Source organism: Liolophura sinensis, chromosome 6, assembly GCF_032854445.1.
Source record: "Liolophura sinensis isolate JHLJ2023 chromosome 6, CUHK_Ljap_v2, whole genome shotgun sequence".
Classification (NCBI taxonomy): domain Eukaryota; kingdom Metazoa; phylum Mollusca; class Polyplacophora; order Chitonida; family Chitonidae; genus Liolophura; species Liolophura sinensis.
Window position 1 is genome coordinate 45257503 of NC_088300.1, and position 112195 is coordinate 45369697.

Genomic DNA, 112195 nt, shown 5'->3' on the forward strand with positions numbered 1-112195 from the left:
TTTAATGCTACAGTACACTCTACAAAATGCACTGTACATTGCAGGTGATAAACGTGATATTGTGGGTAATGCTTGATGCATTGCACTGTTCACAGTACATAAGCTTTTTTATATCATAATATTGCTATTCCTGGTATTCTACCTAATAATGTTACGGTACACTGTGCATAATGCAGTTGTTAAACGTGATAGTGTGGGTAATGCTTGATACATTACATTGTACACAGTACTATTGCTATTCCTTGTATTGTACACAGTAAGCTTTAATTTCTGTTGTGTGTAATCTATTTAACAGTTTGTCCAATTCTTTTTTTTTTAACTTTACATAGATGGTGTCTCGTACGTTAAGCATAATAATACCAGTTGGCTTACAACGAAACCATTACTTGCTTGTTCATACGCCGTGACACACCAACTAATAAAGATGGGTGTTTTTATTTCTCGTTATTGCACAATTAACTTTTGTCAAAAACCAAACCTTAGGGTTTTCTTGTTACAGCCACGTGACCAGGTGTGAACGACGTGGTCCAGGTGTCGTGAGGGGATATGTGACCGTGCACCCGAGGGGGGAGTAAGGGTGGGGGGGTCAAAGAAGTGGCCGAGGACACAGCCGGCAGGTAGATGCCGAGGTAAATGACAGCCGTCACACAGCGGTATATTTCTTATCACCTGCCCAAGTATAACAGTTCTTGGGATTTATAGCTAGACCTAACATCTTTTCAAAAGGTTTCCGCGAGGAAGTGTGACGTTGAACAAACATGGAGCGAGTGTTGTGTGTCGTTTATGCACTATTACCTTTAGTCGCCAGTGACCCGTGCCTGTCTATAACCACACAGAGTTCAAGTGGTGCTCCTCTTGACAGTGTCAAAGTAAACTGTGAGTATCTCTGCGGCTGTCTTCACTTTACACCCGTGACCCTTGTGCGTGCCCCACTGTCTCAACCCTCGATCCGTTATTCCCACCCAGCCACACAGTCACCCCGGGGCCAAGAGCCCCACAATAAGCGCGCGACACACATCACAAAGGTCACAATATATCAACACTCATTTAATTTTCATTTTACTCCATGATTTTTTTTTCTTCCTCTTTGCATTCAGTAATAATAACTTCACACCTATATGCTCCTTTACAGGCTGTATGTGAGAAAATCGCAAGCAGTATATCAAAATACTACACGGATATTGGTCTATGTAAGTATAAAATTTAAATACATGTTATCGGGTAAAACGTAAAACAGCAGGTATCTGTAGTTACAGCGTATCGATACGTAGAAACCCCAGTCTTAATCGTCACATAAACTCTTTTTATGGACCATTTGTAAATCATACTCCTATGAGGTTTCCTCCAAATGGCCTCTGTTTTTCTTTCCCGGACACCCCATTAAGGTAAGTTATCGCAGTTACAGATGTTTGTTTGACGTATCTCTGACCACTGTCAATATCTCATGTCATACATATTTAATCTAGTCTTTCAGAAGTCAACCAATCGGCGCGAACCGTCCTCCTATATCCAACTCCAGACGGAAGAGAGAATTCCCCGAGCTGGGAAACCCACAGACATTGCTGTAAGCCGTTGTAATTTATATACTGCATGTACGTTATGCGTTTCAAATTCCCACAATTTTATTAGAATAATGTTCAAAAACCTTGGTTTAGAGTAAAAGAAAGCATAAGCATAAGACATATAGTTGAGTAGGTCTGGCAGGGTGGGGATCGCATCTAGTTAGCGCAGCTGGGGCAGGAGCGGCTCCACAATACCAGCCTCGGCATCGCCCCTACGCGCCTTAACAATAGCAATTTATTTTCTTATTATTCTGCAGGAAGTTGACATAATTGTAGCGAGCTTGCGCAGAGCTGACCCAGCAATTGGCGGCAAAATCGAAAAACTTTCGTAAGCAATAACAGACTTGACAAAGTTTCCTCGCCCCCGATTGCTTTGTGGTTTTCGATGGAAAGTTGATTAACTGTCACGTTTTTGGTGATAACAATGCATCCTGTAGAACAACGTCACAGAAATCTGCAACCTGACCCGACAAAACTTGAGCCGGTGCCCAAAGTTTCTCAGAGTTGAAGTTTGAGGGGAAAGTTTTTCAAGACGTCTAAAATTGAGAAGTGATTGAAAAAAGTGGTCCATGTGTTAAAAAGACAATGGTTATCAAGAATTCTATCATTCTTTAAGCTCACATGGCCAGAAACTGATGGTTAACTGTACAGCTGACGAGAAAATCGCACACCGCCGTTAGAAATTTTTTTTTTGCGCTTTGGGTTTTCTTTGGCTTTTAAAGGCTGCGGCCATGTCTTTATTCTCTGGCCTACCTGCATCAATAGTTTATGACATTATGACGGGATAATATTTTCCAGACATAATGTTCTTTATGAGTTTCTAAGGCAGCTGCTCGACCAAACACCAAGATCAATGGCGCTCTTCTGAAGGCCTGCAAAATGTTTAACTTAAGACGAACTTTTGTGCGGTTAAACGCGCCATAGCAGCTGCTAGTCATAAATGAAACCTTTGAAAATAGATAAATAATCACTCTTACGGCTTATTATGAATAACATGGCAGAAGGCTTAGGCAAGAAACGACCGTGTGATCTAAATAACAATGTGAATGCAAGTTTTCTGCGCGTGTCTCAGTTGGTGCCTGGTTGATTTTATCACGGGACCAATGGTATTAAAGTCTGTTTAATTACAACAATCAGAAGCAATTGTAATGCAAAATGAAATTTTCTTTGTAAAAACTTAAATTAAAACATACAGTGAATAATTCACGGACGTAACTGCAGATTTGACCAATTCACGGGGCAGGTGCCGGACAGGAAAATAAACAGGTCCGCCCTTAATCAGAGGCAAGCAAATTGGAAAAGTTATAGTTTTCAATATACTCCATTAATCATATCACCGAATGTTATAGTCGGGCAATCAAGAGTAAAACGAAGGAGGCGGTGACAAACTATGTGTTCCCGTTATTCGACAGCAAGTCACCTCCTCAACTGTCGCGCAGACGGCCAACTTCAAAAAGTAATGTGAAAGGGTTTCTTGATTTTGTATCCCCAAGAAAGATATTGGCAGTATCACAAGATTCATTTTCACCATTCAGGTACAAGACAAATCAAGTTTCCATCTGCCATAATTTTTCAAAGTTTGTCGTCTGCTTTTCTTATCTCGCGCCTGGAAAGTGCCGTCATCGCCGCCATCTTTGTTTTTCGAACAGATATTTGTTTACTGTGTTCTTATATGTGTTCAGTATATATACAACGAAGTTGTCATAATTCATACTATATGTTTGAATGCAGAGAAAAAGAACCGCACTTTAAAATAAGTTGGTAAATGATCCTGCGTTGTATACCTAAAAATTCACAATGACTATGATATACATGTAAGTTATAATTTTGAAATATTTTTTCGTTTGTACAGAGATTTCCCACCCTGTTGTGAGTCCGCCGCACAAATTATTCCCTCAAACCTGTTAACTTTGTGCACAAAAGTATTGGCAGTTGAACATCAACAAAGATATAACGAAAACATGAAATTTTGCTTAAAATGTACTTTATATATACGTATATATAAAATTAAGCAAATATTTACCTAAGGTGAAACATGCAAGTAATCAATACATTAGAAAATTTAAAAAATAAAACTTAAAATAAATCAAACTGTCAAACATGTTTTTGAACTTCAGCAAGAAGTAAGTAACCTATATATGAAAATCTCTGAGACTGTTTTAATTATTTACATTTTACCATTTATATTTGACTGATGCTTCACTAGTAGGAGTTCAGTGATACCTTAACTGACAGCACACCTATCATTTTAGAGGCGGATGCACGGCACCCAAAGACACACCTAGATCGCTGCGAGGCTACCGAATCTTGTAAAATATATATCTATTTATATCGCCGAAAAATTTAGACATGTCCAGTGGTAAGAATAGAATGTTTAGCGTTTATCGCTTATCGAGTTAGTGCTGACAGTTAATCTGAAGTCAGCCTGTGCCATGACTGTACAGCTTATCAGAATCCAAAATAAACCTTTAGATTAACGCATATTTGGAGGAAACCTGGAGTATATTTGAAGACTATCATGAACTTGTTTACAACAACTGGCGTGAAAAGGCTGTTCATATACGGTTTCTTAAAATACATGTGGATATGTGAATGGGCTTGTGATTCTGAAACTGAAACCGATCAACAAATGCGGTACAAACGTCTTACATTCCGGTGACGTTAACAGAGGTATATGCACTACCACCGTTGACAAAAGATATACCTCTAACACGATGAACTCAGCCAGATCCTGTCGTCATCATCGCACTATATGCATGTTAAAATCAACAATTCTGTCTTCAGTTTCTCAGAATTGTCTCAGACTGTAGCCATATAGATTGGTTTCACATCAGTATTATGTGGCAAACGACTCAGGTGCTCAGGGGCCAATTCTTCAAAGCCCTTTCTGACTTAAGTCAGAATTTAAAAACGCTCTACGTTGGTTAGTTTTTTGATACTGGAAGTTGAAATTTGGACACATTTGTCTTAAGATAACATTGATGAGGCGCGCAAAATTTCCATTTCTAAAGCCCCAAAATAAACTTTTGTAATTCAAATTTTGACTGAAGTCAGATATGGCTTTGTGGAATCGCGCCCAGATCTCCAGTCGCTTTCTATAACTATTTGCGATACTTTAGAGAACTGATATCATCATGGTCCTAGGGGCTGTGCAAGCATCCATGTATTTGTATTCGGCTACTGGACTATCAACTATAAGACTGAAATCTGATTTGGACTGACTGCTTTTTCCTTACATATAAACTTCATTCACTATTTTTGTAACTATGTCTTTTATATTCCTTCTTTGCTTTGAGTGAGAACTGGTGTTTTCTTTGAGTGAGAACTGGCGTTTTCTTTGAGTGAGAACTGGCGTTTTCTTTGAGTGAGAACTGGCGTTTTCTCTGAGTGAGAACTGGTGTTTTCTTTGAGTGAGAACTGGCGTTTTCTTTGAGTGAGAACTGGCGTTTTCTTTGAGTGAGAACTGGCGTTTTCTTTGAGAACGAGTGTTTTAAATTCTTTTTGAAATGGGTCTTGCGATGACCGACTTTGAATATCTCTTCATAGTTTACGATTGCTAAACGAATATACACGTCAGAATTGACGCTTCGATTCCGTGTTTGGCTCTCATCATAAAGATAACTGGTTAACTATATGGTCAGAATGGAAACTGTGACTGGATGGGCATTATGTATCCAGCATCTAATGTGGATTATACCGGTGAGGCAGCAATATTGGAAGTGGCACCGGCTTACTGTACAAGACGACACATTTGTCAAATGAGCTAAGTAATTCTGAAAGCCACGTTTAACCTCAACCAAAGAAAATACTAATGTTAGTCGTAGAGCTTCAAGATATGAAGGTGTCTATAAATGGCTATGAAACATAATTTGTTGGTTAACTCTAGGCCTCTGGGCTGTGAACCTTTGTGATTCCTTCGTTCAACTTCTTTCGGGTCCTTCGTAAATATTAGCGGTCGACAACGCTCGAAGGGCAGTTTTCTGTAGTTTTATGTGAAGATTATTGCAAGCCTCCGTTTTCCACTACATTTAACTGTGCATGAATGACTTTTTGTCCAATGTGGGACTTCGCCCAAGGTCGGTGGTTTAATCCTCCCATAAATCTGGTCACCATCGTACAGAGGTGAAATATTCTTGAGGACGACTTTGAATTATTTACATATTACATGTACATATTTATCAGTTATCTTAAGTCTTAATTTATCTCTAGACTTAAGTCAAAAATTCAAACACAGCTACAATTAAATTTGTTTTCCTCTGGATTTCTACACTCATTCTTTAATGCAGAACAACGTAACGATCACAGTTTAGCTCTTTCCTCGTGCTAAGTTTGGCTTTTTTAAGAACTTTCAATTTATGACTTAGGGTACAATAAACAGGAGTAGAGACAAATGAATTAATAAGCTCTATAATATAATGCAAAAGCATAGATATTCCACACGTATCCTGGAGATGACTGTATGCGACTTCTCCGAGTATCTATGCTTTTGCATTATGCTAAGCTTATTGGTGGATCAACACGGTTTAATTGTTATAGCACTGGTGGAATGCTTTAGGAAGACGAACCTGGTCAGGCATGGGGCAATTATGAGGGCTCCTTCTGCAGTATTACAGGAAAATACAGAGAACAGATGAAGTTGGTTAAAATGTTCAATCTACAATCCGAGTTGAACCGATGCAGGACAATGCTAGCCTTACTGTGGCATCAACCCCTACCCCTCCTCCTACAGTTGGTCGTGACGTTTATTCCGATATTGTTACCCCTTGTCACTCCCAGAGGGTCGCATCGATTTAAGAAAAGGCTATAAGTTAACAATTAGTTAGCCGCTGTAAAGCCGTAGGATAGCAACAGTGGCTTTTACGTCGACCAGTCTTCCTGCACAAATAAATAGATTTCTTCTGATAACAATAGATTCTCTAAAGGCCAGTGCTGTGCCTGATGGACTGGATATTGCGAAGTGTCTAAGCCAGGAACTGGTCTCGCGGACCTGAAGGAAGACAGGACAAAGGTTCACACGGCAGACGAACACATACATATAACATACGTGGGAGAGATACATACGCTACGTCACTCCTATTAGTCTTGATGTAGAACAAAGCCGTTACTACTATTTTATTTACCTGTTGTAGATAGTGTACACAAATAACCGTTATAAATAACTGTTATTGCCATGTGACAGAGATGCTTCTAATTGGTTAGACATTCGCCGCTATAAACATTTAGCGGCACTGGAACAGCCACGCTGCAAGCAGATACAGTTGTGGTATTATGGTATATTGTTAAAAATGATGAGTTAACACTGTTTGAGAACCAAACAAATACAAACCTGATAACTTCAATGTTGATGAAACAAATTAAAGAGAATTAACAAATTAAAAAAAACAACAACAACAAATACCTTACCGTTTTCCAAATATTGTCCTTAATATTTGATCAAATGGATTCACGTATTGCCAAAACAAGCTGTGATCGTGAATATACTGTTGCGGAGGTTAGAACAAAACAGGGCCGTGTTGTTCAAAACTGGCTTAAGACTTAATACCAGATTTAACTTTAGGCCAAGTCTTTGTTGTACTTAGCTTAAAAAAATTTGTGTAACACCATATTAAATATAAACTACAACTGCTACTGTTATACTTTGACTTTGGAGATCTGTACTGGCTGCTGAGTTGGGTAAAACTTAAATATAAAATATGACTTAATAGCAGCATTGACATACGCTTTCCAACAACTTGGCCTAGATGGTTATTTACACACATCTATAGCAAGCCGTCTGCCCGAGGAGGAGCTACAAAAACATTCTTCCTTCCTGAAATAATAACAAGACAACAAACTAACAAAATAAATAGAAATGCAGTACATGGTATACATTGCTGCACAGTCGAAATTGTGGTGTAATTATACTTCTTAAAGAAGTGGCCCAATAATACTTCTTAAAGAGATGTTATTTATTGTCTAATTTAAGAGGCCTTGCTGTCTCGTGGTTGTATAGACTGTATGTAAGGGAATATTGCACTGAATTATCTACTGGCCAAAAGTCAGTCCTACAATTTCATCGTAAAGATTCGATGTTGCACAATATAATTGTTACGTCTGATTATAGGTGATGATCCATTCCATTGACTGTTTAAGTAGTTCTGTGAGACGTATCATATTTCTTGACAAGGTATCTCTTGTGGTCGTTTGTTTTCAACAAATTAACACGCCTTACTTTTTTTTTGGGGGGGGGGGGGAATATTTTTTTCTTTAACACACTCACGTTTATCTGCACGTGCATGTTAAAGTAGTGGGAATGTATATGTGCTAAAATCACTTTGTTCACCGGGCTATTTATATAAATTGAAAATTTAAAACGTCCTGTGAGTTAATGAACAATCAAATAAATAAATTAAAAAATGCATATAAATTGTATATAAAGATGCCGAATAATGAAAGTATAATGTGTTGGTATTGTGATAATGTCATTCTGCCACGGTGACTTTCTCCTTGAGACGCTGTTCTTGCTCAGTAATAAAGAGAGATGGAGACGTGGAGGGTATTTAACTCGGATGATGGGAGATGCTTTTTTGGTGTACCTGAGCATTACAGGTAGCCAACAATAACAGCGCGCGTGCCGATCTCCTGATTTATGTTGATTAATTGCCACACTGGCACATTTCATCTTATTTTTTGAACAAGGCGTTGTTTCGCCTGGCTGCGTCTGTAGCTGACCCCCGGTCAGTGTTGTCCGGTGGGGGTATTGTTGGCACCCTCCAGGCCAGCTCTTGGGTCAAATCTCCCCAGACCTCAAGACCTACCGTCAATACCATCTATTATAGCCGGATAACCGCATGGTTAGGCCCTCTCACACCCACAAACAAAACACAACCGGTGATAAAAAAAGTGATTGACCATGGTGATACTGATTCCAAGATTCTGAGTGATCGAAGCCATTGAAACTGACCCCCAAATGAACGAAAGGAGAACAAAAAACTAAACGGTTATAAATGAGCCAAGAAGTGAAATATATTCCGACTCACAGAATCGCGTTTTATCTGTACCATTAACTTTTCTCTTGTTTTCTTAGTCATGAATTTAGTGCAAGGGAAAAAATAAAATTAACCCAATATAACACAAAGCAAAAGACTAAGAAATTGCCGTGGCTGGACTGTGACCAGCTGCCGATGGTTTTGACTGGTAACGCGTTGACACTGTGGCACGTTGAGAAATAATCGATCAGGTACTTCCACGTACACCGCCTGGAAATAATTGCTTAAGGCATAAATAAAATCTTTATTCAAATGCGTAAATTTTAAATTAAAAAGAGAGACGATGTAGAATCATTTTCTTTACATAGGCGATTTTCAGATTTTGTAGCTGCTTGTGTGCTCAGTTTCCAAGTCGCATACCTGAACTAATATTGGCCTTCGGCTGGCCAAGTGATATAAAGGCAGGCACACAAAAGTACAGTCCATTAACCAAGAAAGTGGAAAATACACATGTGCTGTGTAACACACAAATCAAACAAACGCCACTTGTATGCGGCAAAGGGGGTCGAGCTAGAACATTGTGCATGAGTCAGTTTGTCAGACAATCATATTTAACCTGGTCATCTTCACTTGCTCATATACTTAGGGGCCTTCGTGACTCAGTTGGTTAGCGCGCTGGCGCAGCGTAATGACCCATGAGCCTCTCACCAATGCGATCGCTGAGACTTCGAGTCCAGCTCATGCTGACTTCCTCTCCGGCCGTACGTGGGAAGGTCTTTCAGCAACCTGCGGATGGTCGTGGGTTTCCCCGGGTTTTGCCCGGTTTCCTCCCACCATAATGCTGGCCGCCATCGTATAAGTGAAATATTCTTGAGTGCGGCGTAAATCACCAATCAAATAAATAAAGAAATATACTTAATGAATATCTTACCCATAACATCTCTGTTTTATGCACCTCCACTTAAAGCGCACGAAATACAACACCTGCCATAACATCGTACGAACTGAAATAGTCTGAAATAATAAATTCTGCATTTGTCCAAACTTCTTAATTTTTTCGTTTTATTTCACACATTCAATGTTTTCGCAATTGTGATACATGTTCTAGTTAGTCAACATCCTTCCTATTCCGATATTTTTTATTATTATTTTCTAGTTGGTTAGGACCATTTGTATTTGAACTGTACTTGTATGATACGTTTTCCCTTTTCTCTTCATGTTTGTTTTCATCTTATTGCTATTGTGTGAGATTTTTACGTTTTGTTCTGCATATTTTCCAGATCAGTTAACATCGTTCTTATGTCATGTTCATGCATTTGTCTGATATTTTCACATTTTTTCTCCATGTTTTGTTTGGTTGACATGAATTTATTTATTATTTCACTTCTTTCATATTTACATATTTTGTGCTTATTTTTGTTGATAATCTTCATGCTTTTAATCAAATTGTATGTTTCCTTAATTTCCCTTTCTGTGATTCAGAAATTTTTCACATTTTTCCATTTTCTTATTAGCCAACATCATTCTGAGTCCTAATTTCACTTGTTTGATATTTTCATCGATTTTTTTCTTCCTTTCTTTCTTGCAAAATAACCACATACCTGTAAATAACTGAAATAATAAGATTAGACTTGCAATGCAGTCCCGCGACACTCTAATATTTTAACCTGGGCCGTAATTTATGCCTTATCCAGCCATCCAAGTGAGACTAAAGATATTACATTTTTAAGGCGCCATGGAATTATCCTCGTTCTATACAAGGGTATACCCTGTTATACATTTATCCACCTTTGTCATGAGTCAGAGGCTGGGACGACCACCTCCTAGCTCTCCTCGCCTTTTGAGACATCGTACATGTGGGCTTCTGCACACCCTTAAGCTCTAGTGGTCAGCTTAACCAGTCATTCTCTCAAATTGGCTCTCGCCCTTGCCAGTCTATTGTCCAATTGACCAAACGGTCATCGTTTCAAGAGAAAGCTTTAACAAATAGTGCACAGGCGGTCAACTTAACAGAGCCGTTAATGTGACCACTTACCGCCAGCAGCCTTCGCCACACGTCCCGCAGCCTTTCCCTTTTTTCTGGTAAGTGCAAAACTTTAATACAACACCCATTAACTCAAATAAAACATAAAGCCGTATAAATAACCCTGCTTGTAAAAGACACGAATTCTGCGCAAGAACAGTAAATCAACCCTTAAGCCTGCTTTATCATTCTTCAAACGTACTGGGTACTGGCTTTGCAGTCAAAGCAAATACATTTATTTACATATATGTGTAACTGATTACATTGGTTCCTTACATTTCTTTAATTCCTTAGGCAAACCGATGTTTGCGATGACAGCTACGATGATAGTGTATAATATATCGATAGCGATAGAAATTAAGACATCAGTCATAGACTAACTTTTAATTCTTTCAAAACAAATGTTTTTGCTTTGAAATGAAGAAAGTGAGGCATAAAAAGAAACAGGTGTCTAAAGGAAACAGGTTTTATATTCTAGAAGTGGTATTTTACCTCAGTGTATTGCATGTAGCAAATAATTGATCTCTAAAGTCTATGATTTTTGTGACGCTATAGTTTTTAATTTAAGAAAAGGGTAATGAATAAAAAAAATTTGACGCTAAACTACAAGAAAAACATTCGTAGCATAGATTCGGGCCAATATATCACGGAATCGGACGAGAAAACTGACATTTAGTCACCTATAGAATAGATGTGGTCACAAAAAATTAATCGAATTTTTGGTTCCGGATTCTATCAACAAGCTGTTATGCATGTCATCTGTCTTGAGATGGATATATAAGTGTAAAACTGGCAGCAGGTATAAAGCTTTTCTTGTCTGAATTCACTAACCCTTTTTATGTCCATCATATAAAACAGTAATCTGATCACTGAACTTTGAAAATAACAATTTCATTTTCGATGAAAACATCGGTATGTTTTTGTCTCCTGCAATAACGGTTATATAACTGGCTACGATTCCATCCACCCGATGTTAGCCAATAGCCTAAGTTGAGTCACCCAATACCGTTCTGTAAACCACCAACTCCTTTAAAGTGATTGCTATATCGCTTAGCTAATGTTTCTTCTTCACTTGTATTTTAATAATGTTGTGTTTGATATGACATCGAGAACATTGCATTGAGTCAGATATTTTCTTTAAAACAAAGTTGTCCTTTTTTATTTTCTTCTTACACATGAGCTTAACCAAATGTTGATAGCTTAACTCAGTTCTTCACAATGCTGAGAGGTTTAGATGTGCAACCACGGACTTTCTCCGAGACCGCCAAGTCGCTGGCTTTTCCCCTTAATCTGGCTTCTTGATAGAGTCCCAAAGCCCGGCTCGACCATGTGCTGGTGACAGCTGAGTGTAGAAAATACCCTGGGAGCAAGCTAGAGTGCTAACACTGCATTAAAGGAAGACAGAAACTCCTGACGGTAGAGAGCTTCCCCTTCAACAACCGGCCTCAAGACACTGTCCATAATGGACGCCCGTTACTCTTAATGATTACGATATGGTGGTCATAAAAACACATTATGTTAGTAGAAAGAGTGAAAAGAGGCTGCACATCTGAGTGTGACAGGCCATTTAGCTCAAGAGAAAATTAATTAAAAACCGACATGAAAGCTAAATGTAGGCGCGATATAACCACTTTTGCCGTTGCATCTTTAACGGTGATCGCATTGCCTAATATATAGCGGAGTCCATCACTGCTTCTATTTAAGATTATCTCGGGGGCAATTTAGAAATGTTAGCACTTAATTCTCTATCCGTTTTAACAAAGTGTTATTATAAGCTTATCACAGTCCGGTACGAACTGTTCAGCAAAGCTGGTTAATAGACCCACTGGACTGACGGGGTAGCCGAAGCCGTCCGGTGTCAAGAGAACAGTTTGGTTTCTGTAAGGCCACTGGCTAATCGCCATTTGGCGGGGGCTAGTGGGCGGACCGAGGCACGCTCGAATAGCGCTCACTGAATGGTCCCTCCACGCGACAGCGCCCTCTTCCCCTGCCTACTTTTCCGCCCATCATGGAAAACACTGCCGCGCTTAGTGCCCCATCCCAATCGATAGATGTCCGCGTTAAAGCCTGATGACTGCGCCATGATTTTTATTGGCCCAACAAGTCTGTATGGCCACACATTGTTATCTAAATACTATAAACTGGTCGTCGGAAGCTGTCGTCTAATCAGTGTTGATGTCAGGCTAGTTAGGAGAGCAATGAGCGGCTAATTTCTACAGCATCCTATCACTTCCTCTCATGAATGGATGGCGCAGACGAAATACCATATATATAATTCATTGCTTCTCTAATATTTCATGAGGTGCAATTCAATGTGGATCTCCCCCAGGCTTGGAGTACATGCACCTTAACGCCGGCTAACTTTTTTGGCCATTGCAAGTTTGGTTTATTTTTCTGGTTTTTTGTTTCAACGGTGGTAAATGATGTTCCCTAACATTTTAACGCCGTCCCCTTTGTACCAGAGCATGCTCCGGAGCGCATCTGTAGGCCAGCAGCCAAGTTCTGCCTCAACGTCATTTCTCGTGGAGAATCTCTTACGGGACAGAGGGTCAGGTTTGGTGGCCCGACCCCTCCCCGGGACAGTGCCCGTGTCCAGTTCTCTCGGGCAACGTCCAGCAGACAGTCAGTCGTCGACTTCCTCCACCCCTACGAGCACGCCGTATCTGAAGTTTGGCGTTAACGCTATTCTCTCTCCAGACACGCCATCTAAAACAGGTAAGTTTGTGCAAGATTAGACAGCGATAATGTTGATATAATAATCTACATCAGTAGACTTCATAAAATTGATAACATTTTGGATAAATGTAACCTATAGGTTTACTGTCGATGATAAAACAGATTTGAGAGCTTGACGTTTTATTTATTAACGATTAACGTTTTCTCTTCAATAAAATACAGTTGCCGATAATGGCAAGTTAAACAATGTAGCGGGGAATGTTTGGCTATACACCACATGTACTGAAAAAGTGAATTTTAGTTTAATCTCGAAATATTTCAATATTCCTTTCTGGTTCTGAGCTAATATTTATTACAGTTAACAACTACCTATTTAAATATTGTGTGGCTTTACTTTTGAACTTCGGTGTTCTTATACTCTTCCGTTTTTCCATTCCAAATTCAGGTCTTAGTTTTAGTAGCCCCTCTCTGGCGTATAGCCATTCTTTGCCTGGACTCGGCACAGGTTGTGGGGGTAAGGTGTGCGGGAGTCTGTCCTCGCATGGTCTTAGTTGTGTTGGGTGTAACCCTCGTCACCAGGGTCTGTATGAAGGCCACCTCCCAACCCTCGTCAGACATCCCTACTTTTCAGGTAAGACCATGTATATATATATATATATATATATATATATATATATATATATATATATATATATATATATATATATATATATATATATATATATATATATATAACTATATCTTTCTTTCTTTGCTTCATTTGCGTGAAGCTTCGTACTCACTCGGACATTTTTCACCTATGTGCATTTGTTTATGCTGGATAACAAGAGAGCACGGAATAAACCATCGCCCTTTGACAGGTACCTGACAAACACATCGACGTTTTATAGCGTTACAGTGGTTCAGGCGGCCAAGCCTGGCTTGGAATACATTTCGTTTCGCCTGATAATAAATGTTGAAGAAGCGGTGTTTTTTAGTTGACCACGAGATTAAGTACCTATCACACTGGTTCAAAACGAGTTTCTGTCGGTAATTTAAACGAAACTGTCTTGATGAAACTCTTTGAGTCGAGACTAAGAGACTCATTTACTTGCCTATTGAATTCAGTCTTATTTTAAAAGCAATATCTTGAATGTATAGATACTCGTCTCACTATTTTTTCTTATTTTTGTAACATGCACGGTTGCATTTTGATGCTGAAACCTCTTCCGTGTATCGTATTTAATATCAAAGAAACTTCTGTAGTAAGGTTGTTATCACTCGTTAGACAACACAAATGCATATGACCCTCAGTAATTCCTGTTTTCTAGCATGACTCAGTCTGCAGGGATATTCCTGTCCGGGTATATATGGACAATGTGGCGGCCTTGCTATAGTCGATGGCTCTCGGGCTCTGTACATAACCAAACAGTACTTTATTTCGCAGAACAAGCTCGCTAATTGCGAATGCGGCCACAGCTGTATTTGACATCGTATATAGACATTGCCAACACGTGTGTTCCGTGCCCATACATGCCTATCATATATTCATAGGCGACAACAGTTGGTAATAAATATAATATCGAAATTCAATTAGTTTATGTTTCTGTAATGCAGGAAAAATATTGTCTCGCCATATACACATGTTGTCATGTAACAGGCTTTTTCCTCCGTTATGCCCTAGGTATGTTTGACTGAGGTCTGGTTATTGATTATGCACTGAGTTAGTGTATAAACCGTTATGGACTACAGATGTTTGACATATCGCACAACTTTGATCATTTTGACAGACATAAATGAAAACCAAAGCCACAGGACTGTGAATGGATTGTCATATAAAACGCATGTTGCATATACACAGCTAATAAATGTCACGTTTACCCCTTAGGCAACCAGCATATAAATATAGATTTTTCTCATAACCATAACTAAGCGGTTTTCACGTACTTCCAATGTGTAATTTATTTTATGTATGTAATAACGATGACTTGTTATCATTTCGTTTAGTTTGATTTATTCAGTGGTGCTATGGCGAGGAATAATAAGAAATACTTAACGTATGATTCAATTACGTATCTTTAATAAAATTTAGGATCTGACCAAGTCAGCTATTTCACATACTTTTGACGACCCCGTTTATGGTAGTCTACTGTTTTGTCAGTTAAAAAACAAAAATCTGCACTTTTACTTTGTGACATAAATTGCATTGGTACATGAATATCTGCACTTCACAACGTAAGCGCATGTGACAAACATCAGTCGCAAAGAATGGTCTGCGCAGATACAGCCCTCAACAGTCGTATAATTGCATGCATGCAATTATGCATGCGCAAACCCGTGCAAAAGTGTCCGTCCAGTGTCCGATTTGCATAGCCGAAATGGGCAGTATTTCCTGCAACTGGGCAACAGGTTTGGATATTTAGGTATAAATGAAAAGCGGGTATTTGGTGAATGAGGGAGAGAAGTGAGGAATAAATGTCCTGTATAAGGCCAGCTGCGTGGCACAAAGATCGCTATTGCTACATACATTGACATACAAACAGAAGAAAAAAAAAATCTCTGCCACCTTCTCTTTGGTATTGGCTGATAATATTCTCAAATAAGTTCAATATACCGTGGGTCTAATCTTTTATAATGCTTATATATTAAAGTGGTAATTTTGTCCGATTGCCTGTATTTCTCTTCTCAAAGACTTGACCCGCTTCCCAGGCCATTGAGCCTGTTGTTGGTTGTTTAGCTCGGCTGCTGGCGAAAGACTGGACGTTGTTGGAGTGGGAAGCTGCTGGCTGCCGGCCATTCACTCGAACAATCACCTGTTAGATTTGAAATTCATACAGAAGACATGGCTGCTATATAGCATCAGTATGGCGACGTAAAACCAATAAATATTAGCTTTGTATACACAAATACGGGAAGCTGGCACGAGGATAATAGCTGAATATCCATGTACTTAAGCCGTTTAACATTAGCCGCATGAATAAAGAAATTACCCATATAAGATGTGATACATACACGCTGGTTTCACGGGAAACTTGAAGAACGCATTTAGAAACACAATACCCACGATATACCAGCTTAAAACCAGTATGTATGTAGGGTAAATAATCAACTTTACCCGCTTGCCAAAACATGATGGCGGACATTTTTGGAATTTTCATGGATTTGAGTAGGTATAATGACCGTTGACCTTTCAGACCAAAGAAATAAAAAATAGTAATGAGAATACGTATCACCAGAGCTGTTGATCGATATCTTTGACTTGTGCAAATGAATTTTTTTCGGTAATTTGGAAAACAACACTAATTGACTATAGCATCGTAACACTCTTGGTTATGGTCGTTATGGACGAAATGTGGAGAGCTGCGAAAAGGTTTTAAGACACATTTAATTAGTGAAGTTGGGGGAAATGGGGGGGGGAGCTAGTATAAATGTCCACTCCAAATTCATGCTCTGTTTGTCCGTTTTGCTCAAACAGTGGACTTACGTAGAATTAAATAACTCCCCGTTGCTTTAGATAACCATTTATTGATTTCACAGAAAAACACAGGAGGTAATTGTATACACATATATAAGTAATATATATAGGCCTACATCTTCTCTTTGTTTGCAGCATCTTCACTACTGCCTATCCCTAACGCGTTCTCCTTTCTGAGCACAATGCGGGGGAAACCTAGACGAGGAATGTTAAGGAGGGCGGTCTTCTCAGACGCCCAGAGAAAGGGACTAGAGAAAATGTTTCAGAAACAGAAATACATTAGCAAACCAGACAGGAAGAAACTTGCGGGAAAGCTTGGCTTGAAGGATTCACAGGTGAGATGTGTGTTGACTTTTTTGCTTTTCCCACAGCTATATAGGCTTACTTTAGAGTGTGATGACGTTATAGTCTCAGTACAAACGGTTCCGTAGGCCATAATTTTTATTTCTATTGCTCTATTATTAAATCCATTACAGACACACTGTTTTCTCCACAAATGAAGTATAGGTTATTTGATATTTAAATCTTTACGCCTCCGTCCGTTTATTGTATGGTATGACCAAAGGACCAGAACGTTATAATCTGGGTCATAGGATCTACTATTGTCATATAAAGCGTCTGTTTAGGAATTTTTACTCATATATATTGCTGTTTTAAAACTGCATGTATGCGCTACATTCGAGTTTGACTTTCCACTAACATATCGCGAACCCTTGATGTTTATTTATTTCAAGTATCGTTTATAGTATGGGTTAAATACATTCGAAAAATTCTAATATGTGCATATAATGCCGATGGGGCAACCCGTGTGTAGAATGGTCATGTTATTAGATTCTGATATATCAGCGTTAGCCCATGTGCACTTCTATAATACTGGTCACATACCATCCGTTATCAAGGCAGGTTACGCTATAAGCAACCTTTTCCCCCTACTTCTGCTAGAATATTAAATTGATCAATGATTGTGAAAGTTTAGTTATGACGCCAGTAACATATGTTGTCTCTGTTAATGTATATAAAGATCGATAATTGATGCTCTGGTCATGAAGTAACCCTCAGGCTTGCCTTCTCCGCGGCGGCTTAGTCGCTGTGTATGCCTCATACATGTCCACAGATTAATAGGGACTACTGCGGTGGATATTCTGCTCTACAGTTATAGACAAGTCATAATCATGCAACACTCTGACCAACCATTTAAGGCTGAGACGTTTATATATGCCATTCAGGCAAAATGGTTCTGACAAAACTGTACGCCGGTATACTGAAAAATCCAGCACATTTTTGTCTTTGCTGTGTAGTTGATAGTCAAATTTTCATTTGGTTCACTCTTTTATTTATTTTCAATTTACTTATTTATCTGATTGGTGTGCAAGAAACTTTCGCTTATACACGAGGGAGATCAGATTTAGTTACATGCCTTGCACTAAGGACCGTACATGGTCACCAGAGCCCTGGAAAGAGACGGCGAGAGCGCGGTTATGTATTATATGTCATGACCTCACATCATTTTAAGTATTTCTAGACCAGCCCCGTCTAATAAATTGCAATTAACATGCCTCCTTTCTTTTAAACCTAATTCCTCTTAAGCCATGGTGCTAGGTGGCGTGTAAAATGATACTATTTGTACATTTATATGAACAGTTAAAATAAAACAGTGACTGGGGTAAATTGACAAAAGACTGCATTTCACCGGTTACGTGGGACCATTTGCCAGGTATCACACTTTGCCTGCTCTATACAGCGATAGAAAGACAAGTGTCTTTAACCATTCAGTCACGATACGCATTCAAAATTTACACAGAGAATTATTTGTCGATTAGCTATCACTACATATTAGGTAATTCGTAAGGTTGTATTTTGTTCACAGGTAAATCAGTTTAAAATTCTTTTTCTCTTGAGAATTGTTCGTACTTACAATTGCTGTACAGAAAGTTAGGACAACAAAACTTTAGACAGGAATTTAGTGGAAATCAGAATAATACTGTATGTACTGACTGATCAATTAACATTTATTTTTAGTCTTCAAAGATACGAATGGGGCCTCCGTGGCTCAGTAGGCTAGCGCGCTAGCGCAGCGTAATGACCCAGGAACCTCTCACCAATGCGGTCGCTGTGAGTTCAAGTCCAGCTCATGCGGGCTTCCTCTCCGGCCGTACGTGGGAAGGTCTGCCAGCACCCTGCGGATGGTCGTGGGTTTCCCCCGGGCTTTGCCCGGTTTCCACCCACCATAATGCTGGCCGCCGTAGTATAAGTGAAATATTCTTGAAAACGGCGTAAAACACCAATCAAATAAATAAAATAAATAAAATAAATAAATCAAAGATACGGCGTATCTGCCAATTTCATAAACCCATAAAAGGTGGACGTCTTAAGCAGTATTTCACATTTTGATTAAACATTTCTGTTACAATGTGTGTATTATAATAGATTATATATTAAATTATAAAACTTCTCATTGTAGAACCACTGATTGCTCAAACGCAAATAACATCACTTACCTTTATCACCGATTTAATGAGGATGTTTTGGCGTTAGGAAGTAGCCTAAAATACGTTGAAACAATTAACCTCTAGAAGTGTCCTTGTTTTGTACTGTCCATGATGGGACCTTTAAGTATTAAACAAACATGCTTTAGAGACATGTGTTAGTATTTATGCAGATTTGCACAACTTACACTCTTTTTCTACATGTAATCATATTCCAACACCTTCACTGTATCTTTTTGTCGGTACCATTTAAGAACTTAAGAACTGTGCATTGTATGTGCGTCACCGTTATGTCACAGCGCATGGTATTTTGTGTACTGTGTGGTAATCGATATTAAACCACCTGCGTGTGATATGTTATGAATGGCTAATCAAAGCTGAGCCTAAAGTGTGCGTGGAATAAATATGTCGTAACTCCGTCAGCATTCTGCACACTGTTGCTCACATTACATGGGATTATAATGTGCATGTGGTGTTTTAATTGTTATTAAACTCGTCCAGTTATAAGCTAAACCAGTCTCTCTTGACGTTTGTGAGACTTAACCAAAAAGAACACCAGGCGCGGTTCAGTCCCAACCTTCGAGAAGGAATTTACCTAGTCCCCCGATCCCATTGCTCGTTGGGGCCTTCATGGTGAAAGTAAAATGTCAATGGCGTTTGTATTATACGCTCCTTGAAGACCACTTATCCTCTGCCAATATAGCGTCAAACAATCTCAATACGTCATTTCATCAGCATAGCTTACGAGGTTGGCGGTTTATTCCACCGATAGAACTGACCGCCATCGTATAAGTACAAACTTCTTAAGTATTTGACAACAATAAATCAATCAATCAATCAATCAAATGAATCATTTGACCTTATAACCCGTCTCTTTTTCTCAGGTTAAAATATGGTTTCAAAACAGACGGATGAAATGGAGAAATTCCAAAGAGAGAGAACTTCTGTCCTCTGGTGGGTCACGTGAATCTACTTTGCCCAATAAAAGCAACCCAAATCCAGATTTGAGTGACGTCAGTGATGACCAGAAAGAGGCTGGAGAAGAGGGAGAGTTTGTGGCGGAGTCAGCGAGACGAGGAGATTCCCCTACACCCGAAAGCGCGCCTGCGCTGTGCGAATCGGTGGTTGAGGCGGTGCCGGAGATGTCAGAGGCGACCGGGGCGGGATCAGACAGTGAGGAAGAAATCAGCGTGTCCTGAGGATACACCAAACGACGAACACTGCAATAGCTGGCGGAGGCAGCCAGTGATCTGTGTGATCTGAGTGAGCACAAAATTCTAATCCGCGTAACATCTCGGTCACTGGAGAAAACTGTGAACTTGTACAGACATGATGGTTAATAGAACAGTGGAAATATTGACTGAGGCCTCATCCTAGAGGCACTGAAGTGCTATAAAGACATCACGAAACTTCCAGAATGGACTTCCAGAATCGTGTACATCAAAGGCCAAATTGATGCTATATATGTCCCTAGTCAGTGTACAGCTATTAACTTCCCAAGGTCTTCCAACAGTGTCCAAAACTGTACTACTGGAACGCACGCCCTCGATACTCTTCCAAGATGAGGATGTCGTGTGAGTGGACTGATTATAGATAAGTTTTCTCTAAGCAATCATTTCTTATATTAGGCGCGATATTTTACTTAAAGTGTTTCTTACAGAGAGTGATATAGGTAGATATTTTATATCTAATATGACCGGAGGTGATTGGTGATCCTGCCAGGTAATCCTGCTATGCGTCGGTTATAGGCTGAACGAATGACGGAACGCAAACATGTCCTTCTCCAGATATAGATAATAACAGTGGGTTGAGATGGAAAAGTAAAATCATGAAATGAGAAGAGGTTCAATGTTTGGGTCAAGACCATTACTATCGCGTAATCTTGACTTAATCACATCAGGTGATTTCTGACAATCCCATTCTGAGTGGAGAAAAAAAAATGATGGTAACGTGAAAACGTATATGCTCGTGTATTTATGTATAAGCTGATAGAGTTTATTGCTATCTTGTGTTTTTAAAAATTATGTCGAGAAAAGTGGAATACTTGTATGTATATATTTTTGTATAAAAAGTTATTTATTAAATAAATTATATACAATAAATAAAGTAATTCTGTTTCTACTTAACCCGCGTTCAGTGTTGCTTTTCTCTTTATTCTCTGTATAGTCAGTCTCTGAATAATCTCAGATTTAGAACACTTCAAAGTTTCCGAAGCAAATTCCACAAGATGACGGACATCCCCAAAATAGACACTGCCAGATGAGTGCTCTTATACAACTAGCAAATATTTACGCTTGTGTAAGCGGAGAATTCTCGAAACAGACATACATTGTAAGCGGAGTGCAGCGCTCTATAGGAGACACATGCACGTGTTGCATATCTGGTGGTGGACATATACATTGCAAGCGGAGTCATTTATTAAATCCATTTGTTCTGGGCACATATTGCAAACAAAGGTTTTTCATAATAGACATAAATGTACGTTGCACGTGCAGAGCTCTCGCAGTAGACATACAGTACATTGCAGGTGGAGAGATATGGTTATATTTCTTCATTCACCTGTTTGAGTGGTTGATCTGTTCATTTCCTTGTTTGGGTTTACCCGCACTGAAAACTTCTTTCATGATAATGGTCATTTTTATGGCTGATGGAAACAGGAGTGCCGTAAAATGGTAAACCACAGATATTTGGCAAGTTACTGACGAACTTTTCCACATGCATGTTTAGCACAGATGAGCACACCATAATGGTGGAAGACAAGTGGTTAGGCTGCACGAATGAGAGTCATCCACTGGTTATTATTATCAAGGCCTTACGAGAACTAAGAGCGGGGTAATGCACAAATTCCTTGTCCATGTCTTGGCTTTGAACCCTTACCCCGTATGTCCTTCTGATTCAGACAAGGGCCTTTCATCACTCGACCCCCGGGCTCTACCCGGTTTCCTCCCACCATATTGCTGACCGCCGTCGTAAAAGTGAAATATTCCCTAAGTACGGCGTAAAACACCAATGAAATAAATAAATTAATTAATTAAGCCCCCCCACCCCCACCCCCGCCCCGCTCGCATTCTCTATTTAATTAATGTTATACGCTATAATCAAGAATGTCTCATGTGTGGCGGACAGGAATGTTGATGGTGAACCTCACTACCTCACAGCACCTCACTACCTATATATATGCACCTGTATTTCGGGCCTTAATGTATTTCAGTTGAAATACAAAAAGCTTGCAAAGCGCATCCACTTTATAATAAGAATATACTTGAATTTGCAATGCAAAGTGTTATTTACAACTTTTCTGATGCATACCAGTATAATTATGCTGATAGATACAAACTACAAAAGATTCATCCATAGAATTGCCGTCACCATACACCTTTTTTCGGCGTCAGCAGTTCGAATATAATATGCACATATATACATCTATATTATCACCGTTCACTTCTGAAAAGCCAGTAACACCGCTCTTTCTATATCAAGGCTATAGATATAAATGAAAAAGAAAATAATATCCTCCCTGGTTTATCAGCCTGAAGTATTCGCCTTGCTGCATGGCACAAGGTGACGCGTTCGAATCCAGCTCTGGATACAGGAGGTGAACTGCCGTATCTGGCGAAGATCGGTGTTTCGTCGGGGGATTTTGCCAGTTTTCCTCCCCCTACAAACCTGAGCTCCGTCGTGCCATGTGTTGATCAAGACACCGCCTCAGAAAAATCTTGAATGTGTACCTTACTTAAAAACAAAATAGGCACAGAATATAGGCCTATATCAAAATTAATGAATAACGGAGTGGTTAATACGACTGTAGCAATGAAGCCGTTAGCGAAGAAAACACGGAGTAATTCGATATCTTAATAAAATCAAAACAAATGATAACGATGAGAATCAGCATCATCATATGTTAACAAAATAACCACATTTGATCTGTAGAGATATAGATAATATTATAAAGTGATAGATAGATATTTAAAATGACAATAGGCCTATATACTTCGATTTATTGGCCTAATGATATGAATACAAAAACATGCCCAAATCGGATAAATTTCACCTGGGGCATTATCATCTCAGCAGACCTGTTCACTCATGCATTGCGAGCATTGTGTGCATTGCGTGCATTGCATGTAATTGTGTCCTCTTTTACCAGGAAAAAAATGATGTATGTTAGTGTCACAATATGTTAATTGTCATGATAGCCAATCATGAGATTTATTTATTTATTTGATTGGTGTTTTGCGCCGTATTCAAGCCCATCAGAAGACTATTACTGAATAACTGCCTACAAACTATATGGCAAGAATTTAGAATTATTTAAATTATATATTTATTTGTATATATTATCAATACCTAGACTTCTAAATGCATCATTTATTTTTTTGGCGAACGGAGGCTGTAAACCAAAATTAATTTATTCATTTGGTTGTTCCTCAACGCTATAGTCGATGGGGTTTCACTTATATAACTGAATAAACTGCATGTGTACGAGTGGTAGGCCTACACAGTATTCTCGCAACATTCCACATCCACATAATTTTGTTAACTAGCGGTACAAATTTTATAATTTAATTGTGTAACTCATCCGTGGGCAATGACATGTGTATCAACGGTGTATGTGGACCACTTCGGTGGCCCAATGGTTAGAGCTTTTGTCTCGAAGTCAGGAGACTTGAGATCAACCCACGTCAGTCCATACCAAAGACTTCAAAAATGGCATTTCGGTGGTACGCAAATTTACCTGTTCACATTCGTTTTTAAAGAGTAATGGCGGCACGTTTTATAGCTGGAAGAAACCAGAGTACTCAGAGTAAACCATTCACCTTTGACAAGTTACTGGCAAACTTTTCAACGTTTGACGTATACTTATTGTTGGCGGCATACGTAGATCGTCTCCAGCGAACTTAACTGCAGACAGCACGGGAGAGATCGCCTTTTGTTTCTAATTAATGTCCCTGAAACAATGCAAAGAGAAGAATCCTGCAAATGCCCTACATGTAGGCCTACGGTGTCTTCGCTGTACACCAAATTAGGCGAGCAAGTTTACATAGGCCTATGCGGATTCTGTGACCATAATTTGATTTGTTTATTTGATTTATTTATTTGATTGTTATACACTTATACGACGGCGGTCAGCATTATGGTGGCAGGGAACCAGGGGAAACCCACGACCAACCGCAGGCTGATGCCAGACCTTAATTCCTACGTATGGCCGGGACCATAATTTGATGATAACAGAAAGGTGATTTGTAAACTAAAGATTGTACGATATGTTATAAGTGCGTATTGTAGGCTGTATTTGCTTTTTAATAGTCTTTCTCAGATGGACAATGAAACGAACCTACGTAAGGTCTACATGCACAGTTAACCAATTTATACTCTCTTAAAATGTTAAATACATTCAAGTTAATATCCTCTCGGCATAAATTTAACAAATTATACATGCCGGTATATGAATGAAACTATGGCGCACATAACAAGGAACTTGACAAAGAATCCTTATGTAGAACCGTATCTGCAACTACGTTCCAATATTCGGCCTCGAGCCGGTGCATGCATTCGATGCGATAACCTTAGGCCTATTCGTCTACAGGTAGGATTACCGTATGATCTGTCCCTGGCTAACTGCCTTATCGTTCCGTAAAAGATTTTGATTCATTCTGTAAAAGAGGCCTACCTAAATCTAGGATGACAACAATTTCCTTTTTTGTTTGTTTGTTGTCATTGTTGTTGTTGTTGTTGTTTTTTTGTCAATAGTAGGTGGATAATAATTAACCGTCATGCATGTTAACTGTCACTCCGACCAATGGGAGACAACTCGATCAAGGAAACATCCTTTATTTCCGCCCGGGTACAATCCCTTGAGGCACGCATCCGCTGTTAGAGAGACTGACAACATGGCAAGCAACCGGTGTCTGCTTGTTTTGCTGTGCATCGCATCTCAGGCGATTGTAGCTACACACGGCTTCATCGAGGGACTGTACTGCGGGACAGAAAACTGCTATGACAGTAAGTTTTGATCATATGTTTTGTCTTTCTTTAAGTATTCTCATAAGGACGTAAGTGGTAACAGGTGTTATAACGTGTTAAGTTGTTGTTGTAACCATTCTAACACATGCAAGTCGTTAGGCTATACAGCCAAGTCATGTAGTCTATCTATAACCATTGTCGTGTTTTTAAATTCTGCCTTTCATCAGTCGTGTGCTGTTTTATGTATGTTCTGATTATTACCGTTTTACTGATAAAAATATGAGAATTTTAAACAGTTTACACTTTAAGTGATGAACAATGCTGAATCTATTGATCAATCCAGTCCACTATCAAGTCACACCACTGCACACGTGGAATTATTAATTTCGTATTTTCCAAATCGACTAGAAGCTACCAATAATAAGAAAACGAGAAAGTAAAAATAAATACTAGGATGTAATCCTAATTGTCCAGCATGACCAGTGGATGTTGAATCATAATTCAGGAGTTTCACAAGTTCACACAGGTGGAGACAAGATAAGATGCTGGTTATTGCAAATGAATGAGGCTAAAATGTCTGATTTTACAGCAGTTGTTAGATTGTAAAACACCTTGCATAGTCGAATCCGTCGTCTTGACGGGGACATTGGCAGCTAACTTCAAAACACATGTTTTTTAGGTGTGTTAATTTGCAAGAACCCCCAACTTATCTCAAATAAACTTTTGCTTTGTTGCATTGGTCACTCTCCTCTATAGAGGGGAGGTACTTAAAATGGGTCAGAGAGGTAAAAGCAGAAAATTTGTGAAAAGCAATGCTTGTTGATGAAGGCACCTGTACAGAAGTCAGAGTGTGTAGCCAACACCTTCTGATGTTATTGTGGGCCTGATAGATGGCGAGGATTTGGTATATACATGTAGTATGAAAATCCTTTGCGTGTCTTTCACTCAGAGAGAATCCACAAAAGAGCCTGGTTGTCTTAGTCCTTACCCATTCGCTAGACATACTGTCATTCTCAAAAATCAGGCAGTTGTTGTATGTAAGAGTCTGCGCCTTCAATCATTCAAGCATAATATGATAAACTCATGTTTGTTGTTTGTTGGGCTTCTTTTTTCTTGCAAATCCTTCACAGAAAATTTAAAATACCCAAACCTCAAATCCAAGCAAATATATTGAAAGTGCTTAGTTAGCTCATGATAAGCATTGTTTTCTGTTTGATTACAGTTCTGGGTGTTACACGGGAAAGTTCCCGGGTGAGTAATTGTTTTCAGTTTTAAGAAATTCAAGTTGTGATATATTTGTCCGAAATATGCGTTTAAGTAGCTTTTCAGTTATAACTGATTTTGTGGAATCGAGCCCTAAATCTGATGATCCATATCCTTGTCCTGACAACGTGTTATCTTTTCTCTAGCTTCTTGTGTGTTTTTTTTTGTTGTATTGTTCTTATTTCCTTGTCATGATATGTTATTTCCTGTTCTAATAACACTACAGGTACAGTTACAGCACTTAGATATAAAGTACTGTTATTTTGTGATTATGTATGTATATGCTGCAGGTTATTGTTATAATGTTTTTTGTTTTGTTTTTTGTTTTTTTTTTAACCCATGTAATGTCAGTTCTTCTTTGACTTTGGACGTATTGTTAAGAACATTATCAAATATCATGAAACTAAAATCGCCATCACCATCACTTTTGAATTAAGTATTTATGCTGTTTTGTGCTCATCTGCTAGCATCAAATGGAGCCATTGCACACTGTTGGAAGTTTATGTTCCCCTTTTGCTAATCATTTTCCTGCATCTTTTAAGGAAGCCAGTTATCTGCCAGCTCTTTCCATGCTACGTATACATGTTCGTTTGTGACAATCCAGTTGACATGTACTCTTTTTTTTTTCCTTCCTCCAGGGTGAGATATCAAAAGCCTATCGCAAACTTGCGAAAAAATGGCATCCAGATATGCACAGAGGAAAGGTAAGTTCATTTTGTGCTCTAAATTTGACTTGCATTGTTTACATGTTGTAGAGGGAAAAACAATACATTCTGTTCCGGTTGGGAACTCCATGACTCAACAGAGTTCACATTTATTTGCTGTTAAGTTGTTTATGATATTTGGGATAATTAGCACAAGATTTTTATACCCTGGTTGAAATAATATAATATGGTGGATATAAAAGTATTCATCTCTTCTGTCTTAGTCAGTGTATGTGTGAGCGTGATTGATTTCTTCGCTTGGGGCCTCTGTGGCCGAGTGGTTAGCACGCTTCTGTAACAATGACTCAGGAGCCTCTCACCAGTGTAGTCACAGAGTTCAAGTAAGCACTGACAGCCTCCAAGTGGAAAGGCCTTCCAGCAACCTGCATATTGTGGCGGGTGTCCTAACATATATAATATTCTTAAGTACGGCAAACAAACGACAGTTAAATAAATAATTAAATAAATAAATAAATAAATAAATAAATGATCTTTGCTCTTGTGTTGTAGGAGGCCAAGGAAGAGGCTGTAGTTATGTTTCAAAAAATTGCTAATGCTCATGAGGTGAGTGTTGAAACTTTATTGAATGATGCTGACACCTAACAAATTCCAAAAGATTGCCACAAAACTGATGGTCCCACCTGCCTTGCTACGTTTACACTGAACTTGTTTTGTTTCAGATCTCTTGTGACTTGAAATGTTTTTTGACGAAAGAAAAATATATGATAGGGCTTCTAAGAATGTTGGGTGGCTTGGTATAGAATAAATACTGCAATGATAAAAATACTTTTATCCTGTAATGTAAGGCCTGTTAACTGTCCTGATACCGCTAAAGGAGAAAATTAAAACCTTAATAAGATATTCAAATCTTGTCAGTTGGTCTGTTACAAGCTCCATGTATGTTAAAGTTAATGCAGTCCCTTTCTGTCAGTTCTAATTGAGGAGATGTCAGGTCAAGAGGAAAGATGTTTTATAAGTACAAATTTCAACATATTTCGTTGACTCTGCATATAGGTTATTTTTGAATAAATAGGACATTATTTGCTCATTCCCACATGCTGTTGTTTTCAGATATTAAAAGATGATGAACAGAGAGCAGATTATAACTACATGTTGGATAACCCAGGTACATCACAGTTTGGCTGTACAATTACACCCTATTTATTAGCTTTATAATACCATATAGACTTGACTGTTGAGTCTTAATCTACGTCTTCCTTTGAACTGAACAAGAGAGTGTGAAAGTGACAGGTATACTTTACTGTATAGGCTAACATTTAATGAGGTTCAGTTTTTGTCTTATCTATTTTTTGTATACATCTTGGGGCTATATTTGTGATCAAGAAGTGACCTCTGTGGCCTATGGGTTAGCATTCTAGTGCAGCATAATGGCCAGGATTTCATTTCAAGTCCAGATCATGATGGCTTCCTCTCCATTAATAGTAAGTTGAAAGGTCTGTCAGCAATCTGTGGACGGTAATGGCAACTTGTGTTTCCCCCGGGGTTTCCCGGGCTCTGTCTGGTTTCCTCCCGACATAATGCTGACCACCTTCATATACGTTAAATATTCTTGAGTGCTGCATAAAACTCCAGATAAATAAATAAATCAATTTAAGTCAAGAACGAGGCCAATAATCGTCAAACAAAGGCTCTAGATTGAGTATGTATAGTTAACATATAATTTACTGTCTTTACTTCCTATCTTATTTCGAAAGCTGCAGTAGGTTTGTTTAAACCAGAGGCACATGTAGAAGAACTGAAACCAGTTTTACAGGTGACTTAGGTAATAAAGTTTCACCTTGTTACAATTTCAGAGGAGTACTACACACATTATTATTACTATTACCGGCGTCGCATGGCTCCTAAAGTGGATGTTAGGATTGTCATTGTGGTCACCATCACCATAATATCAGCTGTACAGGTGAGTACATCCTGACGGCTATGGCTAAGACTTGAGAATAGATAATCAGAGTACTGCCTTGCTTCAGGATAAACTGTCCCCCGGAACGTTCTATGCCCTGAATGAGGACTGATGAAAAGTTGAAAACTTGCTCCTTTTTTAACCTTGCTGGCGGAACTATCTAATGTGATTTCACCAAAACGACGAGTCAGTTATCAGTGATGTCATGTGTTCAAATCCATCTCTTGTGGCTTTGCATGCAGCTTCACATCAGGAGATTTACATTTATCTGATGAGGTGGGTTGGTTTCCTTACATCCTGCCCAGTTTCTTCAATAAGTAAACCTGACTGCTGCCATAGACTAGTAAGTGACACACTAGTGTGGCACTAAACACCAGTCACGAATGTCACTTAATAGTCGTGCAAGGGAAGGTCTGCCATGCAGCAATCTGCTGACAGTTGCGTGTTTCTGAGTTTTTTGAAACATTCTAGAGTATGGTGTAAAACTCGAATGAAATAAGTAAATAAATAATGTAACTAAGTAATGTTGTCAACACTGTCAGTGTTCAGAAAACTGATGATTTTATTATAATATATCTACATTCTACATGCTTTAACTCAGGTATTCAGAATATGTAATTATCTAAAGCATAAAAAAGCCATTAAAAGCCAATTGATCAGCAGGTGTACATTTCAGTGATTGGTAATATCCAGACCAATACTTTTCCTGACACCGAAGAGTGATTAATAAAGCTTGATAATTTTTTTTTTCTCTGTTTACCGGGAATTGCATACCCTAATTTTTCTAATGTTTGGGACACCTAGTCTGTTTTTTTAGCCAATATACATGTAATTGTAGCAGGAATATTTAGTTTCTTTTTGGTCACAGGGTTTGTCCATCTGATCAACAACATATTTAGATTTGTTTTTTCCCCAAACTGTGAGAGAAATGTTCAAGTAATCCTGTGCTTTCAGCACTACTAATATCTGTCCAAACAATATTAGAAAAATTAGGGTACAGATATAATTATTTCATGAAGGATAAAAAAAATTAAAATGTCGATTGACTATATTGCAGTATTGGGGTATGTGGAACAACTACAACACAGCCATAAAATACCTCTCAAGAGAACCTAAGTATAGAAACCAAGCCATGGAGATAGCAAAATCTCAAGGACTGATCAACACAAACAAGAAAAGGGACAGGAGAAACAAGGTATGGTGTGTTTGAAACATGTCAAAACAAAGGTCCAATATTTTTTCTACAATCATTTCAATGTTTATTCTGCTGCAGATGCATGTGTATTAGTGTTTGCACTGAGTTACATGTTGGGCAACAGAGTAGACTAAGTGCTCGGGATATGTGTAATGTAGTATTGAATGAATGAATGAATGATTATGGCTTAACGCCACATCGGCAATATTTCAGCCATATTGTGGCAAGAACATTGTGAAAACACAAAGCAATTAAGGTTTTCGATTTGGTTGTGAGAACATCAAACACGAAACATAAATGTTTGGACATGTTTAAAATCAGATAAGAACAACCAAAACAGTTAAAACTTGAAAATCAGCATATTTTAAAAATAGTATATTAAGAAATGTATATAACCTTTTATCTATAAATATTTAAGATTAAAATTTATATTTTATGATATAGGCCAATGGTACTCCAATATTTTGTGACAGTATCGCTGTCAAATAAATCAGTTGACTGTGTAGAACCTTTGCCAAACATGGGCAAAGTCCACACAGTCAATAAGGATATGTTTGATGCCGTATTGGGCATCACATCCAACACACATGGGAGCACTGCTCCCATGTAGTATGAAATTGTGTGTCAGACGAGAATGCCCAATACGACACCTCGTTTAATGTAGTATTGATGCAGTAGCCCTGCAGTAGTTATATAAATAGTGATATGGGTTCTTTTTATGTTTGTATAACCGCATATCGGCTAGCGTGATCTAATATAAGATCTTGTATAAAATACTATGGTAACTATGGTTTAATCTGTTGGAAATGTTCAGTCTCGGAGACTCCTGAAGACAATCTATTAATGTTGACCACTTTCTGCACCATCACTGGAACATTATGATTTTTCCTTAGATTTTGTCAGTGTCAGTCGCAGTGTCCCATGAGAGCATTGTAGGATTAGCTATGGATTGACAGGTATATATAAACTTACACACCACAAGCTTGGTCAAAGCTGAATATCAAGTGTAAACCAGAATGACTCATATTGTGTACTTTACAGGAAGAGATACGAGAAGAAGAAGACAGAATCATCAAAGAAATTATAGCTGAAAAAATGGACATCAGGTAGTCACTGTTTACCCCCATACAAGTCGAATGCACAAGTTTGAACTACAAATTACAACATGACAAAGGGCCTTAAAGTTTTAGTGCTTATCTAGAATGTCTCGTTCTCGTAAGGGGAGGATTGTATATTGTGTTTTTCGAAGTTTTATGTAAGTTTTATGTTATTTTACCTGGTTATGAAAATGTTTAGCAATTTTTATAATCATTATTTTTTTTTCTTTTTGATGTTGGATATCATTATATCAAACACTATTTTCTGGGTTGCATTAACCAATAGAAAATCATCGATTCAATCTTCAGGGGAGGTTATAGCAGACCAAAATACACAGATGTTTTATGGGTTCAGCTAATCCTCAGTCCATATACACTCATCCTGTACATCCACTGGTGGTTACGATGGATCTGGAAATTTACCATATGCCGGGAGGAGTACGGAGAAGAGGAAAAATGTTACCTTATAAGAAAGTTCATGAAGCTCAGTCAAACCCAGTGGGACGTAAGTTAATGCTTTTGCTTTATTATTTATACATCAGTGAAATCCAAGCATTTCTTTCACTGATAAAAATGATATCTTCACTAGTTAGATATCACTTTTGTTATTACATTTTGCTATTACACTGCTGGAGACCTTGACCCATGACCCATGGCCATGCACTTCCGTGCAATATATGGTTTGCCAAAAAAGAATGTAGAATGTATAATTACTTACAGGCAGCGTTTAAAACTGTAAAAAGGTTTTGAGAGCGCGGACGTGAAAGGAATTGCAGCGCGTATGAATAGAATCAGAAATACTTGACGCTTCGCGTCTTGTGGGTTATCATTTCCACCTCTCACGAGAACAATATTTATGGTGTTCAACCTTTACAATGCAATATCCTCTATGTTCTCCCCCGCTTTCTTCATGTAGAGTTTTAGTCTCAATGCAATTCAAAGGCAATTTGTTCATCTTTACAAAGAATACCAAAAAATGGAATAATGTTTTGAAAAGACATGTGTAAAACCATTTTTTTTTTCACTTATTGAAAAAATAGCATGAACTTGTTGTCAACTCATTGTGTTTACTTATAGTTATGTTTTCGGGGAATTTTTGTTGCAGGCATTAGAAGAAGCAGATAAAGAGCTTTACCTTGAAGAAGAACTGTGGATAAAAGAAAATTTTACTGTAAGTACTATACACAATTTTTTACTGTTAAACAACAAGAGATATAGTCAAAGATTGTGAGAATCAATGTCTGCCCACCTTGCTTTTGACAATTCTACAGTACTAAGTATATACAAATGATCTCAAGCAAAATGAGGAAAGGTTAGAGATGAATGTGGAAAGGACTACTTGATAGTAACCTCTACATGATGACATGAGTGTATATTTACCATGTTCTGAGAAACTTGACACTCTTTGTATCCTCCTTGGTGTCCAGTTCATGAAGTACATATACTTCTGGCCCCGGGGTCATGAAGTGATCTCAGACTAAAGTCCAAATTTGAAATCACTTTAAAATTGTTATTTTTGATGTAACCAGGTTGAAATATTGCTTGACAGCGTAAATTCTGGGTAAGTTATTAGACAACAAATTTCAGCTAAAAGAACGAAAAGAGACATACCAAGTTTTCTGATTAAAATTTTGGACTTAAGTCTAAGATGGCTTCATGATCCTGGGGCTTGTAACAATTCCTAACATGAGATAGAAATTTTTCTGTATGGCGTCAAACAAGAATGGAGTAAATAACTGATTTGTTGATTTCAGGAATGGAAGCGACAGCAGGAGGAGGAGATGAAAGCTAAAATGGCCGAGAGTGCTAAGTATAAGATGTACAGGCGGTATATGAAGAAAGGAGGCCCTGGCCAGATGACATTTGGACCTGATTAGTCTCTCCAGTACATCTTACTGTCACACAAGGAAGAAATCTCTCCTTTCCGTGTGGGTGTGCCTTTTCACATCCAACTTTCTTATGTGTTTAATTATCATATAGTGGGGTAAATTTTTGTTTGCAATTACCTTGTCTTCATTAATCAGGTTGTATAAATTCTCATTCTGTCCTTCATCTTTTGTGTGAAGTAACTGGCCATCAGTTATCTCCCCTTGGTTCTTTCAATTAAACAACCACAGGTACGAACTGATAATTGACCTATCAACAGCAGACATTTAACCCCGCCCACACAACAGTTAACCACACCCATAAGATAAATTTTGTCAAGTTTTAAATCCGGGATATCGATTAGTGCCAGTTTTTTGCCATGCTGTCATATGAGAAACAATACATTGACACAAACTCATGGTTTAGATTCCTGCACATTTTTAATTTTTAACGGAATCAATCTAATACACTCTTTGGTGTTAACAAACTGATTTTGTGTGTTCTTACCCATTCCCTTTATGGTGTGGTTAGCAGCTGATGGTAGTCTGAGAGCTGCATTACAGTCTGTTTAGCTGTGTTCAACAGGTTGTGCCATGTTGTCTATCAAAGATATTTCATTGCACTTCCCGATAGGTTAAATGCAGGTGAATCTATGTGTGGCTGTCATACTATCAGAATGACAAGAAATTGGGTATAAATCATGGACTGATTTCTGGCAGTGCAGTTGAAACTTTTCAGGACTCGTGTAGAGAGTGTCGATTTTAATTTGTAAAATTCTCCACTGTTTATTGTTTTTATACTCATAAAATTGTGATTTTGTATTTTAATTTATTTCTTATAGACTAAGTGTTAATTTTTGTTTATATTCTATATTTTAATCCAATCTTATGCCAGTCACATTTCAAATTCAAACACATAAAATTGGACTGAATTATTGGAATGACTGATTGCATAAACTTTATGCCTATCCATTTACCCAATCTATTTCTTACATGATTCAATTGTAAATAATCGGATAAAGAGATGTTAGTGACAGAAAGTTAACACGGTAACACAGCTCCCTGCTGCCTGCTGTGCATTAGGGGCCGATTCCACAAAGCCGTTTCTGACAAGAGTCAAAATTTGAAACCGCTTCACAAAGCTTAATTTTTGGTACTGAAAGTTGAAATGTTGACGCATTTGTCTTGGGATGATTTTGATGAGGTGAATAAAATTTTAATTACTAAAGCGGAAAAATATTAAGATCTCATTTAAAATTTTGACTCTTCAGAAATGGCTTTGAGGACTCGGCCTTTGTTCTTAAATTCTTAAATCAACCAACCAGTAAACCTCGTCACCAAGAATTGAGATCCACATATCATGATGTTCAATTTCCATCTTGCCAAAAAGAGAAAAAAAAAAAAAAGAGATTCTTCATCTTTACTGGCCATAGATATATTATCAATGAGATTTTGATTATATTATTCTTTGTACTGTAGTTTCTTGTTTAAGTAGCACACTTTGTGGTTGTGGATGTTAAAATTTTCGATTGAGTCTTGCTGCGCTGTTTAACAGGTTACAGTGGTATATCACACAAATACCATGACTATACCCAGTCACAGGTGTATGTGTAAAAAAAAAAAAAAAAAAAGTCCGTTTGGATGCATTTTACTGGTGTTTCTAATTTATCTTTGTTTTTAAATAAAATTTATCAGCATAGCCAATTTCAAGGCTACATGCATAGCAAATGCAAGTCCCCAAAAGTGCATACTTGTAAATAGAAACGATATGAAAAGACTAAAAATGCCTTTTTGCTTCCATGAAGCAGCATTTACATATTTACATTTACCTGTACTTGTGTAATATGAGTAACAGCCTATACTTAATACATGTGTACAACGACTAATCTGCTGTTAGAAGTTACTGTGCTTATAATATATGTGTGACTACTTACGAATACATATAACATGTTCTGTGGACAGGTATTATCGTATAATGCTTGCCATCAGTGAACTGTCAATTCCTTCGCATGTCCAAGTTAGGAAGCTATGATAAAAGTTACTGTTACAAACCAATGGGCTTTCATCCATGTTTGTATTGTCCCATGTCCAAGAAAGCATAAGTGTAAATATACATCCCATATCAACAGTTTCAACCACCCTGTGAACTCGTATTGTGTACATAAATGTAGTGTGTGTTGCTCTCATGTTCTGTAATAGACCTGTAATGTACACATTATTACAACATTTATATCCAGAGTATGTAGAAGATGGTTCATTACAGTGTGTTTTAATACTGTGTAATTGTTTATAGTCTCTCAGATTTTAACTTGTGCATAGAAATGCTACATACGAAACTCCAAAAACACTTCAACTGCTGGCCTCAGCTACTTGTACTGACAGTGTGACTGATACTTATATCATTTCTAAGATAGCCAATGTCAGGAGGTGTAGTAAACATTACCGGTCTGTTTTTCTACGAAAGGTAGATAGATACATGTGGGGTTTGTTTCCCGCCCCCCCAATTTTGCCATTTGCCTCTACATGTGTAAGCAGAAATGAAAGTTGGGGAATAATTTGTTCTTGGTCACCATAGTTTGATTGTGCTTGTTATTTAAACTATCTTCAAGACGCACAAAATGAAGTTTGAATATATAAAATATCCGCCATGATGGACAGAGATGTTGAAATCTGGTTAACTTTAGTCACTGTAAGTTTGTCAACACTTGTGTACTGCATGTACATAACACTTACAGTTTTATACTAGTTTGTCCATACCCCTGAAGTGTTCTATGTATGCTCATACATTAGTCCATTTCAGTTCTGTTGGAGTCAGACTATGTGCACTAACATTTTTGTAAGCACTTAGTTGTTTATACATCTCGATAATCCTTTTTGCTTCCGCCCTGCTCTTTAATAAGTACATTTCTGTGGGATATCTAGTCTATGAGAAACATTAAATCATCACAAACTGTACAAAATCTTTATTGTTGAGTTTATGCAATAGCTATAATGTTAACAACAATCAAGTGGAGACTGATAATTATGAACAGATTTTATTACAAGAAACAACTAACTAAAGCTGCAAATATGTACAGTCTTTTCACTTTACAGCACTTTATCTGCATCAGAAATGTCCACCCTGGCCAGAGTTATCTCAATAAATAAATTAACCTCCAGTGGATATTTCTATGAATTTCAGGTATCAATTTGCCATGAGAAAACACATGGCAGAGTACACTCAAGGCTGATCATGGCTGAACTTCACGTACATCTTCCCCCTACCCCCCGACTGAGAACAAGGGAATTCCTCTAAATTCGGTGAAAATGTTGGCAAATGATATATATGGCCATGAAGAGAAGTCAGCTTGCTGGTACACAGCTTTGCAGAGGAAATAAACTGCCAGATGAACCATACTGGTACACGAACACTGATCGCAAAGCAGTGTCTATGAGAGGAGCACAACCTCTGTGGTCTGTCACGAATGTATCCCTCATCATTTCAGCCTCTGCACAATGACTGCATTCAGCAGCTTGGCCTCTTCCAGTGTCTGCTTCTCGTCTGTCAACTCTTTATTGGGAAATGTGGTCATGAGAACAAATGATGAGCCTGCATATTGGGGTCGCTGTCTGGGGGAAGAGTTAAGGAACACTTAAAATCTTAATGACCGCTATCATCTCAGGCTCATAATTGCCATAGGTTTCGTAATCACCCTTGCTTTACTGTACATATAAAAGGGCAGCCAATTTTCAGCCAATCACTGATGGCCCCTCATAAGTGTGCATATCCGTGTTTCAAAGCAAATGTATGTACGTTTGATTTATTCCTTGACACAAGATTATACATCAGCAATAAGCAGTGCGATGGACAGTGATCGATGTGCTTTTATTGACACTAGCAGGCAGCAGAAAGTCGCTTTGCTATCAGGCAAAACCAGTGACAGTAAAAGAGGCTGAACAGCCGATCGACATAACCTATGTTGCTGTTTTAAGACTAAGTTCTATCAAGCCGTATTTTGCCTCAAACTAACCCTTAACACATCGCAGTGCACGGAGTTATCTTTTGCGCTAGCTATTCTATTCCAGGTGTATGTAGTGTGAAATACATACACCTGGGGGCCTCTGTAGCTCAGTTGGTTAACGCGCTAGCCCAGCATAATGACCCACCAACATGCTCGCTGTGAGTTCAAATCCAGCTCATGCTGGCTTCCTCTCTGGCTGTACGTGGGAAGGTCTGTCGGCAATCTGCGGATAGTCGTGGGTTTCCCCCAGGCTCTGATGGGTTTCCACCCACCATAATGCTGGCCACCATCGTATAAGTGAAACATTCTTGAGTGCGGAGTAAAACACCAAACAAATAAATAAATAAATCCATACACCTGATAATTCTCACTACAGCCACATCCAATGTTGTCTTGAACTCCTGTCAATGTCGGTAACTAAGGTTAAATCTGAATAGACCATGAATCATGCATATTTATGAATGTGTACAGGGCTTTGAAGAGTTAATATGGCTCAGCAAATCACGGTAGAAGATGTCGAACATTGATAGCTTGATTAAATGAAGATGAATAACCCCTAGCATATATATTAATTTTAGTCTGGAATACTTTCATACGTTATGCAGTGAATTGGGAGAATGGTATTAAGGTTTGCATGCACATCTGGCTAAAGTTTCAAAACATTTTTGAAGAATTGGCCAATAAGATACCTTTTCTTGCACAATGATGAATGGGCCAAATCCAAACCGACCATTGTTCTCTTGTAACACTTTAGCACAATGTTACCAGTCTGCCCATAAGTCATCATCACAAAGGCAGAAATAAACAACAGACTACAAAACTCAAGGACCCATGGTGGTGGCCATGTATAAGTAACACTCAAAAAAGGATACCCCAAAATATAACTTCTGATGTCTCCAACAACATGTGAATGATTGAACTTGGCCACTAACCTGTAAACAAACAGAAATGCATAGATGTCACACAGCATTCCTATCATTCCACTTCCCTGAATGGTGTTCATTCATTTTGTACATTGGATGACTTATGAACATTTCCCTTATAAGATGAGGCTCAGGGCCCAGTGTTTCAAAAGTGTATTAGCATTTAAGCCCGGTATTAACTTTAGCCTAGACTAAAGTGTCATTAGTTTTGTATTATGCCTAGACTGGTATAAGATTTAAGCCTGGCCTAACTTTTAATACACTACTGAACAACCAGCCCCAGGTTTATGGGTAGAGGAAATAGGCAACCACCAGATTTACCAACCAAATATCTGACAAGCTTTCAGATTTCGTGGCCAGAATAATGAGAGCACGAATCTGATGTTTTAAAACTTTGACTCAAGACGGTTAAATTTTAATACAGCAGTAGGTTTTATGTGTGGCATAAACCTGGCTGAGCCCAGGAGATAATGTCGCACCTTGCCATGTACATACCAGCTTCTGGATGAGCGAGAAGCAATACAAATCGAACACCTGCACATGTGGTCGTCTACTGGGTTTTAGTGGGGGCCCATCATTTAAGTGAATATGGACAAAATGTTATATCTCAAAGTTTCTGAAACATACAGCATACACACATTCACATGTAGAAATCAGTTTCACCTTGATCCATCTGCTAGTCTGATCTGTATGTTTGTGAGCGGTTTAGATGAATCCACCTCTACAGGAGGAGCTGAGGCTGTTCCTGAAGCAGTTGAAGCATTTGTCATTACCTTTGGCGCAGGGCTGAAAAGCAGAGGATATGGATAATAATAAGTTTCCACTCTATTTGAGACCTGTATAAAATGGCAACTTTTCACCGAGAGTAAATACCTGCAAGCTACTTAATACTAGCAAGATTCTGATAGCTCTCTTGATTTTAAGGGGGTGTGAGCTTTGGTTGTATGTTTTAGTGCAATTACCTACCTTTAAAAGTGCACAGGGGATGGGGGTGGGGGAGCAAAATTTTACAATAGTTATACATTACAGTACATGTAGACAATTAGACGAACTAGAGCTGAAATATGGGATGTCACTGACTAAAACTTATACTATCTGTTTGATCAGCTACCAAAGTTATTATGGTCATGTCACCATATTTTGTAGCAGGTGGTGTTGATGCCTTTAGATATGTAGTGCTGCCTCACTGAAGCATAACACAGAAGACAACACACTGAACGACCCATCCTGTAACACCATACTGACGCTATAATAGGCTGAACAGTCTGTGTACTTTCATTCACAACTTTACAGAGGCTATGCCACAAAATTGATCAGTGCAAATCCAGTCAAATTTTTGCTATTATTTTAAAATAGCCCAAATAATTACCTTTAGTGACATGTAAGTCTTGTCTGTGCATGTGTTACGGTTCAATATCAGTATCCTTAAATTTATAAAGTGTTCACATTATAGGTTCAGATTCAATTGAACACTAGAAATATTACAGGTACGATTTTGATATTTTCATTTATTATATTATAATAATTTCAGCTACTCTTGGCAAATACAGAAAATTAGCACATATGAATCTGTTGCCAAAAAATCTTTGGTATAGCTTCTATATATTACAACTGTTCAAAACAGCTAGCCTTACCAATGAACCCCAGACCTCAGATGCTATCCCTACTAGGTGTATGAAGCAGGTGAAATTAGATGAACATGAGTGTTTATATTTATAGACACCAGAATTTGGGGCAGCCCATTACAGTAACCACTTGAAATTCATAAGAATGTATTGCTTTCTATCACTGTGCATCCATCAGTAGACAAACACGTATACACAGTAACAACTACATAGCAAGTGCCTTGTGCAACACAGAGCAGTCAGATTTTCTTGTGACTTTCCAAGTAACAAATCTGTGACAGCATCAAGCTCCAGCATTGAAGATACATGTACAAATTTACCTTCCGAGCATGTGTCCTTCCCCAGAGAAAGCCTTCAGAGACTGTTTAGGTTTGACATACTCCTCTTCCCTGTGGTCCTCCATATTTAAATTCACCTCCCCTCCTCGTGCCATGCGGATTAACTCTCGTGGAACCTCTCTGAACATGAAAAACAATGTTCTCTTCAACACCCTATGTTCAAAGTATATACATCTACCTGTAGCTAAAGCCAGTCTAAACTTGTGTGGATGTCTAAACATGACAAAGGAGTTAAAAATGACATTCCTGTATGACTCATTTCTTAGACACTGTGGAGGAAACAACAAAGAGAGAAACTGAAAGTTAGGACTTCAGTTTCCATCTTGTTCTTGCTGAATTACTTTTCAATACTCTTGCATGGCAGCATATCAGCACTCACTGAAACAATTATATGCTACTGTAAAATAGAAAACACTTGTAGCCAAAAGAAAAACACTTACCCCTTAGATATGCTCTCCAAGAATTCTTTATTTGCTGGGTTATTGAAATCTCTCAGTGGCTCATTGTCTACACTAAATCCATTTTTCCAAAGTTTTAATACAACATCTACCTGAAAAAGCATAAAAAATGTGTAATTTATTTGATTGGTGTTTTACGCCATACTCAAAAATATTTCACTTCTAAGGCGTGGGCCAGCATATTGGTGGGAGGAAACCAGGCAGAACCTGGGGGAAAGTGGTACACAAGAGGGCTTCACTATCATTTATATGAAACAATGGTATATATTGTGTTCATCACTAACACATGAGACATGAAATATATATTTGAAAAAAAAAAAGCATGACCACTTTCTCATATTAGGATGTCCTACATGTGTCTATACTATGTATTTTGTACCCAGCTCTAAAAATAGGTATACACATGAACAAAATACTTAAACAAAGATCATCATGCACTGTACATGGTCACACAACTTAAATTTTTCATGTGACCAGACTAATTAAAAAAGACTGACTCAATGAATCAAACCGTTATTGATTTACAAACTGTACAAATATACAAGTACCTTCCCTTCAGGTGAAGTGTAATCATTTTACAACAGTCTAACACACTGAAGTTTCTGTATTAACCTGTCTCCTACTGTCACAGTCTCCTCTGATTTTCATACCTGTCTAGGGCCAGCATCTAATGCTTCTCCCTGTATGGCTTCTGACGCCCCATCTGTCTCTCCTAGTTTATAACCAGTGCCTCGAAATGCTGGCCTATTCTTCATCTTTTGGCTGCTCCCTGATGAGGATTCCGCCACTTCAGCACCATGTCTGAAACATTTTGCATCACATCACTTTTGATTTGATTTGAGTGGTGTTTTACGCCATAATCAAGAATATTTGGTGGGAGGAAACCAGGCAAAGCCTGGAGGAAACTCACAACCATATGCTCGGAGACCTTCCCACATACAGCTGGAGAGGAAGCCAACATGAGCCGGACTTGAACTAACAGTGACTGCTTTGGTCAGACTGTAAAAATCACAATGCACAGAATTACATACATTGTACACGTACTATACTCCACAATTTACTGATATTCCCATATTTAAGCTTTTTGATAAATAATCGGAGACATAACAATGCAGTCAAGTTGATTTAAACATACTGTCTTAATGCTCAATTACAGGGTACCTTATAAATGAGCCAAAATACTTTTTTTTCCTTAACAAAACATAATTCAAAAGTTACTTACTCCTTGGCTGACTTCATCAAGTGTTCAACAACATCTTCTGATTTCCGTTTTGGAGGCCCAATTATCTGTTGACCACTAAAAACACACATTCAATACCCATGTTAAAACTGCCCATTTTATATAGTTATGATAACACTGAATATTAAAAATAAATTCAAAGCTTATTTAGGCAAGTAAAGATAGAGAGACATAACACAACAGCTGTGTTGACGTACCTGGTTTCTGATCCGCCAGCATAAAAGGCTTGGCCTTCATCTGAATCGTCACCTCCAGTGACACTTATGTTGGAAAAAGTTGTGAATCTGTCATGTGAGGAAAACAAACATATATATGTAATATAAGTGGACAGTCTTTTAACATATCACCATATAATAACAGAAGATCCGTGTGAAGTTATCATGAATGTAAATAAAACACACACACATCATCCTTATACAGCTCATAAGTGTTTACTGCAATGCAAAATCTTACTTTGATGAAGAAGTTTCCCTAGCTGGTGGAGCAGTCTCCTGCTGTATATGTCCAGTTGTCTCCCCTTCTGCATCTCCCTCTTCATAAAAACTAGCCATAGCCAACTACAAACCAAAACAGAAGATCAAACTTCAATGTTTTTTTTTTTCATCTTCTTGACTGTCTGTACATGTATGAAAAATGCTGAATACTGACAAAAAGTCTGAAACACTGACTAGAATAAAAGACGGAAACATCAAATGTATGATATCTCACCTTTATATCTTACTTTACCCATTATAATGAATATCTCATCATATGACACCCATTGCAGGAGGTAAAATATGATGAGATATATCGGCTGATATTATGAGAATGCAGAAAGCCTTTAGTACCATGCAGAAAAATAGTATAATCTTGTAGTGAAATCATATCATCCACTATTAATGTAGTCCAACATGTTCTTCATTATATTAATATTTATGTCAGGTCAGACAGATTTGGTCAAGAGTAGTGGAATAATCAGGCTACCAGCTGGTGGCCCAAGCAGCCTCTCCCTGTCTCTAGATAAAATCAGCAAGAGACCATTCATAAATGATTTGACTTCACCATGTTGAATAGTTCAGGGCTTTAATACTTTAAATACACTAGATCCAAATTCACAACAAGGCAACCTGTATCATAACAAATCAGCCGTTAGGCTCTGTCCAGGTATGACCATACTGTCAAACCCCATAACTGTGGACTGGTGAAGGAAAATGGCTGCAGCTACAGAGATGGCCGTGTCATGAATTTAAGTCTGTGACTGCTTTGAGGTTAGGTTTGGCAAAGATTTTGACTGGCCAAGGATGGCCCCAAATCAAAGATGGTCTCGGCAATTGACGTTTTGCTCGCAATAAATTGACAGACGAAAAGGTAAGGACTTTAGGGCATAGAAACATATTTGATGGGTAATTTTTGTCACACACGCCATGACAAACTTCCACAGCAACTGCATCAGGCATGTACATGGAGTGATTAGATATTGGTTTGGGGTCATATTGGCAAAACAAAATTTTTTCAAACCTTATGTCAAAGTACTCTCAGACTACATGAATATTGGGTCTTGCATGACTTTACCAAGAGGAATATACAATGGGTGTAGTGTGCACAGGCGAACTGAAAGGTGAGAGGTAAGAACCACAACTGACACCTGTTTTGGACTGTACCCTTCTTTGGAAAGGACCCATCAGACATGGTGCATGGTTTACCACAGGCAGCTGCTGTGGGTATAAAACTGCCAACTGTGTATAAAGAGATGAGTTGAAATAGCCATCTAGCTAAGTATCTAATTGAGTAAACACCAGAACATTAAACTGAACTGAATAAGATAGGGTTAAGTAATTGTGACTGTTTCAAACCCTTGTTTCAGTGTCAGGATATATGGCTACGGTGCTGTGTTTACATGTAACTTTCTATGTCACTACTTATGCCAATTCATTCATGCTTCCCTGAATGAGGCCAGCCAAATATGGAGGAGTACTTTCAGATGTAGTCCATGTAACAAAGTCATGTGACACACGCACATGCGCATTCAACTCTTACAATGTTCATCTGTCTCAAGCACGTCTAAAAAAGTAATTCTGTCACAAAAACTCTAGTGGTCTAGTGGTATAAGCATTCGACTAGGGACCCAGCATGCTGTCTGATGGAAGTTTGAATCCAGGCCTTTCCGCAACAAAACAATTAAAGAGATGACTTTCTGAAATATGTATGAACTGCAAACAGTTGAGTGCAGAACACTTGTGGATGACAGAAACCAGAGTGAAGAACACCTTACCGTACAACTATCTCTGTTTTTTGGGTATTAAATTGAACATCTCCCCTTTCATTTTAAACCTTTGAAAAATCAGTAAAAGCATGTGACCGTGGAAAAAAATGACGTCAAAAGGCACGCGGAAATGAACACATAAACAGCACTCTAGTCCTCACAAATCCTCAATAACAAATCGTTTGTATTTGGAAGTAAAGCAAGAAGTAACTCATGTAAGATTGACAATCATGGGCAGTTGTAATGACTAGGGTGACCCTACTGTTAGTCAATGAGCCCCTTCTCAGATGTTCATTGTGAAAAGCTGCTTCTTCAATGAATTGACGAAACCCTCAAGTTTAAAACTCCCCAAACCTGTCGTCTCTTTCTCCATTAGCAGACGTATGCATGACTAAGACAAATGCAAAATCAAAAAGAACAACAACGACAGCCGCACAACATTTGAAAAGGCTTTGGCAGCTTGGTCTTTACGCAGCGATCGGAATCCAAGAAATACTTTAACCTGAAGATCCCATGCTGCAGATTCCAAGAAAAACTTTGCCCTGTCTTCGTCAATACCAGTTACGTTGGTAAACTGAGCGATGAGCTCCTGTTTGTTGTCTGCCATTCTCAAGCTGGATGCTTTTAATTCCTCTAACTGTGAAGAGCTCTCTTGAGTTATCTCCCGTTGCCACCAAGTGAGTACAAAAAATGACATACAGTAAGCACCTCAGATCACAGGAATAATATGCAGTTTAGGATACGGTATGTTTTAACGTAGAAAAGTAGGCCTACAAATTCAAATTAAAAAGCTTCTCAGATTTATTCTTGAGGCGTAAAATTGGATTAAACTTGGTCATACCTGTCAAAACAACCCGGTGGAGCCGGGGTAGGGGAGCAGGCTGTGCTTGCTTGGGTGCGCTGACTTGAAGTTGGTTCCACCTTAAATTCCCTGCCAGTTCATCGATAACGTCAATTCCGAAAATTTCTGACAGTTGACAGAAATACGCATAATATGGAGAGGTATATATGAGGATATATAAGGTTATTAAGATATGTAAAATTTCTCAAAAGATTAAGAATTTTTTTATGTTCCAATTCTTTGGCATATCTTTCTTCATTAGCCGTAAAACGATAATCTTCCTACTGATGTATCCGTGTAGGCCTACCCATTAATGATGCCACACAGGTCTATTTGAATTTTGGGTATTTTCTGTCTCTTCAGTTTGCTTTAGTACTATAGGTAATCAAAGAGTTTCGTCAATCAATCAGTTTCTGACTGAAAATCTTCCTCAAGTCAGAAAATTACTGTTTTTTGGGGGTTTTGTTTTTGTTTTGTTTTTTAATTTTTTTTTTTTGTTTTTTTTTTTTGTAAAACTAACAATCCAATTACTGGTAGCACAAACGTAGGCACTATATGAAGTAAAGTGACATTCAGTTGGGGAAAATTCCTTCCAGGGAACTAGTTCTCTCATGTAGTAAATGAGTGATAATGGCACTTGTAGGTGAAGTGTGTTGGCTGTGTATTATTACGTCCATAGGGGCCCTTGGGCCACAGACTGTCATCAGACTCGGATTAGCCTGAGTTCCTGGAGCTGCCAAACATGCTTCTATACAACTTTACAACCGGAATGCTGTTAAAACTCATGTAAAACATTCCAGTTTTGGAGAGCTTTCATGATTGTCATGATCTGTGCACATTGTGGTTTAAACATTCCTCAGAAATATTTCACCTCTTGATGGGGTCAGGTTAATGAATAGACAATCAGGCGGGAAAATCTTGCCTCTTAATGATGGCCCAAAGTTGATTTAAACCCTGAATCAGAAAATGCAGGTGTATTAGTGGAGGAAACAAAGGAAAGTGGGGATGAAAACATCACAACTCACTGGTTACCTTGCTAGCCTTGACAAGTTGATCCGCTAGAGTGAGTGAGTGAGTGCTTGGGGTTTAAACGTCGTACTCAACAATTTTTCAGTCATACGACGACGAAGGAATCCTTAGGGTGCATGTACATGTAATGTGCCTCCTTGTTGCAGGATGGATTTCCACCACTCTTTTATTTAGTGCTGCTTCACTGAGACGACTTACCGAAGACAAGTAAGCCGCCCCGCCCAAGCCATTATACTGATACGGGTCAACCAGTCATTGCACTATCCTCTTCATGCTGAACGCCAAGGGAGGAAGTTACAACTTCCTCTTATAAAGTCTTAGGTGTGACTCGATCAAGGATTGATCCTGGATCTCCCGGTCCCGAAGCGGACGCTCTACCAACTGTGCTATCTGGGCCGGTCAGATCCACTAGATGATTACTGTATGTACGCATGAAGGACTCAGTCATGGTACCACATTAGTCAATGGTATAACTAGGCCATCGAGAACCCTTCCAGATAATATAAAGTGAAGAAAATTAAGAATAACGAATATAAATTTTCACATTCACCTGTGCAGTATTACCATATTTCAGGACGTGTCATCTCATGGTAAGAAGTTTGCAAAATTTTTCAAAATCTGAAAATACCTTACCAGTTGCTTTTCGTTTTCAACCTTTAATGTCTGAAATCTGCCTGGAAACTGGATGAAAATTTCCATACCTGCATATTTGTAGTTTCACTGTAGTTTAATACTCGTGGAACTTAATTATATGCATGAATTAAGTGAGTGAGTGCTTGGGGTTTAACATCGTATTGAACAATTTTTCTGTCATATGACGACGACTGAATCCTTCCAGTGCATGTAATGTGCACTGTAAAACTGGATTTAAGGATTTCCACCACTCTTTTATCTAGTGCTGCTTCCCTGAGACGCCTTTACGAAGCCAAGTAAGACGCCTTTACTGAAGGCAAGTAAGTCGCCCCGCCTGAGCCATTATACTGATACGGGTCAACCAGTCGTTGCACTATCCCCTTTATGCTGAACGCCAAGCGAGGAAGTTACAACTTTCTCTTTTAAGGTCTTAGGTGTGGCTCGACCCAAGAATGACCCTGGATCTACCGCTCCCTAAGCGGATGCTCTACCAACTGTGCTATCGGGGTCGGTAATGCATGATTTAAAACCAATTTTAAACCATGCCAAACACATCTGCTGTGACAATTATAAAGTATATTCCACTCATTTGCACATCAATAAAACAAACACAATTGTGTTGCAATATTAACTTTTAATTAGAATGATATACCATGATCTGGGATTTAGGAAAATTTAACAGGACATAAAGACCTTCAATATATATGCATAACAGATAATTCATCTAGAAGAAGTAACATGTAAGATTGGTCAGATTCACTGCTACAACCGGCTGTGTATCGATAACTAGCATAATTTGCACGTGTATAGAAAAAAAAGTGCCAGAACGACTAAACTGACAGTCCTATATACATTACCTCTAATTATACAGTGCTTTGTAAACATATTTAAGGAAAGAACATCATATATAAATGAGACTATATGTAATCATGCATAGGGTAGTAAGATTAATTATCAAATCTAACCATCTTTATGTAAACATTTATCTACAAAATATTTGCAAATCCTGATCACTCAAATACCATTTGAATCAGACAGGCAAGAATTAAACAAGCTTCATTATTTTTTTGCATGGAGTTCAATGAGAAATATTAATCATAGCATTGCAAAATAATGGGAATGAATGTATGCAATGTAAAACACAAAATGAAATCAATATACAATGAAACAAATTATCCAGACATAAAAAGGGACCAAAATTGTTTACTAAAACGAAGCATGTGTCCAGTGGTGCTTTTCACCTACATGCGTGACTTTGGTAAGATAGAGTTACTGGTTAAAAAAGAGAGTGCCAAGCATTTTTTAAGATAAGCATCTCATACTAAGAATGCTAAAACTAAAATAATCACTCCTAAATTGTTCCACAGGCACCAACAAAAAAAATAATAGTAGTAATATAATAGTAATATTATGGCCTACTTTCTGAGACCTGTTTCATCGTTTCCTTATTTTATGGCACCAAAGTTGTCACAATTAAGATGAGCATTGGAATATGTCCGCCTAGAGGACAGGCAAGTTCTAAACATGTTGACTTTATACTCAGTTATATTATAAAGACAAGAAAACAGAATACCGTACAAGTAAACACAAATGAAGCATGCAATACGACCAATCACACAGAAGTATAATGTGACGTATGAGAAAAACACAAACTAAGCATTATAATAGATTCAGCATTAAACTAGAGCATGCAAATTTACCCTGACATTATGAATTACTCTTACTTCATGACTTTATAAAGTCTAACAGACTTAGTTTTGTACCAATGCTGCCACAGAGGTTAATAGGTCTAGATTTCTATACTGTCTCTAACATGATTGACTTAAAAAAAAACATCTATCAATGACCAATGATAGCTCAATTTGAGGAAATAAGAATGAACCCTTTGACTGCCATGCCAATAATAATAGGTAAAAAGTGAAATCTGAGTAATATCAACACTTTGTGTCATGGTGCTACACCAATAAACCCACAGATGCATTAAGCATACAAAAATAATAATATAGGACTGATTCAGGTGTGCACCACCAAAAAATAAGAATCAGGACAACAGAGTGACTTAAAAAAACAGAGTGACAAATATAAACTGGAGCAGTCACATTCTCTTCTTCGTAATGTCATCTTTATATGTTCCTGAAACAATCTATAATGCAGCCAGATAAAGGATTTAAACCCATTGTCTCCTTTCATGCTTCATAAATAATTCATTTCATTGGTGTGAAACAACGTCCTGAACAGTTCTTCACTTTTTTGGTTTATGGGTGGAGGAAAAATGAGCAGAGCCCAGAGAAACCACTGCCCTTTGTTATGTGCCACACAATCCCCTGTCATCAGGAGAATTTGAGAGAAACCACTGCCCTTTGTTATGTGCCACACAATCCCCTGTCATCAGGAGAAATCACTGCCCTTTGTTATGTGCCACACAATCCTCTGTCTTAAGGAGAAATCACTCCCCCTTTTCCACAAACCTCCTGACTTAAAGCAGCACTTTAATTATTCTAGACATAAATCCAAATGTTAAAGCTCACAAAATTACTTCATTATTCCGGTCTGCGAGGTCATCACAATTGCACGTCACGCTATTGTCAGCACACTGCATTAAACAGTGTACGTTCTTCATTTAAAAAAGTTCTAAATATGTATATACAAAATCTAATCAACACCATTGCACACATATTGAGTATAGCATACATAGTGATGAATGCAGCATGAATAATATGACCACTGTGTCAGAAATGGACAAGGTGACATAATATGTCAAACAGCCAATGAAGCAGTTGTGTTTTAAGCCATGAAGAATTTGATGCCCCAAGTACATATAGGTGAAACTGTCCCAATTGTGGGGACTTCACATCAAAAGACGGGAAGTGTAAAATAAGACCAATAATTTTGATTATAACATACCCTTATACAACAATGAGGTGCTCCAATTATCTGGTCCTGTCTAAATATAACATATATTTTATAAGTTTGATCTTCCTGGTACATCTAAGTTCACAAAATAGAGTTTTACATTACATCATAGAATGTGATCTAAACTTATCAAGAATAATTATACCAGTTGAACCAATGCCTCAAAGAAAGTTAATTATTTTAATGTACATGTAAATTCAACTAATTAAACACAAACTTACTAAATTTACAATTTGATATATAAAAAAAAACTTTTTTTGTTCATTAAACAGTAAAATAATGTGCTATATGAGCATTTGGGAATAAAGGTACAAAATGTTAGATGAAAATGGGCAATTGCAATGGGAGATTCAGTGTATAATACAGTACTTGAACTGGTACAATAGCTGTTTCTATCACAAATAAAATAGCAAATCAAAGCAAATTCATACCCTATAAAAAAAAGGAAAAACAGCTACAGGACTTAACATTCCTATACATCAAAGGCCCTTTCTACAAAAGCATGATGGCTCACATTATCACACGAAAACAATGCTTCATGTTGTTCAATATAGTGACCAATATCTAACTGCTCACGGGTGACAGGAAAAAATACATCATTTGGTAAATTGTTATACAAATATAAATCTATGTTAAAGGTATGTCACCAGATACAGATCTCTTCCCATATGCCTGGCCAACCCTCATCCCAGTATATCACAGTCAGTTCTACGCAGCACTATACAGGCATCACCATCCAACATTACACAGTTAACTCTATCCATCCCAGTACTATACAGTCAGCTCTATCCAGTCCAGCACTATGTCAGCTCAATCCATTCCAGCACTTTACAGTCAGCTCTAAGTTTCCAGCACTATACAGTCAGCAGTAACCAATCTCAGCACCTTTCTTCAGCAAGCCAAATCCTCTCTAACATGTACACAAATACTTCAGAATTATTTCACAATTAATCTCTTTATTTTTGGTTAAACATAAGTACATGTATTTCACACTGAAGATGGGGATCACCTACAGAAAACATAAATTAATATTTTTTTCTTTTAACTACACAGAATGTTATTCATGCCCCCATACTACATATAAGTCAAACACTGTTGGGATCTTGGTAAAAAGAATGACTTTAAGGTCAGTGTCTGAGAGTAGGAGAAGCTGCTGTCCAGTGCAAATCTTCAAGCCTTGTCATACATTGCCAATGACTGCTCCAGTTTTGCTGTGATCTGAAAAGAGAAATGTAAAATAGTATTTAATACATGTGGAACTCCAAATGAGGCAGAGTATACATGAATACACCTGATGGATGTAAACATAAGGTCACAGAAACTGGAAAATATATCAAACACTTATATATTGTATAATCATTTCTGTAGTAAAGTAATGAAGCTGAACATGGTGTTCTACATTTTATCAATACACATTTGTATGTGCTAAATATGTTTGTCTTGGTGCGTAATGTTTCTTGCTAAATTATTTTGGGGATTTCATGAGGATTTTTCTTGTAACAAGCCAGTCCACATTACCAACATGCAAGTGCTGCCTCAATGGAATGACATGCTGAAGTAACCAGATAGGACGCCATGTTTAACCATAGTATACAGACATGTGACTGAGTAGGTCTTGGCCTATACCCTTAGGTGTCATATCAGGTATGTACCAAGATTGCCAAGAGTGCTCTTTGCAAATATTGCATATGTGCATGGCATTCTGAAATCTCAATCATGTTTACTTCGTCTGTAAAACAGAATTTACTCCATTTATTTATTTAAAAAGTTGATGTACAAACATTAATGAAAAATGTGTTTTTCAACAATATTCAGACAACTGGCAACTCCTGCACTACAGAAACCATCACTCTAACGTAGCGTCAGGCTTTACATAAAAACGAAAACTCAGATCAGCTGCACGCTGTACCTTCTTGTAGAAGTCTATCTGGCCCTGGAGGTAGCCCTGCATTAGATGTTTGAAGTCATACACCCTCTCCTGGTGGAAGTGATGCATCTCGGCCAGACTGGCATACGAGATGATGTCCGCTCTCTGGGTCACACCTTGTACGTCTGACTCTGACAGCTTCCCCTCTGCCTGGTTCTTCACACACTCCTTAGCTTTGGCCATTGCTCCCTGAAAAACATACAAATTCAGTAACTCTATTTTTTGACTAAAGACCAACACTATCTCATTAAGATGTGCCCTTGGATCATTACAACTAAATATATAACACAACCCAAATACATTTCCACCAGAAATATCTGGAAACTTCCATCAGGTAATCTTTTGCATGAAAATATGTTGTCTAGCAGTGGCTTAGAGTAATGACAAAAAAAATTCCTTTCGAAATGTTTGGTTGTTACTGGGGAAAAACCAGAGTAACATTTGCCAGACATGCTATTAAACCCAGCCTGAAATGTGCGGTCACGAGAGACCCCAAGTCACAGGGCATGTTAGTACACAAATATATAGTTACATCTAAAGTTAATTCCCAACATTTTTAACAAGTCTACTGAGCTAATGAAAGAAATAATCAGAAAAGCAGATCTAATAAACACAGACAGGTAAGGCTACTTACAGCAGTAGCTGCTAGCATGAACTTTCATTAAATGAATTCAAATTATTTAATGTCGAGGTGGTAGCATATGATTAATGTACATGTGCATGACGAAAATGTCACCCTTCATGACACTGTAGAGAAGCAAATGGGCACATACTGACCTCATGGAGCTTGAGAGTGTCTGGCAGTGTTTGCAGGATGCCTTTGTACTCATACAGTCCCTCCAGTGTAGGAATTATATCATGTTTAGGCTGAAACAAACAAGTACATATAAAAAAATTAATCCGTATTTCACTACCACACAGAACATAATCTACCCTGCAGCAACTCTCTATATAATATACACTAACATTGTTATAGGATGAATATGGGCTGATGTGGACATGTTGTATTTTGCGTGGAGTCGACTTCATTCAATAACCTATCTCTTGTACACCAATAAAACATCAATCATGTTCAACCAGGAAGCAAATTTGTGTTGCCACAAATGAAAATCTAACACACCGAAAATGAAGATACTAAAACAAGTAGTAATGCTTATAAATGGTGCAAAGACTTGTGCCGGGAGAAGACACAGCGTCATGTTGCTAATGGTGACCTGCAATATGAACTACACACAGCCTGATTGGTACAAAAAATAGGCAAATGTGGAAGGTGTATTATAATCATTATATTCGGTCATCTAACAAATGTACAGTTTTCAATAATTACAATGTCATATTTTCTCACGTTAATATCTTTTCCATCATTAATATACACTGTCTTCATAAAAGGTAACAAACACAAAGTTTCAAGAAACCTCAATTTGACTTTCATAATGTTTTTTGATAGACTGATATATTTCTATAGATTAAGCACATCAGAAAAACTACAAAAGCCTTCAAACAAAACCACCCGTACAATTTCAAATTCTCAAACACACTACAGGTTCTTTCCGGCTACAAGTTGAATCAGCGCTGACTGCCAACAACTTACCTGCTGTTCAAATAACTGTCCTATCTCGTTATAGGTGTTACCAGTGTTATCAACGGCTGTAGTCAGTGCCTGGGAGTCTGGAACAAAGATATAGCACAATGCTACAGACAACCACAACATAGTCCACCCAATAGATCCTTAATTTGTACTATCCATTGGCATTACTTGAAACATGTTTTTCACAATGCCTGTGGCCATATGTGAATGGTCCTGGGTTTCAACAGGGGCTCTGTTTGATTTCCTCCCACTATAATGCTGGCCATCGTCGTATAAGTGAAATATTCTTGAGTACGTCATAAAAAACCAATCAAATAAATAAATAAAGTTTTCGAATGTCTACTAATTTACAAGTTTTACCTTTCACATTCTTTGAAACGTGAATTTCATAACAACATGAACAACATTTTACAACAAAATTATCTCTTAGTGGTAAATACATTTCGTCGTAAATATATGAGGAAAACCCTAGAAAATTTAGACACTGTATAATGCACTAAAAAGTGTAGAAAGTTGAAATGTTTACCTGTCTGAGAGTCCACACTGAAGGATGCAGCTAGAGCTTTGATAGAATGTCCAATCTTCTCATACTCTCTCTTGAACGCTATAAAAACAACACGTGAAATTGTCATAAATAGGGATTCACTTTCAAAAACATCTAAATGCCTAAAATTTAGCCCATGACTACATTGCACATTTTCCCTGAATCTGCAAATTCTATTGATCTCAGAATGATGTTTTGTGCTGTGCTTGAAAGGCAGGATAATATCATACAAACGCATACTTCAAAACCAAACATATTGATTTAAATACTTATTTGTCCTAGAAAAACACTTCTTGGCAAAAGTTAAAGTCATTTACCGTGCATTTCAACGACACAGCACAACAATGTGCCATAAGTTGAACCATTTTTTCACCTGTGTGATTGGTTCTTATATGAAAGTCTTTAGTAGGAAATAACAAGATTAATAAACATGTGGTTCACCTAAAACCAGTCTGACCTACCTTCAGGCACAAGTTCAGTAACCAATTTAATGCTGTAGCCTGTAGCTACTCTGACCTATTTATAGCCACAAGTTAAAGCAGCCTGAGTCAGTGATGTGGTCTGCTGCACATGCTGATGGCCACACAAGTACAATTTCGATTAATTGCTAAAGCCGTAAATCCTCATATACCAATATGCTTAATACACTATTTGGTATAGAAAAATTTGTCCCTTGTCATGTTGGTTAACAGTATATATATATATATATATATATATATATATATATATATATATATATATATATATATTTTATCCATAAAACAACGAGCCTGAATTGGTCAGTAACAAGAAAGTGGGTATTGGCTGTTGGGTAACAGAAGTAACAATGAACCTACACAGCACACCAACCGTATCATTCAAATAAAATGCGTTAACAATTTATGTCAAGTACATGTACAGCACGTGGCTTAGATCACTGAAGCAGGCATGATGTGGTCCAGTGAACATTCCTCTATGATGTGTGACAAGTGACCCGACCAGCTGACTAATCTCTTTAATACGTCCTCATCAAGTCTCTTTACAATCAAATCGCTAAAAAATCTGTCACAATTTTTTTAACCATTAGGAAGCCAATGTTGATTATTTTTCATATTTAATTATGCACCTAGGTGTTATATGTCAAATGCTAAAAAAATATTTCACCTATGTATTAACAAATACAGTTTTATGGTTAGAGGAATCCAGCCAAAAGCCAGAGGAAACCAGCATATCATTACTAAGTTTGTTACACACCTTCTGACTCAAAGCCACAGCTGGATAAACCACAGGTGGATTCGATGTCACCACACAACATGAACATATATGAAGATCATAAGACATGGAGCTGATAGAGGACTGAGATGTTGCTGAATGAATCCCACATTCCACCATGAGGAACGTCCTGTGTTGATACTTACGACCATGGTGTTTCTTCATATTGTCGTGGTACACATTGATCAGGTGCTTTACACTGTCATCCACGCTTCTCACAAACTTGCCAAATTGTTCCATCTGAGGCTCTCTGATAATGAGGAAAAACTTCACAGATTTTAAATCCCATGGGTGGTATTTACATTATTACACTAAGACAATCATTACCAGACAAATTCTGACTGAACATGTTGAAAGTGAGAAGTCAGACAAGGGCATCAGGTTTATCACTTAGATTGTCAAGGTTATGAACATGATGGAGGCCTTTGCTAAACAGTAGTTTATTTATTTATTGATTTGATTGGTGTTTTACGCTATACTCAAGAATATTTCACTTATACGACGGTCACCAGCGCGATGATGGGAAGAAACAGTTTACTGGCAGACCTTCCCACATACGTCCGGAGAGGGAGCCAGCATTAGCTGGACTTAAACTCACAAAGACCACATTGGTGAGAGGTTTCTGGATCATTGTGCTGTGCTGGAGATGTAGCCCCTGGGCCACAGAGGGCCCCCACTAAACAGTAATTAATAGGTGATCTGAATTCTGAATACGCCAATGTTAAGCTTATAACCAGATTTGTATAACTGCACAAAGGAGGAGATGTCCATACCCAGAATTATGTTCATTTTATTACAAGTACAGTAAACACAAGCTGTATTTATGACACTCACACTGTACGAAGGTCCAGGGGGTGCGGGGGTGTCTCTATGGTCAGGAAAAATTTGGCACCAACAAACTCATCCTTTTCAGCTTTTCTCTTCCCTTGTTTCCATTTCTGTACATACATGATCAGATAGCTCACAAAATATCCAGTCTCATGCAAATACTTATGTATACTGAGTTTGTATGTATGTATGTTAGGAGTTTTAGGTTGTACTTAGCAATTTTTCAGTCTTATGACAACAACGAATCATTAGATGTGTGTATATATATAAAATGTCTTATGGTGAAAGGTCGAGTCCATGCTGCCAAAGCGGTGCCATCACATAGGTATCATGCCGAAGACACATTACATAACACCCCACCTTGTCACATAATACTGACACTGCCAACCAGTCTGATTTCCTTGCTCTCAGTGCTGAGTGCCAAGTATGCTACATATGAAGTTCACTCTATAATACACATATAAATGTGACCAATCAGATCTTTTAGGCAAACTACACCGGTAACCAAAGGTGGTTAATAAAATAACAATATATACAATGTATGCAATTATTACCAGCCAAGAAAGTTAATGGGGCTGCATATGTAAATAACAACAATAACATCAATTTTAATCAACTGCACTCAATTTCAGACAACTCTGCAAACATAAAACATGTTCACTACATACATTTAGCAGTTACCTAGAAAGAATTAGGTAAACTATGACGGTGCTATACAATGTTGATGGTATATCTACCATGGCCCAGATATCTCACCTTCTCATCTGAACAAGTGAGGAAGTGAAGAAGAACTTCACACTGAGAAATAACAGGGTGACGCACTATTCTGTTCACCCACAACTGGAGCTGCCGCATCCTCTCCGTGATGAAGTCATCTTCATATCTCCCTGAAACAATCAAAAAAACAGATACAGGATTTCACCCCATTATTCTCCAATCATACCAATCAAATTTGTTGATTTACTTATTTGGTTGGTCTCTACTGAAGGTCAAGAAGTTAAGAAATTCTTCACATACATGTACCCTAAATTACCTCAACGTTCTCCCATGATTAAATTGCTCAATTTTCCACATTCTGGTGGTTATTTTGACTTCAGAAAGGTGCTTTGAGAGGTGTTTGGAAAGTAGGATGATATCCTACTGGGATAAAAAGTAAATTTCAGCACCAGAAGTAATATCTCATGACATTTATTTGTCCCCAAAAACAGGCTTTAGTGGCGGCATTTTTAGGTCATTTAGGGTATATGACAATGGCCAGGATTATGGGTGGCGGAAACCATCACCCTTAACCAGACAACTGGCAAACGTCCAACTCGAATGTGGTGAGTGTTAAATTTCTCTCTGCGACCTTCCTGGTTAGGCAAATTTTATTAATAGCTGCAATACAAAGCTTTCAGTCTTGACTGTGTCTGTCTACATACAGATTTTTACAGAGTTGGTGAACTATTTATCAAACAATAAGTAAGTAGTCAAAAAATGGTTGCAATTTCAATAAGAATTCACCAAGACGATAGACAACTAAACTGAAGATGGGTGTTTCATTACTGAAGCTATTTCTCAGCTGAGAGCATCACCTGCTATTTGTTTCTCGGGTAGAGGAGGTATAGCGAAGATCGGGTATTTCTCCTCCAATCGTTCATGTAGCCAATCAAAATGTTTGTACCTCCGGCTGACGGGTGCCTTGCTGAACTGTGCATGGGAAGGAAAAATGTCTTAGTACATGATAACAGATTCACACTTTTACTGCGCAATTTTCAGCGCAATTTACTACAAAGCCATATTTTATCATCACCACTTATTTGATATCCACTTTTCCGTATCCTTTCAAATGTTGTTATATGGTATACGGTTTTTACCATATATAAAAATCTACATGTATCGACCTCAATACACTGTACTGTACTAAGGGCATGCAGGTTTCCTCTTAGGCTGTACGTGAGAAGGTCTTCCATCAACCTCAGACGGTCGTAAGTTTCCCCAGGGCTCCCCACTTTCCTCTATCATAATGCTGGCCACTGTTGTATAAGTGAAATATTCTTGATTATGGCGTAAAACATCAATCAATAAATAAATAAATACTTACTGAGGGTGTTAGCTGATAGGCAATAAAGCTCTTCAAGCCCTTCAGTTTGCTCTCTTTCTTAGGTGAAGCGATGACACATGTGTAAGGGCTGGATGGCTGCATCCAGATGGGCCCCAATGGGCTATCCTACAAGCATCACATGTACATATATCACACAAAACAAACCCCATGGAAATATAGCCAATGTTATTCTCACTGAAACATATAAACATAAAACAGATATTGTTCTCATGAAACAATCATGTCCACAAAGAAAAAATGTTGTTCTAACATAAACAATTATATATATGTTAACAATGGAAAAAATACTGTTCAGACAGAAACAATTCCATTAACAAAGAAAACATATAGTTTCAACAAAAAGAGTCACATTAACAAAGGAAAGATATGGTTCTAACAGAAACAATCACGTTAACAAAGGAAAGATACAGTTCTAACACAAACAATCATGGTAAAGAAAAGATATTGTTTTCACAGAAATAGTCATGTTACCAAACAATCATGTTAAAGAAAAGATATTGTTTTCACAGAAATAGTCATGTTAACAAGGAAAAAATACTGTTCTCACAGAATGAGTCATGTATTTCGAATACTATTGAAGACAGGATTATGTTTAAGTGCATCTATAAATTAGCTGAAGCCAGAAATATCTGCATGTTCTTAGAATCTTCGCAACACAAAATAGACACTCAACAAGAAGATAAAAGAAAAATAAAAAAAAACTCAGGAGAATATCAAGAGCTTCACATCACAACATCCTCCTGCTCCCTGAATGATAAGAACATGAAAACCACTTTAAATTAGTGAAGATCCCTTTACCCCAGTTCTGTGGTGTCAAAAAAATTTCTGATATGTATTTCACCTATAACAACTTGCTGATTTTTACTCACCACAATTCTGACCAAGTCTGACTCATTGACACTGGCTTGAGTCTGTCCCAGGAGGAAGGATTCTCCTCCAGACTTGGCAAAAGTGGAGAATCTGCAGAAAAGGGAAATTGTAAAAACAACCAGTTACATACATGTATAAGCCTTTAACTATGCCACACCTGAATGTCAAAAGATAAAGGAATTATGCCAGGCATCTTTTTGACAACATTTGCTTGATATATTTGATTTGTGTACTACACTGTGCTCGATGATGACATGGGTTAGGTTTATGGGTGGAGAAACTGGGCAGAACCTCACAGACAAATCAGAACACACAATCTCAATGATCAACAGCTAACAGCTATGACACATGCGGTTCTCAAGAGAAAAAGCAAAGTACATGTCCCTGTTTTAAAACATTGTAGTCCTCTGCTGTCACATGCAATTCGGCCAGTTTGGTGCATTTTATAATATACAGACTTTTCTGAAAGACACTTTCAAGTCAAGAAATATGTACAACCCCCCCCCCCCCCCCCCCCCCAAAACTAACCTAAATACTAGGCTGTCGAAAAGACATCTACAATGTTGTAGTAAAGGTATAAATTCTCTGATATGTACTGATGCACACTCGAGGCTGCTGTCTGTCTTCTTACATTACCAAAAGTCATGAATATGATGTGTACTTCATCTATAACAGAACCACTACATGTAGTGGGTCCTGCTGCTGTCATATCTAGATTTACTTCCTGGGATATATAACAGCATGGGTGAAGAAATTCTGAGCTGATGGGGCAAGGGTGAAATGCACACCACATGCATTTATCTGTTTACTTTCTAACATACAGCCAATGTAAAGCTGGATATGAACATGCTGTGCAGCTTCCAAATAAATACAGTGTTATTAGTGTACCACTCTAAACAACTCTGCCTGTAATCAACGGATACATCTACATGCATGTGGTTGTCACTGCTGATACATGCACAGTGAACTGTCAGGATGACGATCGCAAAATACTGTAATTCTTCAACCTTTTCGTATGATTGCAAAGTGTTTACTCAAACATATTTTGAGGGCATTAGTTTTTTTGTGGATCAACCAATCAAAATTGGTTGATCCAACCAATGCAGTTTTGTCTACAAAATCAAATTAACAAGGTGGGTAAATAACACCTAAAATTGCTCTTTTACATGCAGATAGGTTGTGAAATTAGGGTAGTCAAGTCTAAGGTGACCTACCTGCTAAAGCTCTTCTTGACTGTACCATATTTGGAGGCATCGGCAGAGTTCCTGGACGGGGATACACTCCTCTGATCACCCTGGGGGACAGACAGTCCTCCACTCCCACCCCTCATATAGTCCTGGGAAACACACAGCGCAACACTAAGTAAAACATCCCATGTGACCCTACAAGGTTTCACTCACAGATCTGAGTTCACATATGAACTACATATAAATCTTGGTACAGTTTTTTTTTTCTTGGTTTTGTTTTGTTTCATTTATTTATTTGTTTATTTCATTGGAGTTTTACACCCCACTCGGAATATTCCCGTATACAACAGAGACCAGCACTATTGTGGGAGGAAACCAGTGCATGTTTTGAAGAAAATTATACATTCAAGTAACAATCATAAAGCATCAGTTTAAGCAGTTATGCAAATTATTTATTATGACATGACAAATATAAACCATCATGAAATACAACATATATATATAATGAATACTGGCTAGATTTGGAAAGAAAGAAATATGGACAAATCCTTTGTACATAAGAACAAAGCATAAAAGCAGACCTGTATGGGTAACACAATGTGAGATCTTATTCAAAATATGCTGTTCTGGTTGGGCATTAACTATCTACGCAGTCAACAGAGAGCTATGAAGTCAGGAAAAAGCCTTAATTCAAGAAGAGTTTCAAAAAGATTTCAAATATGAGTGAAACCTTGGATATGTGCAGTTCTAGATTAGAATCAAGATAGATATATTTTCAAATGTGGACAATCAAATATGCAATGTTTGAATGGTCTTTCTTCAGCTTTATTATCATTGCAAAAACTGTTATATTTGTCAAAATGTGAATGAGCCTGGGACATGCCCTAAAACACTTTAACACTTCCAGATTCAGTTTTTTTTTTTGGGTATTAAACTGGCCTGATCTTCATTTGTGACTAATTCATTTACTTATTTGATTGTCGTTTAGTGGCAACATTTTTCACTTCTGCGATGGCAGTCACTTTCATGGGTGGAAGAAACATAAGCACAGGGGGTACCTGATTAATAAACAAAGATACCGTCTAATGGGAAAAATGAAAACACTTAATAAACAATTGAGCAAAACAATGTTTGCTTAAACCACATCCTGTTTCATCCTTTTTAAGCTTTTACATTATATTTCCCGGATATTCTCTTAACCTAGTTGTACACATTGTGTATTTGTACATAGTGTACTGAAAATGGGTACATTCAATTAAATCAACATGAAGGTGGGGTCATAATGACTGATGCTGGGTGTTACACAGGCAATATGCTGTACCCTAATTCCTCAACATTTTTGCTTATGAAAGAGCAATTTTCAGCGCAATTTATGCGCAGTCTTAAATTTTGATTTTTAAGACAAAGCTACATTGGCTGGATTGGCCAGTTTCAAGGCTTCACAAAAAGTCCAATCTCAATTGTCAACGCAGAATAATGCCTTCCGAATATGCTTGAATAAACACTTTGCAAACATGCAAAAAGATTGAGGAATTACAGTAACCACTTATATTTTTGGTATCTGTGATTTTCTACTTTTTGATACAGGTGGCTCTAAAATCTAGAAATGTTTTTTTGTCTAATCTGGACCTACCACTGCCTCATTAACATCATTTCCTAATAAAGACACATAGAAGATGTAAAGCCTCAATTTAATAATTATTGCTTGGCAGACTGTAATGAACATTTGCTTCTTTGCCAGGGCTATGGCATCATTTTCAACTTCATTTTATATTATTATACCATAAAGACAACACCAGACATGACACCATGCACCCTGTCATAGGTCAGTGACATTATAAACATTCATGTACTGTACATCATTGTGAGTGACGACTTAAACTTTCATTTTGAAAACTTTCAGATATCTGTACCATTAAAAGTGGTAATATGCACATAAATGAAATAAATCTAATCAAATATGGGTAACAGACCCACAAAGACGGCTTGTTCAAGAGTGTATTCAAGGAAAAAACAACACTCAACCAAACGTAGAGTGTATGCATCAATTAAGATATCTTTCATTAAGTTCCAAACTTAGCAAAGTCACACACCACCTTGTTGTGAATTTTTTGAACCCTAACCCCGCTTTGCTGTATTAATGATATCAGTGTAGGGCATGAAAAACGCAACATTGAGTTCAGGTTTGCTAACATGGCTTTACACATACCCATGGACTAGAAAGAACTACAGATTAAAAGTTGATTAATAATGTACCAAGCACATCAGAACAAAATGTTATATGTTGTATGTATATGTTGTCTTTCCTTTTAAGAGACTATAGTGCAGCATTCAGTCTGGAATAAAGTTTCATTTGCTATTTAGATATATTATTATGAAATATTCATTAAAATACAGAATGAATGACATTAGCATTAAACTTGGACTTTGTGAATTTCACCTAAATTTCAATTGACATATCTGCTTGATCCCGACTGAATCATACTCCTGATAAGATCAAGAATTTTTTGTGAAGTTTGAATCTTTTCCAGCAGCTTAAGTGTTGACATCAATTATATGATTTAAAGGCTGTTATGTGCTTCTGAAGATGTATTTTTCCATACCACACTTTGGGGGAAACACAGTATATTCTGCCAATAAAACTACAAACTGGTGACAGCCGTAGTTTACCTGTTCTGGGGTAGATTCATCATCATCATCCCAGTCATCGTCCCAGTCATCAAAGCTGCTCTGTGCCTCGCCCAGGTTGTTGTTGCTGTAGGGGGGTGGTGAGGTCTGGTTGTAGTTGTTGTTACCTTGGTTCATTTGGTTGTGGCTGGACTGTTGGTTGTTAATCACAGCCACCGGAGGAGCATTGGGCGGTGGGGGTGGTGGGAAGGCCGGCTCTGGAAATGATGTTACCTGTAAATACAAATAAGTTTCAGTTTGTAAACCTTTCATATAAAAAAAAAAAAACACATCTACAGTCCAAACACTCATAAATTTTAGGTTCAGCTCTTAGAAAGGAGCCAAAATTGGGTGTGAAATAGATCAATGACTCCCAAGTTAGAAACAAAACACTTCAAGCCCTGATACTTAACCATAAATATTGTGTTCACTATCATTATATGGGTATAAACAGTCTCAAAATATTAACTGACTAGTGAAAATGTTGTACTATAACTGTGATTTTTGCAGAATGATTCATTGGTGTTTAATGCTGTACTCAAGAATATTTTAGTAATACACTCTACTGACAAACTTTCCCGGATTTTTAGCAGAACCAGTTTGATGAGTATGTCACACTTTGGTGGAAAGTCAGCTAATAAACAATCAATCTATGTTTAAAATGGCCTTGTGAGCATATTTTGTTGACTATTTATTGCCTCCATGACCTGGAGATCTGCGGAATTGACAGCCAAGTCAAAGAAATGGCTAGTATACACACAAGCACATACTGTATTATGATTTTAAACATTCACTCAACTGTATCAAGTTATGTTCTAATCTGCACCCAGCCATGGACTATGGGACTTCAGTTCATGAACATAATATGAAAGATATGCATGTACATCTACCCACACCTATCACTGCTTTGTATACAGGCTATTTGTTTACAAGCAATGCTCAAAGAAACTATCTATATCCAATCTGCTTTGTTGTGTACACACACAGACAAACAAGATCTTTTTTTTACAGGTGTACAGCATAATAGCTAGAGAGGAAATACATGTACCCATATGTATGATGTACCTTTCCAGAATAAGCCTTTATTAGGTCCACACCCATACACTGTACAGCACTATTCATTGATCCATGGCTTATGTACAACAGTTGCTTCCCTGCATGGTTTAAGACTACTATATCCACTGCCTGTACATCATCACACATGGAATGGGATAGTCATGCTACACCTACAAGATGCCCACAAATAAAAGGGCGTTTACAGGGTACATATAGGCACTGCTATGCCTTACCTCTACGTAGGACTCTGGTATAAGGCCCTGCTGACCCTGGGAATTCCTCGCCTCCCACCAGCCATCCTCTATGTCCTGGAATCATTAATACATAACAAATGTTTGTGATTAATCACATTATGACCCACAGGTGTCAGGGAAAGAGAACTTAGAGAAAGCTAATAGTGAACAGACCACCACGCCATGATGTGGTCACTAATCTCCTCACTAACCCTAAGAGTGCAGTTATGGTTGTCAGACTAGTAGACATTCATAAAGCACATTGCAGATATTCCAAAGAAAAGGCTGTTGTCACTAAAACAGATTATACAATGAAGACCCTGTATTTGCAAAAGATATTTTTAAGGACATGTCCCCCCCCCCAACCTCCCATCCCTGGGTCAAAATTAATGACATGTACAAAATGCCACATCCTAAAAGTGACATTGTCCTTTGAGATATATCAGTCCTCATATTAGCTGGTGCTTTGGTTAAATAAAGAAAAACACAATAAAACTGTTCTATGATATATGGCCTCAAGTAGGAGCCATATTTTCAGATGATTGTTCTTTGTTTATAAATGTACATGTAGGTATAAAGGTTATCGGTAACTGAATTAAATGTTGATAAATCATAGGCCAGTCAGATCAGTTTCCACTGGTCAAACCAAACTGCCACCAGCTACATGCACATGTATATATACATGCAGCTGCATTGTAGATGTATTCTATACGGCTATGGTATACAGACCTACCTACATACATGTATACAGACCAACATACATGTATACATGTAGAGAAATTTCAACACAGAAACACATATGCATGCATGTACATGTACGGTGACGTCTACCCACATCATGGCATGTATATACTAAATGTTTCAATTTTTCAGTCAACGACGACGATGAGGAATCATTAGGTGTGTGCACATATACATGTACTGTGTCCTCTTGTGGCGGGGCAAGTCCATACTGTCCAAGCTCTGCTGCCAATGAAGTATCATGCCGAAAACACCAGACACCTCACCCTGTACCAGGCCAACCAGTCATGTTTCCTTGCTCTACGCCATACTCCAGAATATTTCACTTAAACAACGGCTGCCAGCATTACAGAGGGAAGAAACTGAGCAGAGCTTTCACAAAACCCACGACCATCCGCAGGTTGCTGCAGACCTTTCCACGGACGACTGAGAAGCTAACCACCTTGGCCACACAGGTCCCTCATGGTCACACAAATATAACATGTACATGTACCTGCTTGTGTTCAGACAGGTGCATGTATTTCCACATGGGGGCCTCCGTGGCTCAGTCGGTTAGCGCGCTAGCGCAGCGTAATGACCCAGGAGCCTCTCACCAATGCAGTCGCTGTGAGTTCAAGTCCAGCTCATGCTGGCCTCCTCTCCGGCCGTATGTGGGAAGGTCTGTCAGCAACCTGCGGATGGTCATGGGTTCCCCCCGGGCTTTGCCCGGTTTCCACCCACCATAATGCTGGCCGCCGTTGTATAAGTGAAATATTCTTGAGTACGGCGTAAAACACCAATCAAATAAATAAATAAATATTTCCACATGCGTGAACTCTAAACTCTCTTTGCATGTATATACGGATGCAGATAATCACACAATTACATAGATATCACAATGATATCTGATGCACAAGTTCCACATACTTGTATACAAACTAATGACTTCATTATATGCTCACATACATACATACATACATGCATACATACAGCCATGATCACAGAGATATCCCATGCATATCCTGTGGGTTAATCAGATTACATACATGTACATGTATCTACTCCCACGTGTACCACCTTATGACTCATGCTCTTACATGTACACAAACAATGGTAACAGAGAGATATATCACATGAATGAAGAACAGATCTGCCATGACTTACCTGCCTGACGACTGTAAGTATCTCACCCTCATCAAATGTCAGCTCTCCATCAGCTTCTTGTCCTGAGAAGGCAAACAAAGCTTTTGCCTGAAACAAACAAAAATCTGCATGTACTGCAAGGTTATATGAATTTTATTTTTCACAGTTTTTCAGCAAGGTCAGCTCATCTGAGCCAATCATCAGTACACTCTTTGGTCAGGTGACTAGAGTACTGGAGGTGAAAACAAAGCAAATTTAAGAAAGGTGAGATAGGCATTGACAACAATTTTGGCAAAAAAAAAAACAGCTTGTAGGCATGAAATTCTTTCTGGAAAAGTAATCAGAATGTTACTTGTCTTCAGGTATGACAGTTTCAATGTCCTATAGTACTTCCGGCTTTAGGAATTGTCATTTAGCTCCATGTTATTTACCACCTCCTGCTCCTTGCCAGGAGCCTAAGGTGATTCAAACTATGAATACATTGTGTGAAGGTTATAGCTTGATTAGAGTCTATGGCTTCATTGGTCAGGGGTCAATCTCCTGTGCTTTAGCTAAATGAGCCAACGAGGGCTCACACACGCAGACCAGACTGCTTGTATTCTTTCCTTAGCCATGATAAACGAACTACACAGTGTGAAATTGTAAGTTCCTCATGCCCTGAGGCAACCTCTGGAGTTCAATGATCCATTTCACACCAGGCAGACAGAGATCAATGGAAGAATGATACCCTGATTACTATGTCTCTTAATTGCTAATTTGGTTAAATGACCAGTTAAAAATCATTCACTTGTACCACAAATTAGTTTTTTGTTTGACAGTGACTGATAACATTGGACATTCATTATAATTATCCTCTGCTCGTTATCAAACAGGACAGAAGACTACACTGGGGAGATAGCACGCTTATAAATGTGCCAGCATATACAATATACATACAGGTACTTCAACCTTTTAGCATATGAAAGAGCAACTTTCAGTGCGATATATGCACATTTTTAATTTGATTTTGGAAAAAAACTACATTGGTTGGATAGGCCAGTACCAGGGCATCACAAAACATATAATTTTATGAATCTACACAGAACAATGCCCTCAGAATATTTCTGAATAACACCCGGTAAAAGTGTGAAAAGGCAGAGGAATTACAGTAATAGGTTTTATTGAACATCACCATCTCGTGACAGTAAACAGTCTCTACTCTGTTATATAATTAAACCACTGCGGCCAGAATTATGGTGGGAGGAAACCGGGCACAGACTGAGGGAAACTCACAACCATCAACCTTGGAAAAACTGTAGTTCAAAGCCCCCCAACAGAAAGCTAAAAGGCTTTTTTGTACTTTTATGCATTTATGTTAGGTCACATCATATACTCCATATTAAGGGAAAAAAACCGCTTTGTGTTTTCTTCAACTCTCAACAAACATTCCAGATCCAGGAATGAGAGATAGGCGAGCACAGCAGAATTCTATGTAGACATTTGAGTCCGTTTCACAAAGCGAACATAACATTACGTGTACTGTAGGTATTACATCGCCATGGTAGTTATGTGACCGTAGCCCTATGTGCCCTTTGTGAAACGGGCCTCAGGTTTTTAAGACATATATGTACATGTTCAGGGCGATGTTCGGAAATAATGGTGACATAGCGAAGGTTGTCTCAAACAGAGTACTCTCAAGGTAACCCATACAAACAGCGTTTCTCAACACAGAGAGGGTGGAATGTGAACGAAGTGCATGCTCATTGGTACATGCATACTCTAGATGTTGGTTTTCAGGTATGTTAAAGTTTCACAGTACATATTTTTGTATATCCACCCCAGCTGCTGCAGCACTTCTAAGTAATTTATAATGGAGCCCTTTTTTTAACCATCCAGCCTTCAGGCATTAAACTTCTTAGACCATTAAAGATTATGTTGACAGAAAAAAGTAACTGCCTAAAGGGTTTAAGTAACCAAGACCACCTTTATGAATTTAAATATTTGATTGGTGTATTATGCCACCACAACCACTTTAAATTAAGTCCTCATATAACAAACCGACACGTCCATGTACATGTATTAATATTTAGTCACTTGAATACTGTGTAAGATTCTCCTTTACTGGCAATGTCTACATCACAACATAGGCTTGGCGCTGCCATGTGTTAACTACTATAAACTTTGCAAGAAATCAAAACACATTAAAAAACACCCTCAGTTACCATATTCGATGTATTTGTTTCTGAAACTTACTTTAGAGGCCTTGTCCTTATCATGCTTTGCCTTGTCACCGAAAGATTCCATACCTGCCACGTCTTAAATCAACACCTGAACTTAACAGATTACTCCATGAATACTCTGTCAGCAGTGTGAACTGATCAGTCGTTCAGTATAACAAACTGCGTCTGCCATGTAAGGGAAACAGGAGACCTTATGGGTGAGTGGGACAGGTCCTAGCCCCAGTCTAGGCTAGCCAAGTATGGGTGGAGGTCGTCCCTCACAATACCTCAATTATCCCCCCTAATGGCCTGTGGGCAGATTAACAGATTTCTACTGTCTGCACATGGATATATATACACAAGATGCTGGTCATAAATATTCATCTCTACATAAGTGTCTTCATTCACTTTTTTCAATCTCCACTAGTGACATGCTGCACTGGGTGATACTTCCTAGTAGGTTCAGTGGCTCATGTAGATTGTGTGAGGAGCGTGTCAACATACATACAGGCTCATGTGCGGGTAATGATGGTTTGAGTAGCAAATAATTCCTCATTATTTAATTATGCTACACAAAACTCATGTCCACATTCATAAAGTACATGTACATACATGTGTTCTATATAAAGTCATACAACATTTTCATCCATTACAAGTGTCAAAATGTTCGGTTATTCACTTGTTTTCAAGAGCTGAATATAAAAATGATGGCCTCAAACTGAGCCTGGGTCAATAAAAGATGATTTTGTAGGTCTACCATGCATATATTCATAACTCCAGACACATAAATGACATTCACAGATATTCATGTTGTTTTACAATGATATTAATCATACTGCATGATTTCAGTTTGTCAAGGTAGTCATTCTGAACATTTGAGCCCCTGCCTCATCCAATGCCAATTCTACATAGCATACATATCAAACTATGCCAACTAAAACAATGTAACTACACATACATGTACATACAAATAAATATCCTCACATGCACTGGCTAGCATTTTCACGTCCTGCATGTATGTGCTACGCACACAAACAATCAATTGCTATGTTAAACCATGAACCAAACCCTTAAATGATGTCAGTCTACAAATTTAATCGGCCGTCACAAAGAACTTTTTCATTTCACAAAATAATATTGCCTTTAGCATCTCAACTCTACCATTTAAATTAATAAATTTCATGAGTAACATATTTAATCTTTTTTGCGTGTCCCCAGGACTGTGTTGTAGATGTATGCCATTACGTTACATTCACTGTATTAGCCCTAAAAATTACAGAAAAACTTAAAATGCATTTTCAGAGGTAACCAAATACCACAAAGTATCACTCATAATTTCTTTTATCAGAATATCATTTCACTTTCCCATCAACCACAAATTACCTTTCTACAATAAATAGAACCTCCACAACAAGGTCAAATTAAAAACAGTCTGACATGGACAAAATTTTAGGCCACTGAACAACAAATACTGTACTTGCATCAATAGAGCTGCAAGGCTTAAGAAAATCATAATAAATGAAAGAAGAAAACATACATGTTTGCAACAGTAAGTATCTCAATTGGCTACAGATTACATAAAAGGTATGTATTCTTAAGAGGCCAAAATTAAAAAATTGTTTGTTTTGGGTAACATGCTTTGTAAATTTCTGGTAGATAGGTTAGTTTATTTTTATATTTTATTCTATCTTCTCTCCCCTCCCCCCTCAAAGGATTAGTCATTACATAAATCCCCTTCAGAAAACCTGATTTGGTCTTTAATTAATACCAATTTGCATAAATTTCAAGTTTGCTGAATAGAATCCCAGCAGCAGTACACTCTTGCTGAAAAATGTAGAACAATTCAAGGGTTGAAATGGTAAATTGAGCAAAAAACTAAAAATTACAAACAAAAACGAAAAGATTTGTTTTTGGGAGTGGGGGTGAGGGAGAGTGATGTTTGGGGTTGCTAACCCAAACAAATCACCTCTAAATTTATGTTCGATGCTTGTATCAAGGATCCTGCAAATGACTCCCTGTACTCTTCATCAAAGTCATCAAACAATTACACAGAAATGGAAATGGTGAATATAAACAGTCATAGGTCTTTCAGAAATGTGTAAATTATATGACAGTTATACAGATGACACCACATCATCATATCCATCTTCAGTGACGAACTCAACAACATCATGTAGGGTAGGCATGTAAAAAACAGAAAAAAGTACACAGCAGAGTCCAAAAATCACTGATAATGCACTTAAGATTAGTTTCTGCCACTTTACCTGTAATTTTTGTTTTTATCTGACCTGACATACTTCACAAAAACTCTTACCAACATTAATACAGACTGTGTAGATGTAATAATAATGTAGTATATGTATGTGTGCATGTGACATACTCTGTATTAAAGCTGTTAGCTATGTGCAGATGATTCAGTTAACATACTGAGATGCAAGATGACTGTAAAACTTAGCCTGAAACAACATATAACCTGTATACACTCAGACAGAATGAAGACTTTTTATGCACAACACTGGCTTGCATCATATGAAACATTACACAAAAAGCTCAAATATTGTATTCATGTTCACGTTATTATTTCCATACACCCTCAAACCCTCAACTTTTTCCCACATGAAAGAGCAACTTTCAGTGCAATTTATGCACATTTTAATTTGATTTTGGAAACAAAACTGCATTGTGTTGATTGGCCAGTACAAGGGCTTCAAAAAACGTATAATTTTATCAGTCAACACAAAATAATACCTTTACAATGTGCTTGAATAAATACCTTGGAAACATGCAAAAATGCTGAAGAATTACACTGAAGATGTTTCCATATTGATACCAAGACATGCACATATCATCATGAACAACATGTACATGTATGTAAACAAATCCTGTAATCTGACTCCAGTACAAGACAAAAGCTGCCCCTAAAGAGCTTAAGACGAGACTCAAATGAGCCTGACTGTCACGTTGTGTATATGTTATAATTAAATGACAATGCACCTGGAGTTGTACACTAGTCTGGTTGATACATATATACCGGTTCAATCCTAAACTGTATGTTCATCAGCTAATGGAATCAACTAAGTACAACCAATAGGGGAGTTTCAAGTTCGAACCCTTTTATCGATGATCACATTCACTATAACATGAACGTCTGAAAAAAATTGTCTTAAAAAGTCATCTACAATAGATGAATGATGCAGAAAACTGAGAATCCAAACGTTTGTGAAGTTTCTAAAGGAAAGAAGTCTCTTTTGTGCCTCTCGAAAAGGGTAAGACAGGTGATCAGTAAATTATTGTCAACAAAGGTTGCCTAACATTTTTCACAAGTCACATGACACTTCAGGACTGCTTTTACCATTGCCAACCAGAGTTCCAACTGGAAACTCCTCTATTCAGTTGAGTTCAATTGCATCTTAAACTCTCATGTTTGACACACTCAACAATCAATGTGCATGTCCAATACACGATTTTTTTTTTTTTTTTTTTTTGATTGGTGTTTTACGCCGTACTCAAGAATATTTCACTTATACGACGGCAGCCAGCATTATGGTGGGTGGAAACCGGGCACAGCCCGGGGGAACCCACGACCATCCGCAGGTTGCTGGCAGACCTTCCCACTTACGGCCGGAGAGGAAGCCAGCATGAGCTGGACTTGAACTCACAGTGACCACATTGATGAGACGCTCCTGGGTCATTACGCTGCGCTAGCGCGCTAACTGACTGAGCCACGGAGGCCCCTCCAATACACGAGGATTTATATATTCATATATATATTCATAAATAAATTATATATATATATATATATATATATATATATATATATATATATATATATATATACATGGGTCATCAAATTAAATGATATCTACATCCACAGTACTGACCAATGAAAACCCTATGTTTATAAACAGCCATATAACAGGGGTACCATGCTGTACGTGTAACAGAGACATGTCTGGCCTTACAGACAGGGAAGCTGTCCACTCTGTACCGAGCTCATCAGGGATACAAACAATAACTCACTAAGACACACAGTCTCCTCTAATTATTCCTACATGCTAACAGGTTATACATATAGCTTAGCTCTCGGACATACCTGGTGTTGTTTACTCCACATGTTTGCGCTGCTGGTTCAACAAAGCCAATCATAAATTAACATATCTCATTGCATGTGAAGCACACTGCAGCATCTCTGGTATGCATATAATACAAACTTAACCTGTGTGAACCTAGGCAAAAATAGTGATCTATTTATTTATTTACTTATTTGACTTTAGTAAAGCACATTAGTAATTAACATTCTTGCCATAAATTTCTATAACACAGGTGATTTATCATCACAGAGCTCTACATCTTCATTTGTAAACACAATGGCAATCAAACATATCTTTATCAGGTGATTAATGAATACACTAATCAATTACAAAAGTGGCTACCTGATCAGTATCAATACAACCTCATGTCAACTGAGAAAGGCAGTTATTTTAATTGTGTACAAGCCTTTGCTAATCTGACACAAGAAAGTGACCTGAGTTCTGCACACTTTTGAAAGACTTAACATATTTATCTGACAGAACCTTATGAAATATAATGCATTTTGATTTCTTGCAATAAAACGGTGATATAAATTCATTTGTTCCTTACTTTCCACACCTAAAGTTAATGAGCCAATATTATCTTACCAATGCATGACAACCATGCCGACCCTAGACCATAAGTCAAAAAAATTAATCCAATCCTGTTTATTTTGTTTTCTACATTCTATACAACACGGCACCCTATATTAAAACTGGCAGTGTGAGAATGACTTTACTATTTAGGCATAAAGCAACATCATCATGTTGCACACAGACGTCTGACACTGTTACTGTACTGCCACGTCACCAAATGTGCATGCTGTCTAAGAAATCATATTGAACATCAGTGTTCTTTCATAAACTAGTATGATAAATACATGTTTCTAAATAAAAGCTACACACATAAATTGTTATTTTTAGAGGCCTTGTTGCACAATAGAAAGATAAACGCAAGGACGAAGACAACATGGATTTTAAGATGCACGTTTGACCGTTGACACTTAACAACTCATTCACACTTGACATGACCAACAATGAGTTAGAATACAAAGAGGAAATGCCACTTTCCAGTATATCCCAGTTTAACTTAGTGGAGCAAAGGACTAACACAAGAAGGCATTGTAAAATACTGACGAATGTTAACACTTGAAGAACTGAATCAGAACTAGACAAATAGGTGATACATAAAATACAGTGACGACTACATGAAGATTACACATTATGAGAATTCCATCATGAGAAAGACCATAAAGTTTATTATTCAAACACATTTTAGCACAAAGGACAGCAGGTCTGTTCTGGTCAAACATAGGTCCTGTTCAAATAAGTTTCATAATCCTCTTTAATCAATAACTCATATCAAACTTCCTGGCATGTTTACACAATAATCAAATATAACATTCAAGAATTACCCATGCAAAACACATCTTTGTGGATGAAGACAATGTGAAGACAGCTTATGATCCCAATACTATAATACATGTAAACATTTTAGAAGTATTTTATTTCGTTGAACAATTTGTAAAAAACAAAAATAACAAGAAGTATATTTAAACACTCAAACCTATCCTTTGTGGCTGTTCAACCCCTTCACTGACCCAGCTTGTGATAGGTCTTTGAAAGCACATACATGTACATCAATTTGCATGACAAATTACCTGAAAACCTTCCCTGGCTGTAAAACTACAGATCTGGGGTCTGTTTAACAAAGCAAACGTTTCTCATACATGCATCCTAAGACATAATGCCTTTACCATTTGCATCTATATTACGTGCTTCTTAGTGGATGGCCAACAACTTCAATGTTCCTTGTATCGTTTTATTTATTTCTTTATTGAAAAAGGTTACCAAAGCAACATATACTGACATAAAGACACCAGGCTTCCACATTTTAAAGCACTACTTCAGTCCAAAGAAAGGCTAGGTGGAAATATTAAACTGATATGAAGGATATCCTATAGAATACAGCTAGAACCACGGTTCAAAAAATTTACGATGAATAACTCTATTTAACCTCTATAAGTGAAGAGTCCTCAAAAACAAAATCTTTGGCAAAATTTCTGTAAAATTTCCCTGATGTGACCGTCAAAATATTCCACATGGGTCAATAAACCAAGCAGATAAATCAAGCAGATATGAAATCGAGTAAGGCAGTGATGGTGAGGTCAAGTGTTCTTACATACCATGTTCCTAGTTTATTGTAGAACAACATTTCAAAATAACACCAGGTAATATTGGAAAAGGCAGAAAACTTTTGTTTTCATGTTATCCTCACAAACTAACAACAGCAGCTGTAATACAATCCTTTTTTTTCACAATGTAAGAAAATAAGTCTATCTCAATCCTTATCATTTAACCTTGCTTGTAAGACGTACAAGTCTTGGCTCTAAAGTAGCTCTTTAAGTCTGATGTCTATGTAAGATTTATTGACATGTATCTTCTTTTATTCACCGGACATTGCATTCCTTTTCCTTCTTTCTATAATTTAAACTTCTTTCGGAACTGTCCGCCCATTATTATATACACCTTAACACCAGTAGGGAATATACACTGCTGTGGTGAACATACAACCGTGAAAGCCTTCACAAAACTGGATGGCTGTAACTCACTGGGTGAGTGTGCTCGCCACCTGACTTCAATACCATAATGTCACAGGCTGTGTGAGAAAATGTGACTAATACTACTGTTACTATAAACCTTGACCTATATGCTCACTGATTCTGGCAATGACAAGCACTGTCAAACACGTCTGGCTCGGTGACATTTCGCTCAGGAAGTGGGTGTGTTGATGTTTGGAAGCTCATACAATAAAGGCTTAGGCTTTACACCATGCTCCAAGTTTATTATTTTTAGAAGCCTAGAATAACATTTCAAAATACCACCAGTTTATTAAATAAGTGTATCATTAAAATGTATAAACCACAAGTTACGAAAGTAAACTTTTCAAAAAATGAACAAGCCGGTATGGAAAAAAAAACATATCATTAACTAGTCGTGTACACGACTTACCTGCAATTCTGCCATTTTTGATCTGACATATGGGTCATCTGACGAACTCAATGCGGCCCCTCACGGCAAGTCAACTTACTAAGGGAGGTAACTTTTATACACCCACTGGTGCCTAAGGGGGCACAGAGATGCAGGCTATGTATACTATTGCCTCAATGATAACCAACAGTAGCCTACTATGTTACATTACCTGCTCAGAGATACAGTTAAGCACTTGATAATAAGAATGTATTACTGTCAGTTAATGACATGGAAAGAATGTCCCCAAATCCCAAGATTTTCTAAATTAACAGCTTTTGGTGTTACGAAATGAAATTCTCTGCATTTCGCAATTTGATTGTCAGTGCTCACTGCTGTTTGAGAAAGAGGGAAATCTTTGTGCAACGCATGAAGAAATAAGGAAATGTTGCAATGCATGCTTAGTTTAATCAGTGTGATACGCACATTCTCGATAAGTAATAATCCGTAACAAAGTACTATATAATTGAAACATTAAAAAATTCATTTATTTAATATTATTTATTGGGTTATATACTACCCATAAATGATCAATGTGCGCTTAGTTTTTATACCTGCAGCCCGTTTAACAAAGCGCACATAACGTTACGTGCACTTAACTTCCATGTCGACCAGCGCTGTAGGTATTACATTAACTTGCTACTGGCACGTTAAATCGGTGAAGAAATTCGCTATTATACCGGAGATACAACATGGCGTCATATATATGGAGAAAATGTATATCAGCCTTTCAGTGAGGAAATGTACACCTTTTTCGTTACCGGTAATAAATTATATGTTGAAGGTTTATAGTACAACATAGTTGGAAGGTCTGCCAGCAGTGGTCTTCGGATGGTCGTGGCTTTCCCCCGCATGCTGACCGTCGTCGTATAAGTGAAATATTCTTGAGTGCGACGTAAAACACCAATTAAATATATAAATAAATAAAGCACATTGTACATATATGTATTGGCAAAAGCAGGGATTTTCAGAAAGACCATGTAACTATTACACAACACTATCGTTTAAGAAATAAAGGGTGTTTTGGGGAATGTGCACGTGGACTGTAGAACGTATATGACACGTCCCTGGAGTGTCAGACAGCTGCCTGACCGACCTCAACCGGTCAAGGTCAAAGCATGATGGATCCCAAGAAGATAGATGTGCCGGCGATAGACCGCTTGCTTCAACTAGATCCTTATCTTAAACTTCACGAAAATGAAATAAGACGAAGGTCAGCTAAATGCTATAATGTAATACGTAATGCATCTGTAGCTAAATTGCATGTTGGCAGTAACAAATTCTTCAGTATTTTCCACGTGTGGCGATTTGAAGGTTTATTGTTGTTGTTGTTGTTGTTGTTGCAGACACGCTTGTGATGCGTGGGTGCACTTGTCATTTGACTGTCAGTATCATACTGCTATTACATTGATATATTTTGATTTATGGCAAAGAACTGAACACTGCAAATCCAGTCGAATTTTAGCTGTTACTTTAGAATTACCCAAATAATTACCTGTCAGAAAATATCAACCATTCAAAATGGGTAATTAAATTCCCAAGTTGGTTCTTGCAAATCAATGCAAGTGCATGGTGTGCTTCCTCTCTGGCCGTATGTGGGAAGGTCTTCAGCAGCCTGCGGATGGTCGTGGGTTTCCACCGGGCTGTGCCCGGTTTCTTACCACCATAATGCTGGCCGGCGTTGTATAAACACCAATCAGATAAATAAATAAACAAATGCAAGGTGTGATTTTAGTGGTCACGTGGTATAGGATATGACATCAGTTCATTGAAGAATAGTTCATTTGATTAGCGCATGAAATATGTAGTTTGAATTGTGCAACTTGCTAGCTATAAAGGTGGGGTTGAAGATGTGGTCACACGGTATAGGATATTACATCATTGAGGAACCTGCTTTTCACACTGAGAAGGGGTTCAACAACAAACAATAGCTGCAATCTCAACTTTACAACTCCTTAACTTGCTGTGGCATCATAGGGCTTAAGAGGGTTCCTCGTTCATGGGATTTCCATGTGGGGTGCTGACACATACACCAGAAGTTTGAAAAAGACACAATTCGCATTTCAAGCAGCGTCCATTTTTTTTTTTTTTGACTGAAAATGTGACAAGACTAATGCCGTACACTGCAGCTGGGTTAATTTTCACTGAAAGGCCTATACTTTAACCTAGCAGGGGCATGATGACTATTTTAAATATCCATTTCATAACATGAAAGAACTTTTCTTACAATGTAGAAAACTCTACATTGTAAATCATATTCTTGTATGCAATAACTGGTTGCAAGAACATTAAAGGAACTGAAAATACCAAGTAGAAAAGTGTTACTTTGAAAAACTGCATTAGCTATGAGCTGTGGTGAGTGTATCAGCCCACAGCCTGAAATGCGAATGTGACTTTTTAGCATGGCAGTTGACAGTCTGCGTTTGTTTGGTAGTGGGACAAATCCAATAGATTTTCAGTCCAAAAAAATGGACATCCTTCCTTCACATATGAATTATTTGTTTTTTCTTTTAAGTCTTCAAAGACTTTTTTTTACCAGCTCCTATTGCATCACATGAAGCATTGTTGTTTCTAACTAGCTATTCTAGTACCCAAACTTCCAGCGTATGTACAAGTGCCACCTCCCAGAGTAAGCTTAAACTCGAGAGCCTGATGGAGACCTGTACATTTTGCCTGCCTAAATCATCAGGCACTTGTTCTTTGAGGTGTTTCCTAACTTGCATGTAATTTAACGCAGAAGGGTAGACCATATCTGTAGTCATTATGAAAAATTACTGGTACATGGTTGGACATAAGCAACCACATTGTGCCAGTGGGCCCAACAGTTTTAAACAGCTGCACAGCCTGCACTCTGCTAAAATTTTGCTCATTTCAAGAAATAATTGATGGTTTGCAGAATGCACACATTGCCACTGGTAAGAAAGTTAATTGTTGTTAGGTTGAGTTGTAGTCACCTGCCATCGTACTTTACATCTCCATAAACACCAATAACTGTTTGTACGATTAATTCTCCACCATAATGTGTTTTATTGGATATACTACCTACTTCCTCAACCTTTTCGCTAACAAAAGGGCAGCTTTCAGTGCAATTTATGCACACCTATAATTTGATTTTGGAGACAAAACTACATTGGTTGTATCAATTTCAGGGCTTCACACAAAGTATAATTTTATCAATCCACACAGAATAATACCTTCAGAGTATGCTTGAATAAACACCTTGCAAACATGTGAAAAGGTTGAGGAAGTACTTTATAAGCTTATTGCACTCAAGATGTTTGAACAAATGTGCAACCTCTGAATTTCTTTCCTCTTGACTTAACACTTTGAAAAATGCATGAAAACAGCAAGAAGACACCAAATGAAATATTGGAGTCAGTTTAGAGTACATATCAGCTGTGAGGCAACAGACAACTGGAGAAATACATGTATTTCAGCTGAAGGCACATTTGCCCATCGCTCAGAAATCCGTTGGCCTTGTTCCCAGCTTAGCTTCCACATTATCTTCTCTGAATTGTTAGATTCACTAGCCTGGAACTGGGTCTGGTTTCCTGTGCTGCCCTCAAAATGTCGAAGATATTTAATGGCGAAAACAGGTTTTCTGTGATGTTAAAGCTATTCTGAATTCACGCCATTATACGGGGAATAATGAAGACAACAATGTAGCAGTCATCGCAAATATAACCAATGCATCCAGTAACTCAGTTTGTAAGAAGTTGTCTGCTTTTCCAACAATTAAGATCATCCTTTTGTTCCAAAATAGTTACTTATAATTTCTTCTGTGCAATATTAAAACATACATTGGTGATACACCCAAACAAGATGTCCATCTCCCTTTTTAAGGTATACAGCTTTTGGGTTTCAATCCAGACATTCCACGAGTTTATCTTTTTCTGGACTGGCGAGTGCTGCAAACTCAAACTGAACTTCAGTGGTTAGTGAAGTTTGGCTTGCTGTTGCTGCACAAGGCACATTTGTGTTAATTGTGACGTTATGGCCTTCAATATTTTTACCACTTTAGTAAGTGGTTGATATTAAGTCAGAATTATTGTAGGATTAAGGGAAACCTGTGTTTGTAGCGTACACTTGAGAAGATTAAGTTCCAAATTAGTAAATGGAGGAGTACAGATATTTCTGGGAAGAATCATATTGGTTTTAATATGACCTGATGATGACGAACTGAGAAATATCGATACAACTGGTGTCAGAATCCTGCTGCCAGGTGTTTGTTGACACTGGGCAAAAAGATGCTTACTTTTTAATTGGTAGGTCACAAGACATGTGGGTTCAACCCCATGCTTGGACAGATAATTTTCAATATATCCCTACTTTTATTGTGTTGTCAAGGGTGCTATCTTTTGTAGCCTTGCATGAAGTTTACAAGATTGCTTGATTTTGACTAAGATGAGGAATGGTTGATCCTGTTGGTAATTTAACTTTATAGGGAGAAGACTGCTCATTCAAAATGATTAGTTCATCCAAAAATTTCACAGTTTGTCATTAATGCAAACTAGATGAATAGGATTTTTTTTTTTTTTTTTTTTTTTTTTTGATTGGTGTTTTACGCCGTACTCAAGAATATTTCACTTATACGACGGCGGCCAGCATTATGGTGGGTGGAAACCGGGCAGAGCCCGGAGGAAACCCACGACCATCCGCAGGTTGCTGACAGACCTTCTCACGTACGGCCGGAGAGGAAGCCAGCATGAGCTGGACTTGAACTCACAGCGACCGCATTGGTGAGAGACTCCTGGGTCATTACGCTGCGCTAGCGCTTTAACCGGATGAATAGGAGATTCGTAATCTTCAAACAGTTTACACAAACAAACCAGAAGCTGGAAAGAATATAGAAATTTGTTTTATTTATTTGATTAGTGTTTTATGCCGTACTCAAGAATATTTCACTTATACGACAGCGGCCAGCATTATGGTGGGGGGAAACCCATGACCATCCGCAGGTTGCTGGAAGACCTTCCCACGTACGTCCGGAGAGGAAGCCAGCATGAGCTGGTCTTGAACTCACAGCGACCGCATTGGTGAGAGGCTTCTGGGTCACTAAGCTGCACTAGCGCGCTAACCAACTGAGCCACGGAGGCCCCGAATATAGAAAAAATTCTAGTCATTCCTGAAAAACACTGATTCATGTGCGTGCTGTGTATGAAACAGTTAAAATAAATAACTTAAGATTTATACAACATGCATTCAAGTAGGACCATTGAGGGACATTTCCCCACCTAAACAAGTTGGATCAAGATCTGTGAAACGCATCGTTCTCTGCTGTAATGCTGCCTGTGGACTACCTATGTGCAAATCTACATGGAACAGTATTACAACTTACACATATCTGTTATCACCATTGTCACCCAGAAAGTGACCACAATCTTTTTCAGTATCTTCCAAGAGCCAATGTGACCAAGGCTAGTCTAACTTGTCCTGCATTGCCAATTGTCTGACACTTGTCTTCTGGGAAGTTTTAAATTCAGATTGACATATATAATACTTCCAGGGGATGAGTGTTACATTCAGATTGGTTTTTTTTTTACTTGTTCAGGTATCATATGAACAGTTTAACTGTAAAGACTTCAAAACTTTTAACACAGTAAGAAATGGCCACCCTAGGGAATATATCAAGAGAGCCAAAGTTCTTAAGATGCATGAACCGGTCATAATAGAGATTAATTTGAGTTGTGTGATGGGTGCTTCAGGCAAAAATCACTGTTGATGCAACACTTTGACATCTTCACAGATCTCTGTGGTTTGTTGTAAGACCTGTTTCATTGAATCTAACTTATAATAGTTCTCAATCTGAGTGGTCGTGCTGGTTGACAGAACTTTTGCATCATTTCAGTGTGTCACCGTGTCTGTCATACTTGTACCTTTTCTGTGAATCTGTGGTACAGGTTAAGCTGGTTGACGTAACTCTTGCATCATTTCAGTTTGTCATACATATGCCCTGTGTGTGAATCTATGTCACGAGTTATACTGGTTAACGAGACTCTTGCATCATTTCAGTGTGTCACTGTGTCTGTGATACATGTACCCTGTGTGTGAATCTGTGTTACGGGTTATGCTGGTTGACAAAACTCTTGCATCATTTCTGTGTGTCACTGTGTCTGTCATACATGTGCCATGTGTGTGAATCTTTGTTACGGGTTATGCTGGTTGACGGAACTCTTGCATCATCTCAGTGTTTCATGGTGTCTGTCATACATGTGCCATGTGTGTGAATCTTTGTTACGGGTTATGCTGGTTGACGGAACTCTTGCATCATCTCAGTGTTTCATGGTGTCTGTCATACATGTGCCCTAGGTGTAAATCTGTGTTACGGGTTATGCTGGTTGACACAACTCTTGCATCATTTCAGTGTGTCACTGTGTCTGTGATACATGTACCCTGTGTGTGAATCTGTGTTACGGGTTATGCTGGTTGACAAAACTCTTGCATCATTTCTGTGTGTCACTGTGTCTGTCATAGATGTGCCAAGTGTGTGAATCTTTGTTACGGGTTTTGCTGGTTGACAGAACTCTTGCATCATTTCAGTGTGTCACTGTGTTTGTCATACATGTACCCTGTATGTGAATTTGTGTTATGGAATGTTAAGTGTGTCCTAATATACATGCATGTGAGTGTTTAATCACAGTTACTATGTTCCTGTAGGGTCATCATTAACAGCATTATCGGAAAAATAGAGTCAGCCGGTGGGGAAATTTCTTGTTATACTCTCTAATGAAAAGGGATAGGGAATTAACATTTTGAAAAAATCAGAGGCCGGATAAAAGCTTTAAAGAAAGGTCCATTTTTGGAGGGTGAGTCAGGTTAACCCTAATGAACATACTTTTTATGGTGACCTAGCTGTCCCTACAACTAGTGAACTAGGGTGTTCAGCAGTTGTGAAGTTTTCAGACATTAACTTCAAATATTAAAACCGAGTTTGAATTCGGGTGAATTTCTTAAAATCCCAGTGTTTTGCGAGTGGGAGTAACACATTAGGAAGGCCAATCACTTTAAGGTAAATTACCTTATTTCTTCTAACATTTGGGACGAATATTATTTGTGTTGAAAGTAGAATATTACATTTCTTTATCAGCCTTTTGGAAAAGTAAAGATATGAGTATGTTGTCCTTTAGATGGTCTTGCCATGTAATGAAAAATGAAACTCAATATTCCTGCTAGAATTGCATATATATTGGCTAAAATGAGCCAACCAGGTGTCCCAAATTTTAGAAGAAATAGGTAGCATTGATCTCTTGATTATTGTTTCGATTCATGTTACAGTAGATACAAGTATGTACCAATGCCTATCTGATAAAAAAAATATTTGGTACTTTGAAGACACGTGTGGAAAGAATTTATTTATTCATTGGATTGGTGTTTTACACCGTACTCAAGAATATTTCACTTATACGATGGCGGCCAGCATTATGGTGGGAGGAAACCAGACAAAGCCAGGGGAAAACCCATGACCATCCACAGGGCACTGGAAGGTCTTCCAACGTACGGCTGGAGAGGAAGAAAGCATGACATGTGGAAAGAAGAAAAACGATTTATATTCCGTTTATTTATTTATTTATTTGGTTGGTGTTTTACGCCATACTCAAGAATATTTCACTTATACAACAGCGGCCAGCATTAAACTGGGAGAAAACTGGGCAGAGCCCTGTGGAAACCGACAACCATCCGCAGGTTGCTGACATAAATTCCCACGTACGGCCGGAGAGGAAGCCAGCATGTGCTGGACTTGAACTCGCCGCGACAGCATTGGTGAGAGGCTTCTGGGTCATTACACTCCACAATCTTTTACCCCTGCTTGCCAAATCCTGTGGTTCTTGCCAAAGAAGTCGACTTTTTAACATTGTTGTCGTTGTCAGATTGTTGTACTAGAGTAATCTAGTTTTCTCACATATCTTTGTACCTGCTAGGAGATCAGCATAACTGCATCAGGAACTATGTGTTCTCTTTCTTGTAAACTGTTTCAACTGTTTCATTTTGAACAGAGAACGTCTTGTAGGACCATCAGTGAATATGTGATATCTATTAAAACTTCACTGAAGATGTTGTCATGTAATGAACAGATAGCATATTTCATATGTTCTAAATGGTCAGTAACAACAACAAATAATTTCAAGATGCTATCCGTATTTACAGTAAATTTTAAGTTCTAAATTCTTCTTACATGTAAATATGTGCCAATGAGCTGACCGAAGATGATGGACCATGTGATCAGCGAGAGATTAGCTAATAATTGAAGCTGGTAAAGCAGAAATTGATTACATTTATGTTTCAAATTTGTACATTTACATTGGTATATTCGCTTTTAAAATTAGCAATTTATTTCTTAATCACACCGCCATGGCTTAGAAAACTTAATACCGCTGTTGCACTTAATTGTACTGATTGTGATGGGTGTTACATGTTTTGATTTAGCATCTGTCACATGAAATCTGTAGCACCTGTCATGCTAATTTTAATAATCAAAAAATAGATAAATAACCCAACAGTGTTAATGTTTTCTTCAAGTTAACATGAAAAAAACAAAGCAAGACATTTGTATATACTTATATATATATATTTTTTTTTTAAAATAAAAAACTTTTTGTTATTAAGCTTTAATCATAAAATTCTGAAAGAAATTGATTCAAGTTTTCTGTGTGTCCGATGTTTAGTGAATTTCTTGAAATCTGAACTCCCAATATCAGTCCTCATAGGGGGCGACATTGTGTATTCAAAATTACTTTTTCGGACAGTACACAATTCTTATGTCAGGATACAAACCAGCATGAGCGAACAACTTACATGGAATTGACCATATGTGCTTCTTCCTGTTACAGATATGGAGAGTTTTTACGACTTTTGAATGCTATCAATGACGCGGAGGGAGGCTATCAAAACTTTTGCAAGGGTTTTCGAGAGTTTGGGATCCATAGGTCTGAGGATAATGGTGTTGTGTGTAAAGAGTGGGCTCCAGGTGCTGAGGCGCTTTTCCTCTGGGGAGACTTCAGTAAGTAAACATGTCATTCTTCATCACAACTCATGGAAAATTTTGACCTTCTGATTGGTCAGTCTGCCTTGGGTGAGGTACTGCATTCACCCAACAGGCATTAGATATTTTTCTACAAATCTAGAGTCACGGCCAACACATGCCAGCTGATAGCAATGCTCATCGACAGTAACTTTTCTGGTCTTCATGATCAGTGAGGTATTGTGTTCAAATCCATCTCTTACATCCCAGGATCAAACCTGGGTCGGGTCATACCAAAGACTTTAAAACATGCTGCTGAGAGGTTAGAGCACGGAAACATGACTGGTCATCCTGGTGTCAGTATAATGTGATTGGGTTGGGTGCCATGTCTGGTGTCTTTGGCATGGTACCTTAGTGAACGCAGCACTGTGGCGAAATGGACTCTCTGTGCCACGAGAAGGCACAATATATGTGCACACACCTAATGATTCCTCCTCGTCATCATATGACTGAAAAATTGTTAAGGATGACGTTAAACCCCAAGGATTCGTTCATTCAATCATTCTGTTATGGTTGAAACTGCAGCTGAAGGAGGTTTCCCAGCTGCCTGGCAATTGTATATGGTTTAAACTTGACTTGAACCCCAAGGATTCGTTCATTCAATCATTCTGTTATGGTTGAAACTGCAGCTGAAGGAGGTTTCCTAGCTGCCTGGCAATGGTATGTGGTTTAAACTTGACTTGAACCCCAAGGATTCGTTCATTCAATGATTCTGTTATGGTTGAAACTGCAGCTGAAGGAGGTTTCCTAGCTGCCTGGCAATTGTATGTGGTTTAAACTTGACTTGAACCCCAAGGATTCATTCATTCAATGATTCTTTTATGGTTGAAACTGCAGCTGAAGGAGGTTTCCTAGCTGCCTGGCAATGGTATGTGGTTTAAACTTGACTTGAACCCCATGGATTCATTCATTCAATGATTCTGTTATGGTTGAAACTGCAGCTGAAGGAGGTTTCCCAGCTGCCTGGCAATGGTATGTGGTTTAAACTTGACTTGAACCCCAAGGATTCATTCATTCAATGATTCTGTTATGGTTGAAACTGCAGCTGAAGGAGGTTTCCTAGCTGCCTGGCAGTGGTATGTGGTTTAAACTTGACTTGAACTCCAAGGATTCATTCATTCAATGATTCTGTTATGGTTGAAACTGCAGCTGAAGGAGGTTTCCCAGCTGCCTGGCAATTGTATGTGGTTTAAACTTGACTTGAACCCCATGGATTCATTCATTCAATGATTCTGTTATGGTTGAAACTGCAGCTGAAGGAGGTTTCCTAGCTGCCTGGCAATGGTATGTGGTTTAAACTTTACTTGAACTCCAAGGATTCATTCATTCAATGATTCTGTTATGGTTGAAACTGCAGCTGAAGGAGGTTTCCCAGCTGCCTGGCAATGGTATGTGGTTTAAACTTTACTTGAACTCCAAGGATTCATTCATTCAATGATTCTGTTATGGTTGAAACTGCAGCTGAAGGAGGTTTCCCAGCTGCCTGGCAATTGTATGTGGTTTAAACTTGACTTGAACCCCATGGATTCATTCATTCAATGATTCTGTTATGGTTGAAACTGCAGCTGAAGGAGGTTTCCTAGCCGCCTGGCAATTGTATGTGGTTTAAACTTGACTTGAACCCCATGGATTCATTCATTCAATGATTCTGTTATGGTTGAAACTGCAGCTGAAGGAGGTTTCCCAGCTGCCTGGCAATGGTATGTGGTTTAAACTTGACTTGAACCCCAATGATTCATTCATTCAGTGATTCTGTTATGGTTGAAACTGCAGCTGAAGGAGGTTTCCCAGCTGCCTGGCAATGGTATGTGGTTTAAACTTGACTTGAACCCCAAGGATTCATTCATTCAATGATTCTGTTATGGTTGAAACTGCAGCTGAAGGAGGTTTCCTAGCTGCCTGGCAGTGGTATGTGGTTTAAACTTGACTTGAACTCCAAGGATTCATTCATTCAATGATTCTGTTATGGTTGAAACTGCAGCTGAAGGAGGTTTCCCAGCCGCCTGGCAATTGTATGTGGTTTAAACTTGACTTGAACCCCAAGGATTCATTCATTCAATGATTCTGTTATGGTTGAAACTGCAGCTGAAGGAGGTTTCCTAGCTGCCTGGCAGTGGTATGTGGTTTAAACTTGACTTGAACTCCAAGGATTCATTCATTCAATGATTCTGTTATGGTTGAAACTGCAGCTGAAGGAGGTTTCCCAGCTGCCTGGCAATTGTATGTGGTTTAAACTTGACTTGAACCCCATGGATTCATTCATTCAATGATTCTGTTATGGTTGAAACTGCAGCTGAAGGAGGTTTCCTAGCTGCCTGGCAATGGTATGTGGTTTAAACTTTACTTGAACTCCAAGGATTCATTCATTCAATGATTCTGTTATGGTTGAAACTGCAGCTGAAGGAGGTTTCCCAGCTGCCTGGCAATGGTATGTGGTTTAAACTTTACTTGAACTCCAAGGATTCATTCATTCAATGATTCTGTTATGGTTGAAACTGCAGCTGAAGGAGGTTTCCCAGCTGCCTGGCAATTGTATGTGGTTTAAACTTGACTTGAACCCCATGGATTCATTCATTCAATGATTCTGTTATGGTTGAAACTGCAGCTGAAGGAGGTTTCCTAGCCGCCTGGCAATTGTATGTGGTTTAAACTTGACTTGAACCCCATGGATTCATTCATTCAGTGATTCTGTTATGGTTGAAACTGCAGCTGAAGGAGGTTTCCCAGCTGCCTGGCAATGGTATGTGGTTTAAACTTGACTTGAACCCCAATGATTCATTCATTCAGTGATTCTGTTATGGTTGAAACTGCAGCTGAAGGAGGTTTCCCAGCTGCCTGGCAGTGGTATGTGGTTTAAACTTGACTTGAACCCCAAGGATTCATTCATTCAATGATTCTGTTATGGTTGAAGCTGCAGCTGAAGGAGGTTTCCTAGCTGCCTGGCAATTTATGTGGTTTAAACTTGACTTGAACCCCAAAGATTCATTCATTCAATGTTTCTGTTATGGTTGAAACTGCAGCTGAAGGAGGTTTCCCAGCTGCCTGGCAATTTATGTGGTTTAAACTTGACTTGAACTCCAAGGATTCATTCATTCAATGATTCTGTTATGGTTGAAACTGCAGCTGAAGGAGGTTTCCTAACCGCCTGGCAATTGTATGTGGTTTAAACTTGACTTGAACCCCAAGGATTCATTCATTCAATGATTCTGTTATGGTTGAAACTGCAGCTGAAGGAGGTTTCCCAGCTACCTGGCAATTGTATGTGGTTTAAACTTGACTTGAACCACAAAGATTTATTCATTCAATGATTCTGTTATGGTTGAAACTGCAGCTGAAGGAGGTTTCCCAGCTGCCTGGCAATTGTATGTGGTTTAAACTTGACTTGAACCCCAAGGATTCATTCATTCAGTGATTGTGTTATGGTTGAAACTGCAGCTGAAGGAGGTTTCCTAGCTGCCTGGCAATGGTATGTGGTTTAAACTTGACTTGAACCCCAAAGATTCATTCATTCAGTGATTCTGTTATGGTTGAAACTGCAGCTGAAGGAGGTTTCCTAGCCGCCTGGCAATTGTATGTGGTTTAAACTTGACTTGAATCCCATGGATTCATTCATTCAATGATTCTGTTATGGTTGAAACTGAAGCTGAAGGAGGTTTCCCAGCTGCCTGGCAATGGTATGTGGTTTAAACTTTACTTGAACCCCAAGGATGCATTCATTCAATGATTCTGTTATGGTTGAAACTGCAGCTGAAGGAGGTTTCCCAGCTGCCTGGCAATGGTATGTGGTTTAAACTTTACTTGAACTCCAAGGATTCATTCATTCAATGATTCTGTTATGGTTGAAACTGCAGCTGAAGGAGGTTTCCCAGCTGCCTGGCAATGGTATGTGGTTTAAACTTGACTTGAACTCCAAGGATTCATTCATTCAATGATTCTGTTATGGTTGAAACTGCAGCTGAAGGAGGTTTCACAGCTGCCTGGCAATTGTATGTGGTTTAAACTTGACTTGAACCACAAAGATTTATTCATTCAATGATTCTGTTATGGTTGAAACTGCAGCTGAAGGAGGTTTCCCAGCTGCCTGGCAATTGTATGTGGTTTAAACTTGACTTGAACCCCAAGGATTCATTCATTCAATGATTGTGTTATGGTTGAAACTGCAGCTGAAGGAGGTTTCCTAGCTGCCTGGCAATGGTATGTGGTTTAAACTTGACTTGAACTCCAAGGATTCATTCATTCAATGATTCTGTTATGGTTGAAACTGCAGCTGAAGGAGGTTTCCTAGCCGCCTGGCAATTGTATGTGGTTTAAACTTGACTTGAATCCCATGGATTCATTCATTCAATGATTCTGTTATGGTTGAAACTGAAGCTGAAGGAGGTTTCCCAGCTGCCTGGCAATGGTATGTGGTTTAAACTTTACTTGAACCCCAAGGATGCATTCATTCAATGATTCTGTTATGGTTGAAACTGCAGCTGAAGGAGGTTTCCCAGCTGCCTGGCAATGGTATGTGGTTTAAACTTGACTTGAACTCCAAGGATTCATTCATTCAATGATTCTGTTATGGTTGAAACTGCAGCTGAAGGAGGTTTCCCAGCTGCCTGGCAATGGTATGTGGTTTAAACTTGACCATTGTCATATATATGCAAGTGGAAAATTCTTGAGTGCAAGCAATCAATCAGTCATGTCAGTGAAATATTCTGGAGTACTACATAAAACTTCATTGAGTGTTATTTCTGGTGTCATAATGGTGAAAAACCCTGTTTAAACGCAAGCTACATTAAACAAACCAATCTTTGATTGGATCAGTCATACTTTGATTGCTGTGGGTGCTTTAACTTACCTACATGCTTGCCAGCCTGCTCGCCTACGAGCCACACCAAGGGCCACCATAGCCAAGGTGGCTGGCATGCCAGCGGGCGCAGTGACCGAGGATCTGCTAGCCAATGCACTCGCTGGAAGTTCAAGTCCAGCTCATTCTGGCTTCCTCACCAGCTGTACCTGAGGGGGTCTACCAGCAACCTGCGTATGCACGTGGATTTTCCATGAGCTTTGCTCATTTGCCTCCTACCATTATGCTAGCTGCTGTTGAATAAGTAAAATATTTTTGAATAAGGCGTAAAACGCTAATCAAATAAATACAAGCCGAACCGCTCATATACAATAAACTTTGGTGTATTTGTCTTGTCTATAGATAAGAGACTTCACAATGTCCTATCTTCGTGTTTTCAACAGATGGTTGGAACAAGACACAGTACAAATTCACAAAGCTGGACTTCGGAAAATGGGAACTCAAGTTGCCCCCAAATTCTGATGGATCCTGTCCCGTCAAACATCTGTCCAGGTTAAAGGTAAATTGCATATTAGGAGCCTCCATGGCTTGGTTAGCTTGCTAGTGCAGCAAGGTTTTCACCCACTATAATGCTGGCTGGCGTCATATAAGTGACATATTCTTGAGTGTGGCATAAAACTCCAATCAGATAAATCAGTCAATAAACAAATGCATTGTATGTTAAACTGTCAGGCTTTATGTAAAACTTCAATCAGATAAATCAATCAATAAAGAAATGAATTGCATATTAAACTGTCAGGCTTTATGACTTTCTGTCCTGAATATGATTATGAGTACATATGATGTCAAGAGTGTTACTTGTTTTCAATGTTATTTCGGGCAAAACAAAATAATCAAGACAAATGTGATACTTGATAAATGAAATGTTGTTTGAAAACTTCACAGCCACAGGGATAATTTTAATAATCAATAGAAAGAACTGTTTAGATAAAATGGTGTGTAACATCACATTAATATGTCAGTGTTGTATTGGCTCAGCTAGCTGTCCAGACAAAGAGTGGAGAGATCGTGGACAGGCTGTGCCCATGGGCCAAGTATGTGTGTAGTCAAGACAAGGCACCAGTCTATGATCAGGTCTTCTGGGACCCTCCTGCCTCTCAGGTGAGTCAATGCACTTTGAGGTACAGGTAAACCCATAGCTGTGATCAGGTGTTCTAGGACACCAGACTTTCAGATGAGTTAAGGTACTTTTGAGGTACAGGTAAACACACACCTGTGATTAGACATTCTGGGATTACCTAGCTACCAGAGTCAGTATTAAGGCGCAGTCGGCTAAAAGAATTTCTTACAGCGCATTCATTGTAATTCATTGTATATCTGTTTAGTTTATAATTCTACTAGTGGTCATGATCACTTAAAAGAAAGACAATATATAATATAACAGGAGTTATTTAGGTGAAAACAGATACAAATAACAAATAACTACTGTCTGCAACTACATAATCGTGCCATCTGCTGGTATTCTCTTAAGGCCTTGTTAAACTTTCTGTGGGATACTTTTTCGTTTCATATACATCTAGTGTTGCCTTTTCTTTTACCAGCTATGCATCATACATGACTTAAGTATCCATATTATAGGTATATCAGTTCAAACATCCCAGACCCAAGAGACCAGAGGGCTTGACTGTGTATGAGTGTCATGTGGGCATCTCTTCCTGGGAGGGCAAGGTGGCTTCCTACAAACATTTTACCCATGATGTCATACCCAGGATAGCAAAGTTAGGTGGGTCTAGATTCTGCTATGTTAAAAATGATGATTAGTATTGTATATACCATGATATATAACACGTGTTCAATGAGAAATCAAATCATATTTGTTACATTATGTAATTTAGAAATCATGAGACATACTACAGTTTGACTCCCTGAAATTCCTACACTGCTTTTTAATAGAAGAATATGTGGAAAATTTCCAGAGGTAATTAAGAAAATATTGTGCCAGTATTGCACGAACATGTATATTGTTTTCATGTTGGACAATGATTTTTGACAGGTTACAACAGCATCCAGTTAATGGCTATCATGGAACATGCCTACTATGCCAGTTTTGGTTACCAGGTCACTAGTTTCTTTGCTGCTTCAAGGTAAGAACCAGTCCATATCAACCCACAACAGGGCCCTAGCTTGCCAAGAGGTCTGCACTGCTTCAGTTTGGAGTGCTTTACCCTTGACCAATGAGATCATGTCTTTAAGTTCAGCTTTCCCCAGGGCTTTGCCCAGTTCCCTCCGATCACAATGCTGCCCACCGTCATATACAGGGTGTCCCAGAAGTCGCGCACCCTCCAGGTTGAGGTTGAATGCTTGAGCTACAGAGGGGTGTGTTGCCCCATCTCTTCCAAACATAAAAACCAATTCAACTCTTTTGTTGTACTGTTTATTAGCAATAATTAACTCTCAAAGAGAGAAAACAAATTTAAAATCAGTATTAAATCTGAAACACAGAAAAAAAAAATGAAAATCAGGATGGTGCACGACTTCTGGGACACCCTGTATAAGTACTCGTAAAACTCCAACAAAATAAATAATTAATAAAATCCAGCTCCTTTTAAATAAGTTGCAGCCTTATGCCACGAAGGTTGTCAGATACCTGACATGAAGTGCAGTAGATTCATCTAGTCAGAGTTTGATTTTGCTTTCCCACAAACCTAACCTTCATTAGACTTACTTTTGTTGAGGGTAATTTTTCTTTGCACTTGACATAGTGAGTAGGGAGTAGATGTTCCAGGTTTATGCTGAGCGATTTATGTATTTGTCTTTCAATGGCTGGGACACAGAAGTTGTTCATACAACGATCAAAGGTTGCCTTAGATCGGAGCTCCTGTCTGCATGTTCTGGTTTCTTTCACTTAAACCTGTCATCCAAGTGACATTTTCCTTATTATCCTGCATCAGATTAAATACTCCGCCTTTAATTAGACAGCATCAGTCACATGTGGAACGTGTACATGTGTATTCCTGCTGACCAGGTTATCTCCCTTTATTTGGTTGTGAAATCAGTGGTAGCATCACTGAAGTGATTCACCAATACATCAGTGTTTTGCAGAGAATTGATGGGTCTTCTGCAGGATAAATTGGTGAGTGATAGGGCACGAAAAAATATAGCCTCGTTAACCTGTCATTGAGTAACCATGTACATAATAGTGTAGTGTCAGACTTATTGCATAGTAACCTATTGGGTGAAACTCCTGTACATTACTAACAGTGTATATGTACTGTTTCGTCTTGGTCAGTCGTTATGGATCCCCTGAGGACCTGAAGGAGCTGATTGACGTGGCTCATTCCTACGGAATCTCTGTTCTGCTAGATGTCGTCCATAGCCATGCCTGTAAGAACGTTGTGGATGGCCTGAACCAGTTTGATGGCACCACTTCGTGCTACTTCCACGATGGCGGGAGAGGAACTCACGACTTGTGGGACTCCAGGCTGTTCAACTACACAGAGTCAGTATTTTGGATAGCATTCCCATCATCCTGCCTGAGTGGGTGGGGGAGGCGCTACATGTACACAAACATCGTAACTTTTTTAATTTCACTGGATTAACTAGACACAACTCCACAGCGCATATTTCTCCCAAAATGGGAATTTCTAACGGCTTCAAAACAAAAATGATGGAAAATTAATATGGTAAGTACTAGTCCTTTTGCATTAATCAATAACTAATGTCTGGGTATAATTTTTATCATAGAATTATGTTCCTCTGAGCAGGAGACACAAGCCCAGTCCTATGGCAGCTTTTGGTATTCCTCTTAGTGCCTTCCGTGGCTATCATCATATAAAAGGAACAGGCAAAATCCCGCTTAACTTCGTCTCTTCATATTCCTTGGTGGAGTATTCCGTATTCCGGAGCAGGGAACATAATACGATGCTATAAAAGAAATGTAATGTTATAATCAGAAGCTGGAATAGAGTTTATAGCAGTTTTAAACTTCTACATACATACACAAGCAGAACTACTCCTGTTATTTTTGAAAATAGTCCGTTTGCTGTTTTACTTTTGCCTGACTCTACAAAACATGTACACTGTAAAAAGATGTAGTATTTGCCACCATCTTTCTGTTTGTTTTTCACTCAGTAGAAGTTGTATAGAGTATAGGACACTCCATATATTAGGAGATTTATTACCTATGACACAGGTCTGTAATGGTGTATTTGTCATGTTTGTGGTGTAGGTGGGAGGTGCTGCGCTTCCTGCTATCTAACCTGGCCTGGTGGACTGAGGAGTATAAGTTTGATGGCTACAGGTTTGATGGGGTCACCTCCATGCTGTACCATACACACGGCATGGGTACGTACATTGTGTGCGTTTAGGAATACTCACAGAGCTCTTAGTTCTTCATAACAAAATTGAAGATTAGTGTTTATGTTTTTATCTACAAGTAAGCTCAGAAATAATACCACAATTTAAAATTAAATCTGACTAAAGTCTAAGATATCCTGGGCTTGTATTTATCTGGTGACTTAAGACCTACCCTAATTCATAAACTTTTTTCATATGAAAGAAACTTCAGTGCAATTTATACACAATTTTAATTTGATGGAGACAAAACTACATTGGTTGGATTAGCCAGTTTCAGGGTTTCGCAAAAAGTATAATTTTACAGTCAACACAGAATAAATCCTTCAGAATATGCTTGAATAAACACCAAGAAAAGATGCAAAAAGGTTGAAGAGTTACTGTAAGTCTAAATTGCACTTCAAATTATGATTGGTTCATTGTTCTGCGATGAAGAATAAGTGCACAAGTTTTAAACTTTCTAGAGTGAAACATTTTAATTGTAGCTGTGTGTGAATATTTTTGCTGAAGTCTTAAGACGCTTGATAAACACAAGCCAAGCTCACTGTGTTTTGATGTCATCTTGAAGAAGACCAGGCCCTATCACAGTCAATCTTTGACTTGAGTCAGAATTTCAAATCACTTTAAAATTGTCATTTCTTACATTATAAGATCAAAATTTTACTTCATAAATTTTGGATATGTGAAGTTATTATAAAACAAATTGCAGCTAAAATAATGCAAAGGAATCAAGTTTGATGATTGAAATTTTGACTTCAGTCTAAGATCCCTTTTTGATCCAGGAGCCAGTGCTAAACGTTTGACTCCTGCCTATGATTGTTGTTTGTCTTCTACCAGGTCATGGGTTTAGTGGAGATTACAATGAGTATTTCGGTCTGAACACGGACACAGAGTCTCTGGTCTACCTTATGCTGGCTAACCACATGTTACATACACAGTACCCCTTCATCATCACAGTGGCAGAGGTCAGTAGTCTGGTTATGTTTCCATCTCACATGTACATAAATTTTCATCAAATTTACCTGTCTAAATGTCAGTGTTTCTGTCAGTGTCTTGATGTGTAACATTCAGAATCATAAGCTGAAGGATTTGTTCTTTACATTTCATCATTGCCTTATGGAAAGCAGTGTTTACATCTGTATCCAGTATACAGATATACCAGTAGCATGTTTTGAAGCTGGGAGCCTCCGTGGCAGAGGCGTTTGCATACAATCACAATGAAAAAGGAGCCTCTCACAAACAGGATCGCTGTGAGCTAGTCCATCTCATGCTGGCTCTCTCTCTGGTTGTAAGTGGGAAGGTCTGCCAGCAACCATTGAATGGCCATGGGTTTCCCTTGAGGGTTTGTCTGGTTTCTTTCTGTTGTAATGCAGTTGGCTGTTGTATAATAAAACATCCTTGAGAATGCTGTAAAACTCCGATCAGATTAGTAAAATAAATAAATATTTTGAAGGTAGATCTCTTTCTCACCATAGCTGATTATCCCATGCCCCAGGAGGTTACTGCTTTGAAGCCAGTTCTCACTGTTTTGGCTGCAACGTTAAGTCAGAAGGTTGATTCGGTACTTGACAAAGTTTGATGGTTTACCTTGGATACTCCAGTTTTCTCCACCAATATTTGTACTGTTACATGTAAACCTGACTGCCATTATGTAAGTGAAGAAATCCTTGGATACACACACATATATATATATATATATATATATATATATATATATATATATATATATATACGTGTATGTACATTGTATTATAAATGTTCTGGAAGTTGTGTTTAGAATATCAGACATTTAAATAGGATTTCACTTTTTTGACACTGGAATTTTAAGGTAAGGAAAAAAGGGTCTTACCCTTGATGCCTTTCTTATTCTTGTGTGTTACAATGTTAATGTGTCTTTGCTTTCCATCAGGAGGTGTCTGGCATGCCAGCACTGTGCCGACCGGTGGAGGAGGGGGGTGGGGGATTTGACTACAGGCTAGCCATGGCCATACCAGACATGTGGATTAAGGTAATGTTGCTAGAAGCATCGATAACTTGCGTTTGAATATGTTACGCTTGCTTGTAGAATTTTTTGTTAATTTAATATACATAATTTTAAAAATATACTTTGAGCTATCAATATACAATTTTTGCTGTGTGTGTATATTGGAACATCTAAGTTAACATCGTAAACCCAAAATAGTAAAACAAAAAATAGAAAATGTTAACTGATATGACCTCCATGCCTGATGTAACTCATTGAATAAAAAGATACAGTTTAATTCGTCATTATTCTGTAGGACATGTGCTGTTTATTGTGCAGATTCTGAAGCACAAGTCTGACGAGGACTGGAACATGGGTGACATTGTCCATACTCTGACCAATAGGCGGTACGGAGAGAAGGCTATAGCATACACAGAAAGTCATGACCAAGCCCTGGTAGGGGACAAGTCCATTGCCTTCTGGTTAATGGATAAGGACATGTACACCCACATGTCCACACTTTCTGAGCCTAACCTGGTTATAGATCGTGGCATCGCTCTACACAAGATGATCCGGCTTCTGACCATCGGACTAGGAGGGGAGGGCTACCTTAACTTTATGGGTAAGTCCGGCACATTATACATATACTAGAGTAATATGTTGGTATTTGTCTGTACTCTACCTATGGATATGGTAAAGAGTTAAAGACTTTCTAATTTGTTTAATTCTGTCACTTACTGATAACTCATAAATTCACCTGCCTGAGGAAGTTTTATCTTCAACAACTTCAGGAAATTATTAGGCGACACCAGTTTAAATGTTTGGTTTACGTGAAGAATGAATGTTTTCAGTGTCCTCGGAGGTGAAAAAGTAAAAGCAAACTAGAAAAATTGTCATGTATGTGGGAATTGTGAACTGTCCCAGCATACAGGAAAATCATAAGATATTAAGAGCAAGCAAAATGAAAACAGGGTGATTTTCAATTTTATTTTCCATTTTTGTGTTTTTTTAAAAGGAACATAACAAAAGAACATAATAAAATGGGTATTGACTAACAGGGAATTATATTTTGAAAAGATTTTGTGAAAAGGCCCATTTGTGGTCTTCTCCAAGTGTTGCGCCTCCCACCATAATGCTGGCTGCCAGCGTATGTGTGAAATATTCTTGAGCCTGGTGTAAAACACCAATCAAGTAAATAATCCATGTATTGTGTGAATATAGGAGCAGCTGTATGGCTGACATTTGCGTGCAAGGCCATTCATTTTTATTAATCAAGGCATTAGATGTTTAAGTCACTGTTGTAGAATTTGACACGGTGTAGAGATTCTAATAATTGTGGTTATCCTTGAACTTTCCTGTATTAATCATTTGATTGATGGATGTTGCAATAATGGTATGCTAAAGAATATTTCACTTGCACGATAGTTGTATTTTTTATGTGTGTGTGTGTGTGTTTTTTTTTTACTCCAACCTGTGCAAGTTACTGAGGAAGTTTTCTACATGTGACAACATTATGTGAGCATCGTTAAACGCTGGAAGGCATATGAACTTCATGTAAGACCACGTGAACCACCCCACCCCCTCTGTTGTCCCCTTATTGCTGCCCAATTTCCAAGGCTGGTAGTGAACCAACACCTTGTGCATCCAACAGTTCAAAGATCAAAACACCTGTACTATGCAACAATTGCCTCTTATGCACAACTGTATCAGATCCACAAGTCATGCAAGTAGTCAAGAAAGTCAGCTTTGTTAAAAAAAAGATATTTTTGTTTTTTAACAGGTAATGAGTTTGGTCACCCAGAGTGGTTAGACTTCCCACGAGCGGGGAAACAACTCTAGTTATCACTATGCGCGACGCCAGTGGAATCTGCTTGATGACAAGAGCCTCAAATACAGATTCCTCAATGACTTTGACCGCGATATGATTCATTTGGAGAAGAAATATGGTTGGCTGAATCGTAATGAGGTAACTGATGACAAGAATGATGTTAAATGGTGTAAATTCCTGGGTATTGGCAGAGTATTGGATTACATCTATTCTAGGATGATATTAAAAAGTGTTCCAAAAAGCACTGAAATTAGTCATCCGTTATACCAGCATTTTTCCTTTCTTGAATTTAAAAATCAGGCATGTTCAATTCACCTCCCAAACTTGGCAAGTCATTGACAAGATCACCCCAGTTGATTAAGGCCACTATTTACGGTACAATTTATCATGTGTGTCCAAATTAATTGTTAGCCCAATTTTTAGTTGTTTAATATTGAAAAGTAGCAAGGTTTGCATGATTTTCATTTGAACTTTTTTATCAAAATGATTTTTAATCTGAATAAAAAAATTTATTATGTTTTTATTTGCCCTGGATTGGATTACATCTATTCTATGATGATATTAAAAAGTGTTCCAAAAATACGAAGCACTGAAATTAGTCATCCGTTGTACCAACATTTTGTCCTTTCTTGAATTTAAAAATCAGGCATGTTCAGTTCACCTCCCAAACTTGACAAGTCAATGACAAGATCACCCCAGTTGATCCATTTAATGATCTAAGTAGTACATACAAGTATGAGCGATTTATAGTTTATTAGGGCCACTATTTGCAGTACAAATTATCATGTGTGTCCAAATTAATTGTTAACCCAATTTTTAGTTGTTTAATATTGAAAAGTAGCAAGGTTTGCATGATTTTCGTTTGAACTTTTTATCAGAATGTTTTTTAATATGAATAAAAATCTGAAAAATTTATTATAGAATGGTGAATTTATATTGATGTCATATTTTTCAAGGCTTGTCTTCGTACAGTGGTTTAAATTATTGTAAAATGTGGAGGTGCTTTCTCTTACAGAACTATGTTTCTCTCAAACACGAAGGCGACAAAGTGATTGTGTTTGAACAAGTGGGGAAGTTGCTGTTTGTGTTCAACTTCCACTGCTCTAACAGTTACACCGAGTACAAGATAGGAGTGGACACGCCTGGGAAGTATCCTTTGTGACATCCTGTGTCGTTGAAAACAAAAAGTAGAATGTGCAATCTAAGTGACAAAAGGAAACATTTCACGTATGGAAATAACAAATTAAGATGACTAAGTGACTATTTTGAAAAGAAAACATTTCACATATGGAAATAACAAATTAAGATGACTAAGTGACTGTTTTCAAAAGGAAACATTTCACGTATGGAAATAACAAATTAAGATGACTAAGTGACTATTTTGAAAAGGAAACATTTCACATATGGAAATAACAAATTAAGATGACTAAGTGACTGTTTTCAAAAGGAAACATTTCACATATGGAAATAACAAATTAAGATGACTAAGTGACTATTTTCAAAAGGAAACATTTCACATATGGAAATAACAAATTAAGATGACTAAGTGACTGTTTTCAAAAGGAAACATTTCACATATGGAAATAACAAATTAAGATGAAACATAGACTTTCAAATCTTGATAGTTTGTTAAGAAATGGTTGTATGGAGGACAAAATTGAAAACTTTACTCTAGTTAAATCTCACAATGAGGTGATGGGATGTCATGCAGTTTCCCCATAAATTTAAGTTGTGATCCACTCGTTTTCTTCTGTATTGACATCAATGAACAGTATTATAAATATTCTATTTTGAAATTCAATTAAACAAGTATGACATTATTATTTTTGTTGATTTCATGTTGATGTTTCAATTAAAATTTCCAGGACAGTCAATATGTATTCAAAATATTGTAAGATGTGACTGTTCTGACTGTCTTTGTGGAAAGTGGCAATTGATACAGTGTAAGTTACAGTTTAGTGTAAAATAGTTTACCTTAACCCGCATGCCCAGATATAAGATTGTCTTGGACACAGATTCAGACAAGTATGGTGGTCACAGACGTTTAGACCACAACACAGAGTTCATGACATTTAATGAACCATGGAATGGTCGCAAACACCATATGTATGTAAGTAGTAAAACTTCTTGTATTATTTCACTCCGGAGACCAGGGGTCCACACTTTCTGCGAAAAGTGTCTTGGCCAGTAGGAAACAGTGTCTTGAGACCTACTGCTCCTCATCAATATTCACTGTTTTTCAATTCAATATCACAAAACTTGATCTAAATGTTTTGCCTGTTTCTTTTCATGTAAATCTGTATAGCATTCTATAGAAGCTTTATTTTTTGATGATTGTCAGTTTATAATTTTAAGTATAGTGACGGTTAACAGAATTAAATAAATTTCAGCAAATTGAATTAAGTGAAACGTTTAGGTTTATTTTCAAGCATTTCAGAAATATCAAGATTGAATTTAATTGAATGATGATGTATCAAAGTACAATTCAGATAAATGAATCATTTGTATAAATTCCTCTCTTATCCATTGTGGAAAAGTTTTTTGTTGAGTGTAATGAAGAAAAACATTATGCTTCATTTATGAAGTCCAGTGTTTGTCTTTGTCTAGCCATGTTTTATGTTGAGCTTAAGAGTAATGGTGTCTGCCTTCTCTTGCAGGTGTATAGTCCCAATAGGTGTGCTTTTGTCCTGGGTTTGGTGGAATAACTGCCACTGTTGGGTAGATGCCAATGTTATCCAGGGAGTGGAACTTTCCAGCCAGCCTATCAAATGCAATGCTCTGGTCACTTAAGTTGTGCTGAGAGAAGGGCACGTGCACAGCCACAGTTGTGAGATCACCACCTACCTGTACATCTGCTGGATATGCTTGGCAATGCAGAACATATAAGCTCTTGATGTTTTTTTTTTTTATTTAGGGTAATTATGTATGTTAATGAAAATACTAGTTTGACAAGATATTTATGCAAATGGATGCCTGTATCCATTTATCTTGCAGTTTACAAACAAAAATGTAAGAATAAAATGTGCCATCTCTAAGAAATATGCCCAACAACTACTGTAATTCTTCAACCTTTTTAACCATTGAAGTACTTTTTTCAGCAGAATTTATGCATATATTATGATGAAAATGAACCCAAACTGATTTGTTTGTATCAGTAAAGATGCAAGCTTCTTAAAACTGAGCCAATTATTTCTCTACACCCAATAGTTATCTCAAAATATGTTTCAAAATATTGTTTGCAGAGGCGAGTGAAAAGGTTGAAGAATTAATAGGGTATTTGACATTCTAGTCCCATTATAAAAACGGGCTATCCTTTACCAATAAACCCAACCACCATCATATAAGTGAAATGTTTTTGTATTCAGCATTAAAAGTATCTCCCAATATTATGGTTCGTCAAAATTGCCAATCTGTTAGTGTCATTGTTTATCAATGTCATGAATCACCATAAAACGGATTGTAAGATGTAAATATGGTGACAGTCAGCAAACATGTGAGACTCTGGATGTATCTCACTCATTCTACTATTGAAGGGAGTCGTAAGTAACAAATCTGACACGCATCCACAAGTTTGAAAGGTGGGTGGACTAAGGTTACAACATGGTGGGAGAAATTGGGTCGACTAGAGCACATTCATGAGTCGAGGTTTCGAATAACTGTGTTTTTTGTTTTCCAGCATAAATTACCAATTAACTGATACTTTGTGTGTGAGTTTGTGGTGGTGATTTAGGCATAAATATGCACAAAATGGTTTATTTTTTGAATACAAACTTGTGGCGTTAGCTCTGTGAAAATCGTTGAGGGAAACCATTTAGACACCAATCATAAATGACTAAATGATTTCAAACCAACTGCTGTATGGTGCTATCAGATGTTTTGTTCAATACGTGATGTGGGATCTCTTTCCACATGTGATGATGCCTGATGAAATTATTCAGGTACTCATCACAACATTTTTTGTGACTTATGTGAGTGACTATAAACAGTCTTGCTATCGTGTCATTGTCTGGTGTAGTTAGGATCTTTGTGAAATACTTGTCAGGTGTGACTATTGGAAGGAAGATGGTGAATATTTTGAATTTGTGCATATTACACTTTTCCATAACTGTGAAGCTTAAAAATTCAGCTAAAAAATTCAGCTAATGTTAATATTTGCTCAGTATTCTTTGAAGTTGATATTTGTTCAGGAATAGTTTCATTGTTTAGTATTTAAGGTTTATACCTCAGTATTAAAGTATAAGGAAAAGGGGGATTGTTGGTGAACAAATTAAATATGAGCGCTTTAATTTTTGTTGTTTGCCATCCATTCTCTTTATTCTCCCTGCTCATTGTTAATGTTTGTCTCACTCTGTGGTTCACAGGGGATGGTGATTGTTCTGGATTAATTACTTTGTTGCCAAAAGCGTACACCAGTAACTGACAAATTTTACTGCTTGAGATGGTAAAATTGTGTGCATTAAGCAAGGTTTTTGTTGCACCATTGTTGGAAATGTAAGAATGTTTTATTTGTCCTGTTAATCAAGTCATTTTAATACTATTGTATTTGGTTTTAAGCTACTATAAGGGATCATTTTTACTTCTTTACTGAAATATCTCTTGTGTGAAAAAAAAAATTGTTGTCTAGGCAAAGGAATCCGTATTATAACAATATTAGCTGTATAATGTTCAAAGCTTACCCACAAATGTGTATCATATGTCATTGTAGAAAGGGTATGTGTAATTTTCAGGATGACTTGATGCTTTATATAACCATGTGCTACATGAGATTGTAAACAAATGAAGGATTGTGTATGCATTAGTGCTAACTATTATGTATATTGGTTTTATTTAATTAAAGAAAAAATAAAGATGAAAATTGCTTTTCATTTATGAAGCTGTTGGTAATTTTATTATGCCCCCGTAGAAAGCATGAAAGACAGGGAGGAGTATTTATTTATTTATTTATTTATTTATTGACCGACTACCAGTATAGTCATTCTCTGTACCCAAGAATATTTGATTTAAAATGTAATATTTAATATACCTGCTGTGGAACCAGTTGGATCGTGGGTTCAATCCCATTCTGTGGCGGGGAAATTTATAGATTGCCTTCTTTATACGATGCCCTCTTTTGTGGTGTTGCTGGAGAGCTCTTGTCATCCACTTCTGTGGCATGCATGAAACATTGCAGGATAGAGAGTAAAACGCGAGCAGCGATGACTGGCAAATGGTGACACGTAACCGGCTAAAGCTGAACATTTCAGTTTACCCCAGTTAGGGTTATATTCGGACAATTCATGTAAATACTACTGAAAAAATATGCAGTGATGTTATTGCAATTTATTAGACGTCACAGGTCTAGAAATGTCACACAACAGAGAGCTCAACAGTTACTCACCAAGGTTCGGATGTTTAGTGCGGATTCCTCCACACAAACATTTGTACTATCGTAAACGAGTAAGTGATTACATTTTGAATATCGGCTATAATCAGCTGTCATCCTTGCTTTGGAATTGTTTGGAACCTTGATCTTGTGCGCGCTAAAGCAAAGTGTGGGAAGCAATCGAGAGGTCAGGCAATTCCTCTAATAGTTTTAATTCCTGAATATTATGGAACTGTAAACTCATGCATCAGTATAGGAGCGAACGATTTCAATGGTTATAAACCCATAATAGTGAGGAGCAGACTGGTGGGAAACCCAGAACATATACAAAATTTGCAAACTGCCATCAAAGAGACATGGTATTTTTTCGACGCAACGCAGAAAATGCTTAATGCATTTATCTGAAATGAGGTCCCATTTTTTAGGACGCGCAAGAAGAATAGAGAACCAGAATTAACGGTTTTATCAGACACATTGAGTCAAGATGGACAATTTTGGACTGCGTGACAAAGTGACTTGTGAAGCAGCCATCAGTCGTGTATTTCCAAGACTGAGGAACTTTATAGCCAGACGTCTATCTTGATCCCAGCTTGATCGAAGCGTACGAGGTACAGGTTCAAACCCGGCATTTAATTTCGAATTCGACTGTCACTCTCGTCTTCAAACAGAGGGTACATCTGTTTTCCAACGAGTGGAACGAAGAAAGGGACAAGTATAACATCTGACGAAATATGACCCGTGATACTGATCAAGATAAAATTTGATCGTGTATATGCTGTGACAAACTGAAAACATTTAACAAATGCATGTATGACCATATTTGCACTTGATTGGCTGACTTCTGACTTGTACGCACGGACAAAATATGTGTATTTTGTGACAAAATGTGACACATGCAACCAAATTATGTTTTGACAACGTGTGTAACTTGACTGACACTAACCAAAATGATGAAATTTGATCTTGCTGCGCTAACTTGTAACAAATTTAACACATATGTTGTGCAAAAAAAAAAGTTAAAGCTTGAAAGGCCGACTTACCTAAACATTGAAATATGACTTTGTACATGCTGTGACAAACTGTGCACCTTGCTTGACAATGACTAAAACTATGAAATATAATCTTTGTGCATGTAATGACAAAATGTGAAAATTGAACCATATTGTGACAAACAGCACATGTTGACAGGCACTGAGCAGACGGGTGAAATATGATGTTGTGCATGCTTTGACAAAGTGAGACAAATTCAACCAACATCTGACAAAATGTGCATGTTGGCAGACACTGAGCAGAAGGGTGCAATATGACCTTGTGCATACTATGACAAAGTGAGACAAATTTAACAAATATGTTGTGACAAAATGAGCATATTGACTGACACTGATCGAAACGATGACATTTGACCTTTTATTGTACATTCTGGGACAAGAATTCTTTCTTGATCAACATGTACGTATTTCACCAACATGTGACAAAACAGAATATGCTTAAAGTGTAAAATATCACGTGACCATGTTAGACCATGTTAGATCCTCATACATAAGGCTGTTTTTGTGGACCAGTGGTGTGATTTTGTCATCGTGTTAACTAAGTTATCTTCTCTATTGTCAGAATGGGTCAATGTCATCAGGGTCAAGGTCTGGGTGATAACAGCGATGTGTCCTCCTAAATGTTGACAGGTATTCACTCTCACTGTCGCACGTGACTGATAGTGAGAGTGTCTTTGTCTTTGGGAGCTAGTGTTAAACGTTGTTTGGAAATGGATCTTGCGATTATCGACTTTAGGGACAACGAATGAAATGAACAAATTAGAATGCTTCGACTGTTTTCATATATATATATATATATATATAACTGCTCCTCGCATTCATTATTAACAAACGAAAAGAAGAAATGAACAAATTAGAATGCTTCGACTGTTTTCATATATATATATATATATATATATTATATATATATATATATATATATATATATATATATATATATATATATATGAAAACAGTCGAAGCATCCTAATTTGTTCATTTCTTCTTTTGTCAATGCCAAGTAAAATATAAACTTCAGTACTAAGTATTTACACAGCCATCAGAGGTAAAAGAAGATAAAGATATAATTAATTAATCCCAAATTAAGCATGCTTGTATTGCGAAATTTTTGTCTGTTTGAAGATTCATGAATTACATTTATTAAAAACAAGATAAACGCTGAACACATAAAAATAGTATTATTACTTATGTACACATTTCCTGCAAGTAACGTGATTATTTCCAACAGGTTGCCGCTGGTAGATAACTTCAACACAGTAAAACTTTACAGCTACACGCAATGAGAAAACAACTCTTAGATATCAGATAAATAATAGTAATATATACATATCATAAATATTATATAGATGTGACTAACTGTTGCAATGTTCACGTCGCATACACATCTATCAACATTCGTACTCAACGACGAGTTTTTTTTTTTGTTTGCAACATCCACACTAATTGCAGTTATTCTTCTCGGGCGTGAAGAAAGAAAAAAATTGTGGAAGTTTTCATATGTTTTCAAAAACAACAGGCCTATCCCGGTAATCCTTCGAATTTTAAGTTCATGAGAGGAATTGGCGCCAAGGTTGAATTGGTTAGGTAGCTTATGTCTTGGCGTTTATGTAGAACCCAGTCAAGAAAGCCTGTGGTCAATCCCTGGATGTAGAGTTGGTAGGACTGCAGGTCAGCGTTGGGCACCATCTTACATAGGTGCATCTCTCTACACACTGTAACACACAAGACGAGACAGATATACATACACGCATACATACACACATACACATTGATTTTTGGGATCACAAAGCTCAAGGTCATGATCTTTTGCATCACGAGTTCACAGACATCCCATCTCTGCAATCATCCAAGGATTTACGATTGATATCATAATTAATCAATTATGGATTGCTTGATGCTTGGTGGCGTTAAACCTTTTGCACATTTAAGAAGAAATTCATTTTATGTGGTGGTGCAACGAATTTAAGCGCAACATATACTTTGAAGGAACAAAACATACGAAGTAAGTTTCTCCAGGTACATTAGCATAATTAAAAGATAACGCATCAGTTAAAGATGTATGCAAAACTTACTATTACGGCCCTCGGGGTCCATGATGTCACAGTTGCCCGTAGCCCTGAGCAAGTAGAGAGAATTGGGAAATTTAAACGTCAAACATTAACTTAACAAGTGGACCGTGTTTGGTGGGAGGTGGATAATGGTATTTAACCATCTCTAGCATGGCGTTGCATTTAGACAACACGATCATGATTAACTGGTAAGCACCGGTAGCCTAGTCTGATACTTTTCTTATCCATTACGACTATATGGGCTTAAATAGAACCAAATGTTTGTCTGCGCTGGATTAGTGTGTGTGGGAAAACAAAAACCCGCAACCTCATCCAATCGGCTGTGAGAGAGGATGCCGTTTTTCCACAAATCAGTAAAATGATACATGAATGTTAAGTTTAATTTCTATACATGTTTGGTACGTGAAATGTTGACTCCATATATGATGAAGCGAGAGTTAGTGAGAGAATAAGAATAAGTCAGAATAAGCATGCATGTATATCGATTTAAATTTGCGTTGCAAACCAGCCGAAAAGCTCAATTCTAGCAAAAGACATCCGTATGAGTATACCAAAAGCTGTACATTTACATACATTCAGTTCATTCATTACCACTCATTACGAACGTATATGGTGATTAGATAATTACCTTGGCCTCCATTTGAATTTTTGGAGGCACCAGTTGCCGTACACGTGAGTGAAGTCATACTGAGGGAAGACACATGGTGGGAATAAGATAGAAGAGCCCTCCTCGGATAGCTGGGTGCCGAACATCACTGCTGGAAGCTCAAATGGTATCGTTGTGTTGAGGTACATCACCATTGGCTCCAGAAATACAGAGGCCTACCCAAAGCGAAACAGAAGGTTAGCTGGATAAGAGTAGAATTTGTTGATTCCACTGATTGTTCTTTTAAGTGCGTTTTCAAGTATTTTTCACTTAGAGGCGGAAGATAACTTTTGAACTTGTGTACATGTCAAGCGGCCTTCATGAGACACATTGCCGAAAAATCGTCAATCTTTTTAGCAGAAGAAATCGGCAATAGTGAGCCGGCAATATATGTAAAGTAATCTTTGAAAAAGATTATTTAGAGAAAATATGACACTATTAACCTACATGGGTCTAAAATGCTGAAAATGGCAGAGAAATAATTGTTGATCAGTAACTGTGAGTATGTCTTGAGTTGTTTAACTTTGAAAGCCTTTTACATTTAATACCTAAAATATCATCCTTTAAGTCTCACTAGTTTGCCTTCAGCTAAACTTCGTTTTCTATACTATATAGAAAATAGATTTTGGAGTTACTGGGAGAAAAAATGCAAATGTTTTCTCTCACCTTAATTCCTTGATGATTTAGCTTCATCATAGCAATTGTGATCTCCGCCCCAGCGGAGTGACTTCCGAATGTGATGTTGTTCAGGTTAGCCGTTACTCCTTGGATATGTTTGCTTAACAAGATGTTAATATTAGTCCTCATCTGTCAACAGACATTTGTATGTACATTTTTAAGACGATAGGCCATGATCATTCATTCATGTATTATTTTAAGACGGGTTTCATTTGTTTGACAAAACAATGCGAGAACATGGTTTTTCTCAGAAATTTTACTTGGAAGACACCAAAATTGGTTTCACAATAATGTCCGCGTTGTCATGGCAATTACCCGCTGTTATTTGGATACTTACCATCTCAAACCGCTCCATAAAATGTCTGACTTTAACATCTAAAGCATCCATGTCCATGTGATCTGTGCTGACGACGACGAACCTATATACAAATAATTAAACATTGATCACTTGCACAGCGCGAGGTTATGTGGGATAAACGATATTAATGTATCATTTTGCATCACATTATATGCGCAGTCGTCATTCCTATTGGTCATATCGTGAAGGGTAATCGTCGCGATTGGCAATTTTTAATTAATTCATTCAGTGACACATTGATTGGTGTTTAACTAACGATACATTCCATATCATGTTACAAGCACAACGGAGGTCAGTGTCACGGGTTCGGGAAATCGAAGAGCCCTGGGTGATGACTGTGGGTTGTGAGGTAACGGACGCACATTCTCCAAATGTCACGCAGGAGCCAGCAGAGTGCGATGTGTATGTCATTTTTGTGGAAAGAAACTGCGTAAAACCACATAACCAGATCTAAGGGTTTAACGTCGTTCTTAACAATTTTCAGTCATATGACGACGAAGGAGTCCTTAGGGTGCATGTAATGCGCCTCCTTGTTACAAGCGACTTACCGAAGGCAAGTAAGTGGCCCCGCCCGAGCCATTATACTGTTACGGGTCAACCAGTCATTGCAATATCCCCTTAATGCTAAACGCCAAGCGAGGGAGCTACAGCTTAATCTTTTAAGGTCTTAAGTGTGACCCAACCCAGGATTAACTCTGGATCTACCGCTCCCGAAGCGGACGTTCTACCAACTGAGACATCGGGGCGACAAGTGTGTCAACCACTCGGTCATGATCCACCCCAAACATTAGTTATACTGTCTTTGCATCAGCAAATCTGGTTTACTTAATAAACACAAAGTTTACTTGCCTAAACACAAGTACACACACGTCTTCAGCCAGATTAAAACCAAAGGCATGCTGTGTGTCAAGTAACGGTAAAGTCAGCGGGTTATCGCCAATGCGCAGAAGTCTTCAGATGTACTATATAGGTGATCAAACTGGTTTGATTTAGGTCCGCAAACCAGGAGAAAGTCGAATTACACTGTTGATTGTAACATTGAAAATTATTGCAGTGCAACTGACAAAATATGTGGCATAATTTATTAAAGGCTGTCTTCTTTGGGTTGCAGAACATTTAAATAGGCCTGCTGCTTTCAGAAGACTACAAACTGCTTCGTTTTTAACCGTAATAGAACATATTTTCGCATTTCACATATACGCGAAACTCGTCAATTTTCTTTTTTTATTCATGTTCCGCATTTGGGGTATTTGCCACATTTAGTCTTACCCATGACTGGCGATACCGCTGAGGTAGATAGTAGTCATGCTGGATGGGAGCATCCCCCGGAAACCGGGCACGAAAAAGTAAAAGGGGTAGTCCCCGGGCTGAGTCGGGTGGAACACCATGGAATGCAAGGAACTGCCATTGGTCTCCGGTATGTCGAAGGAGTCTGTTTTGTAGGTTCCAGTGACAAATGGATTTATCTCATCTAATGCGTTTGTCCCTGTAGAATATATGCAGTGAGCAATATGTATTTATTTTTTGATTTGGTGTTTCACGCCGTACTCAAAATTGTTTATACTGATCAATAATGCCTTTTTGTTCCGCAGAATCCCTATACACCTGGGTTTTTTTCTTGTGATGGTGAGCTGTTCTGAACCTAGTGTCAACGCAGAATATATTATTCTTCATTCAGCTGACCTATAACCTCTAAAGCCTTACTGGTTGTTTAATTGAAATGAATGAAACTTTCGGTAAAGTTTTGCTACGGTAAAGAGAAATTTTGAAGAAGGGGATTTTAATTAAATACTAAAAACGCCTGTCTTGTATTCTTGCAATCCGTGTTAGTTTCTTTCGCGCGCAAGGTGGGCCTAATTACGACGACCAGTATTGGAGATTTCTAAATGTAATGTAATTAATTCCATTGAATTTCATTACGTTTAAAATGATGTATTTAAAATCCAGTGATGCCACCGCTCTCTAAAATCTATAGCCAACCACACTTCCGTGAAGCGCTGCATTGGCATTATAAGTGATATCTGAATGCTTAATACTAACATATAAAACATTTCGTGTCAGTAAATTATGGGATACAAATATACTTATTGGATAAGCATGCATGCTTACTGATAGCGAAATGTGTGCCTTAAATTTACTCACTAAAAGATTAAAAGATCCGCCCAGCTTACCTGCAATTAGGGAGCATATTGTGAACAGGAGAAGGGCCATGGTAACCGACCGTGGTGCCCGAGCTGTCAGCGATCTGTGGCGACTCTTAGCCCGGTACACTCAGTACAGGACACAAACTACGTCATCCTGTGTCATGAACTAGATTCGCCTATCAAACCACACTGACTCAGTGGCCTAGTGAAACACAACGTCAGTATAATCAACGCAAGATGGCCTAAAGTTATCTTTGATTCCCGATTCAGGAAAAAAAAACTAACGGCTCATACAAAACAAAGTATCAACCATGCATGTAATCTACAGTCTAAATCTACAATGAATGAAGTGTTTGGCGTCTGAAAGCAACATTTGAAGAACCCCAAGGAGCCTTTCGGGATCAATCTTTTTATCCAACTTTTAAAGCCATTTATCACGCTTAGTTGCTTGGCACTTGAAGAGATAAATTGCTGTTACTCGTTTGCTTAACGCGATTTACTGAGTCTGTTCGGTCGTAAAACTGACTTCCTCATAATGAACATCTATAGTCAACCAATGGGACCTTCGACGAGAATCGCAATGTCAAGGTTACTGCTATGGTATACTCCCAACAAGAAACACTCAAAATTGTCGATTTGGTAAGTTTATTTTCATTTCACAGCAATTGGTAGAGTTACATTAGCCTTGCCTACAATTGCATGTGGCAATTTCATGAGAAATATGAGCAGTCGGAACGGTATGCCTTATGATATCCTCATTTTAATAATATATCTAATCTGTAAGAGTCTTGTGTGCCGAAGCGGGTCATCTACAATAGGTTGTCGACTGACGTTGTCGGGTATCCGCCAGTGTATAAAACCAAGAATCCGGTCACTGCACTCTTGTATCCGATATTTATCTGTGAGGGGCCAACTTTGTTACTACACTTTGATTGATTTATGTATTTGATTGGTGTTTTACACCGTGCTCAAGAACATTTCAATTATATTTATTTATTTATTTATTTATTTATTTGATTTGTGTTTTACGCCGTACTCAAGAATATTTCACTTATACGACGGCGGCCGGCATTATGGTGGGAGGAAACCGGGCGCAGCCCGGAGGAAACCCACGACCATCCGCAGGTTGCTAGCAGAACTTCCCACTTGCGGAAGCCAGTATGAGCTGGACTTGAACTCACAGCGACCGCATTGGTGAAAGGCTTTTTTCAATTATAAGACGGCGTGTAGTATTATGGTGGTGGGAAAGCCTTGGGAAACCCATTATCATCCCGCAGGTTGCTGGCAGACTTTTCCGCGCACTACCAAGGAGGATGGCAGCATGAACTGCACTTGAACTCACAACGACCACATTGGTAAGAGGCTCCTGAATTATTGTGCTAGTACATTTTTATCAACTGCAAAGATAAACAGGGCCCTATATTTGGATACTTGAGTAAATATTGCTGCCTCGCCCTCACATTTCGATTACTCTCCTGTGAGTGTATGCACAGCCTACCCTTCGTTGAGGGCATTTGTGTGTTCACCAAAATGGTATGCATATTTGTACATCACACGTGAAAAACATCGTCAATAACTTGCCAAAGGTCGACGGTTTACCCAGGATCGCATCGTCTTCCTGACCGCCATCGTATAACTGTGTTTCTGTACCTACTCGACAATAAAAATGAACACCTGCTTTTATTATTACTTCCAGTGATGTTAGTGAAACCTGAATGTTAAACTTGATAATCATTCGTCTTTGCCTATCATTCGTCTAGCTGTATATCTATCTTCACCGGTCAGATAAGTGATCTTGACCTATGCAAAAGTTGAGATAAGCAGCTATTTATATTTTAGTCGCTGAGTAAAAATGTATTTGCTTGTTTGTTTCTCTTTGGTTTTGCGTCGCTTTCAACATGATTTCACCATAGTATTTCCCATTCAACGTAATCACATATTTATTGGGCTTCTATGTCCCATTTTGTGCCCTATCAGGGTGCACACATAAACCACACACCCATACGATGCCACACAACCACAAGAATATTCTACCAAAAGGATACACCCATACTCGCACAGGAACCATACCCCCGCGAGAACATCATACAACCACACAGATACCATACCACCGCAAGCACATCATACAACCACACAGGAACCATACCCCCGCGAGAACATCATACAACCACACAGATACCATACCACCGCAAGAACATCATACAACTACACAGGTACCATACCCTCGCGAGAACATCATTCAACCCCACCAGTACCATACCACCGCAAGAACATCATACAACCACACAGGTGCCATACTTCCGCAAGAACATCATACAACCACACCGGTGCCATACCACCGCAAGAACATCATACAACCACACAGGTACCATACTTCCGCAAAAACATCATACAACCACACATATATCATACCACCGCAAGCACATCATACAACCACACAGGTACCATACTTCCGCAAGAACATCATACAACCACACCGGTGCCATACCACCGCAAGAACATCATACAACCACACAGGTATCATACCACCGCAAGGACATTATACAACCACACCGGTACCATACCACCGCAATCACATCATACAGCCATACAGGTACCATACCCCCGCGACAACATCATACAACCACACAGGCATCATACCACCGCAAGAACATCATTCAACCCCACCAGTACCATACCACCGCAAGAATACTATACAGCCACACAGGTGCCATACAGACAAAGGATACAATTATACCCATGGAGATACAATACGACCACAACAATACCATACAGCCTATACCCACATAGGCAGAATACAAGCACAAGGATGCCATACAGCCGTACAAGCACCATGTACTTGTACGGCTACCAATAGGATGCGCCTATAACCACGGAGGTACCATAAAACCAAAAGGTGAAATATTCTTGAGTACAGCGTAAAACACCAATAAAATAAATAAATAAATACATTTATTCAATTATTTTAAATTTAAATAAATAACGGGCACATACATGCGCAACAGATGGTTGACATCCATTAAGATAGGTCTGCGTCTACAAGAGTAGGTTTATATTCGGGAGGGTAGACTTACTTTACCAATAGTACGCTAACATA

General features: G+C 38.1%; 6 protein-coding genes across 7 annotated transcripts; 3 read left to right on the plus strand and 3 right to left on the minus strand.

The window, feature by feature from the left end:
* Positions 1-12671: 12671 nt before the first annotated feature.
* LOC135467253 (homeobox protein DBX1-like) lies at positions 12672-21194 on the plus strand. Its single transcript, XM_064745018.1, has 4 exons — positions 12672-13268; positions 13675-13860; positions 16819-17018; positions 20054-21194. The coding sequence occupies exons 1-4, from the start codon at positions 12974-12976 to the stop codon at positions 20366-20368; spliced, it is 996 nt and encodes a 331-aa protein (XP_064601088.1). The 5' UTR covers positions 12672-12973; the 3' UTR covers positions 20369-21194.
* Positions 21195-25054: 3860 nt separating this feature from the next.
* Positions 25055-33624, plus strand: LOC135466747 (dnaJ homolog subfamily C member 25 homolog). Its single transcript, XM_064744408.1, has 11 exons — positions 25055-25172; positions 26356-26384; positions 27035-27100; positions 27611-27664; positions 28172-28226; positions 28915-29021; positions 30079-30216; positions 31258-31322; positions 31623-31818; positions 32419-32484; positions 33068-33624. The coding sequence occupies exons 1-11, from the start codon at positions 25061-25063 to the stop codon at positions 33188-33190; spliced, it is 1011 nt and encodes a 336-aa protein (XP_064600478.1). The 5' UTR covers positions 25055-25060; the 3' UTR covers positions 33191-33624.
* Positions 33622-44612, minus strand: LOC135466746 (NSFL1 cofactor p47-like). The gene is made up of 10 exons (XM_064744407.1): positions 44508-44612; positions 42217-42320; positions 41961-42047; positions 41746-41820; positions 41174-41324; positions 40506-40615; positions 40048-40185; positions 38766-38888; positions 38052-38111; positions 33622-36787 (listed from the first exon to the last, which is right to left on the minus strand). The coding sequence occupies exons 1-10, from the start codon at positions 44610-44612 to the stop codon at positions 36655-36657; spliced, it is 1086 nt and encodes a 361-aa protein (XP_064600477.1). The 3' UTR covers positions 33622-36654.
* Positions 44613-47130: 2518 nt separating this feature from the next.
* On the minus strand, positions 47131-74840 carry LOC135466315 (sorting nexin lst-4-like). 2 transcript variants are annotated; one of them, XM_064743737.1, is made up of 16 exons: positions 74820-74840; positions 65561-65647; positions 63677-63751; positions 62391-62621; positions 59748-59869; positions 58533-58623; positions 57643-57768; positions 57134-57248; positions 56316-56446; positions 55566-55669; positions 54878-54981; positions 53463-53540; positions 52940-53016; positions 52126-52215; positions 51331-51537; positions 47131-50639 (listed from the first exon to the last, which is right to left on the minus strand). In XM_064743737.1, the coding sequence occupies exons 1-16, from the start codon at positions 74832-74834 to the stop codon at positions 50592-50594; spliced, it is 1701 nt and encodes a 566-aa protein (XP_064599807.1). In that variant the 5' UTR covers positions 74835-74840; the 3' UTR covers positions 47131-50591. The 2 variants fall into 2 exon arrangements, with proteins under 2 accessions (XP_064599807.1, XP_064599806.1); XM_064743736.1 differs by lacking the exon at positions 74820-74840 and adding an exon at positions 67772-67862.
* A 1110-nt stretch (positions 74841-75950) lies between these two features.
* LOC135466700 (1,4-alpha-glucan-branching enzyme-like) lies at positions 75951-101661 on the plus strand. The gene is given in 16 exon segments (XM_064744349.1): positions 75951-76050; positions 83666-83835; positions 89092-89207; positions 89687-89809; positions 90287-90431; positions 90702-90792; positions 91938-92147; positions 92877-92992; positions 93839-93966; positions 94911-95009; positions 95304-95586; positions 96745-96788; positions 96790-96930; positions 97808-97941; positions 98785-98902; positions 99450-101661. Coding segments are annotated over 16 exon segments (2061 nt in total). The 5' UTR covers positions 75951-75955; the 3' UTR covers positions 99498-101661.
* A 3060-nt stretch (positions 101662-104721) lies between these two features.
* On the minus strand, positions 104722-107010 carry LOC135467254 (uncharacterized). Its single transcript, XM_064745019.1, has 5 exons — positions 106934-107010; positions 106585-106725; positions 105901-106094; positions 105276-105319; positions 104722-104915 (listed from the first exon to the last, which is right to left on the minus strand). Exons 1-5 carry the CDS (start codon positions 106988-106990, stop codon positions 104722-104724), a joined length of 630 nt encoding a protein of 209 aa, XP_064601089.1. The 5' UTR covers positions 106991-107010.
* Between the last annotated feature and the right edge of the window lie 5185 nt (positions 107011-112195).

Excerpts from the sequence above, each read along its gene's own strand:
- LOC135467253 (XM_064745018.1), top strand. The coding sequence starts at position 12,974 with ATGATGTTCCCTAACATTTTAACGCCGTCCCCTTTGTACCAGAGCATG. Across the intron at positions 13,861-16,818 it reads CAGACATCCCTACTTTTCAG|CATCTTCACTACTGCCTATC; the intron begins GTAAGACCATGT and ends CTTTGTTTGCAG. Across the intron at positions 17,019-20,053 it reads TTGGCTTGAAGGATTCACAG|GTTAAAATATGGTTTCAAAA; the intron begins GTGAGATGTGTG and ends TCTTTTTCTCAG.
- LOC135466747 (XM_064744408.1), top strand. The coding sequence starts at position 25,061 with ATGGCAAGCAACCGGTGTCTGCTTGTTTTGCTGTGCATCGCATCTCAG. Across the intron at positions 29,022-30,078 it reads CCATAATATCAGCTGTACAG|TATTGGGGTATGTGGAACAA; the intron begins GTGAGTACATCC and ends ACTATATTGCAG. Across the intron at positions 32,485-33,067 it reads GGATAAAAGAAAATTTTACT|GAATGGAAGCGACAGCAGGA; the intron begins GTAAGTACTATA and ends TGTTGATTTCAG.
- LOC135466746 (XM_064744407.1), bottom strand. The coding sequence starts at position 44,612 with ATGGCAGACAACAAACAGGAGCTCATCGCTCAGTTTACCAACGTAACT. Across the intron at positions 42,321-44,507 it reads CTGCAGCATGGGATCTTCAG|TTGGCTATGGCTAGTTTTTA; the intron begins GTTAAAGTATTT and ends TTTGGTTTGTAG. Across the intron at positions 41,325-41,745 it reads TTGATGAAGTCAGCCAAGGA|ACATGGTGCTGAAGTGGCGG; the intron begins GTAAGTAACTTT and ends AAAATGTTTCAG.
- LOC135466315 (XM_064743736.1), bottom strand. The coding sequence starts at position 67,822 with ATGGAATCTTTCGGTGACAAGGCAAAGCATGATAAGGACAAGGCCTCT. Across the intron at positions 62,622-63,676 it reads TACCAGAGTCCTACGTAGAG|GTAACATCATTTCCAGAGCC; the intron begins GTAAGGCATAGC and ends TTGTATTTACAG. Across the intron at positions 57,769-58,532 it reads CAGACTTGGTCAGAATTGTG|GATAGCCCATTGGGGCCCAT; the intron begins GTGAGTAAAAAT and ends TGATGCTTGTAG.
- LOC135467254 (XM_064745019.1), bottom strand. The coding sequence starts at position 106,990 with ATGGACATGGATGCTTTAGATGTTAAAGTCAGACATTTTATGGAGCGG. Across the intron at positions 106,095-106,584 it reads TAAATCATCAAGGAATTAAG|GCCTCTGTATTTCTGGAGCC; the intron begins GTGAGAGAAAAC and ends CGCTTTGGGTAG. Across the intron at positions 105,320-105,900 it reads AAATTCAAATGGAGGCCAAG|GGCTACGGGCAACTGTGACA; the intron begins GTAATTATCTAA and ends CTACTTGCTCAG.